The 144,179-nt window shown below is 38.1% G+C and overlaps 5 protein-coding genes and 1 non-coding gene across 10 annotated transcripts; all 6 read right to left on the reverse strand.

Moving 5' to 3' along the window:
- Nucleotides 1-11,284: 11,284 nt before the first annotated feature.
- Nucleotides 11,285-19,916, reverse strand: LOC111192039 (tumor necrosis factor receptor superfamily member 13C). Of its 2 annotated transcripts, none has more exons than XM_022668413.2 (3): nucleotides 19,614-19,916; nucleotides 15,539-15,691; nucleotides 11,285-12,888 (listed from the first exon to the last, which is right to left on the reverse strand). In XM_022668413.2, exons 1-3 carry the CDS (start codon nucleotides 19,699-19,701, stop codon nucleotides 12,629-12,631), a joined length of 501 nt encoding a protein of 166 aa, XP_022524134.1. In that variant the 5' UTR covers nucleotides 19,702-19,916; the 3' UTR covers nucleotides 11,285-12,628. The 2 variants fall into 2 exon arrangements, with proteins under 2 accessions (XP_022524134.1, XP_022524133.1); XM_022668412.2 differs by having other exon boundaries at nucleotides 15,539-15,694.
- Nucleotides 19,917-26,625: 6,709 nt separating this feature from the next.
- LOC125799429 (phospholipase B-like 1) lies at nucleotides 26,626-42,500 on the reverse strand. Its single transcript, XM_049476102.1, has 11 exons — nucleotides 42,161-42,500; nucleotides 36,833-37,055; nucleotides 35,772-35,855; nucleotides 35,494-35,635; nucleotides 34,655-34,795; nucleotides 32,632-32,776; nucleotides 31,874-32,074; nucleotides 30,035-30,175; nucleotides 28,737-28,922; nucleotides 28,410-28,516; nucleotides 26,626-27,283 (listed from the first exon to the last, which is right to left on the reverse strand). Exons 1-11 carry the CDS (start codon nucleotides 42,216-42,218, stop codon nucleotides 27,107-27,109), a joined length of 1,605 nt encoding a protein of 534 aa, XP_049332059.1. The 5' UTR covers nucleotides 42,219-42,500; the 3' UTR covers nucleotides 26,626-27,106.
- On the reverse strand, nucleotides 42,477-42,549 carry trnar-ccu (transfer RNA arginine (anticodon CCU)). The gene has a single exon. It is a non-coding gene; the product is annotated as a tRNA-Arg (tRNA).
- A 4,866-nt stretch (nucleotides 42,550-47,415) lies between these two features.
- LOC103045423 (protein interacting with prkca 1) lies at nucleotides 47,416-59,714 on the reverse strand. Of its 3 annotated transcripts, none has more exons than XM_022668399.2 (13): nucleotides 59,502-59,714; nucleotides 58,078-58,163; nucleotides 57,691-57,802; nucleotides 55,650-55,778; nucleotides 55,375-55,441; nucleotides 55,054-55,143; nucleotides 54,727-54,780; nucleotides 54,553-54,615; nucleotides 53,976-54,109; nucleotides 52,164-52,256; nucleotides 51,799-51,849; nucleotides 49,500-49,644; nucleotides 47,416-48,382 (listed from the first exon to the last, which is right to left on the reverse strand). In XM_022668399.2, the coding sequence occupies exons 2-13, from the start codon at nucleotides 58,119-58,121 to the stop codon at nucleotides 48,129-48,131; spliced, it is 1,236 nt and encodes a 411-aa protein (XP_022524120.1). In that variant the 5' UTR covers nucleotides 58,122-58,163; nucleotides 59,502-59,714; the 3' UTR covers nucleotides 47,416-48,128. The 3 variants fall into 3 exon arrangements, with proteins under 3 accessions (XP_022524120.1, XP_022524122.1, XP_022524123.1); XM_022668401.2 differs by having other exon boundaries at nucleotides 59,208-59,714; XM_022668402.2 differs by lacking the exon at nucleotides 59,502-59,714 and adding an exon at nucleotides 59,068-59,155.
- Nucleotides 59,715-62,407: 2,693 nt separating this feature from the next.
- LOC103038754 (interferon-induced very large GTPase 1-like) lies at nucleotides 62,408-76,273 on the reverse strand. Of its 2 annotated transcripts, XM_022668403.2 has the most exons (6): nucleotides 76,129-76,273; nucleotides 71,172-71,265; nucleotides 70,448-71,074; nucleotides 70,024-70,094; nucleotides 69,121-69,207; nucleotides 62,408-67,897 (listed from the first exon to the last, which is right to left on the reverse strand). In XM_022668403.2, exons 2-6 carry the CDS (start codon nucleotides 71,173-71,175, stop codon nucleotides 63,035-63,037), a joined length of 5,652 nt encoding a protein of 1,883 aa, XP_022524124.2. In that variant the 5' UTR covers nucleotides 71,176-71,265; nucleotides 76,129-76,273; the 3' UTR covers nucleotides 62,408-63,034. The 2 variants fall into 2 exon arrangements, with proteins under 2 accessions (XP_022524124.2, XP_049331839.1); XM_049475882.1 differs by lacking the exon at nucleotides 69,121-69,207.
- Nucleotides 76,274-89,370: 13,097 nt separating this feature from the next.
- On the reverse strand, nucleotides 89,371-97,045 carry LOC107196815 (GTPase IMAP family member 8-like). Its single transcript, XM_049475885.1, has 5 exons — nucleotides 96,956-97,045; nucleotides 96,016-96,687; nucleotides 95,762-95,815; nucleotides 92,011-92,685; nucleotides 89,371-91,700 (listed from the first exon to the last, which is right to left on the reverse strand). Exons 1-5 carry the CDS (start codon nucleotides 96,987-96,989, stop codon nucleotides 89,746-89,748), a joined length of 3,390 nt encoding a protein of 1,129 aa, XP_049331842.1. The 5' UTR covers nucleotides 96,990-97,045; the 3' UTR covers nucleotides 89,371-89,745.
- Between the last annotated feature and the right edge of the window lie 47,134 nt (nucleotides 97,046-144,179).

Consider the following 144,179-nt stretch of genomic DNA (forward strand, 5'->3'; position numbering starts at 1 on the left):
GTACTCAATTTAAAATGTACTTTGAGTAAAAGTTACATAGTTACTTTTAATTATTTGATGTAAAAATGTTAAAAACAAATAATAAATTAAATTGTTTTTAATGAACTATTATTTCACAAAATAATTTGGACCTTTCAGGCAGTATTTGTTCAGATCAGCCCATAAAACATTTTCAAGTGGCATAGGTTTCTATGATCCATTTTTTTCTTTACTATTAAAAATTATGGTCATATAGGTGACTATAAACTGTAATTTTATAGATTTACAGTTCATTATTATTTTTTAACTTGCCATTGCTATGCTTTAACTGCTATTTACATGTTTTTTTTATATTTAAGCAGATTGTTTAATGATAAAAGTACTTACCATCACATGCTTTCTCAGGTTTTGAAAGCTGACAGCTCTGCCAGGCGGGGCCCATTTTGCATTGCGTGAGGCCGTTATTGCCTTGTTATTCCACGCGTGAGCATTTGCGCCAATTATTATATATTTTTTAATTCAGCCAATTGTTTTTTTTCCCCCAGCATTTTATTTTTTACTCAATAATTGGGAGTTTTCCAATGTAGCAATGTAAATAACTTGTGTCAAAATGTACTTGAGTAAAAGTAAAATGACCTATTTTAAAAACTACTTTAAAAATGACAAATTACTCATAAAATCTACTCAATAACAGTAAGTTCAGTAAATGTAATTCATTACTTTCCACCTCTGCTGATATCACAATGTATGCTGCTGTCTCAAATGGCGGTTTGGTCCTTCAACAAATATAAAAATGGTGCCTACAACACTGATCTCCTTCTATTGATTTTAAATAAACTCTATCAATGACTGGTACAAGATGTTGAATGGATCAGGGGGGAGTAAATCTGAGGACTTTCATGGTCACCTGGGACAATGTAGCCTTCCACCATTCATATGCGGTCACAAAATGCAAGAATGAAAGAAATTTCCTCCCCTTTCTTCAACCCCATTGAGGAATCGTTTTTGGCCTGGAGGTAGAAGGTATTTAATTATCTGCCACAGAACCAAATGTCCCTCCAGAATGCATTGTATGCTGGCTCCACGGACATGTCTGCAGAAAAATGGCAGGGCTGGATAAGACATAAAAAGAGTTTTTCCGAAGTGCATGGCAGGTGAGAAGATTTGATTTGATGTGTATGAGAACATGTGGCCAAAGAAAGATCATAATATAGACTAACGAGACCACTCAGTTTAGGGATTAGTTTTTTGACTTGTCTTATCTTGTTTTCACTTGTCAACAGTCAGAAAAAAATATTGACACTCAAGTACAAACACTTTAATAGTTTACAATAAAAAATAAACTGAATAAAAAAACTTGCTGTCATAAGGTACATAGTTTGCTGGGAAAGAGTACAGCAGTGATGCTGTTTTTTTTAATGTCACCAACTTTCATTATTTTGAGAATGGTGGCTCTGTGATGCACTATACGTAGCTCTGGAACAGAGAACATGCGTTCTTTGTTTTAAAAGAATTAATTGATGTTGATCCAGTTTCTTTGTTTTTTTTGTGCAGAAAATGAAGTATTTGGTTAACTGCATAAGGTAGATGTTTTGCTATATTTCGAGTTCAGAAATAATGGTAAACGCTTCTTTGCAGTTGTGAAAAACTGTAATATGCTTCATAAGAGCTACTGGTAAGCTGTGAAATGTGATTTTATTTTATAGGTTTAGATTGTCTTTATACATGCAAAGCTGCATTCCAGCAGTGCAATGAGGCTTAACATGTGCTGATTTTGCATTCATTTTTGAAAACAGGTCAATCAGGAAGCTCAGTAATCATGACGTTATGGTAATTGTTGATGAAATGGATTTCATCTCAATGCACAGAAGTGTTATGAGTTATGCAGGTGAAGAGATAAGAAACATGCATTCCACAAGTGCTAAAAAGTTATCTGCATATTTTATCTTGTCTTATTTTTTCAATTTGATTTCAGGAATAATGACAATAAATCTTTACACAGCTGGTTAAACAGTAGTATGTAAAAGATTGAGCATTACTGATAATTTTCCAGATTTCTCTTTATAAATCATTGGGTGTTTAGATCAGTAATTTCAGTTAAATATTATGAAATTATTCCACTTATTCATCTGCTATATGATATATTTAACTGAATTTGATGATTCGAACAACCAATGATTTATAAAGGAAAACCATAAAAATGATCAGGGGTGACTTTTTCATACCACTGCATCTTTTCACTGTAATTCTGCATATTTAAATAATGTCTTGAAATAAAGTGTTTCCTGCACAATAAGTTAAACCACGGAGAACACTAACAAAGAGTTATTTTTATAATTACAAGAATTATTACAAATCTTATGAAATTATTTAAAATAATGATTTATACATTTTACTAACATGAGTATAATTTAAAACACTGAGTATGTAAAGGTGAAATTCTAATTTCAAATTAATAAATATTTTTTTATAATTGTATAATAATATATTAAGACACCTTACATGCTGGACTTGAACAGGTTGATCGGGATACTCAGTGATGATACAGAAGATTCACACGAGAACAGATCTTTAGACATGGCTAAACTGTAGTCAGTCATGTGAGACGTTAGATCTTGCAAACATCAAAGCTTTACATAAGACAAACAGTTTGCAGTATTGAATTCCAGCTTAAAGCACAAGGAAGCTACAGCACTTTATGGCCCCCACCTGTCTAATTTTATCTGTCTGTCTGTCGATCTGTACATCAAGTAACACCAAGTAAAAAAAAAGCTGGCACAGGGACAATTTATGGCTAGTAAGGAGGTGGGAAAAAAACCATAATAATTACATGATGAACGGGTGACTTCAACAGATAACCATAATTACGATTTAGTTTGAAAGCAGTGCCCAGGAAGTCATTAAGGAGCAAAGATCTTTTAAGGAGCAGAGGATCTTTTGTTTGTAACAAATGCATAATTATTGGATTGTTTTAAAACAAGGTTCCTTAAAGAAATATTGAAAAAGAATTTGAATATTTCTCCCACTATAGTGCAGAATATCATGGAATCAGGAGGAATTTCAGTTTATAATGGGTAAGAACACAAATAAATTCTGAACACGCATTTCTCCAATCCCTCTGACCCATTGTATCAAAAATCATTCTACAACAGCTCAACAACAAGCTCTGCAATACAGAGTTACAAATACAACTTTACTGTACACAACACAAGCCTTATGTTCACTATGTTGAGAAATGGTGTTGAATTCTCTGGAATTAGAGGCAAGGATGGGCAGTCACACAGTGGAAACACAGTGTATTGTGGTCAGACATGTCAGTATTCCTGCTTTTTTTCCCCTAATGAAACAGATGCTGTGAGCTCTGGAACAAAATTGAAAAAGGCAGTCCAGTCTATTATCAGAAACAAGCCAAGGGTTTGTTATGGTACATTTAGATGTTATTGCAATATGTGCTGCCTTTAAGGCAACATTAAATGCCTTGGGTTAGTCATAATAAATGTAAAACACTTTTTCTATACACACACACACACTAAACATAGCATGTGATTGTTCGGATTAAACCGGTCTGGGTGCTTTAGATGCATACTCCATTACACTTATTCATCCAGATCAAGCAGTGGGAACAAAGATTCCCTGTAGGTGTGTCAGTGTAAAACATTGTCTGACTTGCATTTGATGTGGGACTGTGTGATACAATGCATAATAGTACTTGTATATTTGAATTACTCTGAAATATACAATTTTAGTTTAAATTTTCAAGTTTGACATGAATGCCATGTACTTAATACTGAAGCTGTCAAACAACATTCCCGTTCAATCTAGGTCACCACAATAATACATCATTATCTACAACAGACTGAATTTTTATTAAGGCTGTTTAAGGATTGGACTAGTAAAGTTACAGTGCTGCTTGTCCAGCTTTAAACTTTTCCACAGCTTTATCTCTGATCTCTCTGTCAAGTTTCTTGATCTTCATGATGCTGTTTGATAGTGTTCTCTAACAAACTACTGAGGCCTTCACAGAACAGCTGTATTTATACTGAGACTAAATTAGGCACAGCTGGACTCTATTAACTTCTGAAAGCAATCGATTGCACTGGAATTTATTTAGGGGTTTCAGATTAAAGGGGCCTGAATAGTTTTGCATGGCACAGTTTTTAGATTTGATCAAAAAATGTAAAACCATGTATTATTTTTTATATTTTTTTATTTTTAATCCATTTCACAATTATGAGCTACTCTGTGTTGGTCTATCACCTAATTTCTCAATAAAATACATTTACCTTTGTGGTTGTAAGGTGACAAAATATGAAAAAGTTTAAGAGGTATGAATACTTGTGCAAGCCACTGTACATCCATTGTGCACTGTAGAAGGCAGCAATATCTGTTAGCTTCCATTAACTGGCATCACTTTAAAGGAAAATCTTAAAAAGGTCAAGTCAAGTCAAGTAGTTTTATTGTCAATACTGCATATGTACAGGACATACAGAGAATTGAAATTACGTTACTCTCCTTCCCAAATTTTACAGCAAGTACAGATAATAGATATAATAAAGGAGAATGGGAGACACTATGTGTACAATACAGCAGGGACACAAATAGACATACATGAGACAAAAACAAGGTGCAGTGGTGTGGGGGAGGAATAGATATATAAATATAAGTAAATAAGTAAAAATAGATATATAATTATAATATAAAAGAGTGGGAGACACTATATGTTCAATACAGCAAGACACAATAAACATACTTAAGACAATAGTGCAATATTGATGGTGATTGAGATGGAATGACAGTAAAAATAGTAAATAACAGTAGTGCAAATACGGTATATGGTATATAGCTTAAGGCTGGTAAAGTGAATGGGTGCGTAAGTCCTTAAAGTTCACAGTTTAATTAAGTGGAATTAAAGTGCGTATTGACAGTGCAAGTATATCAGTAGTGCAGGTGTTGTGTAGTGCAAGTCCGTTTGGAAGGGACCAGTACTTTGTGCATTGTAGTGCAGAGTTTCAGTACTTTATTTATGGGGGGGGTCAGGATGCTGAGTGAGTGTGTGCTGGGGGCAGGATTGGGATGGGGGGTAGAGCAGGAAGAGAGTTCAGCATCCTCACAGCCTGATGGATGGGGCTGTCTCGCAGTCTGCTGGTCCTCGCCCCGAGACTCCTCAGTCTCCTCCCTGATGGCAGCAGGATGAAGAAGCTGTGTAGTGGGTGAGAGGGATCTCCTGCCAGACGGAGGGCTTTCCGTGTGAGGCGGGAGCTGTACAAGTCCTGAAGGGAGGGGAGAGAGGTGCCAACAATCTTCTCAGCTGCTCTCACGATGCGCTGGAGGGTCCTGCGGCAGGATGCTGTGCAGGCCCCGTACCACACTGTGAAACAGCTGGTCAGTATGCTCTCGATGGCCCCTCTGTAGAAGGTGGTCATGATGGGGGTGGGTGCTCCAGCTCTTCTCAGCTTGCGGAGAAAGTAGAGACGCTGATTTGCCTTCCTGGCCAGTGACGCTGAGTTGGTGCTCCAGGAGAGGTCCTCTGTGACGTGCACACCCAGGAACTTGGTGCTGCTCACCCTCTCCACAGCAGTTCCGTTGATGAACAGAGGGGTGTGCAGTGTGTGAGTTCTCCTGAAGTCCACAACAATCTCCTTGGTCTTCTCTGTGTTCAGAGAGAGATTGTTGTGTTTGCACCAGGAGGCCAGGCGGCTCACCTCGCTCCTGTAGTGTGACTCATCTTTATTGCTGATGAGACCCACCACCGTCGTGTCATCCGCAAACTTGACGAAGAGGTTGGAGGTGTGTGCTGGTGTGCAATCGTGGGTCAGCAGAGTGAACAGAAGGGGGCTCAGCACACATCCTTGGGGAGCCCCTGTGTTCAGTGTGGTGATGCTGGATGTGCTGCTGCCAACCCGCACTGCCTGTGGTCTTCCAGTCAGGAAGTCTAACAGCCAGTTGCACAGTGAAGTGCTCAGCCCCAGACTGTCCAGTTTGTGTATGAGCTGTTGGGGGACGATTGTGTTGAATGCTGAGCTGAAGTCAACAAACAGCATTCTGACGTAGGTGTTCTTCTTGTCTAGGTGTGTGAGGGCTGAGTGGAGAACAGTGGAGATGGCATCATCGGTCGAGCGATTTGACCGATAAGCAAACTGGTAGGGGTCCAGGGAGGGGGGGAGCAAAGACTTGATGTGATGCATGACTAGTCGTTCAAAGCACTTCATGAGGATGGGGGTGAGTGCAACTGGACGATAGTCATTGAAACAGGATGGCGATGCCTTCTTTGGGACAGGGATGATGGTGGTGGCTTTGAAGCATGTGGGAACCACCGCCTGACTCAGAGAGGTGTTATAAATGTCAGTATAAACCTCTGCGAGTTCCCAGGCACAGTCTCTCAGCACACGGCCAGGAATGTTGTCAGGCCCAGGAGCTTTCCGAGCATTGATCCTGCTGAATGCTCTCCTCACACTGTCTGGGGACAGCTGGTCATCAGGAAGAAGGATGGATTTCTGGGCGGGTGTGTTGTTGAGTGGCTCGAACCTTGCGAAGAACCCATTCAGGTCGTTCAGCAGAGATGTGTCACTGTCGCAGGTCTGTGGATGTGGTTTATAGCCTGTGATAGACTGGATACCCTGCCACAGGTTCTGTGTGTCTCTGCTGTCATTGAAGTGTTGGGAAATCTTCTTTGAGCACAGCCTCTTAGCTTTCCTGATCCCGCGGGACAGGTTGGCCCTGGCTGACCTCAGGCCTGCCTGGTCACCTGTTCTGAAGGCTGCATTTCTAGCCTTCAGGAGCTTGTGGACCTCTCCTGTCAGCCATGGTTTCTGATTCGCTTGAACAGTGACGGTCTTGAGGTCGGTTACATCATCAGTGCACTTGGTGATGTAGGCAGAGACAGTTTCTGTGTACTCAAAGTCAAGTCAAAGTCAAAGTGGTTTTTATTGTCATTTCAGCTATATACAGAGTACACAGTGAAACGAAACAACGTTCCTCCAAGGACCATGGTGCACATAAACACAGTGTAGACAGAACAATAGTGCAACAGTACAAAAGTGCAGACAGACAATACAACCCAATACAGACAAAGAATAATAAATAACAAGAATGAATGTCTGTGGAGTTGTTGTGGGTGGCAGCCTCTCTGAACATATTCCAGTCTGTTGTGCTGAAACAGTCCTGAAGTGCCTCTGAGGAACCCTCTGGCCATACTCGTACCTGCTTAAGAACTGGTTTGGTGACTTTAACCAGTGGTCTGTAAGCTGGCATTAGCATAATGGTGAGGTGATCAGAGGCTCCCAGGTGGGGGAGGGGGGAGGCTCGGTAGGCTCCTCTGTGTGAAGTAAAGACCTGGTCCAATATGTTGTTTCCCCTGGTTGGAAAGTCTATGTGTTTAAAAAGTCCAGAAAACACACTCTTTGGGTCTGCATGGTTGAAATCTCCAGCCAGAATGAGAAAAGCATCTGGGTGCGCTGTCTGCTGTTCACTGATGTACTGGTACAGTTCATTTTGACATTCATCATTATCTTTAAGAGGTGGATTATTTCAGAACACTTCAATCAAATATTTGTCAAAGATCATCAGTATCAGTAATTCAGTAAGTGTAAAAGGCTACATCATATGTGTTGTGGGGACCTTATTTAGTGGCAGTTTTCACAGAAAGACTGAGATGGAGTGAACAAAACTGCATGGATGGTGTATTACTGCCACCTACAGTACAGATTGAGAATTACTGATACTGATGATCTTTGACAAATATTTGATTGAAGTGTTCTGAAATAATCCACCTCTTAAAGATAATGATGAATGTCAAAATGACATTCACATTGACACCAGTTACAACACAAACCCAACGATCTGTAGCAGCAGAGATTCTGACCGGAGATTTGAGGCTCTGTCCTGTGTTTGGCCGGACAACAATTATTGAAGTTGTCTTAAAGTGTCAATGCAGTTTATTAATGCACATAATGGAAAACAACAACAAACTACAACTGCAGTCTTCACTGAACTTCACTGTTATTTTACTAAACTTTAAGTTTATTTTTTCTGAACTTAAATTTTATTTTATTATCCTTACCTTTTATTTAACTAAACTTAGCTTTTCTTTTATTAACCTTAGCTTTTATGTTAATGAACTTTGCTTTTATTTCATTAACCTTAGCTTTATTTTTACAGAACTTAGCTTTTCTTTTAAACTTAGCTTTTATTTTACTAACCTTAGCTTTTATTTAGATGAACTTCACTTTATTTCACTGAACTTTGCTTTTATTTCATTAACCTTAGCTTTTATCTTACTGAACTTTGCTTTTATGTTATTACCCTTAGCTTATGTTTTAATGAACTTTGCTGTTATTTTACTGAACTTTGCTTTTATTTTAGTATAACCAATGCTAAAAATGTCTTTCCAGACTAGACAGCTAGTTAGGTTAGCTAATGCTAAATCATCCCCAGCCCTCATCCACACACTGAGTCTTTACGCTAGCAATTAGCTGTTTAGCCTGCTAACAACCTTCCAGCTCAACAGATTATTTTACTGAACTTTGATTTTATGTTATTAACCTTAGCTTATATTTTACTGAACTTTGCTTTTATTTTACAACGTACCGTGTCAGTACTGAACTGTCTTGTCTGTTAAATATTTATGTATTTATTGTATTATTTTAGTGTTTTAGTTCTGTGTTACAAAATTGGTTGCACATTTGCACTTTGTTGTCTATGCTGTACTGTTTTTTTCCATGTTGCACTATAGTTCCAGAGGAACATTGCACTGTGTACCTGTCCTCAGATGTAATGACAATAAAAGCCTCTCGACTTAACCTGACCTCTGTGTGAGACATCCTGTCAGTCTGAAAACTTGCTGAAACACGATGGCATTTTGGTAGGATGATATCATCATCTGCAAGAAAATGACATGGATTTAGTAATAGTATCCTAGTCTTTGTATTGCCTGTATAAACTGGCGTGGAAGAAGCTGTTGGTAAGCTGGTGTGGTGTTAGGCTGGTGTCTTTATATGTGTTTTAGTTAATTCATATTACAGAATGAACAAGATAATCCCTAACTTCTTACCTGTCTGCTGTGTGTGGATAATTGATAGTGTAATAAGCTTGGAATGAACTAGGTAGTGTAATGTTGCCACACACAAATCTGGGATAAGTGAATAATTTCATCTTAATTTATTTATTAAGTATAGATGAAGGGGCTACAGGGACATAAAGCGTACATTACCTGGAAGCCAGTAAATACTCAGCACTCACAGAGCTAATATTCATCTTAAGAAGTCACCATTACAAAATTTACTCAAGGGAAACCCAAACACCAATAGGTATTTTAACCAAGCCCCAGGCCTGGACTTGGACCATGTATATATTTGGTTATATTTGCTTTTTTTTTTAAATGCTTCTATCACATTCTGTGGTAAATAAATATGTTTAGAATCCTGTACATTTGATTGTGTAAATTTTTCACCTGAACAGCACTGGATCCTTTGAATTATAAGATTGTTTAAGAGTTGTAATAAGTATAATGCTACAGGTAAACTAATGCTACACTGAACTTTGCTGAAGTGAACTGGGTGTATTACACACTGTACAAAATGAGGCGTTGAAAGAACTTAAAAAAAATGAAGGCAACAGTTTGCATGGATCTTTCTGAGTTGAATTCAATTTTTGTCCTTTCAAGTGAATGGAACTTATCTAAGCGACTTGAAATATATTTATTTTATATATAAATTATTACAGTGTAACTAAAAACACAATGTTATGCACAAACGTTTTTCACCTTCAATTAACTCAAAATATTATATAAATTTTAATGTACTTAGTACTTCAACAGTACTAGTGCAAACTGTTATAAAAAATATATAAGCCAACTTACTTAGGATTTAAATAAATCAATTCTGAGACTTTAAACATCTGCAACTATTGAGGTAAAAAAGTCACAGTTCTCAACAATTGTTATGTGACATGAACATAGCCTGTAATAATTAACCAAAAATGCCTGCCTGGTTATACTTATTACTTTTAATATATTCAGTTTACCATTTATTAAGACATATTACTTATCCACACACCGAGCCTCCACGCTAGCATTTAGCCTGCTAACAAACTGCCTCTCCAGACTCGTTACGTTAGCTAATGCTAAATCAGCCCCAGCCCTCATCCACACACCGACCCTTTACGCTAGCATTTAGCTGTTTAGCCTGCTAACAACCTTCCAGCTCACCAGAAACTCAAACATGAACCAAAAGTAATTAGTAACTAGTTATCTAACCACTATCATGTATTTCTATAATTACACTCTTACAAAATTATTTGGCATGTAAAAACTAGGTTATGAAATAAGTTTTAGGTGAAAATAAGTATTTAACGTTACTTACTTGCCAATCACATGGTGCATGTTTTGCTGCATGTCTAGATTTTAACCAAATCTTTATTCATTAAGTCGTGTCAACTCACAGTTGTGTCTATCAGTATCGCTCTAAACCTTAAAAAAGATAGATATTGACAAGCTTGTTTAGTTCAGTTTATAATGCAAACTATATGTTCAATAAACATACAAATATTAAGAAACAACATTAAAGAAATGTTATTGTTTGCATTTCATATAAAATTTTAAGCATTACTTACGTTGAGCCAGAAACATTACAGAAAAACATTAAAACAAGCAGAACAGTGCTACTCCAGAACCAAGCTTGAGAAACACAGAGCTAAAGAACCAATAAGGGAGGAGTCTAAAATGCTTAACATAAAAAGGCTTAATATGGGTTTCCTTTCCACTGAAAACTAGTATAATAATATATGTAGTATAAGCAAAATCATTTTAAAGTGGCTTTGTGAATAAAAAAAACAATGAGTTAGAAACACTAAACTTCTCTCATTTATTTCACTTGAAAAGTAGCTTTATCAGAATTTTCATAAGATAACAAACATAGGTTTGATACAAGTTAGGTTGATTTTCAACGTGTCTGGGAAGCTGCATTGGGATAGCTTAGCTCTTGACCAGCACAGCTTAAGCTGCCATTATTTTCTAGCTGGTCTGCCAGTATAACCAGAATGTTTGACCATTCAGACCGATATATTTGTGCGTAGAACAACCATTTATTTCTGGAATTAAAGACACTAATACCACTCTTTTCAGCTGCACTGGTAAAGCAGGCTACCTACAGCGTTTAAAGCCTGGTTCTGGAGTAACACTTTGCTGCTTGCTTTACTGTTTTCCTGTTGTACCACACCCTTTTCTATTAACAATATCCAACTTGTTGCTCAACCAAATAAATGTTTTTTTTAGGTATATTAAAGCCATCCAGAAAACAAGGACAGAGTATTGGCTCTGCAGAAACAGCATTTAATAACACAGTCAGGAACAAGCATCATCAGTGTTCAGTCACATCAGAAAAGGTCCAAACACAAACTCTACTATTCTACAGATAATACAAAAGCATGCTTAAGAGTTTCTTTAATTTAAAGAAATATTACCATCTCTAACATTGTTTAGAGAGTTTTTTTTATCACCAGCAGACCCACCAGCTTATGGGGACAATGGTAAAGGGACGTGAGAGACAACAATACTGAATGGAAAATTTTGGGAATAAATAGAACACAGTTGGAGTAAATAGGAGACAGTGGAAGACAATAACAGTGAATGGGGACAGTGGGATTGAAAATGGGAAACAGCAGAAGTAAAAGGTGGAGAGTGAAAGTTAACCATAGACAGTGCGTGTAAATGGGAGACAATGGAAGAAAACTAGAGAAAGTGGGAGTGAACAGATGGCAGTAGTTGAAACACTAGAAATATGAGAAAGTGAAAGTAAATCGGAAAGAAATGGAGATGGTGAGAGTGAATGGGGACAGTAGAATTAAATATGGGAGACAGTAGAAGTAAATGGAACAGTGGGTGAATATACAGGTGCATCTCAAAAATATTCAATATCATTGAATTAATTTATTATTTTAGTAATTCAGTTCAAACTGTGAAAATCATATATTATATAGATGTATTACACAAAATGATGTATCACTGATGAATATGGCTTACAGCTAATGAAAAAGTCAGTATCTCAGACAATTTGAATATTATATAAATTGGTACTTTTGGCACTGTGGGCAGTTTGCCAAAAATGAAATCTGCATTTCCATAAAAGTTGTAATGGTTTGGAGAGCCATGTCATCTGCTGGTGTTGGTCTACTGTGTTCAAAATCAGTGCAGTGTCTACAGGAAAATTTAACAGCCCTTTCCTCTGCTAACAATGGAGATGCGGATTTCATTTTCCAGCACGACTTGGCACACTGCCCACACTGGCAAAAGTACCAATTGGTCTTATATAATATTCAAATTTTCTGAGACACTGATTATTGGGTTTTTATTGTCTGTAAGCCATAATCATCAACTATAAAAGAAAATAAACGCTTAAATTAGATCACTCTCTATATAATAAATAAGTTTTACATATTAAACTTAATTACTGAAATAAAGTTTTCAATGATATTAAAATTTTTAAGATGTGCCTGTATAAAACTTCTAGAGTGAATGGTAGACATTGGGGGTAAAAGGGAGATTATATGAGTGAATGGGCGACATTGGGAGTAAATGGAGACAGTGTAGTACATGGGATACACTAGGAGTAAAAGGGATTGGTGTATTAGTCTCCTCTTAAATGCACTCTTTGTTTCAGTCCTCGATGGGCTGCACTGTTTTGGTGGTCACCAGGGCAGAGTCTCCGAGTTCGGTTGCAGGTACTGGAACTCCGTGCTGCACCTTTCCTTTACAGATGCTTTGCCCCCAACCCAGTTCACACACGGACAGGTCCTGCGTCCTGTCATTCCAGTGCGTACAGGAAAGAGGAGAATCTTCCTTCTGTTCTGGTAACATCGGGCTGACTGCACTGCCATTTTGTGGAACAGATGCTGGAGGCTCAGAACTTCTCTTACCTGCAGAACAAACATAAAAACTTTAATCTGTATCTCTCTACTCATCTGCTGTTGTCCTCAGCCTGGCCAAGCTCTCATCTACACTGCTGCAGTGATTCATAATCATAATCAGAAAAACCAAGCAAGGTCAGATGATGGATTCAGAGCTGGAAATAACTTTCTTTATTCAAATAATTTTTTCTTTCCACTCAAGGGGTAAAAGTTGATTCTATGGACAACCAACCAGTGTAGTGTTATTCAGATCTACAGATCTTCTAATGATAAGTGTTTTCATTTTCATTTGGATTAATGTAGAGATAGATCTACACATTCAAATAATTTTTGATGGGGTGCAGATGTGGCTGATCTCTGGTCTGTCTGAGAAAATGGAAACGGTTAAATATAGTGAGGAACAGAATGTGTTGTGTGTTTCCTTTGGGTAGGGTCAACAGGTTTGCTCCTTCCTTCTCTACAGTTGGTGTGTGTGCGTAAAATAAATATACAATGGTTTTGTTAAAGAGACGTCCCTCAGGACCTCCCTGAAAGAGGAACAGAAACATATCTAAATATATAGATATTTATGTGTGTGTTACAGCCCAGGACCACCATGGCCGGCCCGTAACTTATAATATTAGAGAAAGTACAGGGCAGAAAAGGTGGGGTGGGTGGTGCCGGTGAGTGTGAGCTGTATTGTTGAGCTCCAGATTTAGATCTGTGGATTTTCCACTCTAACACAGCTCTTACACTCACTACCCACCTGCCCTGCTGCTCAGGGTGTGTGCCCTGCCCTTAAGGCCCAATTACATTTCTTACATGCAAAATTTTCTATTTGCTAGATAATTGTTTAAATTGTCCTGTTCTTTCTTATAAGCAACAACCTCAGTGATTGTGCTGCACTATTTAAGGTGGTAGCTAACTTGCAACAGTCACATACTGAATAGTGATTTTTTTTAAGTTTGTTATGAAGACAAGGACCATAATACATTGAAACCATATTAAACTAAGGTAATGCAATGGTTATTGAGATGTTTAACAAAGAAAATCACATTTGTAGATTTGTTTTGGTGACTTGGGCCGCTGTCTTGCAAGTAACTTTTCATAATCCTCTGTGTGGGCAATGCCTCCAAACAAGAACATCCTACCTCTCTATCCCAACAAGAATCAGGGCACCCTACACCTCTATACCAACAAGAATTGAGGCACCCTACACCTCTATACCAACAAGAATCGAGGCACCCTACACCTCTATTCCAACAAGAATTGGGGTGCACTACACCTCTATCCCAACAAGAATCGAGGCACCCTACACCTCTATACCAACAAGAATCGAGGCACCCTACACCTCTATCCCAACAAGAATTGCGGTGCCCTACACCTCTATCCCAACAAGAATCGAGGCACCCTACACCTCTATACCAACAAGAATCGAGGCACCCTACACCTCTATACCAACAAGAATTGAGGTGCCCTACACCTCTATCCCAACAAGAATCGAGGCACCCTACACCTCTATACCAACAAGAATCGAGGTGCCCTACACCTCTATCCCAACAAGAATCAGGGCACCCTACACCTCTATACCAACAAGAATCGAGGCACCCTACACCTCTATACCAACAAGAATTGAGGTGCCCTACACCTCTATCCCAACAAGAATCGAGGCACCCTACACCTCTATACCAACAAGAATTGAGGTGCCCTACACCTCTATCCCAACAAGAATCGAGGCACCCTACACCTCTATACCAACAAGAATTGAGGTGCCCTACACCTCTATCCCAACAAGAATCAGGGCACCCTACACCTCTATCCCAACAAGAATCAGGGCACCATACACCTCTATCCCAACAGAAATCAGGGCACCCTACACCTCTATACCAACAAGAATCAAGGCACCATACACCTCTATCCCAACAAGAATCAGGGCACCCTTCACTTCGATCCCATCAAGAATCAAGGCACCATACACCTCTATCCCAACAAGAATCAGGGCACCCTACCCCTCTATCCCAACAGGAATTGAGGCATCCTACACCTCTATCCCAACAGAAATCAGGGCACCCTACCCCTCTATCCCAACAGGAATTGAGGCATCCTACACCTCTATCCCAATAAGAGTCAAGGCATCCTACACTTCTATCACAAAAATAATCAGCAAACCCTACCCCTCAATCCCAACATAAATCTGTAAATCCTTTCCCTCTATCCCAACAAAAATATGTACATCCTTCCCCTTTATCCCAACAAAAATCTGCACGTCCTTCCCCTTCCCCTCTAACCTAATAAAAATCTACACATCCTACCCCTCTATCCCAACAGAAATCTGTTCATCTTTCCCCTCTATCCCAACAGAAACCTACACATCCTTACCCTCTATCCCAAGAAAAACAGGGCACCCTACACCTCCATCCTAATAAAAATCTGAACGTCCTACTCTTCTGTCCCAACATAAATCCAAACATCCTACCCCTCTATCCAAACAAAAATCTGCACACACTTCCCCTTTATCCCAAGAAGAATCAGGGAACCCTATGCCCCCTATCCCAACAAGAATCAGGGCACCTTACCCCTCTATCCCAACAAAAATCTGCACATCCTATCCCTCTATCAACAAAAACCAGGACACCCCAACCTATGCACAACATGGAGGGTGTGTGTGTGTATGTAATACCTGCATTGTGTTTGTGTCTCCTGTAGATGATAAACCAGAGTAGGAGTGCTAGTATCGAGCTGCTCAGGACAACCCCCACACAGATCCACACACTGGGGGCCACCTCCACCCAAGACTGAGCTGGAGCTCTTGTGTTCCGCACTGCCAGGGTGTCTGCTACACACACACACACACAAACAAACACAGTAATGGCAGTGAAGGGGGTCCTGTCAACAGCAATTTTTGAGTTACGCTTTAATCAGTCTGGTTTTAAACCCCTTCACAGCACAGAATCAGCATTTTACTGGAAAAGCATGCTGTGTAAGTTATTATTCAAATTCACAATTCAGAGTAACTTTTATTAATTTTTAATTGTATTAATTAATTAAAATATTAATTTTATTAATATTTTAAGTGATAGGCCAACACAAAGTAGAAAATAATTGTGAAGTGGAATGGAAATGCTTCTGTGAACAGCAATGTTCATGTCTTGTCACAGAAGCTCAACAGGATTTAGGTCAGGATTTTGACTGGGCCATTCTTTTTTTTTTTTTTTTTTCCATTTTTCTCCCCAATTTACACGGCCAATTACCCAACCCACTCATTAGGACTCCCCCTATCACTAGCAATGCCACAACACACCAGGAGGGTGAAGACTAGCACATGCTTCCTCCGATAAATGTGAAGCCAGCCACCGCTTCTTTTCGAGCTGCTGCTGATGCAGCATTGCCGAGCAGCCAGCGCGCTTGGAGGAAAGCACAGCGGCTCGGCTCACATCAGCTCACAGACGCCCTGTGCTGCAGACATTACCCTAGAAGTGATGTGGGGAGAGAGCGCCATCTACCCACCCAGAGGGAGCAGGGCCAATTTTGCTCCTTCTGACGCCGGCAGCTTGATGGCTGACTGGGCCATTCTAACACATGAATATTCTTTGATCTAAACCGTTCCACTGTAGCTCTGGCTGTATGTTTAGAGTCACTGTCTTGCTGTCCTTCAAGCTCCATCCATCGTCCTGTCAACTCTGACCAGCTTCCCTGTCCCTCCTAAAGAAAGCATCCCCACAGTATGAGGCTGCCTCCACAAAGTTTCTCAGTGGGGATGGTGTGTTCAGGGTGATGAGCAGAGTCACATATGTCTTTTTTTAACAATGGTTCTCTTCTTGCCACTCATCCATAAAGGCCAGATTTGTGGAGAGCACAACTTATCACTGTGGACAGATTTTCCCACCTGAGCTGTGGATATCTGCAGCTCCTCCAGTGTGACCATGAGTCTCTTCTCTGACCAGTGTTCTCCTTGCTCGATCTGTTTGGGGGGATGGCCATGTCTTGGTAGGTCATAGAATACTTTTTTTATTTTTGGATGATGGATTGAACAGTGCTCCTTCGGATATTATTTTTTTTGTGAGTTGTTTGTTCACTAGTGTTCTCTAACAAACCACTGAGGCCTTCACAGAACAGCTGTATTTATGCTGAGACTAAATTACATACAGCTGGACTCTATCAACTAATGAAGTTGAGGAAACTAAGGAAATTGATTGCACTGGATTTTATTTAGGGAGTTCAGAGTAAAGGGGGCTGAATACCTTTGCACATCACACTTTTTAGATTTTTATTTGTATAAATAAAAAAAAAACACGTATCATTTTCATTCCACTTCACAGTTATGTGCTACTTTGTGTTGGTCTATTACTTAAAATCTCAATAAATCATATTTTAAGTTAGTGGATGTAAGGTGACAAAATGGTAAAAAGTGCAATTAGTATGAATACTTTTGCAAGCCACTGAAATTGTTTAAAGTTATCTGCACACAAACAGAAGTAAAGTTTTTTTTATTTTATTTTAGTAGTTAGAACTTCTAGAACTTAGAACTTCTTATGAGTTGCTTTAACTTGTAAAAACAGTTTTTCTGGTGCTACTGTCAGCAATGGTTTGGTATTATTTCTATTAATCTCCACTTAAAAAAAAAAAACAAACACTCAGGTCTTACTGATTTTGCTTTCATTTTATAGGTTGGCCCAGGAGTGTGACTTCGCCTTTGTGAGATTTCTCGTGTTAAAATCTCTGCAAGCCACTCTCATCCAGGGGCAGGTTCATAGAATGTGAGTGAGTGTGGCCTGTCTCCCCAGGCCCACTGCCAGACCAAACATCAGGACATCTTGTGGTTGTTACCCAGCTCTAAGGTATGATGTAACAAATAAACCATAATTATCGTCTTATTTCCGTGAAATTTAGGAAAAGGTTAGAACCCACAATACTGTGATTCAATCTTTAAGCACTGAGGTAGCAGGTATTATTAAAGGTCTCCCAGTTTATGCCTCACCTAAGTGGCTTATCACTGGTATGCACGCACACAATGCACAAACAATGAGAACAGTGGCAGGGATACTACCACTGGGATGGGAAGGGGTGGTTGTATGTTGTAAGTTTTAATAAATCAGTCAAACATCTTCAACAAATTAAATAAATTAAATAAGTGTTGTGAAAGTATTTGCCCTATTACATTTTTCAGATTAACAAACACACATTTTAATGTCAAAGATAACTTGAGTAAATTAAAAAATAATTTTCAAATGATAATTGAACTAAGGAAATAATCTATTAAATCTAAGCTGGTCCTGTGTGAAAAAGCCCCCTAAACCTAATAACTTGGTGGTGCCACCCTAAGCAGCAACAACTGCAATGAGTCTTTCACAACGCTGCAGAAGAATTTTGGCCAGAATTGTTTTAATTCAGACACATTGGGGTTATTCTTTTAAGCATGAACAGTCTGTTTAAGGTCATGCCACAGCATCTCAATCAGACCTTGACTAGACCACTCCAAAACCTTCATCAGTTAAAATTGATCTTAACTATGGCAAGCAAGACCTGTAGTTTTTTATGTTGTTCTATGTTGTTGTTTCGGACCCCCTAGATGAGTTGTCCATGTGCTTTTGGAGTAATGTTGGTAGACTTCACTCCTAAGAAGGTTCACCACTGTTTCATATTTTCTCCGTTTGTAAATAATAGCTCTCACTGGAGTCCCAAAGCCTTAGAAATTACTTTGAAACCTTTTCCAGACTGATAGATGTCAATGACTTTGTTTTCTCATCTGTTCTAGAATTTCTTCAGAAAGCAAACAAAAGTATAAAAGCACACACACAGCTTGTCTAGTTCCTTTAGAGAAGTACTGCCAGTAAAATAGCACTCTCGTGGGATAAAAGGGTATAAACCACCCAGCATTGTGCTGTGAAGAAGTGAAACTGAGTTTCCTACAATATGGCACTTCATCCATCACTAGCACTCTTGTTGCTATCAAATGCAATCAAATTCTGACAGCAATACTTAAAAATTCTGTAGGATTTCCCTGAGCAGTACAGACAGTGTATGTCTTTATCCTTTATTTTACTAATGAAAATTGACTGGTAAACTGAAGAATTTAAGGTAAAATCAAGAATAATTTGATATTGAATTGAGGGTTCTCTCTATAGTAACATCAGACTGCAGTGTGTAAATATACACATGGGGGAACTGTGAAATATATATAAAATTAAGATAAACATCTCATCTATCAAATGTCTATCTGCATTTGAATAGGTGTCTTTAGCCCAATCCGGACAGGATTGCTTTCTCAGGGGGACGTCTGTGAAAAATATTTCACATTTCTACTGAGTGCTAAAACTCTTGCATCTGGACTGCAATTGAAAAAACAGGAGAACCCAATTTCGTCCAGATGCCAATGTTTATCAGACTGTTTCATACAGTTTATTTGATATTTCTACACCCAATTGTACAGTTTACTGATATATGTGACATAACTGTTCAAAACATTCATTTTAACTAAAAAAAATATTTTTCACTTCTACTAAACAGATTCAAACACTTATAAAAGCAGTGTAAGATTACATTTTTATTTTAAGCTATTATTTATTTGTTAACATACATATTGTATGCCCATTCTGACTGGTGTTCCGGTGTCTTACTGTGTTTACTTGGTGGGCTTATTGGTGCAAATGGCAAATAGCTATTTCCATAATTTCTCTTAAACTCGTGATGCTGAGGAGAGTTCTTAGGGAACTGCTGAGCAATCACAGAGTGATGAACGATTGGAGTGGACTTACCAGTCACGGGCTGGTGTGATTCCTCCATAATGCACTCTTTCACCAGAAGATCCCAACTGAACCCAGGACCACACTCCTGCTTCTCCATCTCCAGTAAGACCTGCAGAAACACACTCTGCTAACCCTGTTAAACTGTCAAGTACTACCACCACTGATACGAGAGAGACAGAGAGAGGGAGAGAGAGAGAGATGTGAAGAGAGTGAGCAATGATGGTTAAATATTTCACTTCTTCTTTTCAAGTTAGGAAAGAATGAATCACTGAGTTTCTCCCCAGAGAGGGTTGACAGAGAGAAAGAGGGAGAGAGAGAGAGAGAACAAGAGAGGGAGAGAGAGAAAAAGAGAGAGCGAGAGAGAGAGAAAGCGAGAGAACGAGAGAGAGAGAGGACTGAACATGTGAACAGGAAGGCAGTAACAGTTGGGGCTAAAAAATAGACATGGACGCTTTTGCAGCGAAACACACTGAGCCATAAATACACCCCAACCTGCTGCACTGTCACTCTGTGGCCTTATGAGTCACTTTAGACTGCGGGATATATCAATAAATCATGTTTTTGTTTGCAATACGTTATCTTTTTTATTTTTATTAAAACGTAGGGGCTCTAAACTCCCTAACGCTCACCCCCAACGTGACTTACTCCTTTATTACTCCACATGGTGATGCTAATCAAATGAATATGGTAAACATGCGATAAAAAATATTGATTTTGAATTTTTGTGAAACTGACACCAATAAATCCATAATTCCTGATATTTACTAATTTACGAGTAGTTTATCCTCTTTATTAACAAAGATGCTATGAAGTATGATTGAGAATTGTATTGTGATATCACAGAATCACAGTATTGTGATAATATTGGGTCGTGAGATGCCCTGTGATTCCCACTGAAATTCAGGAGTGAGGAGGCTGGATGTTTAGATTGCTGCTTTATTCAAGTGCATGCAGGAACTCATACAGAGGCACAGCTTAGTCAACAGTGTCAACAGTCTGTTGGGTCCAGGCCCCCTTTACTTTCTCTTGGTCTCTCTGTCTGTCTGACTGACTAGGAATATTTCAGGAGAACCTTACATACATACAGGAGATTTAGAGAGTGTTACAAATATGCTTTGAAATTTCTACTATAATCAATAACTTTACTATAATTAATACTAATCAAGTTAATGAAGTATAAACAAATGCATTATGAATAAAGGTGTGATACTATGGTAGGCAACATGACTTGACATAAAGCTTTCCCCACTGACCTAGAGGCCAGCTAAAGGGAAGGTGTTGACATGTTACTGGCAGAGCGGAGGAAGGCAGCTGAGACAGTTCTCTAAAATACCCCTCTGTCATAAATATCAGTTACTTGCAAGATCTGGCTTTTAGAGCTTATAGGCCCCAAAACCGTTGGGAGACAAAGAGGATTGAGTCCTACTGTACGCGTAAAAAGGATTTTGACAGACAAACTTCTGATCAAGACCAGCCAGAACCAGTTTTTGGTTCGTGAGCTTGAGGTGGGATTTTTCTATAAATGCTCATGTCTGTGAAATAATCTTTGAACTTCTTTTCTTGAACTCTGTGTGAGTGGAAGTCGTTCCCAGAGCTCTGTTTTAATAAATTGTTATTTTGCTGAAGATCAAGTATCCTGTCTCTATATAACTTATCTCTACTTCGGGCTTCCATCAAAAGAATCCAGGGGAACGCACTGGAGAGGGTGCAGAGGGTAGTGCGGTTTTCCCAACAAGAGAAGGAGTTTAGAGAAGTCACTTGGGGTGAAGTAGAGTGGGTACTCTGGGGGTGCTGGTTGGTAGGTCTTAAAAACAGGAGGCTTTGGGATAAGAGCATGGCTCAAAGAGGTGTTCATCCAACAGATCTTTAATAGTCAATTTGGGGTTGAGTACAAGACATTTTAGCTTGGTAATGTACCTAGTATGGGCATGTGATTGAATGGGTGAGTATGTGAAAAAATAAATGACAATGTATATACTGTGTCTGCCTAATACATATGAACAGCATCTGAGAATTTCTTACATTGACTATAGGTAGTGCAAACTACTCACATAAAGCAGGTACTCTACTAGTAATCACACATTTACAAGTAGTCAAATAGCATAAAATATCAACATAGGATTAACAAACACACAATATCATTCACTTAAACTTCTGCAGTTCGCTCTGCTAATTACTTGTGTTTAGTACTAGCATATAGCATAGAGAAAATTTATGAAATATCTAACCTAGCATAAACATATGACCCCAATTACAAAAAATAGAGAGTTATTATTATTATTATTATTATTCATTAGAGAGTTAAAGTTACCAACTAACTTATTTTGGTCAAATTGACGCACACAAGCTGTGGATTTTAGGGCATTTTCCACCAAACAAACAGAGCATCTGCTTCCAGCTCTGTTTACTGCACAAGAGAACTATGGTAGAACATTAGGGACAAAACATTAGCTACTAATAGAAAATATCATTCAACTATAGAGTTTTATCTCTCTAGTTGGTGTTCTATGAACTATGAAGCAGCCAGCAGAAGATCCACCAGTTTAAATGGCAGCACCTGTGTGGGCAACTAACCTCTTACACCTCCCTAAATGAAAAGTGAAAACAGTCAAAAACAGGCAGAAAATAAGTGCAGGATTCCCTGGGATGTTTTACTAAAAGACTACAGCAACTGGATTGAGGGTTATGTGCAGGACGCGGAAGGTAGCTAGGTATGGAGTCAAATTGGGGTCTTTAATGCTGACGAGAAAATAAAACTGTCACGAAAAAAATGTCCACGAATTGCAAAAAAAATCTAATTTTGCAAACAAAGAAGAGAACATAAGTTACCTTTTTTCAATTGTAATATTTTTTTTAGAATTAATCTTTTGCAAAAACACTTTTTCTTTGCGTTTTGCACTTTGCGTTCCTTTTTTCTCTTTGCAATACTTTCCCTCCTTTGCGTTCCTCCATTTTGTTTGCGAGTCTATTTTGACCCCTTTTTGACGTGGGGGCGTGGGGAGAGGAGAGGGGCGTGGCTATGGAGGAACGCATCATCAGCTGGAGCCTCTGCTCAGCCTAGACGCTAACCAGGCTGAACAACAGCTATTTAACAGTTATAATTCATAAGTTAATTCTAATCATTTATTTTACATATACCTAACTACTGAATTATATAATATTGTTGTTTTCAGTTAAATTAAGCAAAACGCTGAATTTTAGCTTCTTTTTTATCCAGCGTTCTTGCTGCAGTTACACGCAGCCGCCTGTAGATGGTGGATTTTAACAGTGAAAAACGCCATTAAAACACAACGCTGCAAAAACGATCTAAATAAAAAGGAAAACACAGAACGTTTAATTTGGACTTCAAAATAATATAGATAAAATAAGATAATAAAACCGAACATAGCATAAAAAATAATGTATTAATCTCCCTGTGGAAATTAGTCTGTTCCAGGAACTTTTATACAGATACACACAAACACATGACAGAAAAATAAAAAAGAGGAGACTGTGAGATAAGGTTAGACACACATGTGCAGTGTGCCCATATGAAGTTATCCTAAAAGCAAAAATATATTAATTATTAAAATAATAATAGAAAACAGGAAAACATTTAAATGTCAGATGTAAGATACAGTACCTCACACTAAAGAGCAAATATTACTTTTGATATTTTGTATAATCACACTGGAAATTGAACATTAATATTCTTTTTTGTTATGTTCTGTTTTATTATTTTATTTTATCTATATTACATTGAAGTTTAAATAAACTTGGAGGTCTTTCTGTGTTTTACCTTTTTATTCTGAGTGTTTACAGAGTATATGGTTCCATCAAGAAAATAGTAAGTTTCCCGGCCGTGGTACAAATTAAACGTTCTGTGTTTTCCTTTTTATTTAGATCGTTTTTGCAGCGTTGTGTTTTAATGGCGTTTTTCACTGTTAAAATCCACCATCTACAGGCGGCCGCGTGTAACTGCAGCAAGAACGCTGGATAAAAAAGAAGCTAAAATTCAGCGTTTTGCTTAATTTAACTGAAAACAACAATATTATATAATTCAGTAGTTAGGTATATGTAAAATAAATGATTAGAATTAACTTATGAATTATAACTGTTAAATAGCTGTTGTTCAGCCTGGTTAGCCTCTAGGCTGAGCAGAGGCTCCAGCTGATGATGCGTTCCTCCATAGCCACGCCCCTCTCCTCTCCCCACGCCCCCACGTCAAAAAGGGGTCAAAATAGACTCGCAAACAAAACGGAGGAACGCAAAGGAGGGAAAGTATTGCAAAGAGAAAAAAGGAACGCAAAGTGCAAAACGCAAAGAAAAAGTGTTTTTGCAAAAGATTTATTATACAAAAAAATATTACAATTGAAAAAAGGTAACTTATGTTCTCTTCTTTGTTTGCTAAATTAGATTTTTTTTGCAATTCGTGGAGATTTTTTTTGTGACAGTTTTATTTTCTCGTCAGCATTAAAGACCCCAATTTGACTCCATAGCTAGGTAATTGCCTTTCTTTGCTGTATTGAAAACGTGTTAGCTAGCTTGCTAGCTAGTTAGTTACTAACTACCTTAGTGACTGTAGAAAAAATTCTGTTGCAGATCTGCAGTTATGTTCTGTTTTTACTGACTGTTAAATGCACTTGTGTTTGGGTTATAGGTCAGGCAAGTGATTGGGGAGAGCGGGGTCTCTCTCTCTGTGTGTGTATGTGTGCCCTTGTGAAAAAGAAGTATACTTAAGTTATGTTGTTTTGGAACCAATAATTTGTACTTAATTACTACTTATTTGTAATTAAAATTATATAAATTTGCACTAAATTCATATTAAGTATACTGTTTTTTTTTAAGTTCTTTTACAGACACTAAAGTAACTAAAGTAAATTTTTTAGGTATAAATTTAACACATTATCACGTTCATTATCACAGTTTTTAATTTGTCAACACAAAATTATTGTTTTGAAGCAAATTTGACTGAAGTAGTTTTATTGCAGAAATATCGACTCCTTTAGACTCATTTAGTAAAAGTATAGTTTTATCATAAAAAGTTTAATAAAATAATACTAAGCATATATTTTTACTAAGTACATCACCAGTATAAAATTAGCACAGCCAAATAAAGTATACTTTTTCAAAGTAGACTGAATTACAGATTAAGTAGGTAAAAATATAAGTATAAGTAGAATAAGTATACTTGAATTATTGCACATATGTTTCAAGTACACTATTATTATGTTTATATATACATTTTTACTGTTCAGTCGGACAGCTCACACAAATATACTTAAATTATATTAAATAGTGGCGAAAATAACATACGACTAGTATACTCAATATGAATTTAGTGCAAATTTATATCATTTTAATTACGAATAAGTAGTAATTAAATACAAATTATTGATTCCAAAATAATATAACTTAAGTATACTTCTTTTTCACAAGGGTGGAGATGATAAATAGAGGGGGCTTGCTGTAAGGTGTGTGTTCAGCCTGATTGCTAGGTTAGCTTGTTAGAACTAGCTTTTTGTTACTTTGGCGTGTGATTGCTGCCACCAGCAACCATTGTTCCTAGTTCAGCAATAAAGCGACTTTTAAACATCTTTCTCAGTCATTTTTCCAACACGCTAAAATTCTTTGTAGTTCGTCCAACTACAGTCCTCATTACAGGCTTCACTGTCCAGTCAAATAACGTAGGACATCATCCTTCTTCAACTTTTGCATGCCAACCAGTGTCTTAAAGGAACACTCATGAATTAAGTGTTCTGAATTTACTTTTGTGTCCACGTTAATCTGTAATATCAATTTAGACATAAAATTAATGTTAACATGACCAATAAATGCCATATACAATCCAGCTGTAAGTTGTACACTCTTGTAAGACCAGGCTACCCACTGTAGGATATTACTAATTAAGGATATTATTAGCCAAGCAGGCCACTCTAAAGAGCTATTACTTGACAAATGTTAACCTCCCCAGAAAATAGCTGCGAGGGTGTACAGTTGAACAAACGGAACAAACGGGCCAAAGAGTTCATAACCTGTGAGGGTGTACAGTTGTGGCGGAACAAACGGGCCAAAGAGTTCATAAGCTGCGAGGGTGTACAGTTGTGACGGAATAAACGGGCCAAAGGGTTTATAAGCTGTGAGGGTGTACAGTTGTGGCGGAATAAACGGGCCAAAGGGTTTATAAGCTGCGAGAGTGTACAGTTGTGGCGGAATAAACGGGCCAAAGGGTTTATAAGCTGCGAGAGTGTACAGTTAAAGCAAAGAAAACTAGCCAAAGAGTTGAAAAGTGGCAAGAGTGTGCACTTGTAGCGCAGACAACGAGCCAAAGAGTTGATAAGCAGCAAGAGTGTGCTCGCAGTAAAACTGAGCCGGATCCTCTTTTAGAGGCTGTACATGTGGCGTAAGTACGTAAAGACGAGTGACGTGGCCGAAAGAACTCCAGCGAAGAGCAGCCTGACACCCCAGTTTTCAGAATGAAAATATTAGGCTTAGGGATTAGGGATGGTTGTTCCAGCTCACTGGTACCTTTAATCACAATAATTTATCCCTTCTCCACTCAGAAATGCTTCTGCTTTCAATTTAGAAACAAAATAATACAGACTGCCACTTTAATAAATATATGATCGTGCAACTCTAGATTACTGGTCCTGGATTAAACCTTAAACTATTGAGGTTTAAGCACACAATCAGAAGCATCCAGAATCATATGACCATAGAAAGTAGAAGAAACTATTGACGGCATGAAGGTGTCATGTGTTCCACACCGTTTGACAATCATGATCAATTTATTTGAAAAATATTATTTGAATTATATTTCATTTCTACTTCTTGTTAAAGCAATGTCATAATTAACATTTTCAGTCATATCATTGAGTCGTAATCTAACAACTTGTTTTCTTGTAATATCTGATTCCAACAAAATAGCTGACTTTATGACTTGAAATACTGACTGTTCCTGAATTACACTGATTAAAAATATATTAAAATAATGTTTTTTTTTACTTTCTATAATTCACTGAAAAGAACAAAGAACCCAACACAAAGGAATAGTCTGGCTTTATTGATCAACTGTATATAAAAGACAGATTTATAAGCAGCATTTCGTACTAGACTTTGTTCATAGAGTGTGAACCAAGAGGACTTTGGTCTAAACTGTAGCCCTGAGAGTAAGGAGGAGTCTGGACTGTTGCAGCATTAAGTCTCAATTATTCACTGATTGTCAAAAGCAAGAAAAAAACAAACAAACAAAAAAAAATGCATTGAGCATTAACATTCAAAAACACACAATATACACATATATAACACACTAACAATCAAGGCACTGAAGAGCTGCTGTAAAGCAAGGGATGTTCCCAGGCACATGATCCATGCCCCTGACTGGTACAAACCACATGTACCTACAAAAAGCAGGCTCACACACTCACCCCCCCACACACAAACATTTTGCAGCTACTTAGAGAAGTATGACTGATTTAACCAACAGAATCCCCCTGGGGTGAAATCAGGCATCCAGTAGCAGCTCAGGGAGCAAACAGCACCGGCTGCATAGTGATGAAGGTGTAGTTGTAGACACGGGGCAGGCCCTGGTGCTCCGTACTGTTAAACAAATCCCACGAGAATGGAGGAAGACCACCCTCCGTAGTCGGACCATTCAGAGCCTCAGACACAAACTTCTGAGCCATGTGAAAATCTGTCACCTACAGAGATACAGAGAGAAAGTGTTTTAGTGAAATAAATGGAATGTGTGATTGATGAACTGAAACTTCAAAAGTGACCAATTTTTACACCAGGCGAGAAAGGCATCTGTCTGTAGACATGGCGACATCAGATTCTTTCTTCTGCCTCAAAACAAACAGGGGGGACCCTCCTGAATTTATACCCATCCCTAATTAGAAGCCTCTTGTCACAGCATGTAGTGTTATGGAGTGTCACTTTCTGGTGGAATGTCAGGAAGGATGGAATGGTTTGGTAAAGGCTGAAGGTGTGTAAGAATTAAGGTGCCAGGGTGAGAGTTTAGGTGAAAAAGAATTAATTAAAGTGGCTGATTGAAAGTCATAGGCTAAGTTTACATTACAAGCCACATTGCAAAAATCAGTTTTTTGCTCAGATCGGATTTGGCTGCCTTGACGGTATACATTCACAAATGTAAGTGATCTGTATCTGCGTTTAATGAGAATGAATTCGTGTCTGAAACGTCTCACATGCGCACGAAGATACGTGTATAAACATTGCCTTCTTCACCAACAGCAAAAAACTTTATATTTGAGAGACGACTCTTAGCTTTATAAAGGGAAATGAATGAGTTAGCGGCTCATATGTGCAGCATCTTTTGCTGGAGTGGAGAGTAAACAGCTGCTCTGAAGTTCATGATCAGGTCGAGGAGGAGAAAAAAGGCCAGGCGGTTTGCTTTTGCTTTTTTTGCAGCACCAAGAGATGTGTGGGTACAAGAGAGAAGCGCGTAGAGCATGAGTAAATGCAAAAAGATGCAAAAAAATCGGATTTGACCGTTCACAATTATGTCTCATGTCCAAGGTATCCGATTTAAGACCACAGGTCACATGAAAGTGACTCAAATCCGATTTGAAACAATCGGATGAGAGTCACTTTAGCCTGGTAATGTGAACGTATGGCTGGGTGAGAGTTAAGATAACAATTAGGGTGGATAAGTGAGAGTCAGGGTGAGAGGAAAGGTGAGTAAGAAGGTGGCTCTCACCCTGCCACTAATACTTACTCACCTTTACTCTCACCCTGCCACCTTTTAACTCTCACAGAATGCAAGTGCAAGGACAGCACAGGAGCTCAGGTAAAAAGGACAGATTTTACCTTGGTGTCGTAGCAGCCTCCGGGACTCGCTCTGTGCTTCTGCAGGTCATTACGGCAGCAGATGGATTTACAGGGGTCACCCTTTGAATACGGGTCATTCTTATAGTCTATAGAACAGAACCAACATCATACCACTGTGTCAGTTTAGAACTGCAGAATGCCCATCTAAGTAACTCTTTAAGAACATGTAATTAAACAGAAATAACTTTACAATCATTTGGAATATCTTTTTCCTCGTAAAATACAACAACAAATCAACCCTACACCTGATAATGTACAGAATATTCTATCTTCAAGATCCAATCAATTCCATAAATCATCCCTTACCATTGTACCTCATGATGTGTTTGAGGGAGACCAGGTCGGTCACACCCCCCTGATCCCTGCGGAAGATCTTAGCACGGGGGCAAAGGTCATAGGAGAAATCATCCCCATGTTCCATCCACATCTGCTCATAGCCACTCAGAGAGTAGATCTTCTTATGGAACGGCACGTTGTAGGATGGCCAGTAACCTGAAGATGAATGGATTTTAGCATTTAAAATGAACAATTAACAAAGATGGATTTATGAAAAACTAGTGACTGATTTATTAGGATTAATCAAATTTTCCTTCTAAAGATTAAGCTTTTAATAACAGGTATGTAAATGTAAATGAAAAAGAATGTAAGATTAGAAAATTGGATTTATAATTATATATTAGTGGTGTCAGTTGCTTACAAACATTTATTGTAATAATCACAACAATATTCAGTGATTAATCATTATTAAAAAAGGCGTAAAAAAATAGTGTAGTGTGGTTTAGGTCTGGTAAATCAAACTACAGACTACTATCTTAGGGTAGTTTTAATGCTTTTTAAAATAGGAATATTTAATTTTGCTGTGTAAATGTTTATCAGAGAGCTTTAGGTTTCAAACACAATGAAGCTTTAATGGAGGAAATAGATGCTCCATATTCCACCTTCAACAACTTGTAAATCTACAAAGAGTAATCTACTCAACAGTAGTGATGCCGTGCTCATGTAGCTAAATAACATGTTTAATCTAAAATCTTTAAAATCGTATTTGTTTGTTTAAATCAGATCTATTAAGATGTCTGTCCGCACTGTTATTTGCAACTGATCAGGCTGGATTTATGTGTCGGACATCACAAATGTATCTGTGTGGGTTGCTGTGATTTCAAGGTCCACATTATAATCTATTATCTTCTTAAATACTCACACAGCCATCATCCATCAAGAATTAGAGCCGTTGTTGATTGTCGTGTTGCAAGTGACACTAAAGACATGTTGAATTGCAGCCAATTTAATTGTCAGACTTAAACAAATCTGACTGTATCTGCATTCCAAACCACTTCTAAATGTGGTTTAAATGCAATTTGCAAAAAAAAATCCAATTCAACTTATTTAATACGGTTTCTGGTTGTCCAGACTATCAAAAAATCTTATTTATCAAATCTAGATCATCTGGAAGACCGACCATAGATATAAAACTATGGGAATTGATAGATAGAAGTGTGGGATAAAGGTTTTCATGAATGGGTCATCACAGCTACAAAATAAAACATTTACCAAATGTGAAACATCTGACCAAACAGAAATTTATCATGTCAGTGTGTAAGCCTTACCCCTGCGCAGTGTCTGCGTCTGGTCCGAATACTCCACCAGGCCTGGGATCTGCTCCACGATAAACAAAGCTCCATCGTCAATACTGGAGCCCAGGGAAACCTTACTTGTGTCAAGGACCATGTACTGGTTATTATATGTGCCTGTAAGTAAAAGTGTAAAAAAAAAAAAAAAATGTTTGTTACTACTACTACTACTACTACTACTACTACTACTACTACTACTACTACTACAACACAGTTGCAAGAGAAAGTATGTAAACCCTTTGGGATTACTTGGATTACTACATGAATTGGTCATTAAATTTGTTTTGATCTTCATCTAAGTCCCAACAATGGACAAACACAGTCTGCTTAAACTAATATCACACAAAAAAATATTTTTTATTGAACACAACATGTTTACATTCACAGTAAGGGGGGGAGAAAGTATGTGAACCTCTAAGCTAATGACTTTTCTAAGAACTAATAGGAGCCAAGATGTGATGTGTTTGGATGTGTTGGTTAAAGCTGCCCTGCTCTGTAAAAAACACACACCAGTTTTGAGTTTGCTGTTCTTAAGAAGCATTGCTTGATGTGGATCATGCCTCGCACAAAAGAGCTCTTAGAAGACCTACGTTCAAAAATTGTTGACTTGCATGAAGCTGGAAGGGCTACAAAAGTATCTCTAAAAGCCTTGACGTTCATGTGTGCACGGTAAGTCAGTCTACAAATGGAGAAAGATCAGCACTGTCGTTACACTCTCTCTATGTGTGGTCGTCCTGTAAAGATGACTGTAAGAGCACAGTGCAGGATGATCAATGAGGTGAAGAAGAATCCTATAGAATCCTAGAGTGTCAGCTAAATACTTACAGAAATCTCTGGCACATGCTAACATTTTTGTTGATAAATCTACAATAAGGTAAAAATTAAACAAGAATGGAGTTCATGGGAGGACACCACGGAGGAAGCCACTGCAGTCCAAAAAAAAACATTGCTGCATGTTTGAAATTTACAAAGAAGCACCCGGATGTTCCACAGCAGTACTGTGAACAGATGAAACCAAAATTGTTTGGAAGGAACACACAATGCTATGTGTGGAGAAAAAAAAGGCACAGTGCACCATCATCAAAACCTCATCCAAACTGTGAAATATGGTGGAGGGGCATCATGGTGTGGGGCTGCTTTGCTGCTTCAGGGCCTGGACGGATTACAATCAATGGAAAAATTAATTCCCTATTTAAACAAGATATTTTGCAGGAAAACTTAAGACCATCTGTCCAACAACTGAAGCGCAACAGAGGATGGATGATGCAACAGAACAACGACCCAAAACATAGAAGTAAATCAACAACCGAATGGATTCAACAGAAGAAAATAAGCCTGACCTCAACCTAATTGAGATGCTGTGGCATCATCTGTGGCCAGGGTCAACCAGTTATTAAATCCAAAATTTAAATCCAAAGATTCATATACTTTTCCCCCCTCACTGTGAATGTTAACATGTGTTTAATGAAACCATGCAAACATATACTTTTTTGTGTGGTGTTAGTTCAAGCAGACTGTATATGTCTATTGTTGGTTTTTTTTTAAACCCAAAGGGTTAACACACTGTTTCTTGCAACTGTATATGTCCAAATGTTTGAATCCCTTCTAATAAATGAATTAGGCTACTTTAAGGTAACATATGCAAATGCACACATATTTATCAACTTAAAGCAGGTTAATAACATAGCCGAATACATTCTATAAAACGTTTGTCCACACACACACTATACAAGGACTGACTATCTACTGTAAAGTAGAGAATAAGGTCAGTGAAATTTCCTCAGTAAATCTCCCAACAGAACAGGGTTCTCTCACCGGAGTTGAACTTGGCGAAGGTCTGAGCCCACTCCTGGCCAGTGTGGGCGAGTGCATGGGCTAGACGAACCCTTTGCCAGGAGAACAGACTGGAGGATGTGATGACAGAGAAGAGAGAGGAGTTGAAGACATTGTTGGTGGTCTGGGTCATCATTAATCCACTACCCAACAGATAAAAATCATCCAGGGACACCAGGAAACCTGCAGGACAGTAAAAACATCAGTCAACAAATTTCAAGCTTCATGTTTCCAGAAGGTTTGCAAGACTCAATGCACAGAGTGTAAAGGTTCCAGTGGCTTTTTTACATGGACACATTAAGTCATGGAACACTTACAATGAGGTGAGACTTGGTTTTCTCAGCAGAGTTGGTTAACCATAATTTGGGCCACAGACACATTAAATGAGTAGGTTTAAAGACTAAGGGATCTTCCTTTTGGCTGACCAGGCCATGCTAATCTAGGATAAGGGACAAGGCCTGTAGCCACGATGCTAACTCTGTGTTAAAAAAAAGAGGTACCAGGGCATGCTAATGCCGTGTTAGCAATTTGGGACAAACCTGGTTGTGGGCATGCTAAAGCCACGGTAGTAGTGTTGGATGAGCCTGGTCGTCAGCATGTTAATGGGACATTAATAATGTCGAATAAACCTGACAAGACACTGTACAAGTCCTGGTCCAGGATAGGCAACACAGCAAATGGAAAATGAAACTGTAACCAGGCTGTTTATCCATTTAATAAATGTACATCAGAACACTCACCTGGATAACTGCTGAAAGAGAGCTTCCCTGTAGCAGTGTGAGGTTCACTCACTCTGAAGTCCCAGTGTTTGAAGATGCGCATAGTGGCGGCGTAGGTGTACCAGCTGGAGTGAGCAAACAGCAGATTCTCATAGCCTGGTAACATCTGCAACAAACACACACACAAACATAAATACTAGAAATGGAAAAACCTGGTCCAAAACATAAAAATCTTGATTTTGACTGCCAGCAAAAGTCAGATTTTTGGATTCAAATTAAGTTTTGATCATATGGCCAGCCAGAAACCACAAGAAATAAAGAAATAAATAAGACAATAACTAAATAAAAACAGCATAAAAAAAATAAAAACAAAATTACCTGACATTTTCATCAACAAATAAAAGAGATGAAAATGTTTGGCAGGAAGACATTCATTTAGAACTGATTTAGTTTTGTGAAAGGTAGGGACCAGTTAGGAAGAGATCCAATCACTAATACTTTAGCGATACAAACCCGGGAGGACAAACTCTCATTACTTATAAAGCTCAACTGGAAGTTAACAGTGTGAGCAGAGAGAGAGAGGAGAGACTATGTATTTCTCCTTTGATGTCGCGAAAAACATGCCAATGTGTAAATCATGTGGAGTGACACCATAACACCAAAACCTTTCAGCTTCTGCAGACAAGAGTCACACAGATCTCCCTGCAGAGATCAGCGTTTTAATGCTAATGTTATTTCATGATCTGATGTTCTGTTTAACTAAACACACCACTGCTGTTCTTTAAAATTAATGTCACTGATTCAGATTAACTCATTAAGATAAGTTCATCTGTTTAATCCCACAGTGGGAAACATATAGCTAGTGTTACAGCAGGAACAGTTCAGAAAGGAAAAAGATGTAGCGAATATAACAATAAAATAAGTGAATCTATGAACCCAAAAGTCTGTGTAAAAAAGTTCCTTACAGCGCTTTCTCATAAGTTTCCAACTTTAACTCATGAAGTCTCTCAATACATCCTGAGAGCATCTCTACAGCACAGTGTGTGAATGTATGTTTTTGATCTCATTTATAGACTGTAGCTCCAGTAGGTGTGCTGGGTTAACTTAGTGTTGGAGATAAAACTAGATCCTTTAAAAGCTGTTTTTGTGTCTACAGCTCTGTTCAAACTATAATTTAACCATTCAAATGTTTTATGACCTGATTTCTAAAACAAGTTGTAAATATAAAATATTTATAGTCACATACCTACAATAATAATAATATACATTAAAATCATATATAAATATAAATATATTTTACATTCAAACATTAACAATATTACACAACTGGTTAATAAATGTTTAATTTTTATAAGTGTGTATATAATAATTCAAGGGAACTGAGGAACATTCACACCTTTTACATTTTAGTCGACTAAATTGACTGTAATTTTAGTCGACTATATTCTTATGATATTTAATCGACCAAAACTAAAAAACATTTCAGATGACTAAATTATGACTAAAACTAAATGCCATTTTCGTCACAAGACTATGACAAAAATTAAATCATAAAATCACACTGATGTAATGATATTACAACCAAATCTGTACGAATGTTTCTCATTTTAGACGCTCTGGAAACTGATATCAGCATATTCCAAATAAGAAGCCAAAGGTTAGTTATGGACACTGGCCTCGCTACCATAGTGACCCATGCAGACACAAACACATATCTAAACTGATTAATTGCAAATCACAGCAGGGACAGTTTGGAAAATAATCAATATAATGATCCATCAACTAGTCAGGTTTAGTCAATGACCTTAGACATATCTTCTATATTGACGTGCACTACTTCAATTTAGAATGCGAAAAGCTAGGATAACATTGCTAATGAACACTGGCTTTGTTAACTAAGACTGTAAATATTAGGATGGATTTAGTATACAGAGTGGTTTTTGAGATTTTTGTGAGAGAATGATACTCTGGGTACTAATGTTCACTCTGGCTGAGTGAATGACTAGCTGACTAAGTGAGAGAAAAAAATACAGGTCAGATGTACCTTAATGAGGGCGGAGCAGTGGCCCATGGGAGGCTCTTTATAAAGTTTCATATTAGCTTTAGCTCCAGGCACCAGAACTGGGATCAGGTCCAGCAGATCACCAACAGCATTCAAAAACTGTACCTGGAACAGAGACAGCGGCTGGAGAGAGGCAGAAAGAGAGAGAGAGTGAGAGAGAGAGAGAGAGAGAGAGAGAGAAGGGATAACCAGGTTTAACAAGGACAGGTTTAACAGATTTTTAAATGCTAATGATTTTCATTAAATATTAATAATATTTCCTTAAAATTTACTTAATATATTTAATATTTATTTTTATATGTACTAGCTTTTAATTTAATAATTAATAATGTGTGCAATACATTTCAAATTACTCTTTATAAATAAAACATCTTAACTTTTTTTTTTTGCTGTATTCTGCAGGTGCAGTTGAACCTGGTATACTGTACAGGTCTAATCTAGGTCTAACCTAGTAGAGAGAATGTTCAAATGTGGTTTGTTTAGACACATTTTGGTGAGCTTGGGGTTCTCCACAAGTGAAACCAAACTAAGACAAACCAAATCAAATCAGACCACACCAGACCAAACCAGCTTTACAAGCTCTTTAACTGACTGTCCTAATTGGAAAGTTCCAATTACCAATTATTCTTCAAACCCATTCTGCCCACTTCTCTCTAATGCTCAGGTGATGCTAAACACATTAAATGTGGGCCACAATGTTGGATTAAAATATCAGTAGACCTCTCAGAATTAAGGTCTGCTGTTTATATTTTATTGAAGAGAGAGAAACAGTTTAAACGGCTAAACTGGTCTTTCCTTTAAGACTCATCCTTTCTGCTTACCTTCTTCCCCATGCGCTTGGCCCAGTCAGCCACGCCCGCCTGCAGCCCATCCAGCTGAGAGAGGATGAAGCCGGTGTGGCTCCACAGGGGGTCACTGCTCTTATTCAGCTTCACCTGCTCACGGGACCATGCATCCTGTTTACTGACAAACATATGAAACACTGTCATAAACTAAGACCATTAGATACAAGACATCCCTTCTTACTATGATTCTAACTATGAGAATGGTGTGTGTATATATAATAGTAGAGATATCTAAAAAGAAAAACCACACTCACACCATGAAGTTCTTCACTGCCACCAGAACTTCTGGCTCTGTTATCAGCTGTGGATACATGTTGGTGTAGTGGTCATACATTTGCCTGCAGACACAAACACAGTTACAATGTCAAAGAGGTAAATACTGATGGAGCACAAGCTTTTTAGATCTTTTGGTACATTTATCAACCAGTCATTCAGTAAAACTAGTATATAATAGGTGAGGCAAACAGTTAACTAACAGCTACAGTTATAGTTTAGTACTGTCAACATTAAAGCGTTAACACATGCGACTAATGTGAAATCAGTAATGTGTTATTATATTTTAACGCAAGTTAACTATGCCACCAAGTTTGACCCCAACTTCCATCGTAATCTGCACCGCTGAATACCTATAGAGAGCTTTGCGGCAGACACAAAGCACAATGGAGCAGATAGGACACCACAACAAGCTATGGTGGTAATCCACATGCTTATTTATTATTTTATATATGGGCTAATGAAGGACTAAAGCAAATTTATGTACTTACTTAAAGAAATAAAGTAAATAAAAGAAAGGAACTGTGTCCACCGGTCTCCGTGGTAGAGTTACAGCACACACACACTCTACACTCTCAGAATAGTGCCCACGCACTTAGCCTAAGAGGCTCTTAAAGGGACATTACTGAATACTGGCCGTTATATATTTCTTCCAGGCCATTTAAATGCTCATCCCTCCATTGTGAGCATGTGTGCAATACCAAACACTTCCTGAGATTGGCTGTTAATCTACACAGATTAACAGCTAATGCTAATGCTGCTCCAGCAGTGCTAGCCAGGGTTAGCAGCAGGCTACAGGCCGATAATACTCACCTCTGAATGGCAAAAGAGCTAGCACTGAACTAAGCTGAGTCTTTTTTTTTTACTACATGTAGAAATGTAAAAATCCTAGCTGATATGCCATTTAAAAGATCTATCAAACAGAAATTTAACAAAGTTTCTATGTTAAAGAGTTTTTAAGTTTTTGCTTTGCAAGCACTATATTTAATTCCACAGTGGTTTTGAATCTGAAGACAGATTTACAAACTGTATGTCCGCTCACCGGGCAGTCAGGAATCCCTCCAGATACCCAGCAAGGAAGTAGGTGACCTCATCCGGCTCTGGGGTCTCTCCATAACCTGCTCTAATCTCCAGCACTCCCCAGCCCGTCGAGGAGAAGGAGTCGTTATAGTAACCATAAGCATCACCCGCCTTGTCCAGCACTCCCTCCTTCAGCAGCACGGCTTTATGGGTCGGGTCCCAGTAGACTGTGGCCTTCTGCACCCCTGAGAGAGGAGCACATCAGAACATACTTACATTAACGGCAATTATTCATGCTTCATTGTCAATTCAGAAAACATCTCTAACTGCTGAACAGTCCAGAGTCCAGAGATACTCTATGTAAAATGCACCCATTGCTGACACAGATTTGCAAATGCACAAGCACAGCTTGTCTAATCAATGCAAAAAAAAAAAAAAAACACTCACTATACAATACAATAACTCTCATGAGCAGATACATATACACTTAGTGGCACCATGCCTAATGCCAGTGGCTAGAGGCATGCAACAGCTCTATACAGTACTTTTAGACGGGATGATTGGGGAGTTGGGGAGGAGATAAGTTACCGATCATAAAACATCCAAATCAAATCCTTACAGCAATGCTCCAAATTCTAGTAACAATCTTTACATAGATAGATAGATAGATAGATAGATAGATAGATAGATAGATAGATAGATAGATAGATAGATAGATAGATAGATAGATAGATAGATAGATAGATAGATAGATAGATAGATAGATAGATAGATAGATAGATAGATAGATAGATAGATAGATAGATAGATAGATAGATAGATAGATAGATAGATAGATAGATAGATTACTCCAACAGAAGTAAGATAAGCTGTATTAATACACTTGATTTCTGAAAAAAATAAAAATGATTAGTCCCAATAATTGTCAATATTTTGTTCACATTATCAAAGCAGTGTTTAGCTATTGAAAAAAGTACTTTTGATGAATAACTAAGAAAACAAAACAAATGACATTTATTTTAAGCTGCATGCCAGAGCGCTACAGTATATAAGTGTTAGTATTTTAGTTTGTAAAGGATCCAACAAATGCTAGGTTTTACTTGAATAAAGTAAGCCAAATTCAGGTTAATGTGTCAGAGATAAAAGTATGCCGACCGAGTGATGTTATTTATATGGGTTTGGAAAGACAGAGTGCTATCAAGGACGACACCAAGACTTTTTACCTGAGGGGAGGGAGAAACCAAAAAATGGTCAATGGGGATGGAAAAACTATTCACTTTTGCAAGGACGGATTTAGAACCAATGAGGAGAACCTCTGATTTATATGAGCTGTACAGGATTAGGATGGTAATGTTGCATTAGATGTCTACCTCCTGTCATCATTATTTATGAGGGGTGTATCCTGTGCGGTGGGTGGTTAATTCGATGAAAAGTTTCATCCAGATAAAATGAATGAACAGATTAATTTTGTTAATCTGATACTCTTAATAATAAGAATGCGTTTGTTGACATATAAGAATGAAAATACTTTTTTGCTACTTTTCGGTTGTTTTTTTTGTGTTCTGGTGTTAAATGAGTGAGGAAAGTCTGCCTCAACTGCCTGTAAAAGTAAAAAACATCTAAAGAACTGTTTTCAAACTGCAGGTGAGCTAGACCGTGGTTCAGTAGATCCGGAGAGAGAACATCTTTTTTGGTCAGTACATATTTTGGTGTTATACTTGCTTTGGTTCAGACCAAACTGAAAAGTGACGAAAGTCCAGACCAAACAAGGTAGGTGTGAAAAGCTTAGCCTTAGCATTTGTTTATCAAATGCTAAATGTCTGCCTTCCTCTCACATGTGATCTACTGTGGGTTTGTGTGCCTTGATCCTGCTTTAATTTAATGTAGTTCTGTCAGAAACCTGCGTGGGGCGTTGTGGCACACAGATAAATCTAAATAGTGCCCAGAGTCTGTGCACAGATGTGGGGCTTTTATGTTATATTGTTAAATATATATAAATAAATAAAAACTTGTGTATTGTGCTTTGTTTGTATGTTAACATGTTTTTAAATTTCTTTTTGTTTGGACAGCATAAACAATGTTTGTAATAGAGATGTGTGAGAGAGAGCAAAGCTATTCTACAGCATTGCTTTAGGAACCTTCTACACTGACTTCCACTGAGTGTTTTTGCTCCTCCAAAAGGCAAAGATCTGTTGAGTGCCTATAACAGCCTTCCTGCTGGTCACATGGCTGACCCCATGTCTGAGTAATGGTTTATAATAGGAGAGTTCTACAGCTGACTGTGAGCTTCTGTTTTAACAATGAGCAACAATCTTCCACTGTCATTACTAACATCTACTCAATCTTCTCTCACAGTTAAAGTGCTGCCTTCAGGACAGGGATTAAATCTAACCATGTGCTGCCAATACCTTCCTGTAGAGACACTGAATTCACATTGACTCTAGTCTTGGACTAGAGCTGGGGAATATTGTAAAAAAAAAAAAAAACTGTATTGTAATATTTAAAGACATTTTAACAATACACGGTATTAATCATAGTGTTTTAACATGCAGACAAAATCCATCAGTAGCAACAGAATCTAAAAATGGCTATACTATACTGGAGAATATTTGAATAGTGATTTAAATACTGTTTTTGCTGCACACCATTCAGTTAAACAGGAATAATTACACTCTCTGTAATAAAATGTAGGGATCATAGCAGAGGTCTGTGCTTTGTGCACTGATATCCTGGACCCAGTTATCACCATACAATAAAATCTAATCATATTTCCCTTCTCAATCCTGGACTATGCCTGGTGTAAATAAAGACAAATTCTGCTCAGTGTTCTGCTTTATCACATTCTCAACAGACATGTTTTGGTTCCCCTTTTGGGTCAAAAATGCAAGATTCATGCTAAACAAGTCATTTAATATCGATGCTGAGAGAGGAAGGATGTAGAATGACACACTGATATTTAAAAGTTGCTCAAGAAGACCCACAAATAGAACATATTTAAAATTACAAATTACAGGGTACAAATTTTAAAGTTAGTACCCTGGTAGTTCATTTCTCTGCATATATTAACCAAAAAGTTGTTTTTTGTTTGATCGGCTAAGCCTTAATTAGGGGGTCTTATGCGGCCCTCACATCATGCTGACAATACAAATATTGTATTCACGAGAAGAGAGCCCATGAACGCCACCAAAACTCGTATTTACCAGCGGAAAACTGACTTTTAGGAAAGCCCAGAGTTTTCCAGTAAAGGGCATGTCAGTAACAAGAAGTCATGGTGGCTGCCAGTATAAATCCTGCACCTACAGTAAATGGTAAGAACTTTAAGCTCATAAGCATCAGTTTTAAGCTGTACAGGTTGTTCTTGAGTTTAGATTTGAGGGCAACTTTTCCTAATGGCGTCCATTTCCAACGACCAAAAAACACATCAAGGCGTAGTTACAACCTCCAACCTCGTAAGTGGGACATTTCTGAGAATATATAAGCGTTCCAGAACAGCAAAAATGTCCACAAGAATTTTTTTTTAGATAAAAAATGTTCGATTTTGAATTACTACTAGTAGCAAGTTTGTGTTCGGTACAAAATCTTTTGACGTAACTACTATCCATCCATCTACCAACAAAAGGAACAGATAGAAAGATACAAGCAAATACGCTTCTCAGACACTGAAAGTATTAACTGGTACAATCAAATGGGCTTGTGTTCTGTAGATGCATTCCTGTTTAATAACCTGGATGACTGAACTTTTGGGACAATGTGACTTTTGAAAGCAGAAAATAAATATTTCTGAAATTTTTGTTTTTATTTTCTCTATTTTCTCCTCTAAACTCGAACAAAATTTATTTTCATAACATAAATAAGCCTCTATTATGGCTGGGCAATATGTCGCTAAGGTTTTTTTGCAAGAAAAATATTCTTTGAGATACGAAAAAAAAAAATCTAAATAAAAAATATTTTCTTAGATGAAAGAATATACTACTGCCACAAAATACATGTTAAACGTTTTGTCGAAAAAAATAAAAACGATAAACTTTTGTCTATTTTGTAATAGCAACAACACCAACAGTAACTTACCAGCACTCTAAAAATCTACTAAAATACTAAACATAGAATATTTAGTGCATGCATATAAACTTCAAACAGCATCAAATATAAAATAAATAACCCATAAAAGGTTCACATTAAACAATAGACTGCTTTCAATACAAAATACTGCTATAATTAAAATATGTATTCTTAAATAGATAATGTTAGTGATACTCTATATTGTGTTTGATACGATGGAGCACATTCCTACCCTGTATTTGTTTTTTATGTTTTTTTTTTTTCAGAATTATTTTTAAATGTATCTGTACAACAAATGGTTTTCTTTTTGCTTAAATATATAACATACAAAACTCTGTAGACGTTTATCATCCTAGAACAAAGTAAAAACAGCCATGACAGAATCAATATACTTACATGTTATATATTATTATCAAGTACACGTTAAAATAGTCACTATATCAATAAAGACTAGATTAATATATTAAATATATTTAAAACATATGTAAACTAAAATATTTCTCTAAAACTAAAGCTGTACAATGTTTTCATTCCAGGCTCATCAGTGTTTTAATTGTGTTTTTGTATAATCATAAGGAAATGAATCTGTTTTTTTTTCAGTTCTGCTTTAACTTTTCAGATTTATCCACCAATTCCTTGTTCAGGTTTCATTTCAATAATTAAGCTTTATTATTATGATTATATTTTACACTAAAATTAATCCAAAAAGTGGATTGAGTAACACTCCAGCTCCTTTGTTGATGTTTTAAGAAGCTCCATGTAGGTCTATAACCTATTCACTTAGACTTTGTGACTTTACAACTTTACTTTATGTTTAATCAAGCTGTGTTTATAGTGTTTCCAGTATTTAGGTCATTAATTTAAGAACACTTTTGCTCTAGTGTGGCTTAAGGTCCGTTTACTCCCCTTTTCCCTGTATCAGTGCTGTGCAGTTGACTTTCTATTTGAATGTGTCGTCCCACCTTAAATCTTGCAGCAATTCCAACTAGACCCTGGAAATGCGACTCAGTGTAACGCTGCACCATTTAAGGTGGACTGGATAATTAGAAAAAATAGATCAGCTTTTCTTGCTCATTCGCAACAGATTTAATGTTAATATTAATACAGTTCTGCTGGGGAAGTGTTACTGTGTTTATCGTTGTGTGGAACACATTCATTACAGTTTTAAAACCCCGCGCGGGGAACTTTTCCTAAGCGTGAACTGCTTAACCTGTTGTATAAGGCTGGCTGTTTGCTCAACAGGTCACCTTAACATAAAGAAATCAGGACTAATATAGAACAGCTGACTTACCTTCAGCTCTGACCATGGCTCTCACCACACAGGCCAAAATTAAAACTGATATTTTCATGTTTCCGTTGTTTTGGCGAAGCAGGCAGCCCGCAGGTCTCTCCTGTAGTGGAGCTGCAGCAACACTGAAGTGAAAACGGGCAGGAAAATCCCTCAGCCTGCGGAGCCGCTTCCTCACCGCCGCTCGGTCAGATGACTCCCGCTAATCACTAATCATCTCGTTAATGTGTAAACGGTGTGTCCCGTTTTAGCGATGGCAGATAAGCAGAAATCGGCCACAAAAAATTAATATTTAAACTAGAATAGAAAAAAAGTGTATCACCCCAGATGGGACTCGAACCCACAATCCCTGGCTTAGGAGGCCAGTGCCTTATCCATTAGGCCACTGGGGCGGAGCTTCAAAGCGGTGGAGGGAGGAGCGCCTATCTGCTGTAGCGGAGTGAGATTCACACAGCGTTCACTGACTCCGCATAATCATTAGTGAGATTTCCAGCAGGAAATCACAATCACAGTATTGTTACATTTAAGGTAAGATAACGTTATATTATTTATCTAAGAGACTTATTTTTATTATTATTTAATCCGTTTTTCCATCTAACACCGCAGTTTTATAGTTTTTATAGACTCTGTTCTAGTTACTCTTAAAAGTATTTTATATGATTTGAATATGTCCAAATCATATCATACTGATTGCACAATTTCCGTCTTCTAAAGACTAATCATTTAATAATCGGGATTATTTAATGTTGGATTGACAAAATTAAATTATGTAGCGTTAGCGTTAGGTTATACAGAAGTTAACGTTACCAATCAAAAGTCAGACACGTTAAATTCTGCGTAGTAGATTAATACTAAAGTCTATGAAACACATGGAATTGTTTATTTAGCCTAACCAAAAACCTAAATAAACCAGATTATGTTTTATATTTTAGAATCTTCAAAGTAGCCCTCTTATTTAGATGACAGCTTTTCACTTCTTGGCTGGATTTTCTTAGTCAGCTTTATGAGGTTGAGTCTCCTGGAATTCAGCTTTCAGTTAACAGCTGTGCTGAACTCGTCAAGAGTTAATTAGTTGAATGTCTTGTCCTCTTAATGTGTTTGAGAGAATCAGTTGTAAAGTTGTTAGGAGGTGGAGTTGGTATACAGTGAATAGCCATATTTGAGTAATGTTCTAATCAATATTATGACTTAAAAAATAAAGGTCAGTCAATTAAAAAAAATCAAGAACTTTAAAAAATATCTTAAGTGCAGTCACAAAGATCATCAAATGGTAACCAAAACGATGAAACTGGCACTCACCAGGACTGGCCCAGGATAGGAAGAGTAAGAGTTACCTCTTTTGCACAGGATAAATTTATCAGAATTACCACTAACCCTAACCCAGAAACCACAAATTAACAGCTCCCCAGATAAGAGCACCTAAGTGCTTCACAGAGTATTTTGGTTTGTTTAACACTTTTAAATTCACTACGATTCCTAATGTGATGCTTCATAGTCTGGATGACTTCAGTGTTCATTTACAATGTAGAAACAATAAATAAATAAATAAATAAAACATTGAATGAGAAGGTGTGTCCATAATTTATTCGTTAATCATAATATCTCAAGGTAGTGTTCAAAGTAGTCTTTAAATGCAGAAATGAACACCAGTGTAGCTGCATGTTTCTCCTTCAACAACTAGGCAGAGAGAAATATTGAATCAACTCTACACTAGCAACACCATGTTTACATCATTAAATAAATGAGTTAATACCTCGCCAGGCTCTGTAAAAAGAGTGAGTTACAGTGTTACATGTTTATAATAAATGCTTTAAAGTTTCTAAATCAGTCGCATGTATTGATAGCACTAGTCCAAAAGTATTTTTACCAGCTTTTTTTACCAGAGTCTGCTTTGCTCTCCAGTACTGTCTGGGTTTAGAGGAGCATTAGGACAGCTTCGGGGCATAAGTTTGGCACTCCACACGTTAGCTGAATATTTGTGGATACACCTCTATTAGCTCTATTACCATTTTGCCAAATGTGTTTGAGCTCAACACAGCAAAAGTTATTCGCACACAGCTTAACACTGCTGAGCTACACAGTTTCTGCAGGAACTGCACTCTCTAGACATTATTTGTCTTATTGTCAATTTATATTACAGTTCTAATCATCAATTTAATTTAATGCTGTGATTTGCATGTGTGAAAGCGTCACGCCTCTTCATTGCAACAAATACTTTTTAATTTCATATTTTCTGAAGTTACATAAATCATCTGTACATTTCTCCCATTTTGCTGATAACATTTGGTGACAGTCACACAGAAAATATAAAGGCTCAACCACACATATTTCATTTCATCCCAAAGCACCCAAAACAGAAAAACAACAACAAAAAAGGCCAAAGACAGAAATACTAGTTAGCAAATGTAGACAAAAGTTTTAAACACAGTGTTTACTGACTGGTTGAGTTTAAAATTCTAGCTAAAATCATTCTCAGCCAACAAATCAAATAAACAGATAAGCACAGGATGAGTATAGGAATGCTTTTGTAACCCTTCAGCCTTTTCAGGTCCTCTTCATAAAGCATAAAACATCATATAAATAAATAAATGTAGATTGTAGATAAATAAACAGCATTCAATTGAAACCTTACATTAGCGTTTACAACTGCAACCCTTTCCTACAGAATTTAAATAGAGTTTCAGGTGGAATTAAAAACATCAAGCTACATGTTTAAGTGGTAACCCAAAGAACAGGCTCTTGTGGGGCCTGTATGGGTAGCACAACAGGGAACCAGAAACATAGGTCCGTTGGCTCAACAAACGGATATCAGTGATGGGGCATCATCAGGAGGGTTAAACATGGTGTCATCTGGGCTGTGCACTGCGCATGACGCCTAGATGAGACCCATTTGGGACTAAGTTGGGCTTTAATGATTGAACACATTTGATAACACCATCTATTTAAAGACACTCAGAGCCCATATCCACCTGGAACCCACCCAGCCTAAATTCCATTCATGTGAGCCCCACATGAACACGCTGACTGGGAAACATTTTGGAAATGTACTCGGCAGAACAGAACCTGTCCAGCAATCAGATAGTGCAAGCTGGCTGTACACAGCCACTCCTCCACACTGAACAGAGGAACCACAAAGAAACGGAACCAGAACATTTCAGTTCCAGAGAAGAAAAAAAAATATTCCAGTGAAAACAGAACACAAGCTTTTAAAACAGGAAGTGTTTCATGAAATGTAAAGCCATTGGTCTGGTCCTGTGAGGACAATGTACTTGATGTAGTGCCCTAACATTAGATGGACATATCGGTCCTTAAATAATAGAGAACATTTTTGTTCACCTTAATTTTAGATAATCGTGCAAATCAGGGCTGTGAAAAATGTAACACAAAAATATAACAAATTATGTAACAAAAAATGTCTGGTCCAGTGTGTAATGCAAGGAAAGCTCAGGCTAAAGGCACCAAAAACCACATGAAATTATCCAGTGTTCAGTCAAAAATATCACATATTTTAAAATTTTCTTAATGATAAATATAAGTCAGTAACCCAATGAATTTGTGCATGAAATGATTTTAAGAAACAGTTCTTAAAAAAAAAAAAAAAAAAAAAAAGAAAGAACCAGGTGATCAGGGGCATCATGTACTAAGACTTTCAGAGCTGAAAACGTACCAATTTCAATAAATCGCCTCCAATTGTTGCTAAAGCACATTAGAAACATATGTACAAAATAAAACTGGCATTAGGGGGACACACATTCTCATGTTCAAGTGACATTTAGTATACCTGACCCTAAAATGTGGCCTATGCAATGTTTTTGTACATACAACAGCTAGTACATGAGCCCCTAGAAGAAGGCATGCTCTCCGTCTGAAGTGTACTTCTTTAGTTTACAAGGCAGATGTGAGGCTAATACTACTGAAAACAACTTAAATGACTTCAAATGGTACCATCACATTTTTATAAACATGCTCACAAAATCAAGTCTTCTCCAATTCTTTGCTTTAAACATCTATTGGAAGCTATGCAAACACGCAGAATTAAAACAGCATGGGCAGACCTTCTTTTAACATATCAGCTAAAACTGGAAACGCTCTGTAGTGCTATTCTACACTGAGACTGGAGAGCAGTGGGCGGAGTTATATATAAACACACACACACACAAACACTGTGCTGAGGTGAAAGTGGTTCCGGTTTCTCCAGTGTTAAGTATGTGGAAAGGTTTGTGTATATAGACTAGAACAAGTCCCACCATGCTTTTAACCACACCCACTTAGCAAAGTTAAGAGTTTTGAGAGACTGAATAAGAAACAAAGATTTTGGATGTGGGATGAGGTTTGTGACAGTTGAAGTCTAGAGTCTGTTAGCAATATTAGCCTGGCATCTTCCAAAGATATAAACTAAAGAAGCACACACACACACAGATACCAAGCATATCTTGTCTCACTGACTGAATTTGGGGTCAGAGATCACTAATAATATTCAGTTATTTCACCTGTAACTTCTTGATCAGGAAACTGTAATTGAATGTTGGTTATTTTCAATGACAAATGGACCAACAGAAGTAAAACAATGAATGTTTTCTCCTGTGCAGTTACCATTCTGGTGATACAGGTTCCATATGCAACGTTTCTTTTAAGGACGGAGTGAGTTTTGTTGATTCTGAAGACAAATATATAATATGAAAAGCTCCATGTCTATGCTGGATTTCTCTTTGACAGGAAAAATTCAGGGTTTTATAAACTCTTCTCTATCTTACTCTGTTGTAAACACACATATCAAACTCAAAACGTTTAATAAAGTGTATATTTACACTAAATATCTTTGGATCTTTTGAATCAGGAGGTTGTAATAGGGGTGAGTGTTATGGTAAAACATTATATAACAATTTTTTATAGATATTTTCATGATATAGCAATATTTACAACTGCTATTTTAATACTTGTCCATGCTTGTCCCAGCTTGCTACGAAATGTATGGAAAAATGTGATATTCTGATGTCAACTTAAAGCTTTCACTGTGGACCTCTACCTCACTCTGCGATGCGCTACCTCGCTCTACCTCCAGCCTAGTAATGTAAAATGATCACAGTCTGCGGTGTGAAATGCCTTATATGTTGCTGCCCATGATTTAGATTTTTTTATTTTGATTTTGCTGTTATTCAATGTTATTGCAACACTTGTTTTGTTTACCTTGGTACTGATAAAAATACATTTTATCTTACAGCCCTGCTTGCTACAGTCATTTTTTTTTCAATTTAAACAGGAATAATTACACTTTCTTTAATGAAGCATGCAGTTGTCAGCGTTCTTAAAGCAATGATGATATATATTCATTATATACTTAGAACAGCATACTGCACATTACTGTAACAAAACTTTTCACAATAAACCAAATATTGTAATATTGCATACCTCAAACTCATAATTAAGTGGAAATGTAAATAATGTTTCATTTAAGCCTGAGCACTGAAATGGTAAGGTACAGCAGCTGACTTTAAAACCTACATTGATGACAACTCATTTAGTAACACTAGCTTCTCAAACTGTACCCTACTGCTGCCAGACACACTTAATGAAATTAATTAGGCAAAGCTGTGTGGTTGGCTTGGGTTTGCAAACCTGATTTTAAGCTCAAATGTAGGAAAACTAAACTTTTGACTCATTTAGAAGCTCAAAATTTGAACGATACAGAGAAATCTGGGAAGAAGACCAAATGTATAGGGTTTGGATCAAAAGTATTTACTAAAGCATGAGAAAAAATCCCATTCATTTTTCCCCACAGAGAAATCCAGCATAGAGCTCCTGATTTGACGATTATGCCAAAAACCAAACAATGTCACACCCCCAGTAGTCCATTCATTAACTGCATTTCTTCACTCTGAGGCACACTTTGCTTACCTCCACACTCACAGACTCATTCACTCATTCAATTGGTCTCTCTACTCCATTTACTTCTACCATCATGTTCATTTACTCATTCATCATCTATCAGCTTCTCCGCCCCATTCTCTGCCTGATCTTTGGAGCCGCCTCCCTCTCCCCTTTCTCCGTCATCCTCCTCCTCCTCATCCTCGTACGACTGGCTCTGGCTGCTGTAGTTGATCGTGGTGCGAGACAGGTCCACCTCAATGGGGAACACGTCCGCCTCCTTCAGCACAGCGTAGCACTCGTCATAGTAGCGAGACATCCCAGACACAAACCTCTGCAGCTGAAAAACGATGTCCTGAACTGAAGGGAGTGGAAAGAGGAAATGGAGAAAGAACATGTTTGAGGAAGAGTCAGCCTAAAATCAGGTTTAGATAAAACACTGTTTAAGCTAAATTTGGCAAAGCTAATCCAGGATATGTGTGCTGTGATAGGCAGTGAGCAGTAAATAGTAAATAGGAGATAATCTTGCACATTGTGATGGACAGTAAATAGATTTTGCTACACATGGTGAATTGAGATACTGCACACAGAAGAAAAAGAAGCAGTGATGAGTAAACTGTTTACTCAATATCCTAGTGAACCACGCTAAACTATGACCCTAAGTCCTCAAAGGTTTTTTTGGTACTTGGTTTGGCTGCATTCATTTTTCTTTGAATAAGAAGTAGTGTGGTGTGTTTGTTCACTGTGGACCTCTACCTCACTCTGCCTCCAGCTTTGTTATGGCACATGATCAAGAGCTGCACACAGGCAATCCAATTTGAGATGCTGTTATTCAAAATGTTATCACAGTTCTTTTGATGCGTTCAACACATCTCCTATTCCAATTACTATATAAATATGTGGGTCTGGTGAGAAACGCTACTTTCTGGAGAAACTACAGTGATGGCAAATGCAACCAGGTGTCTTTTTTATTTATTTAGACCAAACGGGTGTAAAAATGTGTTTTAAAAAAATTATATTTCTTTACAACTGTGCATAAATGGGGATAAATGCAGGGTTCTTGACGCAAGATAGTCTCCAAGTAAATATCAGGTTTAACACCAGTTTACCTTCATCATTACAGATAAAACTCACACTCATGTAGGGTCACTGGTAGTAGTAAATAAAATATTTATACTGGGCCTAATTTCCCTAAAGCATCTTAGCATTAAGTATATCTTAACACGAAGAGAGAGAGAGAGAGTTGCTTTTCAAAGCAAAACTAAATCCTTATGTCTACTCTGTAATTCTATATATCTGGGCTCAGAGTAAAGGTGAAATAGGCCAGATCAGGTTTCCCAAATCCAGCCTACTGTAGCAGACTGTAATCAGTAGCTTTAGTATCCTTATGAAGGATCTGTATTACTGTAATGTTTCCTCAGTCACTGTTAAACCAAACTAGGCAGAGGAAACAGGAGAGCCTGCGTGGGGAACTCACCGTGCTTCTGATCCAGCAGCTCGATCTTCTCCAGGACGTCTTTGCGCATCTTCGCGAACCGAGAGCGAGCCTCCTGCCGACAGCGCAAGATCAGTCGGTACTCGTAGTTCCCCGTGCTCACGCGGTACAGAGGCTCACCCAGTGCCTTACAACAGAAAAATACACAGACACACAAACACATGAATCACACTGCAGTATTCCTTTACTAACAACACACAATACACCAAAAAAATAAGCAACACATAACTACCACAAGCAAGGGATGATTTAAAAGGTTCCAATGGGGCTACAGGGTGGGACCTCTCTTAATGGATTCATCCAGGTGCTGAAAGAGTTTCTCACCCACATTAACAAATCTGCATCTCTCGTGCTGCATTGTATTTTAACTTGGATGTAGTTTTTTCTAGTTCCAGGTGGGAAATTTGAACACTCCCAAATTTGGATTTCCTACTTTAAAAGGGGGGCTTCTCCAACAGTGAGTTGAGTTGATTTAATCGACAAAATTGACTATACAAATTAGTTGAATTGTTATCGACTAATCGTGTTGAATGCACTACACTCAAATGACTCCTTCAGTTCACACTCAGCTCAATAAATATGTGAACATTTCTTATTTAAATGTTTTCTGGGCATAAATCTGTGTTTAACCCCACGTTTAGCTGTTTTTATTGTTTTGAAGCGATAGAGAAAGTTAGAAATATGCAGCGTACCCACATGAAACAGAGAGGGAGGAAATGATTAGTAAAGTAATTGACATTAGTCGATTACCAACTTAATCATTAGTTGCAGTTTATATGCAAAACACTAAATAACATTTTTAACTGGCATTAGTGACAAGGCTAACCTGAGACAACACTAAGAGTGCTAACTTGTGGTATGTCTTCGCCATAAAATACAAGTTCAATACAAACCAGTTGTAAACTCCAAAGTCCTTAGCAAACTGTTGTTTGGAAATGTTTTAAAGTAGTAAACAGTTATCATAATGTTTAACTGGAACAGTGCTAACTCAGGCTGTAATACCCAGCTCTGACATTCATGATAAAAGGGATGCAGTCTTAACTAGCGTAGATCTGTTGGATTTAGATCTGGTGATGGGAAGGCCACTGGGTAAGTCTGACTTTTTGAAACTGACTGTTCACATTCATGGAACCAGTATGAGAACACTTGCTCATTGTGTCAAGATGCATTATCAGTAATTAAAGCATGTGGTGTGGTCATTAAGGGATGCACATGGTCAGGAACTACTCAGACTGACTGTGGCATTCACACAATGCTCAATATACACACTCACCCATTATTCAATCACGAAAGACCTTAAAAACAGATTTGTATTCAGCTGATTTCAGTGTATCAATGTATGATAATGAAACATTAACTTACAGCTTGAACTGCTGACACAAGGCCGGTTTAGTTCATCTATACATATGGTTCAGTGTTTGTTAAATATGTTTTATAGTGGAGACCCACATCTGCAAAATTATCACCACCACTGCTTTAGAACTTTATAAAACGTAAAAAATTGCAAGACAACGTGAGGGCTTTTAAATGGATGTGAGAGGCGAGAGAAAAGAGAAAAGGACACGTTTACAGTTTTAGAGCCCATGCACTGAGCTGTATATATTTTTTGAGCACATTTAAAGCCACAAATGCTAAAATAAAATTAAAAAAATAAATAAAAAATCCTAGTTTACACTAAATTTTACCACCTATAACAGAAACAATTTTTTGTAACATTTTTTCAAACCATCAACAGTCTAGATTTAGTGAGCCTGTGCTCACTGAAGCCTCCACTTTCTGTATCTTACAGAAGCAGAAAATTTGATGTGTTGTGTATTCGGAGGTAGAGCTCATGCATTATAAGGACTGAAGCTCATTTTTGTTTCATGCATAAATTGTGCCTACAATATACATCAAATAATATCAAAAGTGAAACAATTAAAGGTCTCATTCTGCTAAAATCCATCACACCACGGAAGCAGCAACGCTGAGAGTCTGATGTTAAGTGAAGTAACTAAGCTGTATCTCTGAAAACATTTTGTCCTTTAAGTTTTACAGCTGTACATTTGATTGTGGTTGGGGGGGAAGCACTGCTGCAGTGCTGTTAGTCAATCAGAGGCGAGATGTTTGGCTGTATGAATATTCATTAACAAGAGCCAAAACCTGTCTTTCTTCAGAGACCTCTAATTCATTTAACTAAAGCAGAGCTAAATAGAAACATTAGAGCACTTTGTTTAATCCTTCACAGAAATCATATGGCCCTACAAATGCTAGTTTTAAATGACTAAATGTAAGAACTTACAATGCAGCTGTACTCCTCGTCATCCATCTCCTTCACCTTCAGACAGTAAGACTAAAACACAAAACACACAAAATACACACAACCCCAGTTAAATCCTCAGTGTACACTACATTATTAATAAAATTACTCAGTATTATTAATATTTTTTTAATCCACAAGGACAATAGACTAGTGCACCCTTCATTTGTTTACATATCATAACTGAAGAATGATAAATTATAATCATTGTGGTTACTGATTTATACCTGTTAAGATTATTAAGTGAAAATAATTAAGGTAGGAGCTGTTCTGTCTCTAAGATTATTCATTTTGATTCAATTATTGTCTTCTGGATTCACTTTTGCACATGACATCCAGTTTCTTACCAGGTACTCGAACTTGACGTCTAGGTACTTGCGGATGGTCAGTCTGGTGTCAGGAATGGCTTTATGAAGATAGGTGTTCAAATCATGCAACATCTAGTTATGAAACACAGATAAAAACACCAATTCAAAACACAGAAAACTAATTTTCTTTCTTTAGTACTTCTGCTAATTCATACTGTATTTAAACCAGTCCACAATTATGACTCAAATAATGCCTTATAAAGACAGGATTAGTTTTACCTGGGAAGGTGGAGTAATGTATTTTACTACAAGATGTTTGTAAAATATATGATTGATTCGCATGGGACAATAAATCTCAGTATATATGACTGAGATGGTAGGGGCTATTCGATTTAAGCATTATTATTACCTCCACTCTGTAGAATAAAAACTTAACCACTTAAAATGTATTGTTGAGCTTTTTGCTCTAACCTGATTACTACTTCCAATTTAAAAGAACAAATCTTAGAGACTTCTGCTTTAGGTTGGTTTTGTACCGTGCAAAAAATGTGTGAGGAAAACCAATATTATAACCCGATTATATTATTAATAATGAAAATAAAAAGCTTATGAGCGGTAGCATATGTCAATCATAATTAGGGCTGCAGCTACCAAATATTTCGAAACTTCACTTCAAAATTAATGACGAATTGGCTTCTTTTTGATGTTGTACGCAGAAGCAATCTGTAATGAATAGTTTTTTCACAATACCATTATGACTTAAAGCTTATTATTAACCTTTAAAAACTGATATTTCTTGAACTATCATGTGATCTGTGTGGTGTTTGGATGCTTTGAGGAATTTGCACGATTGGTTGAGTGTAGAGTCATTTCATTAAGTAAATCAGTTCACCAGTGCAAATCTGAAACAATGATTCAAGCCCATGCATTAATATCCCTCTTTGAGCTCATGTGTACAGAGCCACAGGAAAATTCAGAGATGCCACAGACACGTGATTATACTTCAGCATGCGCGTTTGTGCTTAAAACTGAGAAATAAAGCAGTAAACGACTCACAGAACGTTACTGTAAAAGAAACTTTGAAGGAGAGCTTATTATTCAGTGCCTTCCACAATGGATTAATCACAGATCCTCATTGGAGAGTAATGATGCAATTTTTAGAAACATCAGGATTCCTTTTTAGCTCTTTTTAGCCATATAGATGGTTTATTCTGATGTGTTGAGGCATTACTGAGTTGTTAAACTGAGAAGACGACAAGGTGCAATTTTTGTGTCAAATGTCTTACAATTTTGTCAAGGCAGATAATGTTTTTTGTAATAGAGGTACTCAAATTATTCAAGCAATTGTTTCCCCCCTAAATCATAACTAAACTAAACATCTGCTCAAAATTCCTTTTCCACAGAATTTGACAGAATATTTTTCTACATTTCAATTTGCATGGGATTAATCTGACGAGAGGGAGAAGGTAAAAGGCTCTGAACTCTTTACACTCCCGCATCAGTACAGTCCATATAAAATGACTGATGTGACAAATTCAGACATGGACAGTCTGGTAATACTTACATTACTCCACATGCCCAGGTAAAAACAGTCCTGAATGAATAGGGCTTAAAAATATAAAGATTTAAAAATCACAGCTTTAATAACCTCACCACCTTCCCAGGTTAAAGCAAATCAGTTTGTTTACTGTGTTTGTCTACTTTCTCATGAACTTCAGTGGTTGTGGGGAAAAATTGCACACAGAAATATCCGGTGTGAATGTGCACTTTTTTTTTTTTTTTTTTTTTTTTAAACTTCTATGTCTAAAACAGGAGCACAGTCAGGGCTGAATGTGTGAATGAGTTTCTCACAGGTTTAATGGTTTTGAGGAGCTGAATGCCATATTTCTCGATGTTGCGATGAGCTTCTGCAAACTTCACAAAGGCCTCACTTGCTGCAGCCTGCGGTTCTCTGACTCCAATAACAGAAAACACGTCCCCAAAGGCTAAAAAAAAAGCTACAATTAGTACAGCAGTGTTTAATTACTTACACATTTTAGTGTTACAACACTATATTGTTCCATATAAGCCTCCCCATTCAATACACACTACTGTGAAGCAATACAATCAACAGACTGAAGCATGATTATAGTGCATGAAGTATCATAAACATCAAATAAGCCTACACAGAGGACACACTCTCACCTCTAAAGATGCATTAGAGCACATGCCTCATAAATGTGTTCATAAACAGAGCGATAGATTTTGATTGTGAAACTGAAAATAGTACAACATTAACTAAATTTATATTTTAGACATATCTAACTATTCTCTTTTTCTAACTATTTTCTATAAAAAGACTTAATTGTAGACATGTGTCATTATATTCAATTAATTAATTTAAACCTGGGGAATCACAACAGCTCTAGTCTGTGGTGGAGCATCTCACCTCTGTGAGTCTGTGAGAGTTCGAAGAAAGCTCTGAGCAGCCTCTTACTATGCTCCATCAATCCTACAGAGAGAGAGAGAGACAGAGAGAGACAAACACTTTTCATTTAGAAAAGTACATCTTACCATATTACACATCTAAAAGTGCTCCTTGTCCCAGAAAGGTCAGTTTTACCTTTGTACAGTTCTGACGTTTTCTCCAGTTCTTCCAGTTTCTTCACAAGTCCATCTAAATAAACAAACAAACAAGAAAAAAAAAATGAAAACATCTGTAATCTTCATATACATTAAAACACTGGAGTAGTGGTGGCTCTGCGGTTAAATCACTGGGTTATCAATGAAAGGGTTGAGGGTTTGATACAAGGGTTTGTTATGCTGCTACCAGATTGCTCGCCATGTAATCACTGTGTTTGTACTTACTAAAAGTTTACTGTGTCTGTGTATGTATATGTGCACGTGTGTGTATGTGTGTGAAACTGGAAAGAGAGAGCAAAGTGGTCACCATTGCAGAGAATGGCTCTGCTGAGTCCGAGAGCGTCTGCTGTTCCTGAGCTCAGGTTCTCCACCAGACGATGCTTCACCTTTTTCAGCACTAAAAAAAAAAAAAAAGACAGTCAGATAAAAAAAAAAAAAACTCACCCCCACTTCTTAATTACATTTTAAATCATGTGTAGTTGAAGTTCCTTATTTCAGTTCAACTTGGTTACTTGATTTAATTGTTTTTTTTTTCGGTCATTTTATGTTGTAATACAGCTGCCAGCTTCATTGAAAATAGGGGTTACCCTGCCCTTTACAGACTGAAAATAAAGAATGATTGATTTACCTATGTCCAGGGACTTGCCCTGCTTCGGGTCAGCCTGTAGTTTATTATAGTGAATCACAGCTTCACCCTGCAGCAGAAAAACAGAAACACTGCATTTAGGAGAATCATCTCACTCTATTTTCTGGAGTGATCAAAAACAATTTATTAGACTTAAGCACAAAATACCCAACTACAAGCATAGTAAACCTTTTAGCAGTTATTTCAGCTACTAAACAGAAGTCTGTAGGTCTTCAACGCTCAAACACTTTTCTCTCAAACACCTCTCTCTTACTTACCTGCACAGCTTGGATCATCTTGGCCACCTCCACTTTGGTTTTCCCCTTTACTGGTTTTCCATTTACACCCGTAATCTCATCTCCTGCTGCAAGAGTACCGTCCAGTGCAGCTGGCGTGTTGTCAAAGACCTGAGACATACACACACATGTTTAATATGATGCTCTGCAGCACATTTTAAGGTCAAAATAATGTGCCTATTATTAATAAATAGCTGAAATAAAAACTACCAAAGAATTATGTTACAGACAGCAGCTCATTTGGTCAAAAATATTTTAAAATATTGTGATAACTGCATGTATATGAAACGTCTTAATATGGTGAATATCACCCATTCCATGTTTGTTAATAATAAAGTAATAAATAAAATCAGGCAGCCCTATTTATTTAACATAATAAAATAAAGTTTTGTTCCTAATTTCTGCATAATTTATATAAAATGCCCAAATTTTCCAGCATTACTGAAAAAAGACCATCTGTTTGAAGAAATATAAAACAGTATTGTACAACTTAAAAAAAGTGGTTCTCAAACTGTGGTACAGGTATCACTGGTCGTATTCAAAGCATTCCAAGGTGGTACACTAAACAAACAATTCTGGATTGAAACCTATAAACTTTTCACAAGTATTTCAGTTTTTTGTGCTTTACCCGTTAGAATCTGTATTTCAGTACTTTACTCTCAGAACTACAGTTTTATAATTAGTAACATCAGTTTTCATTGGCCCTAGAGTAAAAACCCTGTAAAAAAGCCACAATTTGCTATATGAACCAACAGTCACCAACGGTTCACCATAGTGTCTGCATTAGTTAATAGCTAAATAAGGTAGTAAACACTGTAGTTTACTGAGTTAACACTTTTGTTGTTTTCCTCTGTCTAAATTTTCTGAGATAACTCAGTAGAAATACTGTATTAACCAAAAAAAAATAATCCAATAGTTTACCATATAAATTAGCAATAGATATGGTCTGTATGTGTGGATTACACATCTAGATTACTGTGTATTACTGTGTAGATTCCTGTGAAAAGGCTTGTATATGGTCCTTGGAAGTTTTAGTTTGGTCATTGGTGGTACGTAGTCTAAAAGGTTTACGAACCACTTAAAGGGACACAAGGTAGGATTTTCTTGGTTATTAATAATTTTTATAGCGGTAAAATAACAGCTTCAAAAATCACTACTACATCGAGGTGTAATAGGCAGAACAACATCCCTCTCGTGCCTGATCTGTATCCACTGATCTGAAACCAGACTGTAATTTCTGTGTACTAGGTGCAACCAACACTCTTGAGTGAGAACTGCATTTCTTTCAAGAACAGCTTTAGGGCATTGTAGTTCTAACAATACTACAAGGACTACAACATTTGGTTACTGGAGAAGCAAATACAAAAAAGCTTCTTGTTGGACTTGTATGTAACATTTTATTTTGTTGCACTAATGTTTTGATGTGATACATAAACTAGGCTAGTTTGCCTCCTAAGTCAGCACATATAAAAATAATATATTTATTTCATTTTAAACTGAGAAAACATATCATACAATTAGGAACAAATGCAGGAGAGCAGATTTGTGCCAGAAAGGACGGGTTGAGGATCAAATTATAGTTCATAACAGAGCTTTCAATGTGAATTACACACTGCAACTGTAGAGAGAGCCCAGGAGAAAAATGTATTAATCATACCATTATATACAAACATTAAGTATTGTTTTGCCTGTTTTAGGTAATGTTAACTGCATCTAGGTTACCTAGTAGGGGTGTGCCATATCGTATTGTACACAATAATATCACTAATAATAAAATAAGGCTTGTATTTTTTAATATCCCAGGGGAGTGCCATATCATATTGTATGCAAAAATGCAATTTACTTTTCATTTTGATCCAGTAGTGTATTCTTGAAATCATTTTTAATTCAGTGTTTTGTCATATCACCAAGAGTATTATCACAAAAATAACATGAAATATTGTGACATTATTTTAGCGCCATATTGCCCAACCCTTGTACCTAGCAAATGCCATACATTACAATTATATTAGTTAGCACCTACCTGTACTATGTAAAGGCAAGGACAATACTGTGCACCTCCTCCTATACTGATCCCAATCAGGTTCTGTGCATCTTTTTTCAGGGTCACTGTGCCGGGAACAGTGGGGATCCCCCTGCAGGACAAATACCACAAACAGTCTCATACATTAATAAACAAACCATTTACACAGCATGCTAGACTAGCAAGCAGTCTAATAAAACATGACATCACACTGCACTGTTCTGCTGATATAAGCTTAATAACAAGCCTCACAGGAATATAAATATATAAAAATATAAAATATACAATAAAATAACATCATAAATGAATAATTATAATGAAAAATAAAGCATTTCTAAGTATAAACAGTTAAGAGAACAGAAGTGCACTGACTTCTTTTACACTTACAGTTTATCTTCCTCCAGCTCGTAGTCCATGCTGTCTGTAAACATGTCAGGAATGGGTAAATCTTCTTAACAGCTGTAATCTGTAACCTACATTACAAGCAAAATCAATCAATCATTTAGTACAATTAGGGCTGTGTACAACTTGGCAATATGATGCACATTACGATACAGGAGTTACAATACAATATATTGCAATATAATGAGATACTATAAACAAAGTGATACTTTGCTATTCTTTAAATCAAACTTAAGAAAAACTGTTATAGCATAAAAAGAACCCATTATATTTAAAATAAATCTGAGTAAATTAAAAGTTTAATTGTTATCCAATCAGAACGGTGGGATCTGGCAATAATCAACCAACACAAACCAACACCAAAATGAACCACTGCATACCACCAATTGTACTGCCAACATTTCTTTATTTTGTGAAGGAAATTATATCGTAAAATATCGTGCCATATCACCAACCCCTAATGATCACATCAGGGTACTATTTTTTTTTTTGCTGTTTTTAGCAAAAGAATAATTCACACTGTTCTCATTTTCCATTATATATCTACTAGAGACAGATTATATCTGTCCAGTATCATTTATTTCACTTTCATCCTGGATATATGGAGATATTTGCAGTGCATTATTATTAGTATCATGACATTCTGGATAATTAGACTTCTGTTACAAAATTATTGTATTTTTTTATATCTCAGTTATGGGTGTACCATGTCATAACATACTTTCATTTTATTGCAGTACTGTATTCTATTTTTTTCATTCAGTGTTTTGTCATATCGCTAAGAGTATCATTATGGCAAAAATACAATGAAATATTGTGATAATATTTTATACAATCTTTACATGTAAACTATTCATTAGAAAGCAGTACTATGTTTTGGATAGATTTAGTATTAAAAAAACACAATACCTTGACATATCAATATAAATACAACCTATTGATGTGTTTATTAGTGCAGACAAGAACACTACTCACCACAGTAAGGGTGATCTTCTCTGCTGAATATCAGTTCATTTTAAAACACTAACATCTCTCACTCTCTCGACACTACAGATTATAATACATCTACGAAGAAAACCACATTTTATAAAATATTTTTAAGTTAAAAAAAACACACCTTCACATTAGAATTGTCCGTTCCGCCTTAAATCGTGTCGGAAAGGTAAACCATTTAAGGTGGAATGGGAAGATCATCACAGAAACAAGCTACAACTGGCTATAGCGTGGTTAATTGTAAAGTAGGACTATTTTCACCACTTAAAGACCCTACAGCTGCTTTAAACACTATTTGCATCAACACACATTTAACATTTACGTTATTAAACTGATTATTTATCTAATGGAGTCAGGCAGGTGTAACCGATCCCTCAGATTGGCCCTAAGAGCAGATTTCCTGCTTTCAGTCTTACCGCCTCCGTCTTCCAACTCGGTGAAAAAGCTGATAACCTTTTCTTTAACCAAACGAACAAAAAAGGGGCAGAAAATAATCAAAATAAATCAAAATATTATCGATAATCCTTCCAGATGGGCCATCTCCCAACACAACAGACCCGCTGCCTGCCTCACTTCCTGCACGTCACTGCACGTTTTTATTTGTTTTATTTAATGTATTACAAAGTTAGCTACTTAAACTGCCAATAAAAATATATATATATAAATAAATTCTAAATAATAAACCGCATTGCAGAGCCAAATGAGGGTAAAATGTAGGTTTAAAAGCGCAGTTATATGAGACATTACGTTTTTCAGAATAAAAGTCATCACAGAGGCAGAGATTAATATAAAACAAAACCAACCAAATAAATAAATGAATAAATAAATAAAATATATATAAATAAAAATATGAGGTTTTAAAGGTTTAACCTTGTTTTATTTAAATTACAGTAGCAGAAGCTATAGATGAGACCAGTATATGCAATGTATATTCAAAATAAACTGTACATGCAACTTTATATAGTTATAGTAGTGCTGGGCGGTATGACCAACAATGTATATCACGTTATTTTTCAAGACCCTGACGGTTTCACAGTATTTTTATTATTATTATTATTTATATATTTTTTTTTTGCATGATTGGGCTTTTTTATAGGTCTGTGTCTTACTGTACTGTTAAAAGCATAGACATAATATACATAGAGCCGAGAGTCGCCGCCATATTGGAGGAGGCAACCCTGCGCCCCCAGTGCATTAATTTACACTGAGGAAGGTGTAAAATACACCTATAATAATCACAACTCTACCAATTTATATCAGATTTTCACACGGTTTGGTTTGTTACAAACAGCAGAGATGTAGTTACTGTAGTTATGATACAGGACGCTGTCACACATTACAAATATGTGCTTTCATGTTGAAATACTTTATACTTTGCTCTTTAACAAAGACAGACATATGGTATGGCATATTAATAAGTGTATAAATTTATAAATTATATAAGTATATGTACGTACATACACATACATGCTCTGCAGTTTAAACTTTGAAGGTGTGAATGAGTGTTGGGGTAGGGGGAAGGGCGAGGCCCGGCAGGCCGCGACTTTCCGCATCGTTCATCACCAAGCTACGGCGTAGGACAGGGTGTAGGGTTGTGCAGAGACTCATAGGCTACGTCGTAGGTTCCACGCAGGAGTAATAATTGGCTCCACTGAGCTAAGCTTCCAGTGCGTTAGCTTGTTGTGCTAACTGGCTAGCGTTATCTACTGAGCTGTCCCAGCATGCTTGTTTGGCGGTGATGTTCTGCTTCTACAGAGCGCTCTGCACCGTGCTCTGCTGCGCCTCTAGCGGTATTGCGGTATGTGAAAAATCCATAGCGGTTCTAAACTGACGTACGATATACTGTATGAACCGGTTTGCCACCCAACACTAAGTTATAGCTATATAAAGTTATAGTTATAGTTATAAGCACCACATTTACTTTTTATAACAGATTTACACACTTGGTATTTTAATCTCAGTGTCTTCATGAGGTAGAGTCACCTGGAATAGTTTTCTCAGCATTTTGAAGGAGATCCTGGAGGTGCTGAACAGTAGTTCATCCCAAATCCCTGAGGTCAGGGGATTGTGGAGGTTAGACAATATTTTTTATTTATTAGGTAATTCCATATGTGTCCCTTAATAGTTTTAATTCATTAATATAAATCTACAATGTTGAAAATAAATTAAATAAATAAATAAAAAAACATTCACTGAGAAGTGTTAGTATCAGTAACATCTAACTTTAGTTTATAAAGTAGTTATATGTTTGTTTGCTCTGTAATTAAGTACAAAACCTTGAACTGATGAATGTGTAATAATGTGCAAAATGTGTAACCTGTGAAAACAGGAAAATTATAAGTATTTCACTCAGAATTCACCTGTTTTTCCTGAATATTCTTGATTCATGATGAATCTTCTCTCTCTCTCTCTCTCTCTCTGGGAATGGGAAACTTAAAATAGGAGCACTCCTCTTTAACTAAAGGCTCTGTTTGTGGTGGGTTTGTGAAAAGCTTGTTATTTAGTTACGTGCAGTTAATATGACTGCACAACATCTGTGTGGATTTTTTTTATTTCTGGTTTAATAGTTTTAAATAGAAGATGGTCTGGTAAACAGCTGTTTGTTGATGTTTCAAGTTGTTAACTGTACTCATTGCTATAGCTATCAGGCTAACATTTACGCAATTCACGTCAACATAGCTAGCTAACTCTAGCTAGGTTAGCTAGGTTAGAAAACGTCTTTATCTTCTTTTAAACAGTGCTAATGTCCAGTTTAGAAATAAGTCTGTGAGGAAATTGGTAATGTTTATTTATTTATTGTAGGTAAACAAGGTCAGAAGAGTAGTACGGATAGGATAGGTTACATATTTTAATACACACATTAGCCAGCTAGTAGCTAATCCTGTTTTGTGTTCTTGCAGCTTTCCTGAGAGTTCAGAGTGTAAGTTATGACAAACTGGACAACTTTAAGTATTAAATGACATACAATATACATTTAAATGTTTTATTTTAAATGACTGCCTAAAACCCCACTTAATTACGTAATTAGTAATTAACCACATACAGTTGTGACATACAGTCTTTTAATAATGAGTTTTATTTATAAATTACATTGTAGATCTTTGTTGAAGCTCTACAGATGTCAGGGTGCAGTATACTAAAATGTCAATTCATAACAAAATCTTGTAGGATTGACTTTTATTTTTCAGTGCACACAGAACAATTTTGCTAAGCAGAATATGGTTAATAATTACTGTATGTACAGTCAGTATAATTATGTATAAAACCTTTTCAAATATTTATAGGTATATAAGCATGACTTCAAAATCAAAAACTTTGTCTTTTAAATCAAACTTTAATTCAAAATGTATACGTTGCTGTTCAATCTGATTGCAAAGGAATGGAAGGTGCAAAAAAATCTGCCATAATATAGCAATAATATTACATGCATTAGATGTATTACACAGTGAAAGATTGGATTTATACAAAACTACTATATAAAACCTAGTACAGCCATCACAAATATGTCCACTTGTTGGATGCAAATCACATTTCAGAACAGTGAAATACCTGTACAAAACAACCATCAAACCATCTATTGTTTTTTAATTAGCTAAAAATGAGACATGTATAGAAAGAAAAGAGATAATGCAGTGTAAATATGCAGGTGACCTTAAAATGCGGCTGTTGGTCACCTTTGTTGCTTCTTACATAGTATCCACCCTCACATCTAATATTTAGGTTTCTATAAACCTATGCAATAGTTTAAATTATCTGGTATGTGATTAAACTCTGAAACATCAGCTCTAACAGTGGTTTATTCAGCTTGTTGCTTTATTTTAGTAAAATTAAATAATGTCATGGTACTCATCGCAATAGTTCTGAGTTAAGGCCTGGTTATTGAGCCCTGTGAAAAAAAAGGTTTATAAAAAAACAGGGCATCAGTGATTTTCAGCCTTTCAGAATTACACTACAACTCATTTAAGCTTTCGATAGCTTGCTCCTTACTGTAGTCCCTCCATTCTTTGGGAATTTCATTGTTTATGAATTTTTTCCTGTAATACCTTTCCAGGTCCTCCTGAAATCTGCACACAAACCATTTCCAGTACGGCATCTCTGAATTATCAGGCATGATGTTCCATCTGGCATATTCTCCACCTGCTTCTCTGTAGTCCTTAAAAGATAATACTTTACCATTTGTACGAAAATGTAGAAGTTTACTTGAAACAGCAGTTGTGCAGAAATCAATTCCGAGGTTACCAGTAAACATGAAAGACCATCCGTTTATTCCAGGGTTGCGATGAAAACGAACATTGTGATCTCCACTATGGTTTTCCAGTGTGTTGGTACAGATGGCGTTACAGAACGGGCACTGTGCCCAGCAACATCGGCAGAGCTGTTCAATCAGAATGTCTTCCGGTTTCTTCCTGAACATTTCCCACTTGAGGTCAGAAATGTCTTGAAAACTCTTGTTTAACTCTGACATAATGCTAGTTAGTTCTGCGATCACAATCTCTCGAAGAAAATCAAGGTCTGAAACTTCATTCTGCTCAGGACATGACTTTTCCTTCAGCTGAAGCTCATCTTGCAGCTTTCTGGATAAATGTTGGAGCCACATGTTGGCATCTCCATTGTTGCGTTTTACTTCTTCTGTTGCTTCATTCACAGCATCCATCACACGTTTTCCTTTGGAACTGATGTTTCTTCTGATGATTTCTAAAACTTCATTTTTATTTTCCTTGTGTACATAATCATCAACCTTCTTATTAATAAAACGACTACAATATTCTTTGGGTTTCTGAATATACTCAACGTAATTCTCAAAGTTTTCCTCCTCTGCTAGTGATGTCAGGATGTGTTTTTCCTGATTTGACTTGTTTCCACTAAATGCAGGAACATCACACTTCATTTTGTCACTCAAGTCAATGGCAGTTTGGTCATATGCTGCTTGCACTATTGATGGATTAAGTGTATCCACAATTACACGACCAAACACAGCTGTAGAAGTTGCACCACTGCAGTAGTCCTTAAAGATATTGAAGTACTGTGGCTTCTGTCTCTCCAGGTAAAGTCGTACATCATAAGCTTCTTTAAATTCTTTATGCTGCTCTGCAAAGTAGTCTGCTGCAAAGTCACATACACTGAGACATAGGTCCACTGTGAACTCCTTTCTGAGTGTATAATTAGAGGTGTTGGATTCATGTTCTGTTACTTTGTCTTTTACAAAGCTGATTATTTCTGGAATGTAGTTACGACTGTATCCATGTTCTGCAATTGATTTACTCCGAATTTGTGCCTTAATATCCTCAGCAGTGTTTCTAATGAGAACACTGAGTGAATTGTTATCCTCTCCTGTAAAAGTCGAGGTTCCGGAACTCTCTTCAGCTGGGGAACATTTCTCACCTTGGTTCAAGTGGCCAGATGCACAAGCATTTTTATCTTCCACATCCTCAACACATTCGTTCCTAGACTGCAGGTCTTCCTGGCCAGGGTCTTCCTGGTTTTTAAGAATAACATAGTCTGAATAATTCCCTAAGGCATCAATTCTTTTGTAAATTTCCCGGTGCTGTCGCTCAGTGACAAAGGTTTGTTCATAGCTTTCTGAAAGGATCTGTGTTACATCACCCCATATATTAATGTCAGCAAATTGTGGTGTGTCAGAAGTCAGCTCATTGACCCACGTGGACCAGACATCTTCAAATTCTTTCTGGAGTGCATCTTCATCAGTTTCTATGTTTTTTAAGTGAAAGGCGAGCTCTTTACTCAGTTTAAAGAGCTTTTTTTCATACATTTTCTTTTCAGAGTCTACCTTCTTTCTTGCCTTTTTCAGTCGAATGACCTCATCCAATTTTCTTTTTGTTCCTTGTACAAGTTCACTACATAACTCTGAAACTTTCACCTGAAATCTTTCTCTCCATTGAACCAAAATTTCTTTGTCTCTGTCTTCATCAAAGAGCTTTTTAATTGATGTCTCTACATCTGTCTTTGTCTCTTTTATGCATTCCACGATGTCCTCTTCATCAATCTTGATGGAATCTTCATTAGTGACTCTGTTGTGCAGTTTGTTCTCAGTAGCCAGCATGGCACTCCTGAGGCTCCATGTCCATTTACTATACTCATGCTCCAGTCTCCTGTACACTGCAATCTCAAGAGTGTTTCTGAAGCTGAAAACAAAATTTTCATCTAGAAGTGCATTCCATAAACTGCTTAAACGTTGTTTGAATTGTGAGAATGTCACACCAGAGTTTGAGGACATTTTCGAGATTATATTTCCCTTTAACTCTTGAATGCTATCACAGTACAAAGGGTTTGGTGGTGCCATCGGTGGGCTTCCCTCCCAAAGTTGGGCAAAATATGACACATCACTCCGCACATCAAATGCAATCACATCACTGAAACATTTTGCATTACAGTCTTCTTCTTTAGCTGCTAATTTTGTCATTTCATCCAGATTGTCCAAAAAGCGCTTCCGTCCCTCCATGTTTTTATCTGCAGCAGTGATTTCTCCCACATTCTGATGTACAAACATACATCTCGGATTTAGTCTGACCTTCTTCATCCTCAGAAAAGCCTGAACAACAATCTGAAGGATGTCTTGCATCTCTGATGGATTCTCTCCAAACATATTAATTAAAGTCATGTTTCCAAGACCTACCACAAATGTTGCAAGTCCATTGTCTAGTTGTCTTGTTGATATTCCAGTAAATTCCAGAGCTCGTAATCCCTCAGTATCAACCACAAAAATGTAGTCCAAGTTCAGTTCTTTCTTCATCTCCTCAGACACTTTGACCAGCTGCATGAAGGCTCCTCTGGTGCATCTTCCAGCACTGACTGCAAACTGGAGTCCGAACATGGCGTTGAGCATGGTGGATTTCCCTGAGCTCTGAATTCCCAGAACTGACAACACAAAGACCCTCTGGTCTCCCAGTATATTGATTAGTTCATCTAGAACTGCAGAAACCCAGTCAAGAGGAACATGGCCTGTATCACCATCCATCAGTTCTAGTGGATGGCCAGATAGCATGGACTCAGCTGCAAGTTTGGGGAGAGAGAAGTCATTTTTCCCTGCTTGTACAGCCATGCAGGCCTCATATATCTGACCCATCTCCCTAAAAATGTGTTCAATGCTGAAGGCTGCAGCGCTCAATTTCTTTGATATTTCTTCAAGTTTTGTTTGTGCATTCTTCATGTCTTCTGATTTATCAGCCTGTCCTTTTAGGTCCAAAACCTTTGACCAAGTTTGATCATATGCATGATGGAAACCAGAGAGCTCATCTGTGGTGAAGTTATCTAGCAGGATCCCAAGCCATTTCAGAAAATAGCATTTTTCATTTTCTGCTGACGTCTTCAGTGTGTGAGTAAACAGGTCCATCAGTTTTGAGAGCCCAAGTTTATGCTGCTCTTCACGAATGTTTTTCATTTCAGCTCGTATTTCACTCTTTTGCTTCTCTAATTTGGACCCTTGAAGTCGGTGGAGTTCTTTCTTTTTCTGGCACCATTCACTCCAAAACTTCCCCTGTTGTGGGAGAGAGGATTCCTTCACTTTGGACAATTCTGTTCCTTCCGGCCATTTTATTATCTGCATAGCAGCTTCCTTTCCCTTTTGACACTTCTCATCATTTTCATCCTTGGTCAGCTCCTTAATTTTTCCAAATTTATTAAGACTGAATGTATAGGGTGAGTTTGAGCAGCAATCTTTGATAACTTTTTCCAGATCCATAGATATATCTGATTTATTCCTGTCTTTAAGTCCTATCTTGTATTTTGAGTTCTGTGACACAGTGACTTTTGAGTTATCCCCACAGGATAAGTAAATTAGTGGCTTTTTCTCTTTATAGAGTTTCTTTAGTATTTCATTTTTTGGTATATTACCATCTTGATCACCTAAGACTACCACGTTCACTGAGGACATTTCAGTTAGAATCTCCAGCTGTTTCTCATGAGTTTCTGCATCACCGTGTAGATTACAGAATGCCACACAATCAGTGAAATGATCAGTACTTTTCCCAGATGGGCAGTACCAGGCAATTTCCACCACTCCGTCCATCAGTTGACGATTTCTGCTGCTGCCTGGACAGTCCCTGTGAAAGAACGTGCTGTGTCTTTCATTGATCAGATCATTTATCAGTTTTGATTTGGATGTGGAGATAGAACCAATTCTAAAAAAGGCTACCATTGGCGTTTCTGCTTCACAAATCGGCTTGATTTTGCTGATCACCTTTCCAGACATGTCAGTACTTTTCCAGCTCTTCCTGATCTGATGGAACGCCCACTGTTGAAACTCAATCTCTCCTGTGAAGGGATTTGGCACCAGTAGAGGCAGAGCGTACTGACACTGTGAAAGCTTAGTCACTATCAGCTGCTTTAGGAAACTATCTGAGCAGTGGAACACTGCCATCTGAACATCCATGGGGTGAATAGAATATTCTTGTGTTTCTTCATCAATAGACACTAACTGTAGGCTGAAGAATGTGTCATATGTGTCATCTTCCTCTTTGTTCACTGGACCTGACTGAACATGACCCTCCTCACTGGCTGCTTCTTTAATGGGAATATATCTTGCTCTGTAGTCCATCAACATCAGCCTCTGTAAGAAAGCCTGAACCAGTTCTTTCTCTCTGCAAGGTTCTTTGAATGATAATATCTGTGCAGTTAATTGAAGAACATCTGCAGATTTCAGCTTTTCTGTTTGGTGTCCATTTAACTGAAGTCTTGTAAAGAGCTGCTCTGTTTTTTTGTCCAAAAGTGGTTCTTTTCTTTCTTTTTCATACTTTTTATTTTCTTCATAGTGTTGTGGAGTGTATTTTGTTCTGTTAAGCTCATCTTCCTCCACCTGTAAAACAGTTTCATATTTATTTTTTATAACTGTATTCAGAATTGTAACAAGTTAAAAAACTGTAAAATAAACAGTGAAAAGGTGACATATTTACAACCTTTAAATATGGTATACATTTCTAGAAGCTGATAAACTGTTTTGAATTCAAATTCAAAATCTAATTGGTTTAGAAAATATTTTAAATAGTTGATACAATTACTTGGAAATTGAATTTATCTACATGTTTTTAAATAATTGCTCCATGCCCAAATTATTGTTTCATTTGTAAGTATGGACCCCGCCTGAAGAGCTTAACTGGGAAGGAAAACTGAAGCTGGAGTGTGTGAAGCAGAGCCTTTTTGCACTGCTTAAAAATGCTAAGTATGCAAATTTGGTAATGCCAGAATTTGTAAGATCCTCCTAACATCGAAAAATGCTGTGGCAGTAAAGAGAGGCAGAGAATGTGATGTGTGGTGCAGGGGCCACTGCATAAACAAGTAGACCCAAGAGGCAGGAAAGGGAGGAATGGAACAAAACAGTGAACCACTTCTGTATTCGGTAGATCACGAGGGGAAACCAGGCAAGCATGAACCAGAGTTGTGGTTGGCAACTGTCTCCTGTACAAGTGCTCTATTAAAAAACTGACTTTAGTAGAAGTTAAAGGGTTCTTTAAGCTCCAAATTTAAGTGAAAGTACTAAAATATTTATTATTTTTTGTACTTAAGTAGTGTAACAGTTTTAGGTATTGTGTAATGTAGTTATTACAGAAAGCAGTCAAATTTTTAATATTATATGCAGGCAGCAAGGTAAATGGCAGAATGGGAGCAGTGAGGTCTTCTTGATCACTTGATTTAATCAATGATTTATTGGGACTATTGACTAATGGACTATTAACACTTCCTAAATAATTTTAATTCATTAATTACATTTAAATGAGCTATTTACAGGGTTTTTAGGCTATTCAAAAAGCTCCCACCATCGGGTATAAAGCAGGGTGATCACTGATATTTTGAAGCCAATTCATGACTATATGAGCATATTAGTGAATATTAACCCAGTTTTAGATTTCTGTGCTGTACACCACCAAAATTGCATTTATTGTTGCTTAAATGCAGTGTGAATGTACCTGTCTGAAGGTGTGAAATTAAACCTTAATAAAACAAATAATCATTTGTAACAGATCGTTAACAGGTTGTAACTGTACACTTTTAGTTTCAGTTTTTGGTTCATGTGGTACTCACTGAAGAAAGGTTTCGTTTTTTTATTCTGTCCAGGGCCTGCTGCGGCAGTGACATTAAAGTCTGTAGAAATCCAGGCTTTTTTGGGATCTGAAAATGTATAAAAACTGATTATTTAACCAATAATAAAGACCTACATTTTTTTTTGCTGTTTGTGGTGTGCACAATGGAACTTGAATCATATCAGTCTAAAATTATATTTTCTTAAAAAACAAAATGTAGCATGTGGGCGACTGTATAGATTTGGTTGATGAAGCTGAAATAGCCCAAATGAATTTTATGTCTGTTGCATTAATAGCTTTACAGCTTTTATCAGGGCTGATCCATGTAGGCCATAAACAGTCCTGCTTTTTATATTGTGTAAATGTTCATGTATTAGTGTTGTCATATATAAAAATAATATCAATCTCCACTTCTAGTCAAATAATCTTACTGTTGCTATCCCCTTTTGCTCTCACTGAATGAAATGGGGCAGTGTTGCGGCTATCTAGGTAGAGCAAATGTGCAACTATAATGTGTCAAAGTTTCTGGCTGCTTGGATCATACCACATATGTTGAATATGAGAGACATAAGAGAGAATTTCCTGTTTTCTTTCTTATAAGACATGGTATCAAGACATTTATTTTTATTTTTGTAATTTGCTCTTTAGGACAGCAGAATTAAAATAATTAAAAAGAACAGGACAAAAACAAACAAAAAAAACCCACAAGATTTAAAATCCCAAGCTATCATAAATATAACACTTCTTAATGTACAACCAAAGACATTTAGAATGACTAGAAATAAACATTTATTTTGTCTTGTTATCTGAAAAATGCTTATAGTTAAATAATGTTGTTATCAGTTGTTCTGTGCATGAGTTTATACTACGTAATGTGAGTAATGATTAATAAAAAACTACTTACATTTGGATTTTCTGTTCTTTGTTTTCTGGCTGTAGATTTTGTCTCCTCTGGTTGCACCTGAGAATTATCGGCTGATAACAAAATTGGCAAAGTAACAGTTAGATTGCAAAATAAGATTTAGTTACTATTAGATTTAGTTACTAATTAGATTTAGTTACTAATTAGATTTAGTTACTATAATTCCCAGAAATTACAGGTAATTAAAAATTAATTAAATTAATTTAAAAACAGGTTTGGTTTTACAACAGTAAAACACAAGGTGGTTGAAGATGCCAATACGTTTAAATTGGAATACTTGCTGACTTTGATGTGTCCATTGTGTGGTTACATCATGTACATGAACACAAATATTAAAATTGACATTGGTAGGTGCTCTGCATTACGGTACTTGTATCAATACAAGGAGCACAAAAATAGTACTTACCACTTAGTTGACTCTCAGAATCTTGAAGGCTTTTTCTGAAGTCTGAAACTGTGTTGTACATCTCTGCAGTGTAACAGCGCTGGCTGTTCTCCGAGACCGTGAATTCAATCTTCTCTAGTAGCATTTTCATCTCTGATTGGTTGTTCATGCTTTTGCTGCAGGTGTAATATCTGTCTCCACATTTCTTCACCAGCTGCTCTAGACAAGGGTTTTTCTTCAGTTCATCTATGACTTTGTCATCGCCCTCCTCTCTTTCATAAGTAAAGAGGATCATCGTGAATGGTAGAACAGCTTCACCAAACAATTTCTGAAGCCATTCTATTCCCCTCTTATCACTGTCTGTTAACTGCCCGAGTTGCAGTACGAAGATGAAGGAATGGATTTCATTTTCACTGACCAAACGGTCAATGGTCTGATCCACTGAGTCCAGGTAAAGTTCATTTTCCTGCAGGTCCAGTATGTTGATTACACTCACTCTGTGTCCTGATATCTTCCTTGATTCTGGAACAGTCTGTGAAAAATCAGCATTGCCTTCTGGGGCTTTCCCAAGCAGGATGTTCTCATCTCCAAAGTGAACTGCAGAGCTGTTCCCAAACAGCACCACAGTGAGATCACGGGTGTTCTGATCTGGAATAAAACCCCATACAGTGTATTAAATCCAGAACTTAATTTATGAGCCATATGAATGATATGCCTGTTTGTATAGATCATTTTATATTCTTACCCATTTTATTGGATTTGATGATTCAGGTCAGTTCTCGTTCATTTATGCATGCTTCAGGCTTGAAAAGAACTTTTCTCTTTGTTTCGTTATCATCCTTAAGAATGAACATTAAAAAAAATTACAGTACACATTAATTTAATGTAAATTAATTTACATTAAATAAATAATTTAGTGTAAATGTTTTAACGTAAACACTGCAATCATTTTAAATAATCTGTATTATATTAAGGGGTCCTGATCAAGGCTACAGATATACTTCCTGCTTGGTCATGCGTTCAAACAGACAAACTGCTGTATTGGGAACAATGCTGTTTACATACAGTACCTCCCATTGTGACAAGGATGCATTGTATAGTTTAAAACAGCTTATCATTTTGATTCTGTTGAGTGCTTCACTGCCCCTAAATCACATTCATTTTTGTGGACAAGCACAACCAACACATGAAATGGACACAGGATACACAACGCAACCATCATGTGTACACGAACATATCATTTTCAGCAAGTATATCGTTACCCTTAGTGTGGTCTTTACAGTTGTTTCATAAAAAGTGCTCAAAGGATAAGGATTGTTTGGGAAAATCTGCTAGTCATCCCATTAATTATTTCTTTCACCTAAAATGACTGACAATTTTCTGATTTCTCATCAAGTGCTATTTTCCCATCAAGTGCTATATATATTTACTTCAGACCCTGGTGCATGGTGGAAGCGATGGAAAGAGATTAGTTCCAGTGAGAATGGTCTACCTAAAATAGTTTGCTTTACCACTACCGCATCTTTGGTACTATAAGGCACACCAAATTATAAGGTGCATTATGCAACACTAGAAAGGAACAGTGATGTCACATGTTTTCCTTCTAATTCACTAAGTCTAACCGTGGTGGAGCTAAGTCAAACGAGAGCCCTAAAGAAAGGGGGGTGGGGGGGTGATGGGGGGGGGGGGGGGTGAGTAATGCGCTTCTGTTTAGATTCTTGAATTTCTCCAGCACTAAGGATTAGCCGCTAATTAAGCATTAGCCGCTAACCCACAGTGATACACTGAGGAACCATGAGTGTTCTGGTAAGTCAGAGCGGTATTAGCTAGAGGCCTGCACTCCCACGGAAGTCCCGCGGGAAACTCCCATGGAAGTCCCACTCCCGCAAATTAATGAATCATTAAGAAAATTGTAATAATCATGCAATGATTCCCATGCAGGGAAAACCCTCAAGAAAAATCTCAAAGCGTAGGATGGACCGACACACACGCACGCACACACACACACATACAGATGACAGATTTTTAGCATCTCCAATTCACCGAACAGCATGTGTTTGGACTGTGGTAAGAAACGGTACAGCACTATTCAGTGCTGAATTGCTATTTTAATAAATACATAAGTAAATTTGAAGCACTAAATGTAATTAACTCAATTCCTATAAGGACCGCAGGGCAGGAGCGGCAGAAATGTGTATGAGGCGGGCGGGCACGGGATTAAAAGAAGCGATTTTTTTGCAGGAGCGGGAGGTAACGGGACAAAAACACGCAGGAGCGAGTTTAAAAAAGCAGTCCTGCACAGACCTCTAATATTAGCTAGCGGTTTGTCCCACGAAGCTTGTTTTAACACGGTAAATATGCAGACTACAGTCCGATATACTCACCTCTGAACAGCGGAAGACCTAGCACTGCGGTTAGCAGCTTCAACGGAGTAGCTTTACTGCTCCCTACAACCTGACTGGTAAAATTCATACAGAAGGTGCACCGGATTTTAAGATGCACTGACTATTTTTGGGAAAATTATAGTGCGGAAAACGCGGTATTTTACTATTTTACAAAAGCATTAGTAGCTTCCTTTTATTGAAGTGGGACAATCTGTGTCAGGGCCAGACAGGAATGAGACTGGTGCAGATACAATAAAATAACTTTTATTAAAGTTATAGAGTAGACAGGGGTAGTCAACAGAAACAGGGTCAGTACCAAAAATGCACAGTGTAGAGAAACCATACCATAACCGGAGGACAGTCCAGAGTTCATACACGGTTAGGCAGTATCACAGGGTAGGCAAAAATCCAGAGTACGATAAACAGTCCAGGTCATACACGGTAATCCAACACAAGGGAGCAGGCAAAAATCAAAGTCGGTAGAAAACAAAAACAAGATCATACACGGAGAATAGCAAGGGCAAGAGAAACGCTTTGTATTGTAGGAATTACCAAACAGATACTCGGCGAGGTGTGAGCGTGAGCATGGTCCTTAAATACACTGAGTAATCAGTACTCGGGACTTCCTGGTGGCGTCATGTGACGTGTCATGTGATCGGGAATGTGTGTTGTGTCATGGAGTGGTGCGTTCTGGGTATTGTAGTTGTTACTGTGAGAATCGCAGATAGAGCTGGATGTGGGAGACACAGACGTGCTTTCAGCACCAGACATGACAATCTGAAATAATATGTTTCCTTAGTTTTTTGTACAAAATATGGCCAATTTTACTGCATCTGAAACATAGACTCATATTGAAAGTGGCTTTTTTGCAGTTTTCATTTTGAACTGTAAAGTAGTTTCACAATAAAGATTTAAACAGAATTTAAACAGTATAGTTACATTCTGAAAATGCGCCTCATTTCTGCCAGCTGTGGATATTGTTATTGGAACCTCAGTGACCTTTACAAAACAACATCATTAGATTAGTTCTAACAGCCAATAGTAATGCAGCAATTTTAATTTTATATATAGAAAGTTTGTGGGTAAATGGGAGTTGCCATTAGGCTTTGTTGCTGCAGAAGAGAAAACCCTACCTGTGCTACATAGATTGAATATAGATGTTTATATAATTACCAGAGCTATGTGGTGGTTGACTGATCCTAAATATGATATTAAAGTAGTACATTAAATGTTATGTTATTAAAACCATATGTTTACCATACCATAATTACCATAGCTGAACAGTGAACCTCTTGGTATGTTTTCTGAATTGCTAATGAAAAAACTCCATTGATAAAAATGGAAAATTCAGTGCTTTTTAGATGATTTATTAATATTCTAATGCACATGTGTCAAACACAAGGCCCGCGGGCCAAATGTGGCCCGCCACGTCTTTTTATGTGGCCCGCGAGAGCTTGTAAGATCTTAGTGTCTATAATAAATAAGTCAGAAGCGTTCTTTGACCAAAAAATACATTTCCCACAATGCTTGTCGATTGTATTACCCGCAAAGTTACGGCTTACTGCCACTACACGGCAGTGTAGTCATTGATGTGGAAACCCTGCCGGACGGAAGGTGTAACTTCGCGGGTGGAATTGAGACATATAAATGTTTATCCCATAATGTCCAGAAAAAGAGAAGTTGATGCAGACGGACGGCTGTGCTTCAAGGCGAAAGACCGGTATGCCTTTTGTGTTACGAAGAGTGTTACTGACCAAAATAAACGCTTTTTAGGAGAGATATAAGTTCTGTGTAAATATTTATAAGACAATAGCTGACAAAATCTGTTTTAATGACGTTAATAAACATCACTGGGACAGCGCTAGTCGCAGTTTCACCGCAGCAAAGTACGAGGACGTGAATAACTTATCTAACCAGCCTTTACTAATTTCTGCCCTCAATAACCCTTTCAATAACCTCCAATAGCCTTTAATAGTCTTCAGTAGCCTTCAACAGTCTAACCTTGCAGCCGTGGTGTGTCCACTAAACTCCGTAGTTATAAACATCCTGAGGTTAGCAGCGCGATAACTGACCTGTTTATAATGTAATCCCAGCAGTGACTCATGCTCTAAACGGCTGCTGTTAGCTGATTGGGCTGAAAGATGAACTGTAGAGAGCTGTATTATTCGGTTACAAAAATCTTTATTTCATACACAGAAGAACTTAAAATTTTTAAAAACGCTCCAGACTGGCTGAGCTGAGCCCTGTAGCCCGTGGCTGGGCTGTAGCTCTGACTCAGTAAAGACTGCGGACTTGTGGTGCTGCTGCTGCAGCTCCCACTAGTGGTTGGATGAGGAACTGCTAAATCTGAGGAAATGCTATGTTCTTAACAGCTCACAATTTTTGATTTTATATTTATTAAGCCTTATTTCAGTTAATAATTTCAAAGTTAATATAACTTGATGTCATTTCTATTCACTTGAATAGTTTGGTTCTTGATTGATGGAGTTTCATGACATGACAAATTAAAAGGATTTATGTTAATAGAGCAACAAGCAAACATTTTTTCCATGCAACTGTAATATTTGATTGAATAAATAATATATTGAGAGTTATTTAACATTAAGGAGTAATTACATTCATTTACATATATTACATTTGGTTACATTTTATTACATTTATAAGTTACATCTGGCCCTCGGAGGACAGCCAATATGCCAATGTGGCCCTCGGCCAAAATGAGTTTGACACCCCTGTTCTAATGTATTGATTCAATTGCAGCAGTGCTGTTTTATTTCCTACAGTGTGGTGTTAGAAGACAGCAAATATATATAAACTGGCAGACAGTAACACCTATTCTTCGCAACAGACATCTGAAAATGTAAAAAACTGTTTTGAAAAATGCCACCATTAGCCAGTTGTGTTCAGCGTTAAGAATACATTTGCTTTAAAAACTTGAAGAAGTTTTCATCAATTTAAGAAAAAAAAAAAACAAATATGATTAACCAGGGGTTTAGGTTGGGACTTGAAAAAATGCAAAATCCAGCAATATCATTGTGTACAAATCTTGAGATTTATTTACCCAAAATAGCCAGCTGGTGTAAAACATATCCCTTTCATTGTAATTTTGAGAGTGAAAAGCTCTTTACACTCATTAATTATCTAACAGATACTTTGTTTACTTTTACTTCCTTACTTTTCACCAAGCCTCAAATTTCACAGGGAAATCAATGCTTTGTTTAGTCTGTATGTGACTGTTAATATAATTAAAACTTGATATGTCAGAAAACATTTTGATCTTCCTGAGCTAAAAATGTGAATGAAATGAATAAATTTTACCTGGTTAAGGGAAGGTTTCAGTCTCCTCTTGCTGTATTTTGCTGCTGGTGTGATTTGTCTGCTGCAGAAAATGAAAGTGGTTTCTTTGTTCTGTGAGGAACAGGGCAACTTCCCTTAAATCACATGACTTGGTTAAGAATGTCAGACCCAGACCCACTAAACTGTAACAGCATGACTGTTAACTATAAGTAAAGACTTTAATATTATTTTCTTCTTCAGTATTCACTTCTGTGATATTAGTATTGACCGTAGTGTTAGATTGTTGAGGACAAGCTCTTATAAAATCACAGATTGTCAGAACTGTATCCCCAGTACTGAGTACCACAGGAAAAATAGCACCACTTTGTGGCTGAAGTGTGGAATTACAGTTGTTATGTTGATCAAATATATTCTCCTTTCATTCCCACAATAATAGATGTAAAGTAGTGGTGTCAATCGATAAAAAAAAATCTGATTAATCAGAACACTATTCTGTGATTAACTTCAATTAATCGCACTTGTTCTTCTTAAGATGCAAGTTTTTATAGTGGCTGTTTAGATGTTAATAAAAGGATGAATGTAAGCAATATAGAATGCACTTATATTTATATAAGTGCTGTCAATTAAAATACTAGTATATACATGTATGTTTGAGGGGAGATTTATATTTATATTACTTTATAATAAACATCTCAGCTTGGTTGTAAGGATTTCGGAATTAGAACTTTTGCTGAGTATAAAAAAAGTGTTTGGAATCCCACACATGCTCACAATGGGGGCATGACCATTTAAATGGCCTGGGTGAAATATGTACCGGCCAGTATTCAGTAATGTGAATACTCTTACGTTAAGTGCGCAGGCACATGTGTAGCTATGCTGAGAGCATAGGGAATCAGAGTGTTGTGCTGTGTTATTCTGTGCTGGGATGAGAGCTGGAGTCCTAAACACCACTGGCAGAGAGGAGAGCCCTCAGCAAGCTGCTGAACATCATGGACAATGTTCACCACCCTCTGGCCATAAGATCTGGCCATGTTCAACTCCTCTCAGCACAGCAAACTAAAGACTCTGTGACACTTTTTCATTCCGGCCACTTTGTTTACTCCATGAACACACCCTCCGAGATGCCCTATTTATAATATTTTTATAGTTACCATATTCTGCATAGTTTTTTTTAACTATTTACGTTGTTACAATTTTCACTGCTAAATTATTATATAACTGCATACTTGCACATTCTGCATAGCTGACATCAGTCACCTTCTCGTTATGCACAGCAGCTGGTGTTCATTGTTGTTTTACTACCTCTGTTACACACACTAAAAAAGACTCTACTTTATTCTATCTATCTATCTATCTATCTATCTATCTATCTATCTATCTATCTATCTATCTATCTATACAACCTGTTTTCTTGCTTTCCTGTTTTCCTTGTTCCTGTTTTCTGTTTCTTACACCACTCTTTAGCCTAGCCCTCTTACTACTGTCTTTGTTATCAACACCTTGATTTGTTACACCATCTCTCTTTGCCTTGCCCTTATATTCATGTTTGCTTCTCTGTTGCCGAAACCCTGCATTATCCACTACTATTCTGGTATGTCTTGTGTTTTTGCTGCCCTGTTTACTTTGTATATAGTCTTTATTATAAATAAATCACTGTTTTACGTTCGGCGTGTGCCTCCGCATTCCTTGGTTCCTGTGTTTCTTTCATACATACATACCTACATACAGTATATACATACATACAGTTGCAAGAAAAAGTATGTACCCGACGAAGGTCGACGAATGTCCCCTACTTTTCCTTTGTAGGGCCTCCATAGGGCCCTTTTTAGTAGTTATATTGCTTTTGATAGTGTTTTTTTTTTGTAGCACAAGTAGCAAGAGGTGACTACCACATTTTGCGTTGTCTGTATACCAAAAAAGGCCATATTGTTAAACTGTGTAGGAGACCATGTACCTGTCCTGCAGTGCTACCTTTGCCAGTCTTCCTGTGTTTGAATCCTTGTGTAAACATTAAGTTTACCTTTTCTCTTGTTTTCTCTTTGTGGTTAGGACAATTCTGGAGAAAATTGGTCTCCTACGGAAGGTAACCCCTTTGCAAGCCAAAAAAATGTGATAATTAAAAAAAAAATACAAGGTATGTTTATGTAAATTATCATTTGTTTCTACAATGCAGATCAATAAAACACTTTTTCTCAAATATATTGTGCTGCTGTTATGACTGCCTCACTTAATTCCCTTTGTCCTAGGATTGCAAGTGCCCAGGGTCAGGAGAGGGTGTTGGTGTGGAACCCACTGCTGCAACTTAGCCCTGGTTTATCCTCATGAATGAGGTGTTAGGACAGAGTCATTCAACCAACCCTTCTGTTCTAATTGCCTCCATCCCTGAGGATACATGGACCAAGTGCAGCAATGGGTGACCAGAAGGAAGAGGAGGAGGAGGAGAGAAAACCAGAGAGAAACAGGAAGAGAGAAGATAAGCTCCTACAGCTCCTCAGAGAGACAGAGGAGAGGAGAGAGCAGGGAGAGGATGGATAGGCTGTTCTTACTACTTGAGAAACTAGTTGAAAAATAAATATGATTAATTAAAAGAAAGTGTGCTTATTACATTTTTTTATTTACACCACATCTATTTTAATAAAAAAAATGATACATTTTACAGGACATAACTGAAACTTATAAACCTTGTAGTTCTTATAAAACTATTTACATTATCTTATGTTATTTATATAATTTTACTTTTTATTGAGCTGAGCATGGAGTCCCAGGTGGTGCTGCTAGATTTGGATGGGATGCCACAATAAAAGGCCCTGGCATTCACCGGCACTTCAGAGTGTTGGGATGCATATTTCCACTGTCCACTGTATCAGCAGGGTTTTCAGGGCTGAGACAATCAACAGCTAAGACAATCAACGGCTGTCATGTCACTAAGAAAGAAGCAAAAGTAAGTAATGATGTGTCATGTTAAATATTACTTCACAACCTTTATTTGACAAAATAAATCTTACCACAATATAGTCGTGGTCGTATGTACCTCCTCCAGGGCAGACACCTGATCCCTCCGGGGGGCACCACTTACTACTGCCAAGCCATTCTCCCCCTCATCCTCCAACACATGCTCCTTAGGCTCATCATCCGGGGTTATGATGTCACCAACCCCAAGGCAAATGTTGTGGAGGATGGCACATGCCGCTATGACCTGAAATTGTAAAATGGGGTTTAGAAAAAAGAAAATTTCTTCTGAAAAAATGTTATTCTTCCGTTTGTTGAGCGATTACTTACATGAGAAACAAAGATGTGGTGCAACTCCAGCAAGAAGATGGCCCTAAACCTGTTTTTCATCATCCCAAAGGCATGCTCTATATTGAAGCGTGCCCTGGAATGATGGCTGTCAAAGCGCTGGGCTCCCACACCTTGTACTGGCCTCTTCAATAAAGTGATGAGTGGAAAAGGAGTTTTTGGAGACATGGGTATCCTTGCAGGTAATATAAGAAGTAAATACTCAAACATGCAGGACTCACCTCTGCAAGGTTATCAAGATATCTACAACACTGTTACATTTTAATGTTAATTTACAAATTCTTAACACTTGGTAGTCGAAGCACAGCCGTCGAAGCACAGAGTTAACTCCAGACAATTTCAGACTCAACTCCACATGAGGCAATAAACCACCCAATCTGGCAACATTGCGAGCCACTGGATGCTGTTAATTTTAGACTTTTCCTGTGTAGTTCATTTATGTGGCGATTATGTATCTAAACAGTGTAAATATAACAGTCTATTTATAAATATAACTTAAATCCAGAACTCAGTTTGTGTATTTATGGAGTTTTAAACACAATTCAGCTGTTCAGGTGTTCAAGTTTAAGTGACCAGAGCCGGTGCATGTTAATGATGAGATACTGACCGAAGTCACTCGTATTTTCACCATCAGATAATCTTTGAACTGCTGTGGTTTGAAAGCAGTGGTTGATGTATATGCGGTTAGTGCCAGCCTCTCTGCATATCTGTGAAAGCATAGTTGGTGGCTGGTTTACTCTAAGAGGACTCGCAATGTACCAAACTGCATCTGATGCACATGCCGTCTTTTTAGAACGTAAATAAAAGGCAGGCCCACTGGGTGGCATTTTGCTCAGGTATTTTTCTAATGTTGCAACTGGGAATAGAGGGTCTCCAGGTTTGGCAAATATGAATCCCTTGTATATTCCAAGGTCTCACGTGATGTCTTTGTGGTTTTTTGTTTCTTCATTGAATAACACTATGCAGACTTTGTGCCATTTTCATCTGTTTTAATAATAAATTACTTCTTTGTAAGAGCTCTGTTGCCCTTTTTTCCTCGCCATCCAAAATGAAGCTGGATATTTAACCAGACTTTGTTCAGGAGCTCTCTTGCATGGTTGGGATTACATGCGTTAGATTATTGATTATTTTCTCATCTATGGGTGAAACGGATGGGTGGCAGGTTGTTTCCAAAGAAGACATTGTTTGCAGGTTTAAACTCAGGGTCACTATTCAAACACCAGGACTGGCTGAGTGAAGCCTCATTAAGGAACATGTTGAGCCCTGTACCAAGTCCAAGAAGGCTGCTGATCAGTGATGTCAGTAACGCGTTACTTAGTAACTCTAATCTGACCCTTTTTTTCAGTAACGAGTAATCTAACGCGTTACTATTTCCAATCCAGTAATCAGATTAAAGTTACTTATCCAAGTCACTGTGCGTTACTCTCTCTCTCTCTCCACCTCACACTCACACACAGACACACACACACACCGATCCCTTTCCCGTCACCTTTACAATCCTCCCCTGTCTCTCTCTCGCGCTCGGCGTGTCTTTAGTTTCCGCCTGTCCCCTTTTTTCCGCCAGTTCTCGGGCTCCCTATCTCTTTATAAAGGCGTTTTTTCCCGGCCGCGTCCCAATTCACTAGCCAGGGCAGCGGTCTGCACAGCCGCAGAGCGCGTATACCGTAAAGACAAGAAAAGTTCTGACGCTTTAAATGAACGCTGTCAAAATTAAATACTTTTCAGTAGTTTACTGGTTTGGGTCCGCACTGGACAACGTCTGGGTCCGGACCCGGACCGCAGTCCGCATATATGTAATCCCTGGCCTAGATCATATACACGGTTTTGTTTTATAAAACCACTCTTTGCTGCCCTGCAGAGAACAACAGGTTCAATGTTAAGATTTACAGTGTTAAATATTTCAGGTCAAGAAAGACTTTCTTTATTTTTCTTTTTTATAAAAACAAGTATTTATGTTAAGTGAAATCAAGAAAGACCATATTTTATTTTTTATATAAAAAAATGAATTTATGTTAAGTTAATTCAAGAGAAATTGTCTTTTACTTTTATAAAAAAAAACGTATTTTTGCAGGAAATAGTTTAACTTTAAATGTCTAGAGATACATTGTTGCTGTTAAAAATGCATTTTCCAATAAAGGGAGTATTGGCAAAACTGGTTATAGTTTTTATGTTAAGGCGGCGCCGCGGCGGGAGGTGGTGTCTGCAGCTGCTGAAAGTAACTAATAAAGTAACTTGTACAGTAACTTAGTTACTTTTAAAATCAAGTAATCCATAAAGTAACTAAGTTAAAGGAGTAATCAGTAATCGGATTACTTTTTCAAAGTAACTATACCATCACTGCTGCTGATACTGTAAAGCTCACCTTTTCTGGTGCGGATAGAACTATTAAGTATTCAGCTCAGCCTTTTCATCTGTTCCCATATTGACCCTAAAGTCATTTTGTAAGAGCCAGCCCTAAAGCACTTTGTAGCTCATTATTTTTGTCGAATTGTATGTTGCTCATTTCGAGCCAGTTCCAGCTCATTCAGTTGCTCTGCTGTCACTGCTGTCGACCTTACAGTTTTTGGGGTAATGGTAGATTTAGAATTTGTATGTGTAAAGTCACACTCTTCTTCTTGGCAATGTGTTTATGGAGCGATACAGATTTAGTGTGAGAATGCTGTGCTGTTATCACAAATATCAGCACGATTAAAACACTTCTTTGTGGAGCCCCTGGCCTGAAATGACATGGTGTTTTTGTTTTTTACGTTAAAAAAATGGTGAGCACCAGATAATAAGTAGTGAGCACCACTTATTAACTGATGATCACCAGATAACGGTAGCTAACAAGCTGTAGTTTAAACTGACAGATGTTCCACAGTGAAATAAAGTGGTTAGCTTGCCAGCTAGGTTAGCTAATATTAACTACTTAACTTCAGTGTGGAATGTTGTAGCTAGATAGGTTAACTAACAGTAAATACTTTATTTCAGTGAGGAATGTTTTAGCTAGCTAGGTTAGCTAACGGTAACTACTTTATTTCAGTGAGGAATGTTTTAACTAGCTAGGTTAGCTAACGGTATCTACTTTATTTCAGTGAGGAAAGTTTTAGCTAGCTAGGTTAGCTAACGGTATCTACTTTATTTCAGTGAGGAATGTTTTAGCTAGCTATGTTAGCTAACGGTAACTACTTTATTTCAGTGAGGAATGTTTTAGCTAGCTAGGTTAGCTAACGGTATCTACTTTATTTCAGTGAGGAATGTTTTAGCTAGCTATGTTAGCTAACGGTAACTACTTTATTTCAGTGAGGAAAGTTTTAGCTAGCTAGGTTAGCTAACGGTATCTACTTTATTTCAGTGAGGAATGTTTTAGCTAGCTATGTTAGCTAACGGTAACTACTTTATTTCAGTGAGGAATGTTTTAGCTAGGAAAGTTAGCTAACTTTTACTACTTTAATACAGTGTGGAATGTTTTAGCTAGGCAGGTTAGCTAACATTAACTACTTTATTTTAGTGTGGAATGTTTTAGCTAGCTAGGTTAGCTAACAGTAAATACTTTATTTCAGTGAGGATTGTTTTTGCTAGCTAAGTTGGGTAACAGTAAATACTTTATTTCATTGTGGGATGTTTTAGCTAGCTAGGTTAGCTAACGGTAATTACCTTATTTCAGTGACGATTGTTTTTGCTAGCTAAGTTAACTAACGGTAACTACTTTATTTCAGTGTGGAATGTTTTAGCTAGCTAGGTTAGCTAACGGTAATTACTTTATTTCACTGAGGATTGTTTTTGCTAGCTAAGTTAGGTAATGGTAATTACTTTATTTCATTATGGGATGTTTTAGGTAGCTAGGTTAGCTAACGGTAATTACTTTATTTCAGTGAGGAATGTTTTAGGCAGCTAGGTTAGCTAACGGTAATTACTTTATTTCAGTGAGGAATGTTTTAGGCAGCTAGGTTAGCTAACGGTAATTACTTTATTTCAGTGAGGATTGTTTTTGCTAGCTAAGTTAGGTAACGGTAATTACTTTATTTCATTGTGGGAGGTTTAAGCTAGCTAGGTTAGCTAACGGTAATTACTTTATTTCAGTGAGGATTGTTTTTGCTAGCTAAGTTGGGTAACGGTTATTACTTTATTTCATTGTGGGATGATTTTGCTAGCTAAGTTAGGTAATGGTAATTATATTATTTCATTGTGGGAGGTTTTAGCTAGCTAGGTTAGCTAACGGTAATTCATTTATTTCAGAGAGGATTGTTTTTGCTAGCTAAGTTGGGTAACGGTTATTACTTTATTTCATTGTGGGATGTTTTTGCTAGCAAAGTTAACTAACGGTAACTACTTTATTTCAGTGAGGAATGTTTTAGCAAGCTAGGTTAGCTAACATTAACTACTTTATTTCAGTGTGGAATGTTTTAGCTAGCTAGGTTAGCTAACAGTAAATACTTTATTTTAGTAAGGAATGTTTTAGCTAGCTAGGTTAGCTAACGTTAATTACTTTATTTCAGTATGGAATGTTTTAGCTAGCTAGGTTAGCTAACAGTAATTACTTTTTTTCAGTGTGAAATGTTTTAGCTAGGAAAGTTAGCTAACTTTTACTACTTTAAAACAGTGTGGAATGTTTTAGCTAGCTAGGTTAGCTAACATTAACTACTTTATTTCAGTGTGGAATGTTTTAGCTAGCTAGGTTAGCTAACATTAAAAACTTTATTTCAGTAAGGAATGTTTTAGCTAGCTAGGTTAGCTAATGGTAATTACTTTATTTCAGTGAAGAATGTTTTAGCTAGCTGGGTTAGCTAATGGTAATTATTTCAGTGAGGAATGTTTTAGCTAGCTGGGTTAGCTAATGGTAATTATTTCAGTGAGGAATGTTTTAGCTCGCTAGGTTAGCTAATGTTTACTTTATTTCAGTGTAGAATGTTTTAGCTAGCTAGGTTAGCTAACGTTAATTACTTTATTTCAGTGAGGATTGTTTTTGCTAGCTAAGTTAGGTAACGGTAATTACTTTATTTCATTGTGCAATGTTTTAGCTAGCTAGGTTAGCTAACGGTAATTACTTTATTTCAGTGAGGAATGTTTTAGGTAGCTAAGTTAGCTAATGGTAATTATTTCAGTGATTAATGTGTTAGCTAGCTAGGTTAGCTAACGATTACTTTATTTCAGTGAGGAATGTTTAAGCAAGCTAGGTGAGCTAAAGGTAATTACTTTATTTCAGTGAGGATTTTTTTGCTAGCTAAGTTAGGTAATGGTAATTACTTTATTTCATTGTGGGATGTTTTAGGTAGCTAGGTTAGCTAACGGTAATTACTTAATTTCAGTGAGGAATGTTTTAGGTGGCTAAGTTAGCTAACGGTAATTACTTTATTTCAGTGAGGAATGTTTAAGCTAGCTAGGTTAGCTAACGGTAATTACTTTATTTCAGTGAAGAATGTTTTAGCTAGCTAGGTTAGCTAATGATAATTATTTCAGTGAGGAATGTTTTAGCTCGCTAGGTTAGCTAATGTTTACTTTATTTCAGTATGGAATGTTTTAGGTAGCTAGGTTAGCTAACAGTAATTACTTTATTTCAGTGAGGAATGTTTAGTTTTAGGAGATCAGTTCAGTGTGTTTATGGAGTTTTAAACACGACTCAACACCTCTCTCACCTGTGTGCGTGTTTCTGCGACTGGTGCTGGCACATGATAATGATGACGGAGCGTCCGAATTCACTCATGTTTCACCACTAATTATTGAACTACATAGTGTCTCCCTAAATAGCGCAACACTACACTTACATTTACATTTATGGTATTTAGCAGACGCCCTTATCCAGAGCGACTTACAACAGTGCTTCAAAGTTACTTAAGATATCCAAAGCTAGTTTGTAGACTAGGATCAAGAGATACATAGAACTTAATCATGTTAAGAACCCTAGGAACCTTTTTTTTTTTTTTTTAGTTTAGGAACTCTTTAAAAAGATGTGTCTTCAGTCGACGTTTGAAGACGGCGAGTGACTCTGCTGTTCTGACATCCAGTGGAAGTTCATTCCACCACCTTGGTGCCAGCACAGAGAAGAGTCTGGATGTCTGTTTTCTGTGGGTTTTGAGTGATTGAGGTTTGAGCCGAGCTGTACTGGAAGCTCTAAGAGCTCTTGGTGCAGATCTGGCTTTGACCATCGCCATCAAGTATGAAGGAGCTGGTCCGTTTTTTGCTTTGTAGGCCAGAGTTAGGGTTTTGAATCGGATGCGGGCGGCAACAGGGAGCCAGTGGAGGGAACGCAGCAAGGGAGTCACATGACTGAACTTCGGAAGATTGAAGACGAGTCGTGCTGCCGCGTGCCGCTTTGTGCTTCTGCTGATGGAGTGACCAGTGACTTCTCGAAAGAGATGGAGAGATTGTTGTGAAGGCTCGTAGTTCCTGGGATGAACAGAAGGTCAGTCTTGCTGGGGTTGAGTTTTAGGTGATGAGAACTCATCCACATTGAGACGTCACACTAATGAGGGAGTAGGGAGCCATTTCGGTCACAGCCCATGTCTCTTCAGGGGCGCCATATTTCTAAACCAATCAGATTGTGAGTTTGGAACTAACTGTTAAATAAATTAATATAATAAACTGAAAGCTATTTATTAGCTTGCTACCCCAAAACGAAACCAATAAAAAAAAATATGAATATATATATAAAAAAATAATAATTTTAAAGTAAACCTATGGCTTGCACCCACCTCAAAAGTGATTTTTTTTTTTCACTTCCGGCGCCGATGTACACTTCATGAATCGGCAATGGCCACTTTACCCAAAGCAAACAAACCTAACAGAGAATCCATAATTTTTATTTATCTTGTAGAAAGAATATTGTAGTGCTATTAATAGCCTTCACCATTTCCTTCCTCAACCCCACAACCTGCTCGTTATTACTCAGGACCCTTCACCTTGCCAATCTAAGTTTTAATTCTTTAGTAGCTGATATGGGAATGTTCTTGTATGTGTTTTTATTATGTATTTTTCATTTTGCAGCCTCTCCTCACCTACGAAGCTCTGTATGGAAAGTAAAACTTGCCTGCAGTTCTAGTCAATTCTAGCTTGTTTAACTGGCTTTCTGTGTATAATACAAATGTTCAGCCTCAGCGTTCTTATCGCAGTGCAATGTGGAATATGAAGTCAACTGTCTGCTGCTGCTGTCCCTAGAGGGAGGAGAATATCTGTGCTGTGTTAACTAGCTAACTAGCTTAGCTAATGTTACTTAGTTAGATAGCTCATTAGATAGATTTACTGCTTACTCTGTTAGTCTTCACTTTTTTAAATTGTTTAGCTAGCTAGCTGGCCTAATTGTTCTGCATCCTAGTACCAAGACTGCTGCTTGCGTGATTTTAGGATTTTACGTTTGCTGAGGGGGGCATCACCAGCTTTTTGAAGATGAAAATAGATCTAATCCAATCCTAAAACAAACAGTACAGACTTATTTTTGTGTTCTTGAATTTAAACTATTAGTGCTGAAAGCCAGTGTGTGAAGCAAAATTGCTAGAAAATGTCAAGTAACTAGCTTAGCTAGCTTAGGTCTAGTTAACTAGCTCAGGCTACAGTGGTTGGTTTAGTGTTTTTGCATTGACTGACAGCACACCAAAGCTCTCTGTTTGTCTGGCTAGAGGTAAGAACGAATGAAACAAGACCATGTTTAAAGAGGGTGGGTGGTACCCCTCAAGTACCCCTAAAATGAGTTTCAGCACTCCTAAAAGTGAAAGTAAATTTTTTTTGTTTTTGTTTTTTAAACAGACGTTTGTCTCGGTTAAGCTAAACGTGGACTGAGATAATATATCTGTGGTCCTGTTGGCTGCCCTGTGTGTTAATTTTAAAGGTAAGATGCTAGACTAGTACTGTCTGTATGTGTATCAGATAATTAATGGTACAGAATAATAGAACATGACAGGTTGTGTGTGGCCACTCAGTCAGCCATGGATTTTGGGTTGTTTTTCTAAAGTAAAGAGCAGGTTCAGGTAGAAGAATCAAGTGAAAAAGACTGAAAAGTGACTAGACTTAACAAAACATAATTATATGTATTGTGTTTTTATTTACAGTGTAGTGTTTTCACAACAGAATGATACCTTACTGCACATGTGTCAAACACAAGGCCCGCGGGCCAAATGTGGCCAGCCACGTCCTTTTATGTGGCCCGCGAGAGCTTGTAAAATCTTAGTGTCTATAATAAATAGGTCAGAAGCGTTTCCCACAATGCTTGTCGATTGTATTACCCGCAAAGTTACGGCTTACTGCCACTACATGGCAGTGTAGTCATTGATGTGGAAACCCTGCCGGAGGGAAGGCGTAACTTTGCGGGTGGAATTGAGACATACAAATGTTTATCCCATAATGTCCAGAAAAAGAGAAGCTGATGCAGACGGACGGCTGTGCTTCAAGGCGAAAGACCGGTATGCCTTTTGTGTTACGAAGAGTGTTACTGACCAAAATAAACACTTTTTAGGAGAGATATAAGTTATGTGTAAATATTTATAAGACAATAGCTGACAAAATCTGTTTTAATGATGTTAATAAACATCACTGTGACAGCGCTAGTCGCAGTTTCACCACAGCAAAGTACGAGGACGTGAAGCAGTTATCTAACCAGCCTTTACTGATTTCTTCCCCCAATAACCTCCAACCGCCTTTAATAGTCTTTAGTAGCCTTCAACAGTCTAACCTATTTAACATTAAGGAGTAATTACATTCATTTTATATTACATTTGGTTACATTTTCTTACATTTATAAGTTACATCTGGCCCTCAGAGGACAGCCAATATGCCAATGTGGCCCTCGGCCAAAATGAGTTTGACACCCTTGCCTTACTGCTTTATTTTGCAGTCAGTGTTAAATCACTGTTAAATATAAGCATTTCTTTAATGCCATGTACTGCATGACGTTTTATTGTTAAACAAAATCTGCAGAGACACAGCAAACAATACTCTTTAACTTTTTTTTTTTCTTCAGTAAGTGAAGAACAACATGAACTTTTCACTGCACTTGCTGGAGTCAGGATTCATTTTGACAAGAAACCAAACAGAAATGAAAATTAAGGTTAATATACACAATCACCAAACTGGTTTGTTTAGCAAATCATGTTAATAAGAGGATCTCAGGGCAAGCCAAAGTTTTTATAAAGGTAGTCAGAGATAGTATTGTTCAGTATTGTGATACTTACATGGAATGGTGGCTTTAGTGCTGCTCCACTTTTCAAACTTCTTCCTTTTCTTCTTCTGCTTCTTCAGGTTGTAGGTGGGTTGAATCTAAAATAAATCCAAATGACTAGTGCCCCCTTTTGATTGTCCATTAGTGCATTATTACAGTGTATTACTGTGATTGTCTACAGTAGTAGGATTATTACTGTGATTTTTGACATTTTCAAGTTAATTACTGTGGTTTTGGCTGCATTCTGAGTATAAAACTGTATTTACAGTAAAAAAGTATTTACAGTAGTTAATTGTGCAGGAACACAGTATACTACTGTGGATTTCACAGCATTTTTTTACAGTGTGCTTTTGAGCTTTCTGTTTCTCCCTGAGATTCTCCCAGTTCCTTTACATTACATTACATTTGGCAGACGCTTTTGTCCAAAGCGAAGTTCCTCTATCTTCCCCATCTTTTTTATCAGCTGAAGATCCTTCTCTTTAAATTTCTCCTCAGCGCTCTTCCCCACGCTCTCCAGTTCCTCCATCTCAGGGCCGTGCAGACCTTTGGAGGAGCAGGTGCTCAAAGTCAAAAGGGGGCACATTGAGCACAAATTTGAAACACCATACAGAAACATACCTTACAATATAGCCGGTTAATTTGTATCCTTATTTTGGTGAAGAGGAGTGGTCTGGCAATACTATTTAAATGTAATCATAAATTTACAACTGAATATAATACTTTTATTTAAAAAGACCTTATTCTGAATGTTCTAAATATGTGCACACAATTAAAACACCCAAGCAGATTATGAAATTATTTTATTTAAAATTTGCTTGACCATACATGAGGGTTACAACGTTAGATAAACTAAATAAACAGTTTATAAAATTAGATGCAAAGACAAAAATCACTTTCTATTCTGAATCAAACATGCTAAACTATTACATAGTACAAATCATTTCAGAAGTAATCAAAAATAGATTCTGCACACTGGAACATGCTAAACAACCACCAAGTGTTACAAAATAATTAACAATGGTCTCATTTGAGGCACTACTACGATAAAAAAAAAAATCATAAATGAAGAAAAATATTTTGATAAACAGAATTTAGTTAGCATATACAGATTTGGAGGATCAAGCATAAAACAGTTTCTTGTCTTTGGCGTTAGAGAAAAGAAAAAAGAACAAGTAAAAGGTCTATAGAATCAGAGCCAGAACTTGAACTTAGTCTTACTGAATAGCACACTTCTTTTGACCTTTTAACTTGTCGAGTTCTGCATGTAGGTCTTTGATTTCAACAGATTTCTTTTGCTCAGCGATTTCAAGCAGCCTCTGCAAAACTTCATACTCTTTTCGATGTTCCTCAATCAGTTCTTGGATGTATCTGTCTTTCCTGTCTTTGTAATCAGTGAACTGCTCAGCTGTCTTTCTGGCATCCTCCTCATATTTACGCTTAATTTCATTCATTTTCTTTTCAAATTCCTTTTTCATTTTCTCCTTTTTTATCTCATTCTCTTTAATAGCTTTGTCTTCACTCTCTCTCTTCTTTATCTCCTCCTGCAGTTCTTTCTCTATTTCCTCTCTGAGTTTCTGCAGTCTTTCATTTTCTTCTTCTTTTCTTTTTTCATCCTCCTGTTTTCGTTTTTCGCATTCTTCCATCTTCATTTGCTCCAGTTCTTCCTTCTTTTTTAACATCTCAGCTTCTGCTGCTCGTTTCTTTTCTTCGTACTCTCTCACTTTTTGCTCATTCTCTTTTTTCTCTGCTTCCCTCCACTGTTTTTTCTCTTGCTCTTTCCTGCATCTTTCTTGTTCTCTCTCCTTTTCAAATTTCTCTCTCATTCTTTCTTGTTCTTCTTGTATTACTCTAAGTTCTTTTGCATGGTCCAGTTTTCTTTGCCGGTCTTTTTCCTCTCGTTCTTTCATCTGTCGTTTCTTTTCTTCCTCCCACTCCTTCTGTTGTCGTTTAAGATCCTCTTGTATCTCTTTTCTTTCATTTTCAGCTTCTTTTATTTTTTTCTCCCAGGTCTGTCTCTCATTTTCTTCAACTTTTTTTCTTTTGTGCTCCTCCAGATCTCTCCTTTTAAGTTCTTCATCCTGTCTCTTTTTCAGATCCTCTAGGGTTCGATTTTGTTCCGCTCTCAGTTTCTCTTTTTCTTGTTTGTACCTCTCTTCTCTCTTTTTATCCTCTTCATCTCTGTCCCTCAGCTGTTTCTCAAATTGATCCCTCTGTTTTGTATTTTCTTTTTCCAGCTCTTCAATTCTCTGCTGCAGTTTCTGCATTTGCTTTTGTTCTTCCGTCGATCTTGTTTTGTCTTCCATTTCCCGCTTCTTCCTCTCTGTTTCATCTTTTTCCTCAAACTTTTTTTGAAAAGCTTCAACCTTTTCGCTGAATTTCTTCTCCATTTTCCATTTTTCCTCTTCAGATTTTATTTTTTCTTCCTGCAGTGTCTTCTTAATTTTTTCCATTTCAGTGTTGTATTTAGCTGAAAGTTTCTCCTTTTCAGCTTCAATCTCTTTTTCTCTCTCTTTTAGAACTTCCTCCATTTTCTTTTTGATGGACATTTCTGCCTTTTGGAACATTTCATTTGTGAAGTGTTGGCCTTTGTTTGATTTGATCAAATTTTCGATTTGTTTTAGCAGTTTAGAAACTTGATTGCTGTCTTTGTTTTTGTTATCGAAGGCCAGGACCCGACCTCCACAATCTCGGATCAGCTTCTTCATTCTACCGTCACCATTTTCTATGTATTGCTGTATGGGCTGATTTTTGAGATCGTCTTCTCTGGTGAACAGCACTATGCTGAAGTTTGCAGCCTTTGGACCAAATATCTTTTTAATTAGATCTAAAGTTTCCAATTCTTCTTTGGTGAATCTTCCCACACTCAGCACAATGATGAAAGCGTGGGGTCCGGGTGCTGACAGTGAGATGCACTTCTGAATTTCTTCTGTGACGTCCTCATTTGACAGTGTGGTATCAAAGAGTCCTGGAGTGTCGACAACTGCAACTGTCCTTCCCTGAATTTTTCCAACTACTTTCTTACAAACATTTGTTACAGAAACCATACTAGCTTCACTCACAAAAACATCTTTTCCCAGGATGGTGTTTCCTGTTGCACTCTTCCCACTTCCTGTTTTTCCAATGAGTACAATCCTCAAGCAAGTTGAATCCAGTGGTTCATCTTCATAACCTGAAAATGACATAAAATATTAAGTGTTATTGTACTAAATTGTGCAATATTTTTTTATATATATTGTGTTTTTTGAATTACCATTAGCAGTCAAAATCCAAAGACTGATATGTCTATTCAATTAAATGAAGTTTTTTTTGGATAGTATTAAACTACTTAAATATATATATATATATTCTTGTAGTTTCTATGAGGTTGAGCTTATTACCAATCAAATATATTTTAAGACCTTTCTTTTTATATTTTAGTTGTTATTAAAATGTATAATAATAATGATAATCTTGCTTATTTTATAAATGAAAGGGCCTACCTTCTGTCTGGAGCTTTTCCTTTAATTCCTGGATTTTAATTTGCATTAAGCTCAGTTCTTCTTTGTGGCTTTCTTGAAGATGTTGTTGAACTCTTTCCTCTTGAGCTTTTACATACATGTATAGAGAATATGGCTTTGTTGTCAATGTTTTTTCAATTTCATCCAATAGCTCTGGAACCTGTTTGGAGTTTTTCCCCACTTTTGTTTCCAATATTCTGTACGTTTGTCCAGAACTGTCAGCAGGTTTTTTGGCGGTTTTGTTATGTCTTATAAAATTTGTTGTGTTCCCACTAACAGCATGCTCAGTGGTGAAAAGAACCATTAAATGATTATCAACTTTAGAGCAAAATATGTTCTGGATCTTCTCCATTTCTCTCTTATCTTCATCAGTGAGGCGTCCCTCAGGGAGGACGAGGAGAAAAGCATGAACTCCAGGATCACAGAGAGAGACACAGCGGAGAGTCTCCCGCATCACTTCCTCCTCTGAGAGCTGAGACCTGTAGAGAGCTGGAAGCTCCACCAGGGAGATCAGACGTCCACATACTTCTGACTCTCTCCTCACACACACTGATCTGGACTCTGGTCTACGCTCTCGCTGACCCAGTATCAGATCTGATATGGAGAACTTCAGCTCTCTGTTACTCCCACACAGAACCAGGTTCAGCCTCTGAGACCCTGAGAGAGAACACAGTTGGCACTGTAGGAACTTAGGAGTTTTATAGAGTTTTATGAGGACATTAAAACTGATCATTTTTTATACCTTTAACTATTTATAGGTATATATTTAGGTGAAATGAACATTGTAGTTTTATATTTTATAAACTACTTATGACATTTCTCCCAAATTCCAAATAAAAATATTGTAATTTCGAGCATTTATTTGCAGAAAATGAGAAATGGTCAAATAAACATGTAGATGTAGATCTATCAAACCTCAAATAATGCCAAGAAAACAAGTTCATATTCATTTAGAAACAACAACAATACTAAAATTTTATCTAAGGAAGAGTTCAAAATCAATAATTGGTAGAATAACCCAGATTTTTTATCACAGCTTCCATATGTCTCGGCATGCTCTCCACCAGTCTTTCACATTGTTTTTGGGTAAAATTATGCCACTCCTGGCTCAAAAAAAATTAAAACAGTTCAGGGGTGGGTTTCCTGAAAACGTTCAACCTCAGCGAATAATGAACGAACTAACGAATGACGTGAGTAAAGAACGAGCCAGTTCTGCGAGTGTTTCCCAAAGAGCTTCGCAAAGTGAAAATTAACGAACGAGGTTAAAGAACGTCTTTGTTGACTCCTCCCCCGAAACAGCGCACTCAATCGATCCACAAATATCGATTCTGCCAATATGCAGTATTTATTCACTACTACACCCTAAAAATGTAGAAATGTGTTGTAATCAACAACATTATACAAATTATAATATTTAAATAACAAAAGGATGTACTTTGGCATTAATAAAATACTTCTAAAAACACATATGACTAAATAAATACTCGAAAATCTAATCTATTTTAAAACATTAAACTTTTTTTACTTTTTAAAAAATATTATTATTATATATTGTTATATATAAATAATATATATTATATTAATAGATATTATACTAATATTATTAATAGTAATATTGATAGTAAAATTAATTTATTATTATAATTATTAATAATATAAAAATAATATAATAATACGTTGAATGAGACGTGTCCAAATTTTGATTGGTATTTATGAGCTGACACACCCCAGAGTTTGCCCAGATGAACGGCCACAACGATGGTTAGAAGCACTTGCTTAAGGAATAATATTAAATATTACCTGCACATTCACTGATACCCTTTACAATACGTGTAGGTGTGATTAAAGACACCGCAGGCGTCCCCTGCACCGGATCTACAGTACCAGGAATTTTACCAATATCATGGAAATATATTGTGTTGTGCTGTAATTCCCGGGCTGGTGGGAAGTGTATATAAGTGTGTGTATTCCACAGTAAAAGCCTATTACAGAATCCACAGACTTGGTGACTTTGCAGCTTTGCTTAGACCGTGAACATCATCTGCAGGAAACTGGATTTTAATTATTTATTCGTGGGTTTGATTGGTCAATTCCAATGTGCCCAGTTAGACTACAAGCCACAGACAGAGTTGGCATTATAATATAATATAATATAATATAATATAATATAATATAATATAACTCATTCACTCACTTACTCACTCATCGTCACCCGCTTTATCCGTTAAAGGTCGCGGGGGGTGGCTGGAGTCTATACCAGCCGGCATCGGCGGAAGGCAGGATACACCCTGGACAGGCCGCCAATCCGTCGCAGGGCAGACAGACACAGACAGACACACACATCCACTCACACACTCACACCTAAGGGGCAATTTTTATCCGACATCGAATTAGCCTGAAGTCTTTGGACTGTGGGAGGAAACCGGAGCACCCGCAGACACGGGAAATAATATAATATAATATAATAATTATAGAATTGATTATAATTAATAGTAACATAATATAATTGCTTCAACCACGGAAATTATATTTTTTCTCCCTCAAAATTGGCGGTCCCTGGTGTTTAAGGTGCTGAACTGCAAGTCGAGATCCCCTTAAGAAGCTCTTAAAAATAACGACTGGGTCAGGGCACTCGTTAATCTGTGAGCGAGTTTACGTAGTACTTTAGTTACGCACGGGTTTGGGAAACACTCTTTAATTAATGATCAATCTTAAGTACGAGTTAACGAGGTTCTTAGCATTACGAAGCTTTCGGGAAACCCACCCCAGCTTTGTTTGATGGCTTGTAACCATCTATCTTCCTCTTTATTGCATTCCATAGGTTTTCAATGGGGTTCAGGTCTGGAGATTGTGCTGGCTATGACATGTCTTGATCTGGTGGTCTTTCATCCACATCTTAATTGATCTAGCTGTGTGGAATGGAGCATTGTCCTGCTGGAGAAAAACAGTCCCCACAGTATGCATCTTGTTTCATGCATCATTCACAAAGAAAAACCCAATTCCAGCCATGCTGAAGCATCCCCAGATCAGCAGTGATCCTGCACCAAATTTCACAGTGGGTGCAAGTACACCTCTGCAGGTCTCCATCTAAACATTAGCCAGCCAGGTGTTGAGAAAAGCTGAAAATTGGACTAATCAGAGAAGATGATCTTACTCCAGTCCTCTACAATTTTTATGGTCTTTTGCAGACTTCAGCCTGACTCTTCTTTACTTTTCATTAAAGGTCTTTGTTCTAGCGATTCCTACCTCTAAGAGATTGTTCTGTACTGTTTTGTCCATGCACTTCACCCCACTTCACATCCTGCGGTTGCTGACTGACATTCCAATTGAATATTTGTGCCAGCAGTGGAATAAGGTCACTCAAAAAGCAATATGAAAGACATGTGGAGAACATGCCAATATCCATGAAAGCTGTGATTAAAAATCAGAGCAATTCCACCAAATATTGATTTCTGAATTCTTAAGGCATTAGCATTGTTGATTCTAAATTTATATGAACTTGTTTTCTTTGCATACTTAAGGTTTAAAAGCACTGTATATTTTTCATTATGTTGATTATTTTTAATTTTCTGCAAATAAATTCTTTAAATGACAACATATTGTATGTGTGTGTGGAAAACAATAAAAGACTGCTTCAGTTTCTGAATCAGTTTCAGATTTTGCTATGTATAGGTATATGTTTGAGTAAAATGAGCAGTGTTGTTTTTTGAATAAAATGAAATATAATACTCACCATAAGGGTTTTTGCCACCATGTGTTAGTCGCTGGAACCAACTGTGTAATCCTGCTGTTTATGGGGTAGTAATATGAGGGTGAACAACTATTACTGCTTGTTCATTGATACTGCTTGTACTTATATTGGGATACTATTGGAAGTAACAATGATAATGAATAATAATAAGAAGACAAAGAAGAAGAACAACAACAAACTCTACTACTCTGACACTACTCTGACACAATTTCACACATTTAAACAACTCTACTTACATTTCTCAATGCTTTTAAGTTCAGTTGCAGATGAAGAAGTTTTCTTCTCTCTCACAGGCTGTTCATACACTCTTTGGGGTTTTTGTTTGAGATGTTGCAGTTCTCTTGTTGGTGGAACTTCCTGTTTACTCTGCCCTTCCCTGTTCTCTTCAACCATCATCTCAATCATTTTCAGTAGATCAGAACGGCTACACTCGCTGCTAAACTTGAAATGCCTTTTGTTGCATGCAGCGATGATCTGTTTGATGTTCTCATCAGCTATATATTCACTGAAGACTGCCTGCCGCCTTTGTGTTGTTACTACTAGCATGTGTTTTTTCGGGTCTTTAGACAGGGAGCGGAGGATGTGATCCAGTCTGTGTCTGTCTGCCTCAGGGAAGTTGTCTGGATGTAGAATCAGCAGTAGAACATGAGGTCCAGGAGAACACAGAGTAATGCACTCTCTCACTCTCTGATTCAGTGTAGTCAGGGAGAGCTGAGGATCGAACAGGTGAGGCGTGTTGATGAGGGTGATGTTTCTTCCCTCCACCATTCCTGCAGCTCTCACACTGTGCTGCTCTACTGAAGGAGGCAGAGCTTTGGTATCAAATACATCTTCGCCCAGGATGAAGTTCCCCACTGTGCTGATCTTTGAGCTGCTCTTCCCCAGCAGAACAATCCTCAACTCAGATACTGTAAAAATTAGGGAAATATTAAAATTTGAATGCACTAAAATGTATATGTATTTGTGCTATTTACAGACAAGAGTGTCAAGATTTGGTGCACATCCCTGTTTGCATAACTTTGCATTTTATTTTTTTTCTTATTAGAAAAAAAATATCATTAGAAATAGTACATTTGGTATAGTTCTGCACCTTTTCAATAAACATTTATTTAGACAGTTTCCTAGAATCCGATTACTTCCATTCAAGCTTTTAAAAACGAGACATTTAAAGTTTACCTGTTGGTCTAGGGTTGTCCCTTTGGCTCTTCATTCCAGCATCTTCATCGTTGGATATTTTTGCTGTTTTGGTGAAGTGAGCTTGGCCTCTCCGCAATACAGGGCGCTTCTCCCTCTCTGCCATTAATTCATTCATTTTGCAGGTCAAGTGATCTCCTCCATTCTCTCTAACCACCTCATCTATGCTCCTCAAAAGCTGAGAAACTTGATCTTTGTCAAATTTAGATATGTCTTCATATCTGTACTGTTTCAAATTATTCTCATTAATGAATCGAGACCAGAGGACACTTGAACTATGGCCTTCGCCTGTAGTCACCACTACAGTGTATTTCATGGAGAGTGAGCTGTAAGCGTTCCATATTTTTCTAATTTTGTCACAATCTTGCTTTGTAAAGTCACCTGGATGTAGAATCAGCACTAGAACATGAGGTCCAGGAGAACACAGAGCTGCACACTCTCTCACCCTCTGATTCAGCTCTTCTTCAGAGAGCTGAGGATGGAACAGGTAAGGCGTGTTAATGAGGGTGATGTTTCTTCCCTCCACCATTCCTGTAGCTTTCTCACTGTGCTGCTCTACTGATGGAGGTGGAGCTTTAGTATCAAAGGCATTTTCGCCCAGGATGAAGTTCCCCACCCTGCTGATCTCTGATCTGTTTTTCCCCAGCAGGACAATTCTTAGATTCTTACACACTGGACAATGAAGAAAAAAAAATTGTACAATGAATACAACAACACATTAACCTTATCCCTATGATTTATTTAAATATCATAATTTACCATTGTACGATTTCTATCATTATTTCTCTGTTGAACAAAGTACAAATATTTCATTCCACATAGACCATTCATTTTCAGCCTAGAACAAATAGCCTTGAACCCTGTGGTGACACTCACGTGCGCAAGTCCTTCAGAGTGCCAAGATTGAATATGGGCCAGAGTAGATGCTCCTATTATGACTTTATTTTCATAATATTACATATTTACTATTACGCTGATTTTAATCTCGTAATATTATGACTTTATTTATGTCATATTACAACTCTATTCTCAAAATATTATGACTTTATTCTTGTAATATTTCGGTTTTGTTCATGTAATAATCTGATTTTAATCTCATTTAGTCTTGAGTGTTTATTTTTTAAGGCCCTGAAATGCCATTGTAAAAATTAGAGCTGTCACGTTAACGCATTCATTTTGATTAATTAATGACAAAAAAAAAAAAACTGCTGATTATGCTGATTAATAGTACACTGGGGGCAAACAGAACAGCTCTGTTTGTCCACCTGATACCATGTTGTTCTGACTTTAATAACTGAAGACCAAATTAAAGAACAGACATCAGACACTAATCATATTCAACAGCAAAACTTACCTTATCTAGCCAGGACTGAAACATCATTCTAATATCGAACATTAGTGAATAATTTTACCTTGGAAAACAGTAAGCATCACCACCATGGCTAATCTGCCATTTTGGGCTTCATAATAAAAGTCCCCAAGTCATAACTATTATTATTATTAAAGATGTTTCCTAAAACAATAAAGAACATCAAATAAACCCTTGATCAGAATATGATCAAAGTCTGCTAAAATTTACATCCTATATATAATATAGTAATATAATAGTTTATAATGTTTAGTTGAATAAAGGAGCAGTTATAATAAACTGGTCTAGTGTTGTAAGAGATATACAGTATTATAATAGTTTATAATGTATAGAGTGAATAAAGGAGCAGTTATAATAAACTGGTCTAGTGTTGTAAGAGATATACAGTATTATAATAATTTATAATGTTTAGAGTGAATAAAGGAGCAGTTATAATAAACTGCTCTAGTGTTGTAAGAGATATACAGTATTATAATAGTTTATAATGTTTAGAGTGAATAAAGGAGCAGCTATAATAAACTGGTCTAGTGTTGTAAGAGATATACAGTATTATAATAGTTTATAATGTATAGAGTGAATAAAGGAGCAGTTATAATAAACTGGTCTAGTGTTGTAAGAGATATACAGTATTATAATAGTTTATAATGTATAGAGTGAATAAAGGAGCAGTTATAATAAACTGGTCTAGTGTTGTAAGAGATATACAGTATTATAATGGTTCATAACATTTAGGTGAATAAATAAGCAGCTAAAAATAATTGAATTGTACATTTTAAAACATTTCTAAGCAGCTTTTGTTCTATATATATCAGCATCTCTGTGATTTTTAAAAAAGGAGCTTTAGTGAGTTAAAAGTAGGTCAGTATTCTCTCACTTTATCTCTGTTGATGCTCCTGTTTTTACCTACTCTCCTTCTAACAGGAATAATTGCTCCTGTAACACTGTATTCTACGTAAGTACTGTATATTCTCTACTGCAGTAACTGCTGTGTTCACGTATGTTATAAGTTGACATTGCACATATCTGCTGTATATGTCATAGCATCTCACACACTGTATCTCTGCACCTTATCACTGCACTGTCCTGTCTTTTAAATGTCTAATATCTGCTGTGTTTTTATTGTAGTATTTAATTACTAGTTCATTTTCCACATTCTATGTTTGCCATTTCTGTAGTCTTTATTGTATTGTTGCTCCATATTCCATGTGTTAGTCCTGGTGGAAGGTAATATTGCTCCACTGACTATTTTTACTCTTCACTTGACTTCCCTTCAATGTGTCTTACAGTCCTGAACAAAATCATCCCAACTTTTCATGCCTAATTTTACGTTTAATTTTACTCTATCCATACACTCTAAAAGAATAATAATTATATTATCTTATTATATTATTTAATATATAATAATCCTTAATCTAAACTTTTGTAGAATGTGTTGAATGTTTTCTCAGATGTATTTTCCTGTGTGTGAGTCTCTGTGTCCTGACTGAGAACACTGTGATCTCTGCACTGTGTAAGAATATGTAGAAGACAAATTCTTTAATAGCTACAATCATAATGAAGCAAAGTGGCACGTCAATGGTTTCTTTTATTTTTTTTATCTTTTGATTAACCAAAGAATGTGCCTTTGTCAGGAGCGACCCATGCAATACCCCTCCCCGTCTTGAGAGGTCGCACTTGCCTCAGTTTTGAGGCACACCTGTTTCTTATCTGCTCATTAGTTAGTGTATTTAAGTCTGCTCATCTGTTAAATCAATGCAAGGTCTTGTTTTTGTCAACTTTTCTGAGTGTTATTCTTGTATTATAGTCTATTTTGGTTTCTGAACTTTTGCCTGCGTTTGTTTTTTGTTTTGTTTGCCTGATATTTTTGCCTGAGGTCTTTATAATAAATTTGCACTGCATGATCACATTCTTCTCAGGTTTGGTCTGTTACAGCCTTGTAACATTGCCCAGTAATTTAGTAACTTTAATTTCACTTTAATTTAAAAAATGCGTAGACGCTATGTACATTGTGACTAACAGCAAAATCATATCACATGTTAGACTGAACACATTATAACAAAAGTTTATAAGCACTGATATTTTAAAACTTTAAATTCACACTTCCTCCTTGCTTACCTTGTCTTACTATATTTAGTCAATTTACATTGTTCTTAATATAAATGTAATGGAACTTACCTTTAATTTTGTTATTTTTCCTAGTTTGTGGTTTGGGACCTGTGTCACAAGGAAAAGCTACACATTATTTTCTGCGTGGGTAAGGTAGCACAGCATTAAAGAGTAAATCTCAAACCACAAAGCTCACTTCCAATGTCGTCTCCATTATTTGAAAATAATAAAAATAATAATTATAATTTAAAAAACATTTTATGGCAGCAACAAGACAGCAATCACAGAATTGACAGGATTTTTTGTTAAATCTATTAAGCCTAGTCTGGCACTTCACAGCTTTTTAAAAGGGGATTTTCAATGGAAAGGAATTCAAAATCCCCATTCAAAAATAGTCAATAACCAGACTTAAACCCTGTCTGAGAAACTGCCCACACAGTTAAATAAAACCGCATGATTAATGGATAATTAATATGATACCATAATACAATTAAAATTAACCTGTTATGTGTTTTAGTGAAAGCAAATCATAACCAGCCAAACACCTGCTTTTGGTTTGTATTTAAAATTATTATAAATTGTGGTCATTATTTTATTTTGTATCAATTCATAGTTTAATTGGGCTGTACAGTCCTGTATTATGTCAAAAGCCTTTACATATCACAAAGTGAATATACTAATGTATTATATTATATTATTGTATATTATATTGAAAACAATTTCTTACCAAGGCATGGACGTTCCCCGGTGTTCTCCATGGCCCTCGAGTAAAAAATGAATCTGCAGGTAAGAGGAAACAAATTTTAAATACACACAGAACTGAAAGTAAAAATTGCATGCACACCCATACTGATGTGAAAGCAGGTAGATTGTCACGCCTGGTGCAGAAGGTGCTCCTGTCTCTCCCGCACTCAGCCCCACCTGCTTCTCCAGTCACCGGACTACATCACCCACGATGCACCACTCACTGACGTCACTCCCATTCATGATCACATGATACTGCACATGGCACTTTCAGGAAATCACCTGAGTCTTGATTCACCTGTTACACTTACTATATATACACTCTCAATTCTGACACTTTTTGCTGAGTATTGATGGTTTTCCCTGCTTGTTTTACTCTTGTATTTACAGACCCTGATTTTGTCTGCCCTCTGATGTATACTGATATACACATGATAAAGTGTACTAACCTTTACTACAGATAAATCGCTTTTTACATTGTTATCCAGCTCAAAGTAGCTCTAAACCTCATTGGTAGAATCCGGAGAGCCCTCACATTTAAAACAAGGCATTAAGAACATTGGACACGGAACAAAATAGCTGGATCTTGGAAAGCTGCGGGAGAACAGATGTGGGCTATTCAACAATAGTTAGTGTTGTTTAGAGTTCTCCTTTAAAGGAAATTATCACAAAACCTTAAATGTTCCTTAAAGTATCTAGTTTCCTAGTCCCTTAATGGTTTAATCCCTTAGATTTATTTAAGGTACATAAAACCTAACATTAAATGCTAAAGTCTGAGAATACAGTTGTGTTTTTGGATTAATAATTGTTTTAGCAGACAGTTTTTCATTTATTGGGGTCTGGTATGTGAATTAAAGCACATGAACTTGCATGTATTGGGTATTGTGTAGCTCAGTGTTTAGGTTAGGCTACAGCAACCACCCCTGACTGGTTGTGTCTGAATATTGTACCATAACACCCTTACAATAGTTTCACAAATTGATATATTTGATCTGTGTAACATGAAAATTGATATTTGATCTTTAAAATTGCCAATATATAAGACTTTATAATCTGAGGATCGCCAGTTCGAATCCCAGTTCATGCGGTTTCTCATCAGTGTCAGAGTTCACGACTCTTACCACATTACTTCTATTGTAATGTTTGTCACTAATTGCCCAGTGCAAAAGTGCTGGAGTCACTAGTTTTATAATAAAGGTGCAGAAATATAGTTTGCTTGTAGAAGACAATCTGAACTATTCTTTAGAAAGTATATAGTATGACTCATCTGAATCAACTAACACATTGCTAGACATAAACTAGGAAAAGAAGTACGTGACACAAAACATTTATATTTTTATAATTCAGTACATTTTACAACTTTTCAAAAAGTGATTTCTACAATTGTATGTGTTTAGATTAGTTAATGTCATCTCTCAATCCTGTTCAAATACAGCTCAGATATCTTTATGATTAAATATGTTCATAAAGACAAAGGTTTTAAAGTTTTTGTTGGGGGCGTCTATACGTATACAATTTCTATATACACTGCTCAAAAAATAAAGGGAACACTCAAATAACACAATATAACTTCAAGTAAATCAAACTTCTGTGAAATTAAACTGTCCACTTAGGAAGCAACACTGATTGACAATCAATTTCACCTGCTGTTGTGCAAATGGAATAGACAACAGGTGGAAATTATTGGCAATTAGCAAGACACACTCAATAAAGGAGTGGTTCTGCAGGTGGGGACCACAGACCACTTCTCAGAACCTATGCTGTCTGGCTGATGTTTTGGTCAGTTTTGAATGTTGGTGGTGCTTTCACACTTGTGGTAGCATGAGACGGACTCTACAACCCACACAAGTGGCTCAGGTAGTGCAGCTCATCCAGGATGGCACATCAATGCGAGCTGTGGCAAGAAGGTTTGCTGTGTCTGTCAGCGTAGTGTCCAGAGGCTGGAGGCGCTACCAGGGGACAGGCCAGTACACCAGGAGATGTGGAGGAGGCCGTAGGAGGGCAACAACCCAGCAGCAGGACCGCTACCTCCGCCTTTGTGCAAGAAGGAACAGGAGGAGCACTGCCAGAGCCCTGCAAAATGACCTCCAGCAGGCCACAAATGTGCATGTGTCTGCACAAACGGTTAGAAACCGACTCCATGAGGATGGTATGAGGGCCCGACGTCCACAGATGGGGGTTGTGCTCACAGCCCAACACCGTGCAGGACACTTGGCATTTGCCAGAGAACACCAGGATTGGCAAATTCGCCACTGGCGCCTTGTGCTCTTCACAGATGAAAGCAGGTTCACACTGAGCACATGACAGACGTGACAGAGTCTGGAGACGCCGTGGAGAGCGGTCTGCTGCCTGCAACATCCTTCAGCATGACCGGTTTGGCAGTGGGTCAGTAATGGTGTGGGGTGGCATTTCTTTGGAGGGCTGCACAGCCCTCCATGTGCTCACCAGAGGTAGCCTGACTGCCATTAGGTACCGAGATGAGATCCTCAGACCCCTTGTGAGACCATATGCTGGTGCGGTTGGCCCTGGGTTCCTCCTAATGCAGGACAATGCTAGACCTCATGTGGCTGGAGTGTGTCAGCAGTTCCTGCAAGATGAAGGCATTGAAGCTATGGACTGGCCCGCCCGTTCCCCAGACCTGAATCCGATTGAGCACATCTGGGACATCATGTCTCGCTCCATCCACCAACGTCACGTTGCACCACAGACTGTCCAGGAGTTGGCGGATGCTTTAGTCCAGGTCTGGGAGGAGATCCCTCAGGAGACCATCCGCCACCTCATCAGGAGCATGCCCAGGCGTTGTAGGGAGGTCATACAGGCACGTGGAGGCCACACACAATACTGAGCCTCATTTTGACTTGTTTTAAGGACATTACATTAAAGTTGGATCAGCCTGTAGTGTGTTTTTTCACTTTAATTTTGTGTGTGGCTCCAAATCCAGGCCTCCATTGGTTAATAAATTTGATTTCCATTGATGATTTTTGTGTGATTTTGTTGTCAGCACATTCAACTTTGTACAGAACAAAGTATTCAATGAGAATATTTCATTCATTCAGATCTAGGATGTGTTATTTGAGTGTTCCCTTTATTTTTTTGAGCAGTGTATATACAGTGGCTTGCAAAAAATTCCACATTTTGTCACCTTACAAACTATATTTAAATTGTATTTTATGTATTTTATTGAGATTTGAAGTGATAAGTGACCATCACAAAGTAGCACATAATTTTTAATTATACATGAAGTATACATGAATCACATTACATTATATGATTTTCACAATTTTAATCAATAAAAATCTGAAAAGGGTGATGTGCAAAAGTATTTCTATCAATACTTAGTAGAGTTACCTTTCGCTGCAATTACAGCTGTGTTTTGGAGTATGTCGCCTCCAGCATTACACATCTAGAGACCGAGATTTTTGCCCATACTTATTTACAAAATAGCTCAAGCTCAGTCAGGTTGGATGGAGAGTGTCTTTAAACAGCAGTTTTTATGTCTTGCCCCAGAAGCTCAATGAAATTTAGGTCAGGACATTCTAACACATGAATGTTATCTAATCTAAAAACAACTTTATCTCTGACCTGTCTGGTGAATTCCTTGGTCTTATTGATGCTGTTTGTTGACTAGTGTTTTCTAACAAACCATGAGGCCTTCACAGGACAGCTGTTTTTATACTGAGAATAAATTACACACAGATGGACTCTATTAAGTAATTAGGTGACTTCCGAAGGCAATTGACTGCACTTGATTTTAATTAGGGATTTTGGAATAAATGGGGATAAATTATTTTGCATGTCATACATTTCAGATTTTTATTTGATAAACATTTTAAAAACCACTTCGTTTATCTACACAATATTGTTCTGCTTTGTTTTGGTCTATCACTTAAAACCTCAGTAAAATTAAAAAGTTAATGTAAGGTGACAAAAGGTAAAATTGTTCAAGAAATATGAATACTTTTGCATGCTACTGTTAAGTTCATGTAGAAAATGATAAAGCAACTTGGTGCACATGAAAGGAGAAGAACTGGTCTGGTCAGTTAGTAGTTGGAATGCAACTATCAACCCCCAGGTGCCATTTAGACTGCAGGTAGAATGCTCAGTATGTGTTTCCTTATACGCATTTTCTTGTTAATCACATGACGTGTGTGCAGGTTGCTGAAAAACATTGTGACAGACCTCTTAAACATTACATTACATTAATCTTACCATTTATTGTACAAGTGTGCTTAAAATAGTAAAACACTCATAAACGTATTAGGACAACTTTGTTTTTTTTATATATGTTAAAATAAAGAAATTCATCTTTATTTTAACAGTGTTGAGATATTATGTGTAATATAACTAAACACATAAAACAAAAAGAGAAATGTGTTAAAGAGGGCCCAGAGTTTTACAAACTGTCTGGTTTGATCTTAATGGTTGAGATGAGGGAATGATCATGGCCAGATCCAAAGAGCTCTCTAAGGCCTTCAGACAGAAAGTTATAGAGGTCAAACCAACAGTTAAACAAAAGACATGCACATATACATCTTAAAGCCAAAAAAGTAAAATAGATGAATTCATTACTTGCTGCTGAAGATAGAAGCGTGTGTGGTTTATTGTGCCTTTATCTGTGAATATAAATCAGATAAAAGTTAAAGCTTAGAAGCACAGAGGTTGAGTTTAGTTTTAGTTTGTTGTTTATTGTAATTTGAAAACTGCATCTACAATCAGCTTTTATGTTATGTCAACTGATGCTAAACGCTGCTCTGCAGTGCATCCGGTGGCCTTAAAGGAAAGCAGTAGAGCAGTGAGCTGTTAATAATGCTGATTTAAAATAGAGTTTCAGTTTCTAATAGATTTTACTTCGGACAGATGCATCAGATTCATCTGGTGTCAACAATACCTCCGAGACATGATATTGTCTCGAGACAAAGACTGGACCTGAGTACTACAATAGTAGTCAGCTACGATAAATTGAAATGTAATCGAAACAAATTTACTTCAGACCTGCACACTCTGTCAGGTATAACAAGCTGAGGGGAAAAAAAACTCTAAATAACAGCATATTTGAATGCAAAAAAAAAAAATCAGGACTTAAATCCTTTGCATCTTACTAAGTACCCATGAAAGCACATAAACATCTCAGTCTGTGGAATGTAACCTAGTTGGTCTGGAAGTTGTATTCAACCCTAGAACGCTAACACCGGGTGATTTTCACCCAATTAGAATTCACCCACACTGCTCACTGCTGTCATTAATGTCAACCCCAGGGCAGGCAGAAGAGAGGGGCCAGGAAAAACAAGGAACGAGACCAAGGACTGGACAGGGAACTGAGACTGGGCAGGGGACAGGAATGAAGCCTGGACAGGGGAGTGAATAGAACTGCAACAGTACTCCAATAAAAAAACACAGGGGTTCTACAGTTACTTGCTGCACTTAATTGTGGTTAACGTTTGCACAGAGCCATAGAGAGAGGAGAGCTGCATCAACTCTGTCATTTATGCCAGGTTCACACTACATGACTTTTTGTGTTGCCGGTTGTTGTGCTGTTCACACTACATTACAGGTTGTGCTATAATCACGAGTCCTTCAGTTGCTGGGATTTTCACACTTCATGACATTGACAACACAGGGTCACAAATTACACGTTTTTTTTCACCATGGGAAATTGCTGACTGACCTAACAGCTCTCTAAAAACACGTTTGTGATGCCAAACCAAATAACCTCTATAGAGTAGAATATGCACTTGCAATGAGTCCAACATGAATGGGTTCAACTGAGTAAAAACAGAGTTTATAAATGTCTCTTTTATACCGAAATATGATCGTATGTCCTCAATACAGAACTATATCAAATGTTTCATACCAATGAAATCTTTTTTATCATTTTCAACTCCATTTATAACCATTTTAAATAAATTAAAAGCATTTTACAGGGAAAATGTTTTAAAGCTCACCTTCCGCGAAAATCTGATTTTTCTTGTTTTTTGTGGAATACAGTAGGTCTCTCCGAGTTGAATGTGTACACCTGCACATTAAACTGTTTTGCAGCCCCCATTGTCTGCAGGAGCTAAGCAAAGAAATCCCCCCTCCCCCCCTCCGAAAAACGGGTGAATTTTGAATTATCTTTCTGCCTATGTAGGCAGAAACTCACAGACCAGCCCACCTTGGCTCGAGAAACTCCCAGAGGCGGAGCTGAAGCGATGCAACATCACCGCTCATCAGTTAGGAGGTGGGAGGCAGTGAGCGGCAGAGCGGTGGAGGGGCGTCGCAGTGCTCCTAGCCAATCAGAGGAGAGATATTTGCATGCTGTTTGCATGTATAAATATTCATGATTAAAGCTGGAATCCGGTCATTTTGGACACACGCCTAAAACAGTCCATTAAAAAAGAGCTATACAGAGACACTTGAGCACTTTTTTTTTTACAAAAACGGCTCACATGTCATTCATTCATACTAGAGACCACAACTAGACATTTTAAAATGAAAGAAAAAACGACGGAAGGTGAGCTTTAAGAACCAGATTTTAATTATCATGAATAATAAACCACGATAGCAGATTATCCCCTACTATATTACAATCATTGAGAACATTAACAGAACTAGCGAGATAATCCCATCTGTATTTTATTACAATTTGTGTTTCTACTGGTTATCAGCTGCCTATCTATTTTGTAGCTGATTTTTGAATGATAGCAAATGGTCAGTAAAGCTAAATTAAAAGTTGTAGGTTCTGCAAATATCCCACCCTACAAAAACCCATTTCAGGCACCCAGACTGTTTAAAGAGACTTTAAAAAGACTTTATCTATCCATGACTGAAAGATTAAAGGCATCCTGAAATACTGTAAGAGGGAAATAATTTGTATATTTAGTTCATTATAAGTCAGTGTTTATTTTATAGTTTAAAAATTGTAGGTAAAATATTAAAGTTAAATGTGAGGTGATACAATGTAAAACTTTTAAAGCTCACCTTCTGTCGTTTTTTCTTTCATTTTAAAATGTCTAGTTGTGGTCTCTAGTATGAATGAATGACATGTGAGCCGTTTTTGTAAAAAAAAGTGCTCAGGTGTCTCTGTATAGCTCTTTTTTAATGGACTGTTTTAGGGGTGTGTCCAAAATGACCGGATTCCAGCTTTGCTCATGAATATTCATACATGCAAACAGCATGCAAATATCTCTCCTCTGATTGGGTAGGAGCACTGCGACGCCCCTCCACCGCTCTGCAGCTCACTGCCTCCCACCTCCAAACTGATGAGCGGTGATGTTGCGTCGCTTCAGCTCCGCCTCTGGGAGTTTCGCGAGCCAAGGTGGGCTGGTCTGTGAGTTTCTGCCTATGTAGGCAGAAAGATAATTCAAAATTCACCCGTTTTTCGGAGGGGGGGAGGGGGGATTTCTTTGCTTAGCTCCTGCAGACAATGGGGGCTGCAAAACAGTTTAATGTGCAGGTGTACACATTCAACTCGGAGAGACCTACTGTATTCCACAAAAAACAAGAAAAATCGGATTTTCGCGGAAGGTGAGCTTTAAAATAATTTCTGTAGCATAATATTACAACCCTGATGTTTAGTTCCTACAGGCAGACTTTCCAGTGGGGACTAATTAAGGGACACACCCACACACACCCTTAAGGTTCTTACACACTGAACGCGGTACACCGCGCTGTATTCCGCTGTGCCGCCGCTCAGCTGGACGCTGGCCAGTTGTTGTTGCGTTGGGCTGCTGCTGACGCCAAGCGTCCTGCTGATAATAGGCGGAGTTTTCTAAAACCCATCACCTCTGCGAGCGGTGTTTTGTAGTTTTGAGTCTCTACAGCCTCTGTGGATCTGTATCTGTTTCTCACTGGCCAGAGATGCGGCCAAAATGCCTGGGAGTAAGCAGGATTTTATTGGAATATCTGAATATTTAGCTGTGTGACAGTAATGTTCCATTGATGCTGTTTCATCTAATATTTTTTCACTTCAACATGTATGGAAAATATAATATGTATTATTCTATTTATTATTTATTAAGATTTGTTATTTGTTTTATTACATTCAATGAAATCATATTTTACTATTAAAATAATTTAATATTTACATATGCAACCTTCATCAATGGCTAATCAGGCTGCACTTTGAAGCTTGATCTCTAGAATTTGGAATTGTGTTTATTGATCTCTCGTTTTTATTTTTGTATGTGGAGCTTTATTCAGAAGCTGTGATTGGCTGGGCAGTATCCGGCATGTGCTAAAAGTGAGCGTTGTGATTGGCTCAGTTCATCGGTAGTCAACATCCTATCTAAAAGGGATCAGCTGTCCCATTTCCCCAATTACAGCTCCTTCCCTCCATTCCTCCTCTCCTCTCCTCGATTCCTCCACCTTCTTCCGGGGTAGGAGAGGAGGAGTAGGAAAGGAGGAGTAGGAGAGGAGGAGTAACAAAAGTTTCTGGACGCAGCCCCGCTCTGCTCCGCGGCAGCGACGCACCGCTGTACCGCTCTAGACACTATTGAATCCTATGGGGGTCAGCGTACCGCGCCGCACCTACCGCGTGCAGTGTGTAAGCACCTTCAGAGCGAGACCTGCAGACACACACGGAGGGAGAGGGAGAAAGAGTGTGTTAGCTGGCTGTTGCTAAAGTTACTGTCCAGACCCGTACGGTGTGAAATAAACAGAGTTCTTCTTCAACTTTATAACCCGACTATTTTTTTCCACCCCTCAGAAAAAGATACTTGGAGTTATCAGGAATTACACACAAACTTTGAGGGTTACAATATGAAAAAGACAAGAGCTTCCAAAGCAGAAAAATAGAGGAATCCATGAAAAGGACATGGTGAGTCCCACCATCAATTTGATGTAATTTAGAGTACCATGTTTAGGTTTGGTAGCAACACAGGGGACAGTTTTTGCAAGAGGCACAGCTTTGTTGTTTATCTTTTCCTAGTTTCTATCAAGTCCTTCCTCCTCAGTCCTGGGGGCATATTCTCCCAGTGGTGATTGTTTAACTTTTTCCCACTGGCTTTTCTGTCCTGACTTTAGACTGTTAGCTGTTGCTGAACTGACAATTTTGATCAGGCACCTGCTAAAATCTGGAAGAATGCAGATCTGTTGCCTGGTACACACTACAGGATTTTTTAAATACTTACCGATTTAAAAATCAGAGCTGTGTCTCACAAAGTTATGAAGTAGGAGCTAAATATAGCCAGTTAGTTACATGTTCAGCAGCTGACCTTCCATGGACTACATTTCCTTTTGATAAGTATTACCCACTGCACACTAACACAGAATATCTACCGGATGTTCTGGAGATATTCTGACTCTGTCATTGTGAAAACCACAGTTTGGTCAGTATGTCTCAGATTCTTACACTCCATTTTTTTAACATCAAAATCTGTTCACTTGCTGCATAGTGTACTGACACATTGAAAGGGGCCACTTATATAAGATCAATGTAATATATTTCACCTGACAGTGATTCCATTACCTGTGCCTTATTTCTGAAAAGCACACCTGTGTTTAGTGGCATGGATAAGTGTTATTGTAGTTAATGCTGGGATTTATCTAATTTTACTGCTGAATATATAAAACTGCTCGTATACTGACATATATCAGTTTACTGATTAATATCAGTTTAAACAGCTAAAACAACAGTTCTGATCACTGTTGTTGAAGGGAAATGTAGGCAAAGTGAGAGTGACTTTTGAAAAATGAAAAGTGAACAACTAGGTCTAATTCTTTACCTGTATGTATGCACTGCACCCTCTGCTGGCTCAACTGGGTGATGCTTGACAATGCTGCACATTAAAGAGTTAAAAGGTATAAAGTATGTTAAGAACAAAGTGTATCTTCAGTTTAAGAAAATGAAGAATCCAGAAATTATAAGTCTGCATATAAACTACCATGTGCCAGGAATCTTCTCTGGCCTCAACTTTGTGCCTATTATTGGGTTGTGGACCTTTTACTTCATAGGTTTCCATGGCAACACTGTATGTCTAATCCTGGGACATCTGTAACAGCTTACATCTGGCAATTAGCAATGGAAATATACCATGCTTTGTAAATGGATTTGAAAAAAAAAATAAAAAGATACAAAGCCTTTGTAAAGCAGTGCTGGAACAGATCGTGTTACTGCACTCTCTGACCCATGTGTCAATGCTTTCAGCTTAAACATTAGGGTGTACTCACACTAGGCCCGGTTGGGTTGAATCGTGCCGGAGCACGGTTCGGCCCCCTCCCCACTCCCCCGCAGGCCTGCACTCACACTGCGCTAAACGATCCGTGCTCGAGCACGCTTTCGTCATCAACAGGCGACTTTTGTTTTGAAGAACAGTTCAGGATTGTACTGTTGTTTTTGTTTCTCTGGAGTCGTTTTGGGCGTGCAAATACACAACTGAACCAGAGATTCATTGATTGTGCAACACAACGATTTACTGCTAATCGTGCTGCATGTGTAAGAAGGTTTTTACACAAGCAGCAGACGTCCAGGGAGAAATTTGCAGCTTTACTCGCGGACTACAATTCATGTTCATCAGTAAGGTAGACGTACTTGCTATATACATAAATAGTGACCAAAGGAGCGAAACATAAAACTCAAGTAATAATAAAATGTGTCACTGACGTCATCTTGATCCGTGCCTGGGCACGGTTTGCGCTCACACTGCATCTGTACCGTGCCCGGGTCCAAGTGAACCGTGCTCGGGCCCACCTCTCCAAGCGGGCCCGGGCACGGTTCAGCGTACGGTTCGGAGCGATCACACTACCCAAACGAACCGTGCTTTGGGAGGTAACCGTGCCCGGGCACGGTTCGGATTGCCTAGTGTGAGTACACCCTTAGACTAAGTCTTAGTTTCAGCAGTTTAGAGAAGAATTAGAGATCTGACAGGTGGAAAGTAGTAATAAAGTCATTGCTAAGATGAAAAAAATTAAAAAGCAGCTTGTCTGGGCCATACAGCAGTGCTACTGCACTACTAAACAATAAGGATGTTTAATTTTTTTCGACCGGTAGTATAAATAGAGAACTGGGGCCTCATGTACAAAGACTTGCGTGGACTTCCTACTAAAATGCACAGAAAAATCTGGATTTATCAAACCGTGCATAGGCAGGATCCCACGCACTTTCTGTTAGTACATCACAATCAACTTGAAATCAAGCGCAAGTGCACGAAAACATCACACCTGCCATGACTCCTCCCTCAATTACGCAGAGTATAATGTTATAATAATAATAATAATAATAATATGCTAGAGTATAATATGCAAGTCAAGAAAGAAAAGTCTCGCAACACGCGTAGCGTTATAACTAATAATTACCCTTGTTTTAAATGTATTATTTTAAGCTGGATAATCAATGCTTTCATTTAAATGCTTTAAATGAGTTGCTTACAAAGAAGCCACCAAAAAAACCAAAATCCAACAACTCCAGCGCAACATTTTATGCATGTTTATATAATCTAGGCTAAGTGGAAACACGTTGGAACATTTTTTTTCAGTAAGCCAATGAAATTGTCTAATTATTTTCTTTATTTTACCCAATAATGGCTTACTACAATGTGTGCATAAAGGATATCTTAATAATTGTAATTTCAATGCATCGCCTCTAAGTGTCGCCAAATGACAAAAACACATTTCATGCGGACACCCGAAACAAAAATGCCATGAGGGAAACACACTTTCTTACGTTCAAGTCACATTTAGTAAATCTGACCGTGAGCATGAAATATGGCGTACGCACCTTTAGTACATGAGGCCCCTGGAGTAAAAGTGAGCAGATGCTTTATCAAAGGTTTATGATTGCCATTTTAAATCCTGACTGGCTAGACCCGATTCCACATGCAATACTGTAATCACAACTATAAATTATTTCTGATAAGACTACAGTAAGGAGGAGTTTAGAGTTAAACCTGTATATGTGATTTCAGCACATCATCGGTGGAATAGATGAACAGTGTATCTTGGAATATGAATAAGGTTTATACTTTTACAGCTGTTCAAAGATCGCCATTGATTACTCACTTACTGAAAATAAGTCCAACGTGTAAAAATTTGATTATATTATAAGGTTTTTACATTTGTTTTGATTAATCAAAGATATCTTGAACCTGTTTCACACCACGTTTCTCTGTTTTAAACTTGTACTGAATCTGGTAACTAAAAAACTGTAGAATGTTATTAATGAAAGTATTTAACGTTTGCAGGTTTCTTGAAGTCAGAGATAAACACTGCAAAAAGGAAGGAAATCTGTGTTTTTTGGCAATAAATCTTATTCTGTTAGAAAGCCTGTTAATTTCTTTTTTATATGTTTCCAAATTTGTATGGAACATGCATTTGTGGGATAAGCAGGAGAGCTCAGTATGTGGGATGTGGCCATAAAAGATTTGCTTATTTCTGGCATTGACTCTTTTGATGTTTTGATCTTGGGGTGCCCACTTTGTGTGTGTAATAATTCTTTAGACAAAATTAGGCAGCTGCAGAAATGTGGGCACCCTTGTCATTTTATTGATTTTAGTACCTTTAGCACTAATTATTGGAACATAACATTTGCATGGTAAGTTCATTGACCCTTGACCTACATACACAGGTGAATCCAAATATGGTTAAGGGTTATGGTGGCCAGTTGCACGTTTTTTTCCTCTTTGCATCTTCTCTGAAGAGTGGCAACATGGGAAGGATTTACCATGTTTGGGAAGGATACATAGTGGAACATAGTGAGGAAATGGAAGACCACAGGCACAGTTCTAGTTAAGACTCGAAGTGGCAGAACAAGAAAAATCTCAGATAATCAGAGGAGAAGGATGGTGAGAACAGTCATAGTCAACCCACAGACCTACAGACCAGCTCCAAATTCCAAACATCATCTTGCTGCAGATGGTGTCACTGTGCAAAACCAGGTAATGGTCATTCTTTCCAGTGGAGGTATGGCAGATTAAACATAAGTGTCTTAACCACTGAGAACATTTCTTCCAAGATATGAATACAAATATTGTCATTTTGAGCTTTTATCTGCAGAAAATGAGAAAGGTTCAAAATAATGAAAAAGGTACAGTGTTTTAAAACCTTAAATAATGCAGGCCTTAAATAATAAAGTACAATTTTTAGCTTTGCTCAACATCTGGCCGTCAAATGTTTAGATGGAGACCTGCAGAGGTGTACTGGGGATGCTTCAGCAAGGCTGGAATTGGGCAGTTTGGTCTTTGCGAAAGACGCATGAATAAAGACGCATACAAGGTTATCCTGGAAGAAAACTTGCTTCCTTCTGTTCCCCAACTTTGAGGACTGTTTTTCTCTAGCAGCACAATGCTCAATTCCACACAGCTAAATCAATTATGAAGGACCACCAGATCAAGACAGTGTCATGGCCAGCACAATATTCAGACTTGAAGCCCATTGAAAATCTATGGAAAGTAATCAAGAGAAAGCAAAGCTGAACTGCTTGAATTTTTGCGCTAGGTGTGGCATAAAGTGAAAGCATGCTGAGACACAATAAAGCTGTGATTAAAAATGTGGGTTATTCTACCAATTATTGATTCTGAATTCTTCCTTAGATAAAACTGTTAGTATTGTTCTTGTTTCTAAATGAATATGAACTTGTTTTTTTGCATTAGTCTTTTTAATTTTTTTGATTATTTCCCATTTTCTGCAAATAAATGCTCTAAATTACAATATTTTTATTTGGAATTTGTGAGATATGTCATCAGTAGTTTATAGAATAAAACCACAATTATAATTTTAACATGTACCTATAAATAGTTACATCAGAGAAACTGATTATTTTGAAGTGGTCTCTTAATTTTTTTCCAGAGCTGTGTGTCCCGGGTTACACTATCTGTTCACAAGCAGTCATCCTCATCCTCCCTTTTTTTTTACCGCTTCAAGGATTAAAACACACTGCATTCACGAAAAACTCCCTCTGCATCACGATCAGGGAATTCAACTCGTCCCCTTTTTTCTGAGAGGCCTCACGTTCCTTATAATGATGGACAGAATGAATAGCTTGCAACATCTCCTCTTTGCCTTCGTCTTAGCTCCAGCTCTGCATCCTCTGAACGATTTCTGCACTTCTTTGGGAATGTAAACATTGACGGAGCGTGAATTAAATTTACAGAGGTGCAGTAACTGCTTGTGTGAGTAGGCAAAATGAGCCACACTCTCTCTATTGTTCCCCATATCGAGTTAGGAAATAAAGCTAAGTGATGAAACATCTAATAGAGCTAAAATAATAGTAAAAACTTTTCTTAGGATGGAGTTGCTGCAATCTGCTTTCGCTTGCATGGCACATGCCTAGTCTAAGTTCGGCCTTTAGTTTGGAGATGGTACCAGGACTCACTCTAAATAAAGCCACAACTTGATTTTGCAGAGACCTACTGACTACTGTAGCAGGACCCATGCTCACAGCTGCTGCACCTGGGGTACCATTAGTTTAATACAATAATAAGCTGTTTGGCTTTGGCAGAGAAGATTTGGCCATTTTTTATGGGCACACCCTAAACACACAGCTCTGCTGCTCATCCCAAAAATGCATGTTCCTTACAAATGTGGCTCCATTTAAAAAGAGACTAACAGGCTTTTCAAAGGTATAAGATTTATTTCCAAGAAGCACTGTTACTCAAAGGACAGAAATAACAAATTTGTCAAGCAATCTCTGTGGGGGGACTGCCATTAAAGATTCATGCTGTTTGTGACATGTTTTTTGTGTGTGATCTTCTGTAATGCTAAACCCATGAGATTTTATAAAGATCTAAAACCTCATCTCACCCTTGTCTATTATTAACAGTGATGTGAGTAACGGCTTTGAAATAAACGGCGTTACTAACAGCGTTACTTTTTAATCTAACTAATTACCCGTTACTGCACGGTACTTTAGCAGCTCAATTAACTTTTTTTTTACTTCGTGCATACAGACAAAGGCGCAAGTGTGTGTGTGAGTCACAAGGGAGGGGAAGATTATGCCGTCATTTTACTGCCAATAGTATAACAATAATTTCATGCAGCGCTCACAGATTTTATTTGCTCACGTGTAAAATATAGGTGTGCTCACACAAATTTACCATGTTCTCTCTCAGATTAACTCTCCTCTTGTACGAATCTGCGTGCGCTCTCGGATATATCATCCTCTTGTACTATCTGGCTGTTCTTAATGTTTTGAGAGTGTGCGCGCGCTCAATTTTCCCAGGTGTGTTCGCGGAGTGTTCCCTGCTCGAGCCCGGAGCTTTTCACGGCAACAAAGCTTCCAAAAGTCTTCAGCCAATCGGATGTGGCAACAGTATTTGACCAATTAAATTCATAATGCTGCTTGCTCTGCATTCTCATTGGTTGAAAGAAACGCGATGAAACCTGAATATTAACTACAAGACATTTTTACATAATTAGCTGAAATATGTTGCTCTGAAATAATAAAATATAATATTCTTGCTTAAAATTATTTAAAAATCAACGTTTACTTAGTAAACTCCAAATTAGATTTAAAAAATAGTTTTTTGTATTGTTTTTACTACTGCATTATCAGCTCAGAGCTAGATGGCCAGTCTCAATAGAGCTATGATGAATTTCGGAACACCGGCATTCTGACACGGCAGATCAGCTATGTTAGTTTCTAGATCTGTTTCACATTTGTAATACCATAGTATATATAATAATATATATAATATAAACCATTATAATTATTCCACAGAACATTGTATAAACTAATATGAATACATATATCAGTAATAAATCACTTTACCTGAGGCCGTTGACCCTTACGGGGGCGAGTAACACAAAAGTAATGCAATAGTTTCTTTTACTGGTAACTAGTTACTCTTATAGTGTAGTAACTCAGTTACTTTTTTGAAGAAGTAACTAGTAACTATAACTAATTACTTTTTCAATGTAACGTGCCCAACACTGATTATTACATTTTTAATGTTTAGAGTTCCTCCCTGAAGGCACGGCCATATTCCAAGAATGTCAATGCTAGATTGTAAAAGAGTGCAGGACATAATTTTCACACATGGACTGGACAGAGTCCAGACCTGAACCCTATTGAGAATCTTTGGGGTGTGCTTTGGGAGAAGACTTTGCGCAGTGGTTGAAATCTCCCATTAACAATACTGTAAGATCTTTGGGAAAAAGCAGTTTAATTCTAGAATTAAAAAATAAAAAATAAATGTTGTGACAATGTTAAGCTTGTGGAAACTATGCCAGAGTGAAAGCGTTCTGTAATCTAATGTAACGTGTGAAAAGAAAAATTTATCATTAAATGGAGTAACGTGGACTTCACTGGAGGGGGCTTTTAATTTTTTTAATTTTTAATTTTAAAATTGAAAGCATTGTTACAAAAATCGCCACTGGGGGGCCTGTAATCATTGTGAAAGACAGCTGCCTGGGAGCTAATCAGGCTTTAATGGGAATAAACGTGATTTTTGACAATTGGGAGGAACTTTTCTCAAATTACAAAAGAAAATTGTCTCTGCAGTTGCAAACAAACACATTGGGTGAGGAGAGGAAAAATGTGTTTATTGACTGCTGACTTTTGTCCCGCTATAATGTTAATGCTCAGAGTCGGACATTGGTTCTGAAAATTTGTAAGTACAATAACAATAATGGGATTAGAAAAGAGATGTCGGGGCGCCGAGTGGTCCAGCGGTCTAAAGCGCTGCCACTATGAGTGGGAGGTCACAGGTTCGAACCCCAGCTCATGCAGCTTTGCCATCAAGCTGCTGGCGTCAGAGGGAGCAAAATTGGCCCTGCTCCCTCTGGGTGGGTAGATGGCTCTCTCTCCCCACATCACTCCTACGGTAATGTCTGCAGTACAGGGCGTCTGTGAGCTGATGTACCGGAGCCGAGCCGCTGTGCTTTCCTCCAAGCGCGCTGACTGCTCGGCAATGTTGCATCAGCAGCAGCTCGAAAAGAAGCGGCGGCTGACTTTACATGTATCGGAGGAAGCATGTGTTAGTCTTCACCCTCCTGGTGTGTTGAGGTATCACTAGTGATAGGGGGAGTCCTAATGAATGGGTTGAGTAATTGGCTGTGTAAATTGGGGAGAAAATGGGAAAAAATTTGAAGAAAAAAAAAGAAAAGAGATGTCACAGATTACATGAAATGGGGTTTACTTTAATTGTGCTTGTGTAGTTCAGACGAATGAACACAGAAAAGCGTGAATAGTTAGGTGCTTGCTAAATAAACAGATAACCAGGTAGTATCTTTTCTGTCATTTTTCTGTACGAGTCCCACAGCTAACTAGCAAGATAGCTACCTGAGCAATAGGTTTAGCTAAGTTCCAAATGAGCAATTATGAAATGTGAAGGGAACAAAGCTTTATTGCGGGTGATGCCCATGCTCCTTAGGTATTTTCTATTTCAAGGACAATGGATCATCAACATGCTAAATATCAGTTTAGCATCTATTGTTAACTCCACCACTTTTTCTGCTCTGTGATTTAAATTTTTATTGAAATGATCTCTAATAGGTATTTCAGAATTTCTCTGATACAGGAGCTCAGTTCTAATTCTTCAGGTTAAAAGGTGCTCTCTCCTTTAAAAAGCTTAGATATGCATATGCAATGTGTATGCATTTCTTCTTTTTTTGCATGTTTATCACTCTTAAATGTTTCAGGTTATCAAACAAATTTAAATATTAGTCAATATTAGTAAAGACAACAAAGTAAAGACATGCAATTTTTAAATGAAGGTTTTTATTATTAAGTGAGAAAAAATAAAACCTACATGGCAGTCTGTAAAAGTGGTTGCCCTCTAGATCTAATAACTGGTTGAGCCGCCTTTTGCAGCAAAAACTGCTATCAAGCTTTTGGGGTAACTTACGTAATGGAATTATTCATTAAAAGAGGAAAACATCAAATGTCTTTGAGTAACATTTATTTTGAGAGCAGGCATTGAGACAGACATACAGAGTATGAGTCGAAGACAGCTCTGACCACCCCCGCCCCACTCTGGCCAACTGTAGATTATATATGTACATGGACATTTCCCTCAGTTCAATCAATCACTCAGTTATTACTAAATAAGGTAAAGAAGATTAGCCGTACATGATAAGTTGCACACACTCTCATGACACTATCGAGATAGGATGTATAGCTGGGACACCCAGCCCCCTGTTTGTTGGGTCTGTGACTAGAGGTGTGAAGTTTCAGATCTCACTTACCAGATCTTAGATCTTAGATAGCAGAACTTCTTTTCTTGTTTTCGTCTAGGAACTCTGCCATTTAGGCCATTTTTGACCAGTCTCCTTCTGATGGTGGAGGCATGAACACTGACCTTAACTGAGGCAAGTGAGTCCTGCAGTTCTTTGGATGTTGTTGTGGGATCTTTTGTGACTTCTTGGTCACAAAAGTCGTTGCTGAGCTCTTGCGGCAATTTTGGGCGGCCGGCCACTCCTGGGAAGGTTCACCACTGTTCCATGTCTTCGCCATTTGTGGACAATGGCTCTCACTGTGGTTCGCTGGATTCCCAAAGCTTTGGAAATGGCTTTATAACAATTTCCAGACTAATAGATCTCAATTACCTTCTTTCTCAATTGTTCCTATATTTCTTTGGATATCGGCATTAAGTGTAGCTTTTAAGGGTCTTTTGGTGGACTTCACTTTGTCAGGCAGGTCCTATTTAAGTGATGTCTTGATTGAGACCAGGTGTGGCAATAATCAGGCCTGGGTGTGGCTAGAGACAGTGTACTCAGGTGTCAGAAACCACAGTGACGGTATGTTTTAACAAGAGGGCAATCACTTTTTCACACAGGTACATGTAGGTTGGGATTTTTTTCTCCCTTAATAATAAACACCTTCATTTAAAAATAGCATTTTGTGTTTACCTGTGTTGTCTTTGACTAAGATCTAAATTGGTTTGATGTTCCGTAACATTTAAGTGTGACAAACATGCAAAAAAAAATCAGGAAATCAGGAAGAGGGCAAACACTTTTTCACACCACGGTAGTAACTGTAATACATCTTTATTTAATAAGAGTATTCAATACTTATCTGTCTGATTTTAAGCAGAAAAGTGTGAATAGTTAGGAGCTTGCGAAATAAACAGATAACCAGGTAGTATCTTTTCTGTCATTTTTCTGTACGAGTCCCACAGCTAACTAGCAAGATAGCTACCTGAGCAATAGGTTTAGCTAAGTTCTAAATGAGCAATTATGAAATGTGAAGGGAACAAAGCTTTATTGCGGGTGATGCCCATGCTCCTTAGGTATTTTCTATTTCAAGCACAATGGATCATCGACATGCTAAATATCAGTTTAGCATCTTTTGTTAACTCCACCACTTTTGTCTGCTCTGTGATTTAAATTTTTATTGAAATGATCTCTAATAGGTATTTCAGAATTTCTCTGATACAGGAGCTCAGTTCTAATTCTTCAGGTTAAAAGGTGCTCTCTCCTTTAAAAAGCTTAGATATGCATATGCAATGTGTCATGTCTTAGCCCTGTCTCATGTCTCTGTGTGTGTCCCACGTGACCTGTGCCCCTGTGTTCTGTCTCAGTACTTTTCCATGTGTTTCTCATTTGTAGCTCCGCCCCTGCCCCAGGTGTTTCCAATTCTAGTGTGTTTCCTGTTTGTTAAATAGCCCTCCTCTGCCACTTTGTCTCGGTCGGTCTTTGCACCTTCCTCTGTTGTTTTGTCGTTCTCGTGTTTTCTAGCCTAGCCCTCGTTTTCTTAGCTTTAGCCCTTGTTCTTTGTTTATCTCTTGTTTCTTGTTTATTTCTGTGTTCCCTAGTTCCTTGTATATTACTAGTGATGGCAAACCGAGGCTTTCTGAAGCACTGAAGCCGTTTTCCTAATTGTATCGAAAAAAGGTTCATTACTTGGAGCTTCATAACACAGTGGACATCAGCGACACCTGGTGGGCAAAACCTGAAAGTGCTTTGTGTATTTAAAGGACGAGGGGCGTTTTTTGTCTTTTTACAGTTTTTAAATCTGTTCCAGTGCATTTACATGACATTTGAGGTTTAAATAAAAACTGAAAAAAGGAAATGGAAGAATACTTTGATGTCTGGATAATTTAATGCATTATATTAAAAGACATAACTGTAATATAGTTTTAATTAATATATAATACACTTAGAATGTACCTTGATAAGGCACACTGGAGAAACTACACTTGTAATTCTAATTGCATTCACATTGTTGCTTTTTTCCCTTCACCATGTTATTAATCTGTTAATATACCAAATTTTAAAATTATATTATTCACTATTATTCACATCTTTCCAAGCAGGGTTTGTAACATGTTTACATGTATCACTAGTCCATTGCCTATTTTTCCATAGGCAAGGCTCATGTAGATATGCTGCATGGGGGATATGGAAGAATTTGATGAAAGAAATGTATGCTCATAAAGGTGAAGGTGCTTGTGTAAGGGGCAGGGGGCACATATTTAATGGACGTGGTTATGTACATGTGTAATTTAGTTTTTATTTAGGAATAAATTTTTTTCCACAGTGCTGGGGTTCAGTTGGTTTCTTTTTTTAGTCACAACTTCTCCAGCCTTTGAAAAAATCCGCTCACACGGGACAGAGGAGGCTGGTGTGCATAAAAACTCCAGTGCAAGATGATAAAGGTGGGGATACACATTTTTCTATGATGCCCAGAATCTCAAGGGATCCTCAGGGATCCGTGGTATGATTGGATCACTTAGGTACCTCTGGACCTCAACAGTGGCATCTGCAGTGGCATTTCTTACTCTCCTGGTTTCTACCACATGGCTGTCCAACAAATCCCACAGCCCTTCACCTGAAAGAATTAAGAAGCATAATAGTCAAATATTTCTTAAAGCATTTGGCACTACATTTTCATGACAGTTATAAGTAAAAACAAAGTTTCATAGGGAGTACCTGTGCTAGGTGTAGTACTGGATGAGGCTACTGTTGCTTCTAATTGTGGCTGACTGGTGGCACTGGAAGTAGATGGAGTGTTTTGTTGTTCTTGGATCCTTATTACAGTTGCACATTCTCCTGTGAGACGTTTAACAGCAGCTTGAGCATTAGACTGGCTACAGAATCCCACAGTTTTATATCGTGGGTCTAAAAGAGTGGCCAGTGTCATTATGCTCATTGTTTCATAGGAGGACACTCGGTCATTTAGCAATCTGAACAGGTTGCTGCACAATTGTATTGACTTTTCATCCTGTGCTTGTGACTGCTTTGTATTCAAGGCATGTCTCAGCATTCGAATGAGAGGAATTACCTTGGATCCTGACACTCTCCGTTCCTCGGATAACTCAGTGGTTGCTTCATTGAATGTAGATAACACACCGAGACACTCATTAATGGTGTGGTATTCTTCTGAAGTCAAAGGTGTCAAATCTGTCTTCAGTGTGACTAAAGCGGCACCAACTGGCTCTCTTTGCTGATACATCCTCTGCAGCATGGCAAAAGTGCTGTTCCAGCGGGTCTCTACTTCTTGAATGAGTTTAAGTGTAGGCCTACCCATTTGCCCTTGCATTTGGAACAGTCTTTCTTTGGCAGTTGTGCTGGATCTGAAATATCCAGCAATCTTTCTGGCCTTTGATCTAATGTGCTCCAGTCCAGGTGTTTGATCTATGGCCTTCTTTACAATCAAATTTAAGGCATGTGCAATGCAGATTGTGTGACGCATTTTTAACAGTCCTGCGCATGCCACCATATTAGGTGCTGCATCTGTCACAAGACATCTCACCTTCTTCTGAATACCCCACTCTGCCATCAGAGCTGTCTTCACCTCAGCCAAGTTTTCAGCAGAATGAGACTTTGGGAATTTTCCCACTCCCAGCAGAAAAGTTGATAGCTCATCCTTCTCATTTATAAAGTGACATGTGATGGCCAAATATGCATCCATATGTATAGATGTCCACATGTCAGATGTAAGGCTCACAGCTGTGGCTTTCTGCACCTCTTCTTTGGCCTTTTCTTTTGTCTCTGTGTACTTCGCTTCCACCATACTTTTCAACGCTTTTCTTGATGGGATGACATAAGTAGGATCCAAGATACCTACAAACTCCCTAAATCCAGCATCATCCACTATTGTGAAGGGCTGTAAATCCTTAACAATCATATTCACCAAAGCACTGTCAAGCATTTGTTGTCTTGGCCCTGAACAAATATAGGGATATGTTACATATGTTTAATTGTACAGAATTTGTAATGTGATTCACTAGAATTTGGCATACTGTGTATATACCAATCTATGTTGGAAGGTGACCTTTGCCAAATAATACACAGGATTCACAAGAAAGAATAAATAATGAGTGGCATACGATGAAGGATAGAATATGTAAACTAATAAAAAAGAGTAAGCAATACCTTGGGTACTTGACAGAGTTGTTCGGCTTTGGCAAGGAATGTTTTCATGTTTTGCCTCGAAAATGTCTTAGCAGCAGACTAGGCACTTCACCTGAGGCAAAACATCCACAACTTTTAAACCAGGAAATGCATACAGGGATTTTAACATTTAAAAATGGTGTGCATCTCTGTATAAAAATTATTTCAAAATATGTTGTCATAAGGCAACACTTTTACTGGATGTATGCCATGACAGTACACACATTGAACTATGAGGATATATATATATATATATATATATATATATATATATATATAATTATTGTACACTCTTACAGAACTAATAAAATGCCATATGTCTAAAAGGCATAGTTTTCTTCCAAAGTTTATATTTTCTAAATAATAATTTTCTACCTTATTTGATGGCAAAAGTTCAAAGTGTTCCCAAACTTCAGAACGGCCTCTTTTTCTTACTGGTTCCATTCTAATATTTTATTATCTACTATCTATATCTTATCTATCTATCTATATATGATCTATCTATATCTTATCTTATCTATCTATCTATCTATCTATCTATCTATCTATCTATCTATCTGTCTCTCTCTCTCTCTCTCGCTCTCTGTCTCTGTATCTCCGCTAACAACCCTCGAACTGCGCGCCAGGATTTGCCGCTTTTGAATCTTTCCCTGAAGCAGTCACGTGGTTGTGTGCCGAAATGAAGCTTCGGACGTCATTGGTCACGTGATCTTTGTAGAACGAATCAAGCATCGGCTCAGTGATTCGAACCAATGCGTGTCGTTTTTTCAACACACGCCTCGAAGCTTCAGGTTCAAGGGTAGCATCACTATATATTACTCTGCTTTGTGTTTATTAGTTTATTCCCTTGTTAATATATCCCTGCCCTGTTTAGTTTTGTTTATTTCTTGTTTGGTTTTTCTAGTTTCTTGTTTAGCTCCGTGTTCCCTAGTTCCTTGTACATACCCCTGCTTTGTGTTGATTCCTAGTTTAGCTCCTTGTATATATTCCCTGTTTGTTTATCATTATTATTATCTCTAGTTTGTTTGTTTTAGTTCTCTGGTTCCTCTCGTTTGTTTCTGGTTATTTTCAGTCATTTAGTTTATTCCATAGTTCCTTGTATGTATCTCCCTGTTTTATGTTTAAGTGTTTACTTGTTTCTTGTTTTTTTATATTTATTTATTAAATTATTCATTTTTCCCTTACCTGCACTTGTGTCCGCCTCCTCGTCTCCCTGCCTGGGTCATTCCGTGACACAATGTGTATGCATTTCTTCTTTTTTTGCATGTTTATCACTCTTAAATATTTCAGGTTATCAAACAAATTTAAATATTAGTCAATATTAGTAAAGACAACAAAGTAAATACAAAATGCAATTTTTAAATGAAGGTTTTTATTATTAAGTGAGAAAAAAATAAAACCTACATGGCAGTGTGTAAAATTGGTTGCCCTCTAGACCTAATAACTGGTTGAGCCGCCTTTTGCAGCAAAAACTGCTATCAAGCTTTTGGGGTAACTTACGTAATGGAATTATTCATTAAAAGAGGAAAACATCAAATGTATTTGAGTAACATTTATTTTGAGAGCAGGCATTGAGACAGACATACAGAGTATGAGTCGAAGACAGCTCTGACCACCCCCGCCCCACTCTGGCCAACTGTAGATTATATATGTACATGGACATTTCCCTCAGATCAATCAATCACTCAGTTATTACTAAATAAGGTAAAGAAGATTAGCCGTACATGATAAGTTGCACACACTCTCATGACACTATCGAGATATAGCTGGGACACCCAGCCCCCTGTTTGTTGGGTCTGTGACTAGAGGTGTGAAGTTTCAGATCTCACTTACCAGATCTTAGATCTTAGATAGCAGAACTTCTTTTCTCGTTTTCGTCTAGGAACTCTGCCATTTAGGCCATTTTTGACCAGTCTCCTTCTGATGGTGGAGGCATGAACACTGACCTTAACCTATGTAAGTGAGTCCTGCAGTTCTTTGGATGTTGTTGTGGGGTCTTTTGTGACTTCTTGGTCACAAAAGTCGTTGCTGAGCTCTTGCGGCAATTTTGGGCGGCCGGCCACTCCTGGGAAGGTTCACCACTGTTCCATGTCTTCGCCATTTGTGGACAATGGCTCTCACTGTGGTTCGCTGGATTCCCAAAGCTTTGGAAATGGCTTTATAACCCTTTCCAGACTAATAGATCTCAATTACCTTATTTCTCAATTGTTCCTATATTTCTTTGGATATCGGCATTAAGTGTAGCTTTTAAGGGTCTTTTGGTGGACTTCACTTTGTCAGGCAGGTCCTATTTAAGTGATTTCTTGATTGAGACCAGGTGTGGCAATAATCAGGCCTGGGTGTGGCTAGAGACAGTGTACTCAGGTGTCAGAAACCACAGTGACGGTATGTTTTAACAAGAAGGCAATCACTTTTTCACACAGGGACATGTAGGTTGGGATTTTTTTTCTCCCTTAATAATAAACACCTTCATTTAAAAATAGCATTTTGTGTTTATCTGTGTTGTCTTTGACTAAGATCTAAATTGGTTTGATGTTCCGTAACATTTAAGTGTGACAAACATGCAAAAAATTCAGGAAGAGGGCAAACACTTTTTCACACCACGGTAGTAACTGTAATACATATTTATTTAATAAGAGTATTCAATACTTATCTGTCTGATTTTAAGCAGAAAAGTGTGAATAGTAAGGAGCTTGCAAAATAAACAGATAACCAGGTAGTATCTTTTCTGTCATTTTTCTGTACGAGTCCCACAGCTAACTAGCAAGATAGCTACCTGAGCAATAGGTTTAGCTAAGTTCCAAATGAGCAATTATGAAATGTGAAGGGAACAAAGCTTTATTGCGGGTGATGCCCATGCTCCTTAGGTATTTTTATTTCAAGCACAATGGATCATCGACATGCTAAATATCAGTTTAGCATCTATTGTTAACTCCACCACTTTTTCTGCTCTGTGATTTAAATTTTTATTGAAATGATCTCTAATAGGTATTTCAGAATTTCTCTGATACAGGAGCTCAGTTCTAATTCTTCAGGTTAAAAGGTGCACTCTCCTTTAAAAAGCTTAGATATGCATATGCAATGTGTATGCATTTCTTCTTTTTTTGCATGTTTATCACTCTTAAATATTTCAGGTTATCAAACAAATTTAAATATTAGTCAATATTAGTAAAGACAACACAGTAAATACAAAATGCAATTTTTAAATGAAGGTTTTTATTATTAAGTGAGAAAAATAAAACCTACATGGCAGTGTGTAAAATTGGTTGCCCTCTAGACCTAATAACTGGTTGAGCCGCCTTTTGCAGCAAAAACTGCTATCAAGCTTTTGGGGTAACTTACGTAATGGAATTATTCATTAAAAGAGGAACACATCAAATGTATTTGAGTAACATTTATTTTGAGAGCAGGCATTGAGACAGACATACAGAGTATGAGTCGAAGACAGCTCTGACCACCCCCGCCCCACTCTGGCCAACTGTAGATTATATATGTACATGGACATTTCCCTCAGATCAATCAATCACTCAGTTATTACTAAATAAGGTAAAGAAGATTAGCCATGATAAGTTGCACACACTCTCATGACACTATCGAGATAGGATGTATAGCTGGGACACCCAGCCCCCTGTTTGTTGGGTCTGTGACTAGAGGTGTGAAGTTTCAGATCTCACTTACCAGATCTTAGATCTTAGATAGCAGAACTTCTTTTCTCGTTTTCGTGTAGGAACTCTGCCATTTAGGCCATTTTTGACCAGTCTCCTTCTGATGGTGGAGGCATGAACACTGACCTTAACTGAGGCAAGTGAGTCCTGCAGTTCTTTGGATGTTGTTGTGGGGTCTTTTGTGACTTCTTGGTCACAAAAGTCGTTGCTGAGCTCTTGCGGCAATTTTGGGCGGCCGGCCACTCCTGGGAAGGTTCACCACTGTTCCATGTCTTCGCCATTTGTGGACAATGGCTCTCACTGTGGTTCGCTGGATTCCCAAAGCTTTGGAAATGGCTTTATAACCCTTTCCAGACTAATAGATCTCAATTACCTTATTTCTCAATTGTTCCTATATTTCTTTGGATATCGGCATTAAGTGTAGCTTTTAAGGGTCTTTTGGTGGACTTCACTTTGTCAGGCAGGTCCTATTTAAGTGATTTCTTGATTGAGACCAGGTGTGGCAATAATCAGGCCTGGGTGTGGCTAGACACAGTGTACTCAGGTGTCAGAAACCACAGTGACGGTATGTTTTAACAAGAGGGCAATCACTTTTCCACAGGGACAGGGAGAATTGTTGGACCAACTTAAAAAAATTACTTCAATTGGTAACACATAAATAAATTAAGTTTTTCCAAATTAAATAAATAAGTTAGATTAACACAATTCCTTTAAGTTAGCGCAACATAATTATTTGATTACTTTCAAGTTGACAGTTTTCATTATCTCAACTTAAATTTAAGGCAAATCAACTTAAATTATCCAGTTTATCCAACTTAAATATGTGCTTTACTTAAAGTAAAGTAAGTAAAATTTTTGTGCTTCACAATTTAAAAGTCTGATTTCAAATAAGGTAGCATTTTAGTTTCTTAAATGTTATTAAATTTAAGTCCAAAAATAAAAACAAATTAAGTTGGTTAGGGAAAAAACAAAACAAAAAAAACCCCACCACTTAAGTCCAATGTTTCACATTTTATTCTGTAAGCAAAGTTCACAGCTCAAAAATCTGCATAAAACCTGCATAAAACAGATGTAATTTGTCCCTTCCTCTTAACACACATGCAAAACATGCTTAAACATTTAAAAATAGCATAGAACCCATATGAATTTAAGAGGTCAACAAATGTAGCACAAACAGTAACAAATTATCAAAATATTCCACAATTCCAGCTTCTCAAATCATTTCAAACTACATGTTAAGGCACTTCAAGTTTCGTACATCGATTATAACAATTGAAACCATCAGCTCAGAAAATGTTTCTTTCTCGAAAAATAGCAAAACAGAAACCAATTGGAACAAGCAATAATGTGCCCCTGCAAAAATGTGCGCATAATCAGAGCTAAGGCTTTTCCACATTGCGGTAGAGCAAATCCAATATGTACGTTAAAACATAGAAAAGATTCAACACATGAAAAAAGGCCAAATATCTGTGCTTAAGTTGCATGACTATTTCCGTGAGCACTTTAAGAAAATATGCTTCCTTTTGTTTCAGTTTAACTGGTTTTGAAATGCATTAAAATGAAATACATGGACAACAAAAAACTCTTGCTCCTACAAAGATTGGTGAAAAAGCCTTAACTCTTGCAGTGCAGTAGGAAAACATGTTTTGTGCCAGTAAATGCGTCCCAACTCGGACCTTTATGTCACATGTAACCCATATCCTTTGTATTTGTGTTACCAGGAAAAAAATAAAAAAATAAAATTCAATTCCATTTCCCACTTCAGCATGAGTTACTGAAATCTGATACATATCCAATAAGAGATTCAATGAGACTGTAAGAACAGCCATCAAAACTGTACACTTGTCAATGAGAAGAAAAAAAAAATTACTGGGAGAAGACAGCAGCAGCAGAGAGTCGCAGCTCCACAGTGTTACTAATAAACTGCCCAAACATAGCTGTAACATCTAAAGAAATTTAAACTGAAAAACTGAAGAACTCCCCACCCCCCCTATTGAGCTCAAACAAATTCTCAGCTAATGTAAGCTAACTTCAAAGTCTAACACAGAGGTTTTGGACTTTTGGGGACATCTTCTGCTGCTCAAGTTGCATGATGATTTTTTTGGAGCACTTCAAAACTGAACCGGAGGGGTTTTGGATATGCTAGGTTAAGCACATATATCAAACCTAGGAGCAGGGCACAAGCTGAGGCCACTGAGGACAGTTCATGCAACACAGTCACACCCTCAATGACAATGCCAACGTCTTCTGGTGGCTCCTGTGCTCCACCCCCCCCTCTTCGAATGACAAACACAGCAATGGTCTGCTGTTCCAGGTCCCCCTGAGCATCATCCAAGTCCTAAAAAAAGGTTACATGGGAAAAAAATTAGATACTAGAAATACTTCATATTACAAAGTAACTGTATACTAAAAAAGGGAAAAGAGGCTTGAGTGGCAGTTTACATTAACTTGGACATTACTACACAGATGGATTATCTACTTCCACAGTTTTTGAAAGGTTAAGGCTACACAATTATTTAATAAATTGGCTACAAAAGATGTCACTAAAATAAGCCAAAAGGGACCATGTTTTTAATACATGTTCAGCCACAAAGCTCATGATTGCCAAAGTCAAAAGAGGAAAAGAAGAAAGTCTATTTTTTAAACATAACATAGAAAAAACTACTGTAAAAATAAGTATTTTATCCGATCTCTCATTTAGGTATAGTTCACACAATTTCACAGGATTTTCAGTCAACAATGCAAACAAACAAAAAAAAATGCTCAGAGGCAAATTTGCAATCTCGCTTATTCATGAAATGTAAACTGCTGAAAGATGCTCACTCTGAGCAGTCACCAACTGATTGCAGACCAATCACAGGCACCCGTCAAACATTCTGCAGGTTTAATATCAAGATTGCAAAGAGAGAACCAACATATCTTCTGCATGGTCATTGACATTTATGTAAATCCTGCTCTGCTGCTGATCAGTCATGTAGTTTGAACGACATAACCTGCCAACTTGCGTATAGTGTGAATCAGGAATGAGCATTACAAGGTGGCTTCCTTGTGAAAAATCACTTAACTTTAAGAGTTACAGATTAGTTAAGAATCATTCTTTTACATGATACAGGATAGCTGAAAATCTAGAACATTTAGTTTCCTCTCTGACAAGAGATGACACGCATATTGGTTGTTGAAACGTACATGATATTCCTTGATCAGGTCATCTGCATTTTCACCCAGGAAGATGATTAGAGCTTTCAGCACACACTCTCTCCGAAGATGAATGTCCTGAGTCTAGAACAACAACAACCAGTGGTATGTCAAACTGGCATCCATGATCTTGTAATACATTGCTAACAGTCTGTTGAGTAATTGGCAGAGAAAGAGATCCAATTAAATAGCTAAACTCCTGCAAAAGCTCATCTACTGCTGCAATAGACACAAGATAGACATTTTCTAACTTAAGGAGGATTGAAGCAATCTTAAGTTCAATGTCCTTCTCCAAGTTTTCAGCAACCCCAGTGCCCAAATCAGTATCTAAATTGACAATGCTCCCTACACTTTCCACATCTGAAGTGTCATTAGTGACACTGGCACTAGATTCTTCCACAGAACATATTTCCGGCTTAAAGATGTTCACGGTACCAGAGTGTTTTCTGTACTTGTGGCTTTTAAAGTTCTCATAAATGTTAGTTTTATATTCACAGTTTTGGAACACACACGTTACAGTCTCCTTATTTTTAAGATGCTGAAAGATGTGTTGGAAATATTCCCTTTCACTGGAAAGTTGATTATAACCACAAACAAGGCATTTGAATGTGGATAGGGCATTTGTTCTTTGAGCGGGGTGATTTCTGGACAAATGGCTCAGTAAGGCATTCCAGGTCTTCAGTCTACATGAACAATTTAAGTAAGTGCATGGATAGGTGTGACCCCGACCGTTATGTCTATGATTTAGCTTGTAGTGCTTCAGCAGTTCAGATCTTCTTGTAAAATCCCCACCACAGTCTTTGCATCTCCACATGCAGTACCACACTGGAAGAACAAAGAAAGGGGCTTTACTAGGCATGCCTTTGTATGCAATAAATTACATACAAACGTTTTGAATGAAAAGGTAGGGCTGCTGATTAGACTAATTTGAGAAGTTAATTACAAAAAAAAAATTTAAATTACAGTAGTTCTGTCGTATGCATTAATCAATTTATCTGATTCACACGTGAACTAAAGGGAACTTACTCATAAAAAATATAAGTTCAGAACATTTGTATAATTCAGAGTGAAAGTCTAATTGTAATTATACCGTTTCATTCTTTCCCATTTGAATTGGGATTACTACAATGTTATGTGTGAGCACCATAAATTAGCTTACCTTAGGTGGTCTAAAGGAGTCGTGTTCCCAGGCCTGAATTCACCAACAATCAAAACAAACAAAAAAATATATATTAGCCACACGTTTATATAAAAACATATATTTTACATGGTGTTAATTTCTATCCTACGAGTCAAACACATCTAAGGTAGCAAGTTACCTAGCTAGCTAACAGAGTTCAGTCTTATTCGCAAAGGGTCGATGCTGCAGCAGCTTGTATTAGCTAACCACTTTTCTGAAAGTTAGCGAGCTAACTGCACGGCTTATTGGGCCGCGATAGCGAGCTAGCTAGCTAACTGCACTGCTATTTTGAAAGCGCTATAGACAAATATATGTAAAGCACACCGTCTAACTTTTTTTTCTAAAAGTTAGCGAGTTAGCTATGGAACTGCACAACCTATTGGACCACGCTAGCGAGCTAACATTAACTAACTGCAAGGTTTAATGGACGCGCTAGCGAGCTAGCTAACGTATTTGACCGCGCTAGCGAGTTAGCTAGCTAACTGCATAACCTATTGGACCGCGCTAGCGAGCTAACATTAGCTAACTGCAAGGTTTAATTGACACGCTAGCGAGCTAGCTAACGTATTTGACCGCGCTAGCGAGTTAACTAGTTAACTGCACAACCCATTGGACCGCGCTAGCGAGGTAATGTTAGCTAACTGCAAGGTTTAATGGACCGCGCTAGCGAGCTAGCTAATGTATTTGAACGCGCTAGCGAGTTAGCTAGCTAACTGCACAACTTATTGGGCCGTGCTAGCAAGCTAGCTAGCTTACTTATTGGACCGCGCTAGCAAGCTAACATTAGCTAACTGCAAGGTTTGATGGACCGCGCTAGCGAGCTAGCTAATGTATTTGAACGCGCTAGCGAGTTAGCTAGCTAACTGCACAACTTATTGGGCCGCGCTAGCGAGCTAGCTAGCTAACCTATTGGACCGCGATAGCGAGCTAGCTAGCTAACTTATTGGGCCACGCTAGCGAGCTAGCTAGCTAACTTATTGGGCCGCGCTAGCGAGCTAGCTAGCTAACTTATTGGGCCGCGCTAGCGAGCTAGCTAACTAACTTATTGGACTGCGCTAGCAAGCTAATATTAGCTAACTACATGGTTTATTGTACCGCGCTAACGAGCTAGCTAGCTAGCTAGCTAGCTAACTGCACAGCTACGGGCCCCAACCCGGGTTCATATGAGCTGGCTCTCTGCAAGTGTCTGTGTGCCGCGTGGAACGTGAGGAATATGTGGGAAAGAAGCCAGGTAAACCTCACCGCTGTGCCCGCCCGGTGTTCGGTGGAGCGAGAGCTAACTAGCCAATAAAGCCATGCACAGCGATAGTTGGTTCGGTTAAGCGAGTTCGCGAAAATGTAAAAACAGATTAACCAACTATAGTGGATCACTTCATATCAAACATTCCACATTATTTAATGAAAAATATAAGATAATTTGCCTAAGACTCACCTTCTTCCAAGTCCAAACGGAGAGAGCAAAAATGGCGGTTCAGCTGCCAGAGAAAAATCTCCAAAATGTGGACGTCACAGCAAGCATGGACGTCATGACGTCAGACGCACAAGCAAAACTTAACAGATGCGCTTTTATTGAAATCACAATTTTAGGTTCAGCGGACAATGTGTATTTTTGAGTTGATATAATCCACAAAAGTATACTTTTATCACTAAAGCAGAGAGATGAATTATATTTATTCAAAGTATTACATTACTTCAACTACTTCTCAAATACACTTTTTACAGTGTAGGGTTTTTTTTTCTTCCTTAATAATAAACACCTTCATTTAAAAATAGCATTTTGTGTTTATCTGTGTTGTCTTTGACTAAGATCTAAATTGGTTTGATGTTCCGTAACATTTAAGTGTGACAAACAGTGTTGGGCACGTTACTTTGAAAAAGTAATTAGTTATAGTTACTCGTTACTTCTCCAAAAAAGTAACTGAGTTACTAACGGAGTTACTCCACTATAAAAGTAATTAGTTACCAGTAAAAGTAACTATCGCGTTACTTTTTATTATTCGCCCGTCAAAAAAAGAAAATCAATTATGCATTTACTATTATTATTATTAGAAAAATAACAAACGAAAATAAACCCAAAATGTTGACAAAAATATAGTCTAACGAATTTCAAAAAAATAAAACGAAATTCTCCACAGAACCAAAGAAAATTACTAAAACTTGTAATACTGAAAAACATGAAAAACGCGTCTGGGGATGAAATTAAACAAACCAAGCCACACTCAAAGGAAATATGTATATATAAACTAAACAAAATAATGGACAAAAACAACAATTTAATGCCCGTTAAAATGGTATTAATATAACAGCTTCACCAAAAGGGAATAGAGCTTAGATCGGGCGCAAAAAATCCGACCCAGCCCGAGCCCGTGCACGTTCTGCCCGAGCCTGAACCATGAACTGTCATTATGAGCTGGACCCGATCCGCCCCATAAACTGTCTGTTTTCGGGCTGATTGAATGAGCGAAATATAATCAGAATTATGTTAATTAACACTGTAACATAAAAGCATAGAACTATTATTTAATTTAAATGTTTTTTTAAGAACAGCTACACACAGTGCTGCAAGTCAAACGCGGAGGCGTTCACGTGCGCCCAGAGCTACGTGATTACAGTTTTCATTTTTATTATAGTTTAATTTTATTTTGTTTTTATTTTTTCTGTTCAGTAAGTTTTTAGGGTGGGCTTGCTAGCGCGAGCGCTTTACACAAGAACTAAAGGACCACGAGGTGCCGCGCGCTCGCCACAACACCGCCCGCTGTACAACTCCGCTGTACAACAGCGCTTATAAATTAATTAAACACGAAAATGAGTGTATTCTATCAGTAATTTCAGTTCGTTTTAGTTAGTTTTATAAACACAAAATACAGTTCGAGATAGTTATGTTTTTTCCTTTTAATTACCTTTTTTATTAGATTCAGTTAACACAAATGTTTTTTTCACTTTCAGTTTTCGCTATTTCGTTCGCTGTAGTGAACAATAATAATTGGTTACTTAGCAACATTGTGATTATCACATCAGAGCTTTATATAAAATAAAAAATAGGAGCTAATAGGAGCTTTCTCTAAAAGAGGAAGCAGCAGCACCACAAAAACCGGAGCAGCTAAAAAGAGTTTAACGTCCTTAATTCGGAACTTGGGCTGTCCACGGCAATCACTGAATTGATTAGAGCACGCAAATCGTCACAATTGTGCCTCACTTCACCACGCCAAACCACAGGCACAGCGGCCAGAAGCTCAAGTTCACCGGACAGAGGATCGGTTAACCAGGGCAAAGCGAAGTAAAAAAAAGTGCGGCCAAAGTAACGTGCAGTAACGGGGTGTCGGAAATGGTAACGGCGTTATAGTTACAGTCAGAGTAATTAGTTAGATTACTCGTTACTGAAAAAAGTAACGGCGTTAGTAACGCCGTTAGTTTTAACGCCGTTACTCCCAACACTGGTGACAAACATGCAAAAAATTCATGCTCCTTAGGTATTTTCTATTTCAAGCACAATGGATCATCGACATGCTAAATATCAGTTTAGCATCTATTGTTAACTCCACCACTTTTTCTGCTCTGTGATTAAAATTTTTATTGAAATCATCTCTAATAGGTATTTCAGAATTTCTCTGATACAGGAGCTCAGTTCTAATTCTTCAGGTTAAAAGGTGCTCTCTCCTTTAAAAAGCTTAGATATGCATATGCAATGTGTATGCATTTCTTCTTTTTTTGCATGTTTATCACTCTTAAATATTTCAGGTTATCAAACAAATTTAAATATTAGTCAATATTAGTAAAGACAACACAGTAAATACAAAATGCAATTTTTAAATGAAGGTTTTTATTATTAAGTGAGAAAAAATAAAACCTACATGGCAGTGTGTAAAATTGGTTGCCCTCTAGACCTAATAACTGGTTGAGCCGCCTTTTGCAGCAAAAACTGCTATCAAGCTTTTGGGGTAACTTACGTAATGGAATTATTCATTAAAAGAGGAACACATCAAATGTATTTGAGTAACATTTATTTTGAGAGCAGGCATTGAGACAGACATACAGAGTATGAGTCGAAGACAGCTCTGACCACCCCCGCCCCACTCTGGCCAACTGTAGATTATATATGTACATGGGCATTTCCCTCAGTTCAATCAATCACTCAGTTATTACTAAATAAGGTAAAGAAGATTAGCCATGATAAGTTGCACACACTCTCATGACACTATCGAGATATAGCTGGGACACCCAGCCCCCTGTTTGTTGGGTCTGTGACTAGAGGTGTGAAGTTTCAGATCTCACTTACCAGATCTTAGATCTTAGATAGCAGAACTTCTTTTCTCGTTTTCGTGTAGGAACTCTGCCATTTAGGCCATTTTTGACCAGTCTCCTTCTGATGGTGGAGGCATGAACACTGACCTTAACTGAGGCAAGTGAGTCCTGCAGTTCTTTGGATGTTGTTGTGGGGTCTTTTGTGACTTCTTGGTCACAAAAGTCGTTGCTGAGCTCTTGCGGCAATTTTGGGCGGCCGGCCACTCCTGGGAAGGTTCACCACTGTTCCATGTCTTCGCCATTTGTGGACAATGGCTCTCACTGTGGTTCACTGGATTCCCAAAGCTTTGGAAATGGCTTTATAACCCTTTCCAGACTAATAGATCTCAATTACCTTCTTTCTCAATTGTTCCTATATTTCTTTGGATATCGGCATTAAGTGTAGCTTTTAAGGGTCTTTTGGTGGACTTCACTTTGTCAGGCAGGTCCTATTTAAGTGATTTCTTGATTGAGACCAGGTGTGGCAATAATCAGGCCTGGGTGTGGCTAGAGACAGTGTACTCAGGTGTCAGAAACCACAGTGACGGTATGTTTTAACAAGAGGGCAATCACTTTTTCACACAGGGACATGTAGGTTGGGATTTTTTTTCTCCCTTAATAATAAACACCTTCATTTAAAAATAGCATTTTGTGTTTATCTGTGTTGTCTTTGACTAAAATCTAAATTGATTTGATGTTCCGTAACATTTAAGTGTGACAAACATGCAAAAAATTCAGGAATAGGGCAAACACTTTTTCACACCACGGTAGTAACTGTAATACATCTTTATTTAATAAGAGTATTCAATACTTATCTGTCTGATTTTAAGCAGAAAAGTGTGAATAGTAAGGAGCTTGCGAAATAAACAGATAACCAGGTAGTATCTTTTCTGTCATTTTTCTGTACGAGTCCCACAGCTAACTAGCAAGATAGCTACCTGAGCAATAGGTTTAGCTAAGTTCCAAATGAGCAATTATGAAATGTGAAGGGAACAAAGCTTTATTGCGGGTGATGCCCATGCTCCTTAGGTATTTTCTATTTCAAGCACAATGGATCATCGACATGCTAAATATCAGTTTAGCATCTATTGTTAACTCCACCACTTTTGTCTGCTCTGTGATTTAAATTTTTATTGAAATCATCTCTAATAGGTATTTCAGAATTTCTCTGATACAGGAGCTCAGTTCTACTTCTTCAGGTTAAAAGGTGCTCTCTCCTTTAAAAAGCTTAGATATGCATATGCAATGTGTATGTGTGGTGTATTAAAATGGTAAAAACGCTGTATTCATATGAAAATGTATTAGGAGTTTGTATTCCATACAATAGAATACTGGGTCATTGAGTTTGAGAGGAGCACTGAGTTTGCCTGGACTGAGGGTCCTGAGAGATGTTGGAATGTGGGCTAAGAGCCAAGAACACCCCACATCTGTTTCCTACTTCTACTTTGCCTGAAACATATACATGTCCTTTTATGGTAAAGAGATGTGATATGCTGTGGTCTGAGGTATAAAAGCCCTTGAACACAAAGAAAGAGGAAGAGAGCTTGGGATCAGATTTGGGAACCTCTCTCCAAGCAAAACCGGTTTGCTTGTTAATGATGCTGTTATCTTTTGTACTAATTTTCCTTTTTTCTGTAATAAATTTTCTTATATACAAAGAACAGTATCAGCGAAGACTTATTTCATGCATCTACATGGCATCACAGCGCAAGATACTACATATGCATTTCTTCTTTTTTTGCATGTTTATCACTCTTAAATATTTCAGGTTATCAAACAAATTTAAATATTAGTCAATATTAGTAAAGACAACACAGTAAATACAAAATGCAATTTTTAAATGAAGGTTTTTATTATTAAGTGAGAAAAAAATAAAACCTACATGGCAGTGTGTAAAATTGGTTGCCCTCTAGACCTAATAACTGGTTGAGCCGCCTTTTGCAGCAAAAACTGCTATCAAGCTTTTGGGGTAACTTACGTAATGGAATTATTCCTTAAAAGAGGAAAACATCAAATGTATTTGAGTAACATTTATTTTGAGAGCAGGCATTGAGACAGACATACAGAGTATGAGTCGAAGACAGCTCTGACCACCCCCGCCCCACTCTGGCCAACTGTAGATTATATATGTACATGGGCATTTCCCTCAGTTCAATCAATCACTCAGTTATTACTAAATAAGGTAAAGAAGATTAGCCATGATAAGTTGCACACACTCTCATGACACTATTGAGATAGGATGTATAGCTGGGACACCAAGCCCCCTGTTTGTTGGGTCTGTGACTAGAGGTGTGAAGTTTCAGATCTCACTTAGAAGCAAATCACAGATCTTCTTTTCTCTTGCAGTAAGAAAATTCTTACACAGAATCAAACAGAAATATATGAACTATGTTATATGAACTAATACAAGCATTAAGTTCAGTTCAATTAAATTTTATTTATATAGAGCTTTTTACAACAAACGTTTTTACAAAGCAGCTTTACAGAGAAATGGGTCCAAGCCTCTTATTAGGGATCACAACAGTGATGCCAACAGTGGCAATGTTGTGGTGGCAACAGTGGCAAAAAAGCTCCATCATCCTAAGAGGAAGAAACCTTAGGAGGAACCAAGACTCAGTCAGAGGAACCCTATCCCCCTCGAGTCGACCCGGACAGTACAAAAAAAAGAAAGCTCAAAAACAAATATACAAAGAGATAATGTGGAATGTAAAAAACAATTGTTGGGAAATCCACACTACCCCCTACTGCTCCAGTGTGTTCCCCCTGGATTCTTTTGATGGAAGCCCGAAGTAGAGTTGATAGAGAGACAGGACCTGCCAGACCTTATATCACCCAAAAGCCCACCCAGACATATTGTGTAAAGGTCAGTGAAGTGGTTCCTCAAAAACTGGTTCTAACTAATTGAGTTAAAAAGTTATCTATTGATTACTACTATTCTCTACCTGCCAGGTGGCCTACCAACCGGCCTTATCTCTGATACTTAGGCGCTGACTTCTGCATTACATACTACAGACAGGACATTCAGTTTTGATGTGTCAGCTTAACTGTCCTTTGCACAACCACCCACATACACAGTTCAATTTAAATATCAAGAAAAAAACTCACTAGTCTATTACTATTTAATATTTCTTAACAAGAACGCACATAGATAATAATGCAGAGATATAACTAATGTAAAAACAGATTATGAGTTATAAGTGTGAACAGGTGCTGTGCACATGGTTAATAATGTGGAGCTATAACTAATGTAAAAACAGGTTATGAGTGTGAGTAGATGATGGACACATGCTAATGTTGTTAATGTTAATCAGTGCAGGGTTGTAGAGCAGGAATGCATCACAGCGGGCAGTGAAGAGCCAGGCCGGGCAACTTCAGGAACAGGGCATCTCGATACATGAAAAAGAAATCAGAAAGGATAGAAAGAAGAAAAGGGTTTTGAATGGTTGTGTGAAACTCTGATGAGAAGTGGGACAGGCAGCTCAGGACAGGGGGAAGAAAGAGAAAAATAAGGATTAGAACAGGCTTTATGTTTTATTTGTGACCTGTAAGAGAAATAGTTAGAGGGACAACAACAATAATGATTCAGTCCCTGTGATCAGAGAAAGTATTAGATGATGAGTGTAGATTTAAAGACTGAGAGTATGTCTTGTACATTCATTAATTCATTTTTCCAAAGTTGGGGAGCTTTATTAAAGAATGCTGTTTGTCCTGCATTGTTTTTCTAACATGCGGGACTGATAATAGGCAAGCGTCTTGGGAGCAAAGTGTACGTGGCGGGTTTTAAGGTGTAAGAAGTTCTGCCAGATAATGCAGGGAGAAAACAATTAAGAGATTTATACGTCCGAATAAGTATTTTATAATCTATATGAAATTCAACAGGTAACCAGTGTAGGGATGAAAGAATAGGTGTCGTACCTTAACCTGTGTCTGTCTTGTGTTTTCCTTTTTTTAGTCCTTCCTGCTCCTGTCCTTTATTCTCTTGTATGTCTCTGGTATCAGCTCCAGCAGCACAACCCCTCTAGCACAGCTTCAGTATCAGCTCTAGCAGCACAACCCCTCTACCCCAGCTTCAGTATCAGCTCCATCAGTGCCCGCTACCCCAGCTTCAGTATCAGCTCCAGCAGTGCCCACAACTCAAGCTCTGGTACCAGCTCCAGCAGCACCCACAACTCAAGCTTCAGTATCAGCTCCAGCAGCACCCGCAGATCCAGCTTCAGTATCAGCTCCAGCAGCACCCACAACTCAAGCTCTGGTACCAGATCGAGCAGCACCCACAACTTCAGCTTCAGTATCAGCTCCAGCAGCACCCACAACTCAAGCTCTGGTACCAGATCCAGCAGCACCCACAACTTCAGCTTCAGTATCAGCTCCAGCAGCACCCACAACTCAAGCTCTGGTACCAGATCCAGCAGCGCCCACAGATCCAGCTTCAGTGTCAGCTCCAGAAGCACCCACAACTCAAGCTCTGGTACCAGCTCCAGCAGCGCCCACAGATCCAGTATCAGCTCCAGCTTCAGTAACAGCTCCAGCTTCAGTATCAGCTCCAGCAGCACCTACAACTCAAGCTCTAGTACCAGCTCCAACAGCACCCACAACTTCAGCTTCAGTATCAGCTCCAGCAGCACCCACAACTCCAGCTTCAGTATCAGCTCCAGCAGCACCTGCAGCTCCAGCTTCAGCATCAGCTCCAGCAGTGCCTGCAGCTCCAGCTCTGGTACCAGCTCCAGCAGCATCCACAACTCAACATCTGGTACCAGCTCCAGCAGCACCTGCAGCTCCAGCTTCAGTACCAGCTCCAGCAACACCCGCAGCTCCAGCTCTGGTACCAGCTCCAGCAGCATCCACAACTCAAGCTCTGGTACCAGCTCCAGCAGCACCTGCAGCTCCAGCTTCAGTCTCAGCTCCAGCAGCACCCACAACTCAAGCTTCAGTATCAGCTCCAGCAGCACCCGCAACTCAAGCTTCAGTATCAGCTCCAGCAGCACCCACAACTCAAGCTTCAGTATCAGCTCCAGCAGCACCCACAACTCAAGCTTCAGTATCAGCTCCAGCAGCACCCGCAACTCCAGCTTCAGTATCAGCTCCAGCAGCACCCACAACTCAAGCTTCAGTATCAGCTCCAGCAGCACCCACAACTCAAGCTCCGGTACCAGATCCAGCAGCACCCACAGATCCAGCTTCAGTATCAGCCCCAGCAGCACCCACAACTCTAGCTCTGGTACAAGCTCCAGCAGTGCCCCAGCTTCAGTATCAGCTCCAGTAGCACCTGCAGCTCCAGCTTCAATATCAGCTCCACCAGTGCCTGCAGCTCCAGCTTCAGTATCAGCTCCAGCTCTGGTACCAGCTCCAGCAGCACCTGCAGCTCCAGCTTCAGTCTCAGCTCCAGCAGCACCTGCAGCTCCAGCTTCAGTATCAGCTCCAGCAATACCCTCAGCTCCAGCTTCAATATCAGCTCCAGCAGCGCCCACAACTCAAGCTTCAGTATCAGCTCCAGCAGCACCCACAACTCAAGCTCTGGTACCAGATCCAGCAGCGCCCACAGATCCAGCTTCAGTATCAGCCCCAGCAGCACCCACAACTCTAGCTCTGGTACAAGCTCCAGCAGCGCCCCAGCTTCAGCTCCAGCTTCAGTATCAGCTCCACCAGCACCCACAGCTCCAGTTTCATTATCAGCTCCAGCAGCACCCACAACTCAAGCTCTGGTACCAGCTCCAGCAACAACCACAGCTTCAGTATCAGCTCCAGCAGCACCCACAACTCCAGCTTCAGTATCAGCTCCAGCAGTACCTGCAGCTCCAGCTTCAATATCAGCTCCAGCAGTGCCTGCAGCTCCAGCTTCAGTACCAGCTCCAGCTCTGGTACCAGCTCCAACAGCACCCGCATCTCCAGCTCTGGTACCAGCTCCAGCAGCACCCACAACTCAAGCTCTGGTACCAGATCCAGCAGCACCCACAACTCCAGCAGCCCCCACAGCATCAGTATCAGCTCCAGCAGTGCCCACAACTCAGGCTCTGGTACCAGCTCCAGCAGCACCCACAACTCAAGCTCTGGAACCAGCTCCAGCTGCTCTAGCTTCAGTATCAGCTCCAGTAGCACCTGCAGCTCCAGCTTCAGTGTCAGCTCCAGCAGCATTACATTACATTACATTACATTTGGCAGATGCTTTTGTCCAAAGCGACTTACAATATTGAAGTGCAAATAATAGAAGAGGTTAAGTACAAAAATAATAGAAGTTAAAAAATAAAACATCTTTAGATAGGGCCTTAAGGAGGTCAGAGGGAAATAATGGGATAGAGGAGTAGAGAAGAGGAAGAAGGAGATGAGGTTAGAATTAGTTTGTTAGAGGTGTTAGGAGAGTAAGTGCTCTTTGAAGAGCTCTGTCTTCAGGAGTTTCTTAAAGATAGCGAGAGATTCTCCTGATCTGGTAGTGGAAGGTAGTTTGTTCCACCATTGTTTGGCAAAGCGAGGCGACGTTCATTGGAGGAGCGCAGCGGCCGGGAGGTAGCGTAAGCCTTCAGGAGCGAGTGCAGGTAGGAAGGAGCCTGTTCTGTTATCACCTTGTGGGCGATTGTAAGCGCTTTGAATTTGATGCGAGCAGCAACCGGTAGCCAGTGGAGCTCAATGAGCAGGGAAGTGACATGTGCCCGTTTTGGCTGGTTGAAGACCAAACGTGCTGCTGCATTCTGAAACATCTGTAGTGGTTTTACTACACAGGCCGGGAGGCCAGTTAGTACGGCATTGCAGTAGTCGAGGCGTGAGATTACCACAGCTTGTACCAGGAGTTGGGTGGCCTGTTGCGTCAGAAACGGTCGAATTTGTTGTAAAGCGCAAAGCGGCAGGATCGAGCAACTGAGGCCACATGGTGCGTGAAGAGAAGCTGGTCATCAATCATGACACCCAGGTTCCTAGCAACCTTTGTCGGTGAGAGAGAGAGAGAGTCGATGGTTATAGCGAAGTTGTGTTGAATAGAAGGTTTTGCTGGTATGACCAGAAGTTCAGTCTTTGAGAGGTTTAGTTGGAGGTGATGTTCCTGTGATATTCGTGTAGAGATTGAGTGATCATCGGGTGAGAACGACAGGTATAGCTGAGTGTCGTCAGCAAAGCAGTGGTAGGAAAAACCATGTGAGCGGATAACCCGACCTAGAGAGGTGGTGTATATTGAGAAGAGAAGAGGTCCCAGTACCGAACCCTGGGGAACCCCAGTGGATAACGAGTGGGCTGAGGACAGCCGTCCTTGCCATGACACCCTGAACGAGCGCCCAGTGAGGTACGATCTGAACCATGACAGCGCACTGTCTGAGATCCCCATGTTCGAGAGTATAGTTAGGAGGAAGTCATGGTTGACTGTGTCGAAAGCAGCCGAGAGGTCCAGCAGAATGAGCACTGAGGACTGTCCTGCAGCTCTAGCAGTTTTTAACGCTTCCGTCACAGACAACAGAGCCGTCTCAGTAGAGTGCCCTTTCTTGAAACCAGATTGGTTCTGGTCCAGGAGGTCATTTTGGGTGAGGAAGCCAGAGACTTGATTGAGAGCTGCTCTTTCTAATGTTTTAGAAAGAAAAGGCAGTAGGGAGACCGGTCTGTAGTTATCAACCTGGGCGGGGTTGAGAGAAAGCTTTTTAAGCAGTGGTGTGACCTGTGCTTGTTTAAAAGCAGTCGGGAACACACCAGATGTTAAAGAGGCATTGATCGTGTGAGTAATAGCCGGAATGATTGCAGGTGCAATGGTTTGCAGAAGGTCTGAAGGAATCGGGTCAAGTGGACACGTAGTAGGACGGCTACAGCTCAAGCTCTGGTACCAGCTCCAGCAGCACCTGCAGCTCCAGCTTCAGTATCAGCTCCAGCAGCACCTGCAGCTCCAGCTTCAGTATCAGCTGCAGGAGCACCTGCAGCTTCAGCTTCAGTATCAGCTCCGGTTGCCCCTGATCCTGTGTCCACAGCTCTGGTTGCCCCTGATCCTGTGTCCACGGCTCTGGTTGCCCCTGATCCTTTGCCCATGGCTCTGGCCACCCCTGATCCTTTGCCCATGGCTTTGGCCACCCCTGATCCTGTGACTCTGGCCCCTGAATCCAGAACTGAGCACATCCTCAGGTTGTGTGCTCCCAGACCCACCCCAAGATCTCCTGCACCCTCTTCTAGAACTTTGCCCAGGCTGGCCCCTCAGACTTTTGTCAGTCCTGGGCCATTAATGTTTGTACATGTACTTGAACCTGTGTCTCTCCCAGTATTGGTACCTGTTTCCATCTGTGTCCCTGTACCAGTGTTGTCATGTTTCATTTCCTGTCCCCGTCGCTGTGTTTGTGTCCATCCCAATTAATGTTTTTGTCCCTGTTCCCTTGTCCAGTTTGCCCTCCCTGTCCAGTCCCCATTCCCATCTTCTATCCAGCCCACATTCCCAACTCCTGCCCAGTGTACTGTCCAGCC

The sequence above is a fragment of the Astyanax mexicanus genome, chromosome 3 (assembly GCF_023375975.1).
Source record: "Astyanax mexicanus isolate ESR-SI-001 chromosome 3, AstMex3_surface, whole genome shotgun sequence".
Taxonomy (NCBI): domain Eukaryota; kingdom Metazoa; phylum Chordata; class Actinopteri; order Characiformes; family Acestrorhamphidae; genus Astyanax; species Astyanax mexicanus.

Bases quoted from the DNA above. Each gene is read 5' to 3' on its own strand.
- LOC111192039 (XM_022668412.2), bottom strand. From the start codon at position 19,701: ATGGAGAAGCAGGAGTGTGGTCCTGGGTTCAGTTGGGATCTTCTGGTG. The intron at 15,695-19,613 runs GTAAGTCCACTC...GTGTGTGTGTAG, and splicing joins ATCACACCAGCCCGTGACTG to CAGACACCCTGGCAGTGCGG. The intron at 12,889-15,538 runs GTATTACATACA...TTTGTTCTGCAG, and splicing joins GAGACACAAACACAATGCAG to GTAAGAGAAGTTCTGAGCCT.
- LOC125799429 (XM_049476102.1), bottom strand. From the start codon at position 42,218: ATGAAAATATCAGTTTTAATTTTGGCCTGTGTGGTGAGAGCCATGGTC. The intron at 37,056-42,160 runs GTAAGTCAGCTG...CTCCTCTCTCAG, and splicing joins AGCCATGGTCAGAGCTGAAG to GGGTGCAGAAGGCCACAGTC. The intron at 32,777-34,654 runs GTACATCTGACC...TGTTTGTTGCAG, and splicing joins ACTGCTCCGCCCTCATTAAG to ATGTTACCAGGCTATGAGAA.
- LOC103045423 (XM_022668399.2), bottom strand. From the start codon at position 58,121: ATGTTTACAGACAGCATGGACTACGAGCTGGAGGAAGATAAACT. The intron at 57,803-58,077 runs GTAAGTGTAAAA...TTTGTCCTGCAG, and splicing joins GAGCTGGAGGAAGATAAACT to GGGGATCCCCACTGTTCCCG. The intron at 55,442-55,649 runs GTAAGTAAGAGA...TTTCTGCTGCAG, and splicing joins AGATGATCCAAGCTGTGCAG to GGTGAAGCTGTGATTCACTA.
- LOC103038754 (XM_022668403.2), bottom strand. The intron at 70,095-70,447 runs GTAAGTACTATT...TTTTGTTATCAG, and splicing joins TTCTGAGAGTCAACTAAGTG to CCGATAATTCTCAGGTGCAA. The intron at 69,208-70,023 runs GTAAGTAGTTTT...ATACATTTTCAG, and splicing joins AAAGAACAGAAAATCCAAAT to ATCCCAAAAAAGCCTGGATT.
- LOC107196815 (XM_049475885.1), bottom strand. From the start codon at position 96,989: ATGAAGAGCCAAAGGGACAACCCTAGACCAACAG. The intron at 95,816-96,015 runs GTAAGTAGAGTT...CCCCATAAACAG, and splicing joins ACTTAAAAGCATTGAGAAAT to CAGGATTACACAGTTGGTTC. The intron at 91,701-92,010 runs GTAGGCCCTTTC...TGTCATTTTCAG, and splicing joins GGAAAAGCTCCAGACAGAAG to GTTATGAAGATGAACCACTG.